The sequence below is a fragment of the Ammospiza nelsoni genome, chromosome 3, assembly GCF_027579445.1.
Source record: "Ammospiza nelsoni isolate bAmmNel1 chromosome 3, bAmmNel1.pri, whole genome shotgun sequence".
NCBI lineage: Eukaryota > Metazoa > Chordata > Aves > Passeriformes > Passerellidae > Ammospiza > Ammospiza nelsoni.
In genome coordinates this window covers 55,982,114-56,126,292 of record NC_080635.1, presented here as the reverse complement: position 1 = coordinate 56,126,292, position 144,179 = coordinate 55,982,114, and the positions used below count along the sequence as shown (strand labels likewise).

At 39.0% G+C, this 144,179-nt stretch overlaps 3 protein-coding genes across 5 annotated transcripts; all 3 read right to left on the bottom strand.

Moving 5' to 3' along the window:
- Positions 1 to 20,470: 20,470 nt before the first annotated feature.
- Positions 20,471 to 26,587, bottom strand: FBXO5 (F-box protein 5). Its single transcript, XM_059468538.1, has 5 exons — positions 26,554 to 26,587; positions 23,993 to 24,723; positions 23,601 to 23,691; positions 22,401 to 22,562; positions 20,471 to 21,232 (listed from the first exon to the last, which is right to left on the bottom strand). Exons 2-5 carry the CDS (start codon positions 24,706 to 24,708, stop codon positions 20,981 to 20,983), a joined length of 1,221 nt encoding a protein of 406 aa, XP_059324521.1. The 5' UTR covers positions 24,709 to 24,723; positions 26,554 to 26,587; the 3' UTR covers positions 20,471 to 20,980.
- A 1,737-nt stretch (positions 26,588 to 28,324) lies between these two features.
- On the bottom strand, positions 28,325 to 39,590 carry MTRF1L (mitochondrial translation release factor 1 like). Its single transcript, XM_059469535.1, has 7 exons — positions 39,198 to 39,590; positions 37,758 to 37,837; positions 36,397 to 36,580; positions 32,762 to 32,925; positions 31,726 to 31,843; positions 29,807 to 29,943; positions 28,325 to 29,214 (listed from the first exon to the last, which is right to left on the bottom strand). The coding sequence occupies exons 1-7, from the start codon at positions 39,478 to 39,480 to the stop codon at positions 28,999 to 29,001; spliced, it is 1,182 nt and encodes a 393-aa protein (XP_059325518.1). The 5' UTR covers positions 39,481 to 39,590; the 3' UTR covers positions 28,325 to 28,998.
- A 3,169-nt stretch (positions 39,591 to 42,759) lies between these two features.
- RGS17 (regulator of G protein signaling 17) lies at positions 42,760 to 112,481 on the bottom strand. 3 transcript variants are annotated; one of them, XM_059469277.1, is made up of 5 exons: positions 112,321 to 112,481; positions 72,808 to 72,951; positions 51,332 to 51,421; positions 49,233 to 49,467; positions 42,760 to 46,192 (listed from the first exon to the last, which is right to left on the bottom strand). In XM_059469277.1, exons 2-5 carry the CDS (start codon positions 72,924 to 72,926, stop codon positions 46,004 to 46,006), a joined length of 633 nt encoding a protein of 210 aa, XP_059325260.1. In that variant the 5' UTR covers positions 72,927 to 72,951; positions 112,321 to 112,481; the 3' UTR covers positions 42,760 to 46,003. The 3 variants fall into 3 exon arrangements, with proteins under 3 accessions (XP_059325260.1, XP_059325262.1, XP_059325261.1); XM_059469279.1 differs by having other exon boundaries at positions 51,332 to 51,409; XM_059469278.1 differs by lacking the exon at positions 112,321 to 112,481 and adding an exon at positions 111,613 to 111,650.
- Positions 112,482 to 144,179: the final 31,698 nt, after the last annotated feature.

Genomic DNA, 144,179 nt, shown 5'->3' with positions numbered 1-144,179 from the left:
ATGTACTCTGCAGAAGAAACGTGAAGGCAACAAGCACAGGAAGTAATAACTGGAGATCAAAGCTTTTGTTGTCTTGGACAAGTTAGAATGCATTTTGTGGGTTCCAGTAATATAATTATAATTGCACTGCACAAAGGTGTGAGATCTGAAGTGTCATTATATAGTACTCATGGCTTGAGATGATGGGCAACAGGCAGATAGCTTTTTTTAGCATCCTGTTTGAAGATTAAAGCTCGGATGATAGGAAATAACTTGTTTTCTCCCTATCAAACACTGGCGAGACACAATAAAGCTTTAGTAATCAAACAAATGTTCAAATCATGGTGATGAGCATGGTACAAAGAGATTAAGAAACTAGACAATTCAGTAAATTTCAACTTCCAAATCTCAGCAGAGCTGTAGACACAAAGGGACAAAGAGGAATTTTCTGGGAGAAGTTCATGTTATCACAACATATCTGCTAGTCTGAGAATAATTTCAAGGTGCTATTAAGTAAACCATGCATCCATCCCAGAACTGAATTTACACATCAATAGAGCATTGTAGGCCTGCCTAGCAATTTGGAATCATAGAGTAGTAGAAACATGGAATCATAGAATGGCTTGGTCTGAAGGGATCTAAAAGACCATCAAGTTCCAACAGCCCTGCCATGGTCTAGGACATCCTCCATTAGACCAGGGCTCTCCAAACCCCATCCAGCTTGGCCTTGACACATCCAGAGCTGGGGCATCCACAACTCATCTGAGCAACCTGTTCCAGTGTGTTCCAGTGCCTTACTACCTTCAGAGTAAAGAATTCCTTCATAACATCTAATCTAAGCCTACTGCTTTTCAGTTTAAGCCATTCCCCATTGTCCTATCGCTACGGTTCCTGATGAAGTGTCCTTCTCCAGCTTCCTTGAAGGCCCCCTTCAGATAATGGGTGGCTGCTGTGGGGTCTTCAGGTAACATTCTCTTCTCCTACAGAGTCAATGATGACTCCTACAACAGAAGGAAAGATGCTCCTGTGGGTTTGTCCTGGGTTTTTTTGCAAGATCTGATTTCTTGGATGTGATTGCAGACAATCCTCAGATTTGGAGTGTGCACAATCCAGCATAGTAGTCTGTTACCCAGGAAGTATTAGCGTAACATTTTTAAATAAATCACAGAACAAAAAACTTATCTCACTTGAGAACTGTACTGTGCAAGTCCCTTCCAACTCAGCATATTATATGATTCTATGTTTCTAAGATTAATTTTTGTCTTTGAATATATTGACTGGCCCATAGATATTGTTCTGACAAAGATAACTGAAAGAGAAAGATTTGCTCTACTAATTGGGAGATACATGCCCAGCTCACTGAAGGTGCTCTTCTTTTTCTCTAAACACTGTGATAGGCTTTTGCTCCTTATAGAATATTTCTACCCAGACTCTGCATTTACAGTGAGGATATCTTTCTAAGTCGTGCAGGTGTGTTTTATAAACACCCTGGACTTAAGCACAAGCTAAAGATAGAGACAACAGGACAAGTGCAAGGTCCTTCACCTGGGAAGGAAGAACTCCTTGCAGTTATGCCAGTTGGGCTTGACTGAGGAGAGCAGCACTGCTGGCGAGATGTAAAGTGTGTTGGCAGACACAGAGTGAGCAGGAGCCAGCAGTGTGCCTTGGCAGCAGAGAGGAACAACAATATTCTCCGCTGTGTGGCTAGAAGAGATGGAGCAAAGTAATCATCTCCCTTTACACAGCATTCCTTGTACTGTTTCTACAGTATTGCATTCAATTTTGTGCTCCCCAGCACAGGAAAGACATAAATAAACTAGGGTGGATTTAGTGAAGGGCCACCAAGATGGTCAGGGATTAGAGCACTCACCCTGTGAGGATGAACTGAGAAAGAAAGGCTGGTTCAGCCTGCAGCAGAGGTGGTTCCTTTCCTTTTTGGGGTTCTTTCCTGCAGCTCCCCTGCACCTCTGGGAAAATAAGTGAGAAGATGGAGTAAGACTCTTTGCATCAGGAGGGTGAGACATAATGGGCAGAGATAAGACTGAGCAACCTGGTGAGCACAAACAGCTGACCCTGTCTTGAGCAGGACATTGGGCTGAACACACATTTCTCAATGTCCCTTCCTGATGACCTTATCTTGTGATTCTATCCATTCTCAGAAAAGAAGCTGAAGAGTAGAAAAGATAACAGCTAACATGAGTTACCAATATTTTGCTGTTACCAAAGCAGAGAAATCATCCTGGCATCGATAAAGTGGAGCAGACTTGTGAGAGCCTTGCAAAAAGGTAGGGAATAGTCTGCTCTTTGCTTCAATCATGAGAAGGAAGAACATTAAATTGTAGCAACAGACTCCATTGCCATGTGTTCTTCCTTTCAAATGATATTTCTTAACCATTCACTCTTCTGAAATATATATGAAGCCTCATTTATAGATTTCTGTCTCTATTTGCATTATTTTTCTAGTATTTTCTGTCCTGCGTGCTCCTCTATGTACTTGAGATAAATAATAATCATAATAATCAGAACAATAATAAAGCACCTGCTTCTTATTTTACTCTAAAACATTGGGGATGTGATAAAGGGTAGTAAAGAAAAAAAGGGAGTCTGAAAGACAGAATTCAAGCTTTGGTTTTAATTGGTAAGAAAAATTGTACCTTGGTACTGAGAGAATATGCTTTAAATAATTCAAAATTGCCTATAAAATTAGTTACATCAAGATAGACATTTTGGTTATATTTAACATAATAACAAAAAAATGAGGAGGAAGAAAATTAGCTGTGGATCATCAGAAGAACTGTTCTTTCTTGCAAAATCAAGCATTGCATCTCCTAGGTTCAGGATCACTCACTGAATAAAGTCACGCACTTCAAGAGGTTTAATCTCAAAAATGTAGATTTTAACACTTATGTCTGATATGAAGTCAATCTACACTGGATTCTGCCAGACCAGAGACATTTAATAGGTGCAATTACTATTCTAGTCAACTTTTAAGATCATTCTCAGGACATATTTGGATTTCTAGAAAACAGAAGAACTAGACTATAATGCTGGTAGGGAAAAAACTACTCTGGCTAAATGAGCATTTTATGGAAATCATGAAGATTTGTACTTATTAACTAATCTTATTATCCTTTACTTCACATAAAAATTTGATGAAAACCACTTTTAGACATACTTTTGCTTGACAAAGCTCTTAAAGGATTTATCAACTTCTTTGCAGCATTTGGTTACAATTGGAAGGTGCATAAATCTCAAAATTGTAATTGATCAATATCTTTATTCAGTCATCTAAAAGAAAAAAAGTGAAGAGTTAAGTGTTCTTCCAGTAAAATAATTTTCTTGAAGACATACCAGGAAGTATCTCCATGGAGATCTCCACAAACCAAGGAGCAATATTTCTTATAACCTCCCTCAACATCAATGGGGTGCAACATAGATCATCTGATGAATTTCTTATTTTTTAAGCTTAGACTCCAGAAAGGTTCAGGTCTACATTCAGCAAAAATAGACATTGAACCTCAAGGCATCTAACACAGTGTGTAGAACTAATGCAATCTGAAGTATATACAGCTTTGCAGAAATAAAGAAAACAAAAACCAAAACCAAAAGCAAACTAACAAAAAACCAAACCCAACACCCCCCCTCCCCCCCAAAGAAACAAACAAACAAAAAAATCAAATTAAAACCAACAAAAAACCCCTCTGGGAATATTTATACAGTTGCATATGAAACCATTCTTTGGAGATTTTTCTTTCTCCATTCCTACCACACTGCCTGCACCAGGAAGGAGATATGGCTGCTCAGGATTGAAGAAAACTGGTCCCAGTCCCTTCCTGACTCCTTCAAATTTCCCGAGGTTCACCAGTCAATACCACATCCCACTACAACCATTTTCCTGAAAGCCATCTGCTCTCCTAATGAAAATGTGAAGGCACATCTGGTGGGCAGAAGAAAAGTGTCTCTGAGGTCCCAGGTAGATGTACCACAGGTAAGTCAGAACTAGAAAAAGAAACGATTGTTCCACCTTGTTTCTCCTTTTCTGGAGAAAAGGAGCTTTCTCCTGCAGAGAGGCAGATGCCATGTTGCAGTGGAAGTTCTCCCTCTTCATTGTTCTGTATTTTCTAGCACATATTCAAGCAACAGGCAATCATCATCTGGCAAATGCTCACACAGGCAGTCTAAACAGTTAATTTCTCTGCATTTCTGACTTTTAGAACTTGCTTTGCAATCACCTCTGCATGAAAAATTACATTGTTTGTGTATTTGCTGCTGGCAGCACAAAGAAAGCAAAGATCATTGCCAGCTTTATGCATAGTACCACAGATTAGTCTGAAACTATAATAAAGGCTGGTTTTTGCTCTTTGACACTGGCCTTTTGTTGAGTTTGTGTCTAATATTCCACCAGATAAACAAATCATGCATGATTTAAAAGGGCTAAAGAAGAATGTCACCTTATATACCACAAATTTTTATTTAAAAGAAAAAGTTATGATGAAAACAAAAAAAAAAACACCATGACCATGTTTTATCATACAAGTCCTGAATTCCCATTCACTCCTTCATAAGGAATGAGAGAAAAACAGGATTTCTGATTTTTTTCCTAATTGCCTTAAGTTGTGGTATATAAAAATTGCACAACAGCATCTGAATGTCTTCTTTAATTGTAATTTGTAATGAAACCCTTTATGCTTCCTACATTGTCCTCTGTCTCAACAACATTAAATTCCAATTTGTTGACATCTGGTCCAGTCCAAATCAAATCAAAGACATTTGACATTGCAGAGCTGTATTCAGCAAGCTTTCAGACAAACAGCAGAGGTTGCAGAGAATTTGTTACACACTACAACAGATCTCCTTCATCCTCAGTATACAGTGAAAAACAGTGTGAGAATCAAGTGCTAGAAAAGATAAAATGAAGAATTAAAAAGGGATGTCTTTTTCTTTCCAATTTTAGGTAACCATAAACTAGAATAATTCCACTGAAGTCTGCAGAATACTACTGTGAAAAAAAAATAGAGAAATTACATTTTCTCACCTTGAACAAAAGCTGTTTGATTTTAAATAACTGGATGACTTTTCTGTCTTCACAAATGCAGCATTCTAGTTCTCTTGTAATAAAGATATAAACAAGCTTTCTCTAACCTTCATCTCCCTCCACAAAAACTGTTTACTTGAACTTTTGGTGTATGTAATGAATAAAACTTTTCTTAGGAAACCTGAAGCAGAGGTCAGTAAAGCAAGTGAAAGAAATGTAAGAAAGATAATCGTAATGCAAGGCCTAGGAAGTGAAGTATCTGGGTAGCATTAATGATTTCATTCCTTCCAGTGCAGAGCTCATCAGGTAAAATATCTGTTGTGATTTCAGTAATGTAATGTGTCCTCTTGACCCTACCGCTTTTAGGCTATCCATGTCCACATCAACCAGAGCACCATTTGGAGCCATGCTGATCCATTCTGGTCCCTTGCTGCACCCCTTGGATTAGGCCTAGAAAAGGAATCAAGCGCCCTAAGCTTTCCCAAGACAATTAGAGAAGTTTAATAGGTAGCATCCAAGGGTAAAAGTGAGAGGTGTTTCCTCTGAAAATCACTATACAATTCACATGTATTTTGAGTGTATAATTTGTCATGATGCCCTAGCTAGTGACTGCAACACTTGCCTCTGAAAGATCGTTTTTGGTCTATGAGGTTACATTAGACCACAAAACAGAAAAAGTTTGCTTTGGGATTGTTTTGGACTTTATTCATTGAAGATCCTTAAATTAAATTATTAGCTTAGTAAATGTAAAAACTTCCCTGAGATGATGATAATGAAAACTTCAGCCTAGAGCTAAGTATTGTCAACAGAAAACTTCCTTCCTAAGTGTGTCCTTCCAAAGGCCAAAAACTACTTATCAAAATGTTGTAACAAAATATGAGCACAACACCCTCAATCAGCGTGGCTTGGTGATTGACCTCAGCCATCTCTCCTTTCAACAATGCATCAGTTTTACCATCAAAAATGACTTACAGCAGGGTGTTAATGTTCTCCCCAGCTCCTGCAGCAGCAACTGCAGCAAAGCATGGGATCAGGTTGGGGTGGGATGATGAAGACAGAAGTGAGCTGGTATGCACCTCCAACAGCCACTTAGCTAAGTTATGTTTAATGTTGTGTTGGTTTGTAATTATTTCTACAAAAATTAAATATGAAAGATAGAAAATTTCCAAATCAAATGACCCAAACAGAAAAAGCCCTGCTCTAGAGACTCTGCAATACTGAGGTGCCATGTGCCAAAGTTGTGAAACAGCCCTGCATACCTCAGGCCTATTAAAGTGCAGTTTCTCTTCTCTCGCCTCAATTCCTAAACCTGAAATAAGCAAAAAAACATAAGACAGACATACCTAGCAAGAAGTGCTTCATGAGAGGCTCCTAATGGCAGTAAGTCATGGTTTCATGGGCTCTGAACATCCATAGGCACCTGCTGGCTGAAGGCCTGTGTCAGTAGCAGAGCCTCTCCTCAGTCTATTTTTCAATACAAAAGAGCATGGATATGATTCAGTGTCATGCACCTCCCCACTCCCTCTCTCTAGTTGAAGAAAGAAGCTCATCCTGTACTCCTCCACCTTCCTCTCCACCTCCAGCTGTTTTGAAAGAGCTGCCTGTCATGTTTAAAGCAGACCCCACCTTACAGTGAATAACAGCATCTAATAAAATTCTGGGGCACCAAATCTTTCTGCTTTCCCTGAACCCCTGAGGCTACTTAGAGCTCCTCAGCATGCCTGTGGTAGAAGGTTGAGTGACCCAGCCAAATCACCAGCTCTTGAGTCACAAGTAAAGGAAAGGATAGCAACTTCTTGCAGGTGCTCCAGGTGAGACCCATATGCCAGTGTAGACTTCCTGTAGAAATGTCTCAGCTGTGTTTGTTCCTCCAGTCACTGGAGGGAGTTACTGCCATGAGAGTAAAAGGGGAATACAAAAAGAAGGCAGCCATGACAATCTACCAGGTTTTTCTCCCCAGCCTCCAGGCTTCTATCTTGGGCAGAATGGGCAAAGCCACTGCTTCTCCACCAGCACAGTTCCCCATAGCAGCAGGGAAGAGGGTGGCTGGAAGCAGGGCAGCTGCTGCAGCCTTCTGGAGTCAGCTCTGAGTCACCACACAATCACAGTGCATCATTATCGCCACTTAGCATGCATGATGACCAACACTTTCCACAAATGGCTAATAAATGTCTATCACTTCTATTTTAGCCTTCTCCTCTTATTTTATTGGGTCCAATTTCTCATGCCAGCACTTCACAAGCATCTTGGAAAGCAGCATTCAAAGTGTCTTCTTCCAGACTTTCAGTTATACATATCAGAGATAATTACATTTCAGGCAGTAGCCTGGAATCTGTCAGCACTGGGGCTGTATTCCAGATGAGGGATGTGTCTCTGGGCTGGCTTGCTCCAGAAGCAAATCTAAATGTAGGGCACATGCAGGTGCAGGACAATACCTGCTCCCCTTTCCACCTGCTCTCCCACAGTGACAGAGTCTTGCCCTCTTGCCTTGCTGTGCTTGGAGATTTTTGGATGTGTCTCTAGGACTACCTGCATTACTTGAAGAGCCATCCCTTTGAGGAGAGGTTGAAGAGCCAGGCAGAAGTATCCTGGAGTCTAAATCAATTTTAGATTAATTTAGCTGTAAATATTCAGCTGGACTGTGCCACTCTAGAAATTTTTTCTCCTTGTACAGAGAGAAAGAGTAGCTGTTAGCAGTACAATGGCTCCAAAAGATACTCCACAGGGGACCAACTCTTACACTGTTATTAAGGAAACATCTCACAAAAATCTTTCACAGATCTGACAACTCCTTGCTGAATTGTTCAAAACTATAACCTCTCAGCACATTTTCAAGAGTATTACATAGTTTTCTTGCTTTGCTTTTCTGCTTGGAAAAAGCTTGTTTGTCTCAATATTCTTGGTATTTTAGCAGCATCAATTGAATTGAATAATCAGTGTCTTTTTCTCTGGAAGAGTACTAAAAAGAAAGAATTGACTAAATTTATTGTGATTTAGCCACAAATTTATAGTGTATTTAACATGATGATGTGCTCAATTTAACACATTTATCAGTGGAGTTAAATATACGCCTGCTGGGGTTTAAACTTTACAATGACAACACAACATGATCTGTCATTTATATATTTGCAACACACATTTTGGAGCTAATTCACTTCTCATTCAATGAAGAAAAACTTTTACTTTCAGTGCAGTTATTCCAAAATTATGCTCACAGTATTTGCAAGAAAAACCAGCCCTATAATCCTTACAGTATAACAGAAATTATCTATACACAATTTGGACTAGAGCCTCATATGCTGTGAATCATGTAGGTGTTTTGATTTAGAACAGCTGAAAGATTTGTCTCACCAAACATAAATTACAGGCTTCATCTGAGAGGTAAATCCCTGGGAATCTTTGGGTGACATGGAATCTATGTGCTGTTTTCACATGCAGAGTCTGGGTATTACCAGCTAAAATCTTAACCTGCAGCTGAATACTGCAAGTGATACTCAGGCATAGCTAGGCCAAGAAGATCGGGAAGTTAAGTCATACTTTCAGCTCTTAGCCACCTCTTCTTCCTAACTTGCAGCAGGAATTTCAGAAAAAATGTACTTTCTTTCCATTTTCTTGACATTGCTCAGATTGGAAGTCTTTTCTCCCTGCCCTTCTATCATCATACACAACCCTCTTTATCTCTCTGTTTAGACCTTCCAGGACAGGACAAAACACATCCTTTCTATGTGCCCAGGGTGAAACAGAACAGAATCCCTTCAATTCAGCTCAGTTGTCTGAGGATGTGTATCATTCTTGCCCTTTTCTTCCATGGCACTGTCAGACATCTGTATCTTTTCTAAGAGGGGATCAGATCTATACAAGCATGGTAATTTATTCACTATAATTAGTTTTTAAGTTCCTACAGTCCATCTATATCTATCTATCTATCTATCTATCTATCTATCTATCTATCTATCTATCTATTTATCTATCTATCTATCTATCTATCTATCTATCTATCTATCTATTTATCTATCTATCTATCTGGTGTGCTATCCTTTGGGAAACAACAGAAACTGCACATATTTCTTACAGCATCAGCGCATTTTTACTTGTCTCTTAAAACAGGATTCAGTCACTGGAAACAGGAATAAGATGAGGCAGCGTGACACAGACTGCCAGGAGATGTCTGAACACTCCAACCTGGTATTTTCTCCATTGACCAGCTTAGGTTCCAGAGATTTCCCTAAACTTCCCCCCTTTGGTTTGAAATGTGAATGTGAACTGATTGTTACCCAACAAATTATCTCACTGCCAGAAATATAATTAAGAATCTGGGGCAAATTCTAATCACTTTTAAAATGACATAGTTTCAGCAAAGATCATTCTGCATTCTAAAACCTCAGCTGATTATGTTACAGCAGCTTAGCTGGTCCACCGGGGCTGTCTTGATGCAAGAAAATTACAAGTTACCTGAGGAGCTACCTGGGCATAGGAATACTGTCTTCTCATGCTAGAGTTGTGCTATTAGCATGCACCAACTAACTTTTTCCCAAATAATTCCTGGGTACTTTTCAAAAGTTAACACTGAAGGGACATTGCCACAAAGAGGTCACATGCACATAGTCAACCTCTTTTGGAGGCACTGGGGATTCACTAGCACAGGCATGGGCTGTTCTGTACTAGTTAGCCTCAGTTACTCTAAACATTTCTGAACACTTTTATTTTGTCAGCTTGTAGCTGTAGGTATGCTCTAAACTCACTCATATTGCAAAGCAGAAAAAATTATCCTGAGCACCACTAGATAGCCTTTAAACTAAAATGCATCTTGAAAACCAGGACTGAGTCCTGGAACTGTTATATACACTCAGCACTGGTTCTTAAACTTCTGTAACATACTCATCATCCATTTGATGCCTGGAAATCAGCTATGTTATGAATGCCTTGGGCTGTAGTATATATTGCTCTTATGGTGACTGGCATTCCACAGCAAATTAAGAACATACTCTAGTTAGAAAGCCTAAGCTGGGATAATTAGATGCCGAGCATGGCTCTGTTACATAAAGATTGCAAAGTATCTCTTCTTGAAGTGAGGGATAAGTATGGCCATGCAGTCTGTGACTGCAATTAATAATATAGCAGTGCTGTCATGGACAACAGGATCAATAGATTAAACCACCCCCAACCTCATTATAATTCAACAGTGTAGGAGGAGAAGGTCATGGCCATACTCAGGGGTTAAAATTAGGTGGAAGATTCATTAACTTTGAATCCACCTCATCATGCCTGCAAATCTGTATACAGAGAGATGGCTTTACATTCTTAATAAGATAGGAAGCACTAGGAACTGAAAGAATTAGAAATAACTTCAGTGAGGTAGAATTTAAAACCAAACAGGATTGGCTATAAAACAAGGTAGTAATTTGAGAAATATGTGTGCTCTAAACAACACTCATAAATGCATCAATAAACAGATAAATTCAATTATATTATCTTATGTTGAACTCTGATGTTTTTCTGACATTACTTTTGGAAATTAATGATAATCAAAAATGTAGGAATGCTGTGCTTTAATTCATGGCAAAATAGGACTCAAAAATATTATGCATGACAAATATCTAATGAAAGAAAAAAATCTTCGGTACACATTTTATTTTGCCTTTTGCACTTTTCTTTGCCTTCCTCCTTTTTTGCAGAGGACTTACTTTGGAGGAATGTGTGGGTACTGGTATGGTTGTTGGCATCAGAGAAAGATTAACATGATAGCAAACTTGAAATCATGGCCAAGTTTAGTACCAAGGATGTAGAGTGGCACTGATGGCATGAGCTCCTACACTTTTTATAGCCAGCCTTGCAACAGGAAAGAAAAGTATCACTGCATTAATTAATGATTTCCGTAAGTTTGTATCTTTGCCCTGGCAAAGATCAAAAATCACACGTGCGTGTTCTTTCACCTGCTGGTTTTACATCCACACCGAAAGCAGGTAAGAAGATGTTTCTGTTTTCTCTGTTCTGATGTTAAAGCACAGACTGTTTTGGGTTTTTTGGACCAAGTATTTTCAAATTAAAAAGTGTAGTCTCCAGCTGCTTCAGAAGATGGGGTGGACACCATGACACCAATGGTGTGAAGGTGGGTGGTTGCACTTCCTATGCTGCTAAGGAGAAAGTGGTCCAAGCAGTGAAACACTGCTGTGGGAATGTTTATACAGTGCTGGAAAACAGCACCACTCCCTGCCAGCCTGCTCCCACCTGCCTCTGGCTGACCAGAAATGGGGGAGTACAGAAGTACTTAAAATTTTCTTTAAAAACTCAGCCTTTGCTTGCTCAGAACATGATTCTGTCCAAGAGAAGAACCAAGACCTCTACAACCCTGTCTTTGGTTAAAATAACATTAAATGATTTTCAGTGTTCCTGCTGTGAGCCTTGCATGGTGGAGTGCTGGAAGCTGAGAGCAGGAGTTGGGTGTGCAACACCTGCCTGTGGGAATGATGGACACCAGAGAAATGGAGGGCATGTGATACCCATGTCCATGTCACACCAGTGTAAAGAGCAAAGCTGAGGGGCAATCCTGGACTCCCTAGGCTGCGTTCAGGATGGTGCTAACTCAGCTGCATGTCTAGTTTTGAATAGAAGTTGTCATGCTACCTTGCTTGCTAAGAGCATAGGCAGAGAATTCACAAGTCTGGAAAAATAAAAAGAGAAAGGCTTTGCAGGCACACCCTCATTACATACTCATACTGAAGGCATAACAGATATCTGAGGACAAGTTTTATATGCAAAAAGAATGTCTTGGATGATCACTTACTAAGGGCAGACCCAGCTTCAACTCAGGCTCCCTTCAAGTCATATCATGTTCTATGCTCACAATGTGGACATTACACTGGTGGACTCCAACTAACAAATATCAAACTTCAAGATGGCAACTTCTGCTCCATTTCTGAATTCTCTGGGATTCAGAAAGTTTTACTGATTTTTTTTTCATGCTATTGGAAATAAGTGTTTTTCTTTTGGAGTTTTTCCCCAGTGGTCATTGTGTAAGATGACCTTGTGAAAGTTTGAGTCTGTTGACTCAGAAAGTCTTAGCTTGAAAGATAGCAAAATATTCTGAAAAGAATTGAAATTTGTCATCAGCATTGCAAGAATAAGGTGATGAAAATCAAGAAATATTAAGCAGACAACTATTTTAAAATTGCACAACCTTTTAAATCAACAAATTTTAAATTACACGACACATATAAAGAAGACAATAAAGTTTTTTTATAGAGATATGCTGTACTCTCTGGACTAAATTCTATGATCTCTCAGGTCTCCTTAATTATATATTCTTGATGCTTTTCATGGTATTTAAATTTTAACATAAATAAAGAAAACCTACATGCTACTAATTACTCTGAATTTAAGTCATGCTAACTGAGGTTTAATACAAAAATTATCATGATGTTTTTTCAACCTCCTCAGAGTTAACATTTATTACCTACAAAACACTCCAAGGCTAGAATGGCATTGAAAATACATACAATAGGGGTTTTTGTCGCAATTTTGTAGCAGCTTCTAGTATAATATAGCAGCGTCTCTAAACTGAGCTCTTACGGAGAATATATCGTGCTTTTGAGTGTTCTGAGTTCACCAGCAGAAGAAATCCATTTTTCAGTAACACAAATACTGGCTTAATTTACAAAGATTTATGGATCAATTTCTTGCCCATAGGCTGTGTATCACAATCCTGTATTGAGCTGCTTTCATGCCCTTAAGGGCAAGCTTAAGGAAAAACCTTTTGGATCACGTTTCCCTCCATGTTAATTTTTAAAATGATGTGCTTTCTTGCTGGCTTTAAACAAGCCTTGGAGATGGTAGCCAAAATATTTGCTGACTTCTTTTAATTTCTAATCCTTCAAACTTTTCCTACCAGGTGTACGGCCCACTACCAGCAAACTGTGATACTTGTGGTGGGCTGAAAGGGAACATTCTCACCTATACACCAGTTTAATATCTGAATTCTTTAAGCCAATACCTCTTATCACGCTGCATTAAATATTTCCCCAACAATTCTAAGCTGTGTAGTAAATAAAAACCATGTATTTCCCCTGTAACCCTAGGAAGCTGGATTACAAACTGAAAGCCAAATCACATTATTTCTAGTTTGTTATTCAGTAGAAACAAAGACATGGCATACATATTTTATTTTTCATACTTTCATGATTTCCTGTTCACAAGTTTATACAACTGATGTCTTTTCAGCACAGTTACCACGGAAATTTCTGCTAAATACTAATAAAAGTGAAAGACAGGTTGAACAGAGCTGGCATGATGTTTTTCTTTCCCTTTCTCTGAAAGAATCTGAGGTAATGAAGAAGCAAAAAAAGGGGCTAAAACCCCATTCAAAAATTCAGCTTATCAGATGAAAATATATACCTGCAGTTATACTTCATGTTCTTTTTATATTTTAATAAGCTTATAAATTAAAAAAAAACTTTAATAAAACACACTTTACATCATGAAAATGAGTCAAAAATATAAGTTTAAATTTCTGCAAATTAAAACTAAACTCAGCACTTAAAAAATACATAGTATAATGTCCCTACTTGCAACTAAGCCCTAGCACAATAGTTTACAGACTTTCTAATTTCTATGTGTAACGTATTTTGTTTTGAAATTGAGTAGATTTTCTGTGAACTGGCATTAAGTATACAGATAACTCTGGAATAGGAGAACCATATTCCCTGAATAAAAATTTAGTTGGTTCATAAGAAATCATTTCTGTTCATATGCAATGAAAACATTCAGAAATATTTTTGAACTTTACAATTATATTTAATGATTTCTCTGAATGAGAACCTACTAATTTAAGATCAAAGGAACAGAAATAAATAGTAATTTAGCTCATGGCTTTTCTTTTTTAGCTTATAGTCCTTGTAAGCCTATATTAAATCATATACTTAATTTATTCAGGAAAGATAGCAAAGGAAAAGCAATATTTACCCTCTACCATCCTCTCCATAATTAACATCTGTTAAACTTTGGAAGCCTAATCCACTGGTCAAGTTACATGTGTTTTCACTTGGAATGGCAACTATTTCAGCAGTGATAAATATTTATCCTGGTTCTATACAGGAGAATAAATTTCTGGTTTTATCAGCTGCATAAGTAATAGATTTAAGTGCTGTAAATTTAGGAGGGCTGTGCAAGTGAACATCACTTTTCTGCATTAAGAAGTTGCTTCAAAAGGTGAATTTCATAAGAGAAAGAAAAATAAAGATATTTCCTACCTCTGGTCTTCACTTGGCCTTAAATGAGCTGAGCCTGATTTTTTATCATTTCATTCACTCTCTTTTGCATATCTATAGCTGTATCTATATATATATTATTTCATCAATAAAGTAACCAAATTTCAAAACTTAATTAATTAAGCCAGTAATCTTTCTTTTATAGACAACCCCTCACATTCCCCGAAGTTTCATTACTTGTTTGAGCACCAGGTAACACAAAAATAAATTTTACTAAGACATGCACAACCAGTACCTTTGGTTTTGGTGACCAGAATTTAAGAAATTGATATGCAGTAAAGTAAGTAAAAAGAAGGAATTTAATTTACTTCAGTGTCAGTGTGTATAGACAGGAAATCTGAGAGAATTTTAATCATATTTGAGACTGGCATGTAAACTTAATGCAATATACTGAATTACCATCTACATGAGAAACTTTGTGAAAACATTGGTACAGTGAGGATAAAGGGTTCTGTATGAACAGAGAAAATCTTTCTCTTGATTGTAACTACAGGTAAACAATATGTCTTCTGTTCTGATATGTTAAGCAGTAAAAGAGTTGTCTTAATCTTTTTAAGAAAGTCAGCCTTCAGGATATAAGCTATTTACAAGAGTGTTGAGAAGAGTGAAGATTATCAGTACAGATAAGAGAATAACTCCATGAGTTGAGTTGAGGTTACAAATAGAAATACTAAAAAGCGTACTTGTTATCTACTGCATGGTTAATTCATGGCAGAGTGGTGGGGCTGTGGTAGTAGTGTAAGGCATTGAGATGTCTTATTCTATATATTTTCCTTTTGCATATCAAGCACAAATACTAAGACTATAACTGCTATTTAACAGAGATGAGGAGATCAGAAGAAATGTGAACTGCTTATTTTGCCAAAAAACATTGCTAAAATGTATACAGATTGGAAATCCTGTGGTATTCCTACTGATTTACTTAAACATATGACAGCTAACATGATTTTCAACCTGCTTCAGAGGGTTCTTACTACTACAGTCTAGCATCACAATTTTTTACACAACGATGATGTGCCACAAAGAGAGAAAGGGACATGAAACAATTCAAACTTTCTGGATTTCCTACTGGCACACAGATTTTTTATTGTTGTTACATAAGTAAACTTGTTGCAGAGAGTAAATGTTATGCTCCCTGTTGCAAGTATTTTTAAGGCAACACAGAGCTTTTTAATTTAAAAACATCATATGCATTTTTACAAGCAGCTGGTGTTTAAAGTATGTTTGTAAGCAAATTGCAGTTGATGTTTTCTCTGTTAATTTGGTACCGAGGGACAATCTTGAAAATTAGATCTACATATGACTAACAAAAATCTGTGGTACAATGTGATTAACTGAGCCAAGGTAGACCCTCAGAAAATGACACTAAACACAAGAGGTAAGTCTCAGAGCTCTTGTGTCATCATGTTTGCACGATGATTCATGCATCAGCCGGCTCCCGTGGAGCCTCTGGAAGCGCTTCCATCCCTGCTGAGCGGGGGCACTGCGCTCTCTGCTGGGCACACAGCAGGCGCGGGCAGGAGGCAGAGGGCAGTTTTGGGAGCTGGTGGCCACCGCAGCTGTGCCCACCCCAAGTCCCTCGTGTGGAGCTGTAGCTGCCATGCGTTAGCCTTGGAAGAGCTGGACCTCCTCCTGAATCACACGGGAGTGTCTCCCGAGCCCAGTCCCTCTGCACAGCAGCCGAGGGCTGCCCGACCTTTGGGTGCCCACAGCAAGTACTTCAGGTTACAGACACCCTGAGCCTTTCAGTGTGAGTCTGACTTGAGGGCCTGATGAGGGCAGAGAGGCTTTTAAACCCCAAACCAGCACAAATCATTACTGCCTTGGTCTGGCTACCAGGAAACATCAAATGCCCAGAGGCCTTGGCTTTCCAGCCCTGGCCTGGCACATTTACACCAGCCAAAGGCAACAGCCCTACTGGCACATCCCAAAAGCTAGCCCAGCACTTGTGAGGTGGGAAATAGGGCAGTGGAGGGGCAGGGTTCCCTCCCTCTTCCCAGACATGCATTACATGGCCAGTGACATGCTCAGGGCTGTTCTCAGGCCATGGCCCTGACGCTGCAGCTGCCTGAGGGCTTCAGAGGGCTGGTTTGAGTGCTGGACTGAGGTACTGTGAGGGCAGCTCTGAATGCAAACAGCAGAACAATATGAAACCTTAAGAGACAAAACCTCAGCTGCTGCTGAACCATCTCAATGGCCACTACAACAGTGTCTGTTCCATCATTTAAGTCCTGCAACTATTTCTGCCTGTGCCAGCAGGCTCACAGAGCCTAGCTGCGTTTATTTTATGTTGGGAACATCAGCACTATGTTTTGACCTTTATCCTTAAGTTCCCATGGACTACTTCAGAGGAGAAAACCATTTTGACAAGGTTATACTAAAAGTGAGCGGCCCTGACAATTTGTACATCCTTTGGTGAAGACTCAAAATCCAGGAGTTGTCCGTCTCTCTAACTCCTCATCTCCGACTCCATATTTCAAATTTATTAGAATGGGGGTCTTTTTATCATGGCAAGTGTCTTCAAAAATCAAGTACCTATCACAGTAATGGCCTGGTCCATCCCTGCGTTCAGGTAATGGCATGTCAGCTCCAGATGCCAGCCCCTCCTAAGCACAGTGGAGGCACCCTACAAGAAGTGACATAAGCATGCTGTGACTGTCAGATAATTTGCAAGTCGGCAGCATTAGCTCCTGCCAGAAGACAAGTCAAGGTGACAGCACAGCTGTTGGGCTGTTGAGGTGTTCACCAAACCTCCATAGGCAGGAACACTACGTCCAATCCCAGGCAAAGCTCGGTTTGCTGTTTCCTCCACACCTGCCCTGATGGCTTCATAGGACAGCTTGCACCCGCTGCTTGGGAGTGGTGACTTTGCTTTCCAGATGTCACTATGAGGGCACAAGGGGGGCAAAGGAAACGTCATGTTTAGGGCAGTTAATCAGTCCTTGAAGAAGGCATCTGCATTTTTGCAGCACAACAAAGCTTTCATGAAAGGCTCCTGTGTATTTTTAAGTTTAGCAAATGTGTTCATGTCCTATACAAATACGTTTGAAACAAATGTTAGAATCAGTAATGGAATTCAAGGTTTGGGTTTTGTTCTTCTGGTTGCAGATTTAATTTGATTCCCCATGACTGTAGTAACTAGATCTACAGCAACAGTTATTAGAGGAGAGGGGAATACACTCTCTGTGAACACAGCAAAAGGAATTCAGTGAATCCAGCTTCAGGCAGTGAGCGAGTCAAGAGCACCATCTCGTGGTTTTCCCTTTCCAGAACAGATTTCATTTTGAAAAATTTCTATACTACGGCATAATTTCCTCAAAAGGAAAGTCCTTGGCTTAGGGAGGTGGGAAAAGAATTCTTATTTAGAATCTTAATCTAGATTCCTTCTTTTTAAAGTTTCTAAGACGGGGGAGACTTTATATTTTAGGGCTAAATATACAGCATTTTTTGCTTACTTGCAGTGAAAGCTTTTGCTAGGGAGAACATATCTGGCACATGTTGCAGTTTTGCCACACATTAGAAATCAGGCTCCAAGGTGACCACCTGGGCTAAGGTGCCAATAGTTGCAGAGTTGAGAGTTGTTTTTTCTCTTGTTTTGATTCTTACATGTCCCACAGTCCTCAGAGAACAAAAGCTTCTGCTGGAGGATACGTTAAACTGATAAGTGCATCCAAACTTGTCCCTGTTTATCCAAGTAACTCTATCATCACTATCAGGCACTTCTCTTCAGCTTTTCTCCTTGCTGTGATGTGAGCTGAAATTGCCTTTAATGACAAGCAGCTCCTTGGGTTTTCCAGGACAGCATCATAAGTGCAAGACAGAAGAGCTTAAAAATGCAGATATTAAATACTGATTTCAGAAAGTCCTAAATGTCTACCTTTGTATGTCTCACAGCTAGCATTAGTATGAAGGAATAATCTGTCTTCACAGCTGTTCAAGCTGGGGGAAACAGCTGCTAGACACAGCAATTTACACAGCAGAGGAACGTCCCACCCTTCCTCACCATGCAGAGCCATTGCCAGAGATAAGTGAGGAACTGGAAGAAATCTGTACTTGCACCAGGAGGCTCTGGCAGCCTGCAGGTATTTATCACCCTCTGTAGATCTGAAAGGCGCATGCAGTGTGGGTAAGCAGCTTATCGCATTCCTGCAAAGTCACCGGGGCTGCCAACCGCTGAGTCTGAAAGCGCTTTTTGACAGCAGCTGCAGTACCTGAGGAGCGCTGATCTCCATGTGGCAATGGCCGCGCTCCTGCCCGGGGATGACTCACAGCGATTGCATATCAAAGGCAGGTCCGAGATAGCTCAGCAGGCATCCACAACAACCTGCATCTACGACTTTCACACCTTCGGCACACAAATCACTCTCCTCAGTACTGCTTGGGGCACCTACTAGTAGTGACACCCATCATCCTCACCCTCTGAGGATCTGCTTTCTCCCTCATGCAGATGCCAGCATGCCTGGGTGGGGACTGATTGTCCACCTTCTTTTTCTGCAGCTCGCCATTCACTGAAACTATTTACGAGGAGACCAAACATCCTGCGACTTCCAGGAAGATGCATGGTTTTATTCAGGCTCCATGCTCAGTGTTACTGGGCAAGGTTTGAAATGCTGGGCAGGATTATTAGCTGTGCCACCCTAACAGATCCTATGCTTAAGAAAATTTACTGTAAGTGTTGATTACAGATCAAGGTTCTGAAGATGTCACTCCCCTGTTGAAGGCTGCAATCTTGAATGTCTATTCTGATCAAAACTAAAGCTGGTAAGTAAGGATCTGAAGATCACATAAATCAAAAAGTGCTGGGCAAGTGAAAACAGCCACAATGGTTTGCAGCAGATGCATTACATTTCGGCCAAAGCTTCATTAAGTAAAATAATTTGACCTTTCCATCCAACAAGGTTTCAGGTATAAGGTAGTTGCTCCTTATCACTTAGAAGTTAGTGAAAAAACATTCATTTCTTATCTGGAGATAACAAGGAATTTTTCTCAAAATTCTTCATGAACAGATAAATTTCTACAGCTAAAAATGAAAAAATAAAAGGAAGAAAAAGAGCAGCTCTTCTTTACTCAGTATACAAATTGTTAGGCCTACTAGAAAGTGCATTTTTCCTTTAGAAAGCTCAAAAATATGAAAAGGTAAACTTGATTTACCACATTCAGTTTGAAAACACACAATTTTAATTCAAGATGTATCCTACAGTGCAACACCAGTCTAAGAGTGAATGCCTGTGCCATATTTCTTGAAACTACCATAGGAAAAAATTTCTGTTCACATCAAATTATCTGCATTCTTTAGGACACAGGAATTTCATTGGACACAGATGTAAATTTCAACAAATTTTGCTTGTAAGATTTCTTATCTGTGTGTGTTCAGCCTAAGACTTGCTGTGGTATCAAGATTGTATCATATGTATGTATCAAGATGGTAAGGTCTAAATACCAGAATAAAGGATAATAGGATTACAGATTCATAGAATGGTGGGGGTTGGAAGGGACCTTAAAGATCATCCAGCTTCAACTCCCCTGCTGCAGACAGGGACACCTTTCATTAGACCAGGTTGTTCAGAGCTCCATAAACACTTCCAAAGTTGGGCATCCAGTTTCTCTAGGAAACCTGTTTCAGTGTCTCACCACTCTCACAGTAAAGAATTTTTCCTTAATATCTAATCTAATCTAATCTAATCTAATCTAAACCTACTTTCTCCTAACTTTGAAGCCATTCCCACCTGTCCTGTCACTACACATAATAAAGTTCAAGAAGGAACTACAGTGCAGTGCTCCCAGTCTGTTATTTACTTACTTAAGAGGAAAAAAACATCCCAGATAATTCTACAAAATTATTAGTCTTATTTCTTGAAAGCTTGCCTTTCTTTACTCTAGGATCAGGAATATTTTGCTGACAGTGAGTTAGTTTGGCAACAGCAGCATAAATTCAGCCAAAAGAAAAATTTCCATTGAAATGAAAAGGAAGAGCTGGCACTATTGACACTATAAACAATTGCTCATAAGAGCCTTTAGGGAAGATGCAGGAATACAGCATGACAATGGATTCAGTACACTGCTTTACACAAATCCAGGAGGACTTGCTCCTTGTGAAATCAACAATTTAAAGAAGCACATACTAGAAAACCCACAAAAAGAGCATGAGAACCACTTAGGATGATAAATAGGAAGGCCAGATTTACCAACCAAGTTGTTGAGAATAATCATTTATTTTTACATTTAGAAGAAAAATATGAATAATATTTACAAATATATACAAGTATTAAAATTAGCTTGTGAATTCAAAAAAAAGTCAAAGTATTTTTTAGCGGTATAGCCAACATACAGTACTTTTTTTTTGAACTTAGACAAGGTTCAAGAAATGAAAGAAGAAATAAAGAGAAATTTCAGATTCACAGAAGAGTAGGCATCAGAGAATATAGTATTATGAATGTCCACATTTTAAAATCAAAGGCAAAGCTTTGAAAAACCATAAAATACAGTCTCCCTCATATTTTCACATTAAAAGGGGCTTCACTCACCTCACTCAACAGCACGAGAAATGCTTTTAAAACCTTTCTGAGCAGGATGATTTAATAATACAGAGGAATAACAGAATTAAGCATTTTTATCCATATGGAATAGCAGAAAGCATTCCCTTATGGATGACTAAAAAAAAACTTCTATGGGACGTTTGCCAATTTGTTCTGGGGGGGATGGATCACAATCTCTTTAGATTCTGTTTGCTTTTCCTAGTCCCAGGAAGCGGCCCTGGTGTGGAGCTGTGTTTCACTGGTTTGCTGCTGACACAGTCAATGGAGCTGTGGTAGCTGCACATGCACTTGGTGCAGAAGTCAAAGCCACAGCTCTCACGATTGCACGTTGCTCGTTGGAGGTAGGAGTCATACTTGGCAGGTGAGCCACAGCGATGGCAGGCTTTAAGGCTTTCTGTGTTCTTCAAGTTCCTGGCAGCCTGTTGGAAAAAGCACACACAGAAAATCATGAGTAGTGAATAAATACACTCGCCAAACACTTCATGATATTGTCTTAGTGCCACAAAACATATTATAACGCGTCCTAATGTAAGGAGACAAACTAAAAACTTAGCCTAATTCTTGTTGCATCAAATTCTGATGGAGTTCAGAACTGGAATAATCAGGATGCAATTGCAGGTATTTTGAACTGGAATAGAGGTAGCCAGTTTAAAATTCTTAAAATTTAAAAGTTAAAGGACAGGCTAAACCAAGAGCAGTAAGGATAGTGGCCTTCCTGAATCTTCCAAACCTCATTCAAGGATGGTGATGTAGTTGTGTATAGATGCGTATATTAGGAATTGAATTTTAAGACTGCTATTGAACAGTTGTTCTTTTACATTCCTAATGCTACAAAGTCTTGTATAGTAGTATTATAGCATCTTGATTAAACTTTCTAGTGACCTTTCATCTTTTGTTATTGCATAAATTTGCAGAATAAGACTGGAGCATAAAACCTTTTTCTAGTTAGAAAAATATTTCGTTTAGAAAGAAGCAATAACTTTCAATAAGCATTTTTAAAAGTCTTATTAAGATACAGGTGCAGGTCTACATTGCAAGTACGTGGGAAAAAAAAAAGCCAGCATAAGAAAGGTGAAGGGGGAACAGGCTATTGGCAGTTATTGACAAATATGTGACACATAAGTAATTAATTAAAGTAATTTTAATGACAGGTTCACAAAATACCCCACAGAATGATTAAAAGAAATATGCAGTGCTAATTTTTCTAAAAATTAAAACTAAGAACTATTGAGTCTTTTGGTGTTTTTCTTTTTTTTTTTTTCCTAATAGTCCATCAGTTTTGAAGCAAAGTTGACAGTATTTGTGATATTGCTTATCTGGAAAATGTGATTCATTATAAAACCATGGAAAATGACAGGAAATTACTAAATTTCTTCATAACTGAGAAGACAAACTTTAAGCAAAAAAAATCACTAAGTGAAATTCTTAAGGAAAAAAAAAAGGATGTAGGACATCCCAGGCAGCCATATTAATAAGAATTACAAAGACTTGAAACTGGAGAAGCTACTTTCAAAAATACGCTTTACGAAGTGATTGTTTGCCAGACAGCATGAGAGAAATTAAAGATCAGTGGAAATCACCACTTACCTCAGAAAACTCTGTGAGTCTGCTGTGATTCCTAGATGCTTTGGATTTGGTGCTTTTTTTGTTCAAGTGTTTTGGTGGGGTTGCTTTCTGAATGGAAGCTAAGCACACTCTGTAGAGAACGTACTCTCTCGTTGCATCACGCTCTGGTGCCTTAGTGACATTCTAATGAAAAGAACAACAAAGACTTAAATTTGGGAAGAGAACTTACACAATACAGAGTTTTTTGTTTAATAGAAGTCATTAAGTAATTTTAGATTCTTCCTCCTGGTTTCCAATAATAAAGCATCACACCAAGGAATGCTACTGATTTTACCATAACTTTCAGTTACTTCTGTTATAAATGCGTAGAACAGCTCCCTAGTTCCTAGTCAATACCCAGCCATCTTCTCTTATGTAATCCTACTTTCAAAGTAACACAATTAGGCAGAGGATGTGACCTATTCATCATATTTTTTAAAGCAAAAATCAGTACTTGCAATTCTTTATGGTGAACAGGAATGCTTGAGGCTTTCTTTGTGAGAAATAAACTCTGCCCACCAGTTTTCCAAGTTTCCAGTTAAACAAAAAAGCATACAATAGCATGGAAGAAATCAAACTTTATGGGATGAATATTCAGTACAAATGTTTCACCCCGACAGCACTGTAAAATACTACATAAAATTTAAATTGTTCAACAGCCTTATCCTGTGGCAGATCCTAAACCTTTGTTTGTTCTGTCTCTCCATCTCTCAAGAAGGAAAAAAAAAATGTTAGTTTTAAGAGTCCTGACTTGATAAAGCACTAGCCTAGTGTGGATGGATCAAGTATTTTTATTTCACAGGACAGAGGCATTAGGAATAATGCTGAAGCAAGCAAGTCCCTGCCGGGAGACTCTAGGGCTTGCCCAGTGGGCTGTGCTGGCAATGACTCTCTCCTTCCTGCCTTTCTCTGTAACACAGGACTTGTGGAAGCTCTTAAAAACATCTGCATCTCTCCTTGGGTCACCTTCTCAGTCAACCTTCCTTGGGGTCCCCAAAGCCCCTCAGGTAACTAGCAATGCTTGAGGCAAGGCATCCTAACAGGACAAAAAAACCACCAAAAAACAACAAAAAACCACTCCAGGGACAGTTTTCAATCTAAGAAACTTATCTGTGATCTCTTATGCTTAGGAGGAGACCTCAAATAGCAGAAAAACACTGATGGTTCAGTGCAGGAACTTACAGAAAGGTTTTTCACAGCTCTGCTATGGATTTGGAAAATCCATTTTTCTTCTTGTAGAATCTTCTGCCATGTTGTGCTGACTTTGGCAAAACTGCAACAACAATACAAACACATCAGTTGCCTCCTAGGAAAGGGATTTATTAAATAGCAAGAACAACTTTTTTCTTTTACGTAAGCATAGAATATGTTCACAGTTATAGTCTTTAATTTGCCTTTTAGGGAAAAGACATTCTCCATATGTATCACAGCTTACATTGTCACTTCATATTTTAATATATTAACACACAATACTAAACATTGAGTAAATGTCACATGCCCCATATCTAAAACTTCAAGGCATGCGATTAGGTTGTTTCCTTTCTAGTGAAATGCAATGACATGAACATACTTACTTTACTAAATCCATCTTGCTGAGATGCCTTAAAATGTTTGCTAATATATGCCTCAGGTTCTTTTGGAAGAGTTCAGCAAGAATGTCTATTCTATCCAGCCCCATTTTCTTTCCAATTAAGTTACAAAGTTCAAATTTTCCCATAGAAACAATTCTATCTACAGCAGCCCAAGACTTGAGATTTCTTTTACCACTTTTTTTCAAAGTTGAGCAAACCACTTCTTCATAATGGACTACTGGCAACAGTGTCTTCTTTGAAAACTGTTCTTGTTTTTGGTTCTTCATGAGACAATGCTTTGGTGTACCACAGAGGTTCCCAGCCAAAGGTAAACTATCCTCATGTTCTATTGCATCAGCATAGTGAGTGCTTAACATAGAGGAATAACCACTGTCCTCATTAAGTTTACTGCTTTCCATTGCCTCCATTTCACAGATACCTTCATCAAGTCTCTGGGTTACTTGGTTGTTTTCTTTGTTATGTATGGGTCTTTCTCCATCTTCAATATCTAGATTTCTGGTGGCTGCATGGTATGAGTCACTAAGGAGTATTTTCTGATGTTCTTCTGCACAGCTTTTACAAAAGCCTTCCTCATAATTCAAGGGGCAGGATTTTTCCAGTTTTGTTTTCTCCACAGCACATTTCAATGGTGCAAACCCAGCACGAAGAGAATCAAAATCATGTTTCATTTTGCAAGAGCGGTTAAGGTTCGATTTCATTTTGCTGTTTGTATTCTGCAAGATACAACAAGGGCAGAATGAAAACACAGCATAAACTAGATCACAAATTCTTTCTCTTATGAAGACTACCATGCTTCCATTCTGACTCACCCTTTTTATGACTCACCCTTTAGTATCTAAAATACAACTAATGGAACTAAGGATTTGAACAGCCACTGATTGTACCTATGTAAGATCTTCCCAAAAATCAGTTTTATGCTGAATGTAACTAAAGAAAGAAAACCAACTGAGTGATTTACTTGGCCACCATTTCACCAACATAGATGAGACACACATCAGTGCTTCCACTTCCTACCATAAGGGCAGCAACACAGTCAAGACACTTGAGGTCCCTGCAAGGGACACGAGTGGCAGAGGGTCCCTGAGTGACTGCAGGCCTGTGCAGGCAAGAGAAGCCTGAAGTTTGCATTTAAGACCAGAAGCAATGTTGCTGCTGCAGCCAGATATCTGGCATTTTTGAGAAGGGAGGAGGCTGGGGGGCACAGGAAAGGCTTGAGTGCTCACATGTGTGAGTAAAATACAAAGGAAGCAGCCATACCTAAACAATGGTCAGTGAAATAAAGGTTTGAGCATGACTTAAGGAGGACGGGAGGTCGATAGATATCATAGGAGAATTGATACGCCCTTTTCTTGCCCTGTTCCATTCCCCTCCCCCACGAAATGTGGTGCTATCTATATTAACAATTGCGGGGGGATGGGCGGGAGCTGAAGGGGAGAAGGAGGTCATCTCTCCCCAGTTAAATTTAAAGGGAAAATAAATTTTAACATGCTTTGCAATCCGTAGGAAATAGAAGATCCTCTATTTGAGTAAGCATTTTAAAGGATTTAAGCACTTCCAGCAGTTTTGTAAAGAAAACGAGAAAAATGAGTTTCGTGAACGACTTAGAGAGTAAGTTCCCTCTTTGTACCTAGGTTTGGTGTGAGAAAGGTGCAAACAGGCTTATGGCTTTGTATCGTGTGAGATGGGGAAGAAATGCAAGCCCTTCCTAAGCCTCCCCCTCCTCCCCTTCCCTTCCCGCCGTCCATGCGAGAGGCCAGAGAGGCTTTTGGGCTGAAATCCTGATGATTTGGAAGATGTTCCAAAATCACATTTCGGTGCACAGGGCCTGCCCCGACCCCCGTAGGAGCGGGCTCAGCCGCGGGGCCCCGCGGCACTGTCAGGCTTCTGCCGCCAGCACTCAAGATGGCCCGGCCGGGTCGGTGCAGGTAGACCGGGTCCCGGCTCCGCCGTGCCCCACGGCCCCAGGAACTTCACCCCGCTCCTTCGGGGGCCTCCTGCAATGGAGGATTCCCCCCTAACACGGTGGTGGCGGGGCGGGCAGGACCGCGCCGGGGGGATGCTCTTCCGACGGCGTGGCCGGCGGGCGGGAGCCAGAGCGGCGCTTCCCCGCCCGCCGCTGCCCGCCGGCGGGAGCCGGGCTGCGATCCGCATCCCGGCGTTCCCGGCCCCGCCAGCGCGGGACCACCCCACACGCGGCCCCTTGGCGGGATCGGGGCGCTCCCTGGCCGCCAAGGCGCCACCGTCCCGTCCCATCCCGTCCCGCCGGCGCGATAGCTGCGGGGCTCGGCTAGGAGAGCAGTGAGACCGGGCGGCGGCCAGGAATCCCCATCCCCAGTCCAATCCCCGCCGCAGCGCCGCTAGCATCCGCACGGTCCCGCCAGCACGTACGCCAGCAGCTCCCGCCACCCCATCCCAAGAGCCCTGACCGCGGAGCCCCGCCGCCCCCGAGCCGCCCCGAGAGCGGCGCCCCGGCCGTGGAGCCCCGAAGCGGCTGCTGGCGGAGCTCGGATCGCGGCGGAGCTCGGCTCGCCCCCCGCGCTCACCTGCAGGGCTGCGCCGGCGCCGCCGCGGGCAGGGAGTGAGTCCCGCTCGCGCCGGCCGCTTTTTAAAAACTTTAAATTTGGTGTCCAAAACCGCGGCAGCCAATGGCGAGGCGCCGAGGCGCCGGCCGCGGCCAATGGGCGGCGGGCAGAGGGCGGGGGCCAATGGGCGGCGCGGCGGGCGGGGCCGGGCCCGCCCCTCCTTTCCCTCCGCGGCCGCCTGGGAGGGACGCGAGTGGCGCGGCCGCGGCTCCCGCGCTGGCCGCTCCCGCCCGCCCCTTCCTCCCGCGCTCGGCCCCGCACCGCTCCCGGTGCCGGAGCAGCCCGCGGCTGCCGCGTCCCGCCTCCGACACGGGCCCGAGCGCAGCCTGGCGCCCAGCTACGTCTGCGTCTGCTTGTTTAAATGGACGCGCCCGGGATCTCCACGTCGCCCCGGCGCGCTCCGAACGCGCAAAGCTCCTCTGCCGGCAAAGGATTCTCTCCCGCACTGGAGCTTTTCAAGAACTGGCCGGATGCAATCCTGTGCCATGTGCTCTAGGATGACCAGGCTCAAGGAGGGATGTTGGACTGCATGACCCACTGTGGTCCCTTCCAACGTGACTCATTCTGTGATTCAAGTCTGGCAGAGGATCTGGGCTACCCCCCAGAAAAGAATTGATTTTATACGACCAACGCTACCGGTGGTTGCAGAGTGAGCAGGAGCACTGCTAGGAGCTAGGCTGAGTGGACACCAGTGCAGGATTCCCCACCACTGCTGGAAAAGCAATCTGCTCACAGCTCAAGGAGATTGCATTTGCAGACACGACATCTCTTGCATTAAAATTAATACAGAGCAAGCGAGGGACTTCAAGTCTTTACATAGTACAGCTTGACATGACAGGCCAAGGACAGTGAAATCCCCCTATGAACAGCACTATGTACACCAGGTTTGGAATGCCTCTGTCAGCCTCCTGCCAGAGCTATGTGATGTCTGTTTCTTCTCACACCGATCAGCAGAGCCTTGGCACTTGCAAGGCAGCAATATATTCAGTGTTTGTTCAAGAGCTAGATGAGAATACAGAGGCCAGATCTGGCCAGACAGGTTACAGGCTGGAAGATCAGGGAAGGTCTAGGGTGACAAAGATCTAAACAATTACCTAAGTCTCATGCAGAAGTCCAGTGTGCAGACGTGGTCAATGGCCTTTATTTGTTGGGAAGAATACAAAACTGAACAGCAAACTCCATCTATCACTTGGCATAAGAAGGCCTGGCTTTAAGTCACATCCATAGGACTGCCACAAGTACTCTCCAGTGATCCATTTACACTACTGATCTGGTTAGAATGAAGACTTCAGTCCCAGTTTCTGCTCCAATAGGCAACTAATTATTTTACACAAAAACTGAGTCAGTGTTTCTTTTTACTTTTTTTATGTGCCAGTTTGGAGTTATAAAACTGCTAGTAAATACAGACTTAGTACTCATGCTTATCAGAAGAAAATATGTATGCCTCATCTTATGCACACAGACATTCCTTCATCTGAAGTTAATGAATGCATCTTAATTTAAAAGACTTGGGACTTAATCATAGTTACCATGCAGTGTTTGCTAGAAAAAAAAGAAGAAAATCAAATCAAATCAAAGGCATCAAATGTTGTAAAATGCTGTTAAATACAGACAAAACCAGTAAGTGCTGGTCATAGCACATAACTTTCCGAAGATCAATAACTTGGACATTCCATTAAAACCATAAAGGAGACACTGAAGTCAACTGGATACTAAAATATCAGTCAAACAATATTGTAACAATTACTTTTATTTTTGACTTGAGAACAGAAACATTTGTTCCAAAACCAATTCATACGATTCCTCACTTGGCTTCCATGGCTTTTTTTTCCTCCAACAAGGGATATTCCTAAACTTGCTTTGTATTTATAAATAAGGGCCAGAAGGACTTGAAAACATGACAGAGATACACTTTGACTCCCTTTCCCATGATATATGTAAATGATTAATAAATATGTGGATAGATAGAGTGGGATAATTTATTTATCGCTTTTTTCCAATCACTCAAACAAAATAGGAATTTTTTGTGTTCTCCCAAGTAAGCTATTTCACACTGCTGTGTGATGGTTAAGCCATAGTTTAAATGAAAACAGGAACTAGAAATAATTCCTTTTTTAATGCATGCATACTTTTTGAATCAGTTCTCAGTAGAAGTTAAAAACTGCTGTTATTTTTGGTGCAGTCAAATAAACTTTTCACAAGGACTACTGCACCAATATTGTCTCATATGAAGATAATAAAGTCTTCTATCCAGCAAGTAAGAAAAATGTTTAATATTCATGAGGACACAAGTTGTGATGTTTTTCATGATCTGAAAACAAGTTCCATTTTCTGGGTGGTGCTCTGAGAAGCTCCTTTGCAGACCAAGGTCTACATCTGTTGTAATGGCCTGAGAAAGAACCACGTTCAGGAAGAATTATTTTTATCATTTTCTGAAATAATTTCCATTAGAGATTCATAATCAGCATATTCTCTCAGAGTTTGTAACATTTCATCTAGCATTTCTTCCCCTAGCATGAAAGACTCAACATGATGCACTGATCTGCTTATTCTGTGGTCTGTAATCCGGTCCTGTGGAAAGTTGTATGTTCTGATCTTCTCTGACCTTCCTTTAGTCCCAATCTGTTAAACAAGAAGAATCAGTTTATCATCATCTTAAAAAAAATGGTGAAATACTGACTAGGCATACAAAGCAAAAGGTTTCTCTTCCTCACATGACTATACAAAATTTGTTATAGTTACATAGTACTCAGATCACTTCTATAGCTGCAGTAATTGTTCTCAAACACGTAAAAGAACAATTTTACTGCATCATTTTCTAATACTATTCTGGTTCCTCATGCTGCAATCCAGTTCATTTCACTGGATCTCTAGGATTTACCTACTACTGAAATTTTAAGTCTGGCTAATATATGGCCTTTACTACTGCAGTAAAAGGCAATGCTATTGTTCAGAGAGCTTGGGGACTCCACAAATTTTGTTCTCCAGAGAGGCCAAGTGGAAGGCATCTCTTCCCATGGTAGGAAGGCTGGAGCTAGACTGCTTTTAAGGTCCCTGCCAATCCAAACCATTCTGTGATTCTTTGACTTTTTTTGTCTCATGTAAGTCTTTCCTGGGATCCTGCTGCTCTGTATTTCCATTTACTACTTGCTGTTCAACAAAGCCCAAAGACACATGCTTGTACAGAATTAGATCACAACTAAATGAAACTTACTTGAATCTTTCGAGCATAGTTTCTCTTTTTGGTTTCTTCTTCTAGTTTGGCATTGTATAGTTTGGCACATAGCATTTGCATAGCCTTCTCTTTGTTTCTAATTTGGGATCTTTCTTGCTGACATTCAGCCACAATCCCTGTCAAAAATATCATGACATTTAGCATTTAAGATTAACACATACTAAAAGAGCTCTGCAATTTCTGGAAGATTTTTTGTATGTTATATAGGGCTGTTACATTTGGACTGGGAATGCAGAAGTCCAGGTTTATTAATGAGTAATGATACATTTTGGGAGACACATGTAGGCTGAGTTGTACAGGTGCTTTTAGCCATAAGACAAGAAATTTAATTCAGTGGAAATTTATTTCACTTGGACAATAGATGGATAATGAAATAAAAGATATGTGATGTGATCTGACTTATAAAAGACACCTTCATTACTTGTAAATTTTGGCCACAGTTCCAGGAAATGTAGATTTTAAGGAACATTAAAATACATAAGATAGTGAGTGCTTAGCATATGATTAGAAGATAAAAAAGTGGGCACTATTTTATTTAAAAAATTAGAAGGGTGTGCTTTCTTATCTCAAGACACACAATCAAAGGTAAGAAATGAAAAGCCCAAAAAAAGAGCAGGAAGAAGAAATACAGTACAAGCTAAGTTGTTATTTGGACTTATTAAGTAGCTCTGGTAATATTAGAGGATGATTTTATAAGATCACATAGTATTACTTTCTGAAAGACTTATTTATAAACAACATTTTGGATCACAGTGAAGGTTTATAAAAAGATTTAGGAAGAGACAACTAGAAGAAGCAACAGGACAATTTTAAGGGAAGAGAGATCAGAGAAATGAAAAAGGGAAAGATGGAAGAGGAAAAACTCTGGAGCTAGTGTGAGGTATAAACCCCCCCGTTAACTGTGTGTAAGTGCAAAAAAATTGCAATACGCTTTAAGATTTCTATAACATACCCTAATAACTGCCATCAGCAAAAACAAAGATCTGGTTTTTAGTTTGCTGTGTTTTTATCCAAACAGGCACTGCAAAACATTTTTAATCTGGGGAATCTTTTTGTTACCATATAGAATTTTAACCTCCCACTGCTTGCCTTCTGCTTTACTAGAGTGATGCAGTAAGTGCAGAATGGATCGATGTTTTCAACAGATACAACAAAATGGGTGGCAAAATCTGGACACATGAAGATAAAGAGGGCTTGGGATTACCCTGAAACAGTGTAAAGCCTGATGAATGTTTGTGGTAGAGAAGAGGAAAAGTTAAAATGCAATGAAAGTCAAGAAGGCTGTTGTGAATTGCTCAAACGGAAGTAAAAGGCTTAGGAATGGCAATAAAAAGCCCCCATGCAACAGCTAAAATCAGGTAGTATTTGAGGGTGTATTTTATCCCTGCTATGTTTCCTAACCTGAGCCAGAGGGATGGGCCTCTTAATTATGTGTGTCATCTACGGGAAGGGAGCCAGCAGACAAATGGGAGCTGGCATTCTGAGTAGACTCTGCAATTAAAAGTAATGTTTTAATATGAAAATAGCACAACTCTCTTTTGGAGACTAGTCAAGAAAATTCAGATCATTAGATTTCAACCTACTCCATTTTTTGGTGTAATTTTCAATATTTGAAAGCTTAAATATAATTTTTTCATAGAAACTGATCTGACTCCTTTTAGAGTGTCACGTTTAATAGCAAAATTACAGCTTACCTACCGAAGCCAGTAGTCTTCACTGCTAAAAACTGAAGTGGGCACAAGATGATGCATTTAGACTAGTATGAACAGACATGAAAACTATGTTAAACCTCTGCTCTACTGTTGCCCAGGTTTGGAAATAAAACCATTGTTTCAGAAGAAATTCTGGCAGCAGTTTTGGAATGTAAACCTTGTACTAAGGAAAGGATGAAGCAGCACCTGTTGGAATGTGAACTATCCGCACAGCACTATCGGTGGTATTGACATGCTGGCCCCCAGCTCCACTAGCTCGCTTTGTTTCTATCCGTAGATCTTTTGGACTAATTTGAAGCCTCATCTGTCATGGGAGACAGAAGAAGAGAAAAAAAGTGTTTTAAGTTGTTTCTATCTAGACAGATATCAAATATGCACAGTCAGTCTATTTTAGAAGGCACATTCATGCAAGATCAAACTTCTGAACGCTTACGGGTACTAATTCAAATCCACTTATAAACATATTAAGAAATCTTGGTAATCAGACCGGAATGCATCATGATGGAGACCCAGAAATCAGCCAAATAGTAACTTAATACATAATCATTGCTTAACACTAATTTTCCTTTCTTCTGAGAGGTCTGCATTCTCTTCCAGCAGAGTTAACCAATATTTGAGCTTGACTGGATGGTTTTTAAATTAAATGGAAGACATTCCCTTTTTTTGGCTTTGGAGTAGAGCAATAGTCTCTGTGAGGAAGGAGCAAGACAATTTGAAGCAAGTTCAGCAAGGAGTAACATCTTTGTCAATCTGCTATGTCAACGTGAAGCTAAGATCAAAACAAAGCTTTCTTAGCCCATTGCTTTTAAGCAAGCAAATATAGCAAAACTGAATTATCATACATTTTAGAACAGGCAAGTGAGGACACTACAAAAATGGAAAGAGGAAGTGCTAAAAGACGTAATCTATGAGCTTGGTAAAATGATTCAGTCTTTTGTTACTTTTCAGAAAATGTGGTTTTCCACAAAGCATGCAAGACCATCACAGGAAATTTTCAAGTCATAGTTAAGTAAACTCTCAGTGACTTTACTGAAATTAGGATTATGAGAAAAGACAGAAATTCTTTACTCCATCCCTGTGATAAAAATAAAATAACAAATATGACCTAATTTAAAATTAAGATTAAAAAAATCATTATGTCAGAATATCAAGAGAGGCAGAAAACACTTGGTATCAAACACTGCTCCTGGTAAATTCTGTTATACTGAAAGATAAATATTACCTCAGTGGGTTGGGGTAATATTGCAACAGTCATTGTGCTGGTGTGAATGCGTCCTTGTTTTTCTGTCTTTGGTACCCGCTGAACACGATGCACTCCTCCTTCAAACTTCATGTATTTGTAAGCCTCAACACCTGCAATACTGGCTACTGCATGTCTTAGGCCACCTTAAATAGAGAAGAAAAACACTTGTAAACCTTTAAGAACTGCTGATACTATGCTGTTATACTTCAAACAGTGTATTTACACACTGCTGGCATTTGTCTCTTAAAATGATGATTTTACCATTTAAACACTTGGGCAAAATTACAGGAACAAAAATGCAGGAACAACCTTAAAGCCCTACATTTTTACTCACACACTACCTCAAAAAGGAAAGGACTGTCAATGTCTCTTTTGTAACTGCAATTTAATTTTTTAGATACACTTATATAATTTTTTTCTGGAGCAAACAGAACACAGGTTCTTGCACCTCTCACCAATACCTCCAGGCAAACACTTGACAGCAGCATCCTACCAGGATTGAACAGCTTGGAACTTGGAAGTCAAGCCCCTGGCAATCATAGCTTTGGGACAGTTTGTGTCTCTACTACTTTATGATATTCTTGATCTTTCTTGTTTGTTGGTGTGCAGTACAAGTGAAGGATCAGAGATGTGATGGCACTATAAATGAACATAACTTTTCACCCATTTTTGTCTTTAATGCAACAAAATTCCCAAATCCCATTCTCAGCACAGTGGATAGTGTGCCACCTGAAGACACAGGAGGCCTTGAAAGAGCATTGCTCTTCAAGCCTTGCAATATGAAAGCATAGCTGAGGAGAAGAAGAGGCACATGCTTCTCAGAAATACTGGTTTAAGCTATCTCTCAGACTAAGGAACTCAATCATAGGAACAAGACAACAGCTTTTTAAAAAAGTAAAATGAAGACAACATGGAATCTGAAATGGCCCTGTGGAGCAGGAAAAAGTCACCTGCCAGTCACAGGCCAGGCTGTTCACCTCCATAGACATGTTCATTCACTCATAACTTTATTAAAATATATATTGTTTTACAGTCCTGTTGGTGAAAGATTGGAAGAGGCAATTTGGCTCTTAATTTCACATCGTTTTTATCCTTCTGCTTTTAGTATTTGTAGTGGCATGTGTGCCTACATGCTTAGAATAAGATGACCAAGAAACTGGTTCACATGACAGGTATTTAGGTCATACTACTTCAAACTGACTACTACCAACATAGATTTATTAAGAACTGCAGAGAAATCTAATGAAATTTTGACAGACCTTTTATGCTGGCAGACAAGTTGTAGACCTGTTAAATGTAGTTAACTCTTGATAACTATGTGTTTGCCCCTTTTATACAAAATGTCCCAATCTATCCTGATGTCTGATTTACTCAGAACAAGGGTATGAATTTGCACTCGTTTTTTATGTGGCATCTTAGATGTGGGAAAAGTCCCACATCTGTGTCTCTGCCTGCCACTACAGGGTGAGAAGCAGTGGATAAATAATGACATGTGATTTGTGCTTCAACACGTGCGCTGAATCGTCAACATGCCATTTTTGCATTGTGGCATCCCACGGGGTAGGTCAATAGTCATTTAAGAGTGGACTGTAACCTATATTTTATGGCAGCTTTATTTAACATGCACCTGGTTCACACATGCTCACCTGCAGATTTCAAATTCAGGAGTTCTCTGAAATAAGGGAGACTGACATTTTAACACAGGACCTTGCTTTTACTCATGTGATCAATAGAAATGGAATGTGAGTAGGATGTAACAGCCTAGTATCACCAGCATCCTTAGCTCCATGCTTACTCGGCACAGCACAGACACTTTGAACCTGAGGGTTCAAATGTCCTTTTCATTGGCCATGCCATGTATAGTGCCCCTACCTCCCAGTTTATCTCCAGCATCTGTTTAGATAATATGTGGTTACACAAAATCAAAAAATAACCTGCAAGAGGCTGAGAAAAGCTAGGACTGCCTTTAGTTTTCCCAAGATTTACATCCTAAATGTTAATTAAGGTGCATAAACAAATCCTTAGGGAAACAGAATTTAAAATAACATATAATAATTTAAAAACTAGCCCTTTATAAGAGAAAATATGGATAGATTTATACTAGGTTCACATATTAGTTCCATTTCCCATTTAAGGCATTAACGAGAATATCTCTGAGGGTGTGGGCTCCTTGTCCAAGGATTGAGCTTTCACCAAAAGGGTAGCCAAGCCCAACTCCCTTTTTCTTCTAATCATAGGACTGTAAGCTGTGTCAGATCTGACTTACAACTACTCCATAAAAGGGAATTTTCAGCCAAATCAGTGGACTGATCCAATTAGCACAGTGGCCTCAAAACTGCTAGAGATGAGAAAGAAAAAACATACAGCTGGCTGGAAGATGAGACAGACTTTGCTTAAGCTGACTGAAACTTGCTCTGAAGGTGAAGTGTGTGAGACTGCTGGGGTTTACCCAACCCAAGTCTTGCCTCAATGGAAGGGCAACTCTCCTCTCCCCCTAGTATGTGGAAAAAAAAGACCCAGACCTTTCCTCTTTTCTGTTTACACCCATCTAATGTGTACAATGTTTATTCCATTTACTTAAAAAAAAAAAGAAATAAACAGATTTCTGTTGGCTTTGAGGGCTGAACTGGTTCAGCTCCTAGCAAAACATCTGCCTGGTCATGAGTGGGGATGAACAGCATTTTGTTCCTTCAGTAAGAAGATGCACTCTAATATGAAGCTTCTCATCCCTATCACCAAGTGAACTGCATAAGTTTACTTGGCACATGAGCTCTTGACAATACAAGAAGTTTATTAATATTAACAAATCTAGATAATAGAAAATAAGGAATTCAAGTGTCATAATTTTTTTTAAAGTATATTAATTGAATTATTAGCAGTCACTCTAGAGAGGAGTGAGCCATTCTAGAAGGGAGCCTGAGTTCATGTTCATGAACTTGAAATAAGATAATTGCTAAGAACTCTAAAGAAAGATATTAAAACAGTTGACAAATATAACACTTTTGAAAATCAAATTCTAATAAAGATTTTAACAGCTGTTACAGATGAGCTATATCCAAATATCCCATTCCCTTATATTATAGATGAGATGCTATTACAAATAAATTTAAAATGTTTTAGATTAAACTACAAGAATTTTTTTAATAAAACTGATTCCTCTATGCCAATAGATCCATAATAAAAACCATTTTTTTCAATCTTCCACCAACCTAATCTATAAACAATAAAACATTAGATATCTAAACATAACACTGCAGCCAAATAAAGTTTACATAATATTTATTAAAAAAAAAAATCTAAACCGATATATCTGTAGCACTTTCTAAATTTCTCCTTTTGCCAAGCACTTGTCTTTCAATAGTTTTAAAATGTAGAAATGAAATTACTGAAAAACAAATTTTCTTTGTAGCACTTTAGTATTTTAATAGTTTTTCTGAAATGGAGTTTCATGCCCAAATACAGAAGCTAAGAGAACTGTAATCAGACATTTGAACAATACTACACTTCTAAAATTAAGATAGTGCAAATTAGTTTCCTTTACTTTGGAAATTAAAATATCATATGAATGAGTGTTTCAACTTGAATTAGGAAGTTACAGTTTTTTCATTACTGACCTAGTTCACTGGGAAAGTATTCTAATATTTCAAATTTCCACTTTTTATAAGCAGCATATCGTTGATACATATCAAATATCTCCGAGGTGAACAGCATGGCTTCCTGCCCTCCAACTCCAGCAGTTACTTCCATGACAAGATCACTCTCATCTGTTTCTTCTGAAGGAATCAAAAGCAACACTATCTGTGAATACAAAAGCACCCAGCTAAGACTCCTGTCTGACACTGCTGTCCACACCTGAGTGTGTGTAAAACGCCAGACCCGTCTGTAACTGATCCAGGCTGTGCTCTCCCACCCTGAGGACAGGATTCAGCCAGGCAAAGGTGTGCAAGGGTGATGCTGCATTGCAGGGAGGCTCCCTGCTTCTGTTCAGGGTCACAGGAGCTACACAGGCCTCTCTTGAGCGCCACAAAGCTTCACAGAAGTTTTTAATCCATCAGGAGCACTGTGAGGATAAACCACAGGATACATGCCCGTTCTTGCAACACAACTGAATCAGAGCCCCCCTTAATTCTATCTCAGCTGCAGAGCTAAGAAAGAAGTTCACAAGCACAGTCCTTCAACAACAACACAAATGTATTATTTTATTTTTTAAAAAAGAGCTTTATTTGCAGAAGAAAGATATACCAAAACCAAAATATGATCAAAATTTTGCATGCTGAATCAAAATTCTGGATGATTTGCAAATGCTTTTAAATCCTCATCCTTTACTAGCATTGGGTGATGTTTCTTTCCACAGATGATGACTTCTTTTGGCAGAATCATAAATATTTACAAAAAATATTTATAAAGTGACTGTTGTATTGTTGTTGGAGGAATAAAGAATACAACCATGGCAGCTTCTACAGTTAAGCTGAAACAATCTGTTTACCTAAGGATTTTTTGTTAAATAACATAGATACTCTGTAAAATTTATATAAAGTAGCAGCCTAACATAGTTACACAGTACTACATTTTTTCCAACCCCTCCAGTGAGTGACACTATGTAAGTTTAACGTTTCCAAGGGCTAAAGAGTTGAATATCCATAAAGATAAACCCAGACAAGACAAACTATAGCACCTATTTAAAAAGATACTTTGATTGAAACATTTCCAGGTACAAACAGACACTTGCTTACAGGATGTCTTTATAGAACCTGATTTTTAAATTTTCCTTGGCTACAAGACACTGCCTGGGGACTATAACTAGCACAGTGGGGACGAAGAAGAATTTATCACATATATCTTGATGACAAGCATAGAATGGTTTGGGTTGGAAGAGGCCTTAAATATCACCTAGTTCCAACACCCCCAAGAAGACAATTTGGATTTGTTAATTTAAGAATGGCAAGGAAACAAGGGCTTTATAAGGGGATCTAACCTGTTGTTTCAGTTCAGCTATCTCTTCTTCACAGGAAGCAATTTCTGTTTCTGCAAGCTTCCGGAAATCTTCATTCTCATCTGAAATTTTTGAGTATGGTTAATCCTCAGACATATATCAGTGCCATTCTAAGAAAACCTTTTAAATAAATAACCACATGAATAACTTACTTTACAAAAAAAAAAAATCACCCAAACCAAAACCATATTACCACACTACCCCTCCCTCCCTCCCTCCCTCCCTCCCCCAAAACACTAAACCTGTTAGAAAATCAAATTACTAATATGGTCTGTAAAGAAGATTTTAAGTACCTATTAAGTGTTTTCTAATCCTGTGCAGGTATAAGACATGAGAAAAATCTGAAATAAGGAATTTCTGCTAAAACATCCAAAACTAAAATCCAAACCAACGATAAAAAACAACAATTACTGCGCCGGTGGTCAAACAATAGCACACACAGGTTGCACAGATTGGTTGTGAATTTTCATCCTTGTGAAACTTGGAGATACTCAAAACCTAACAGGTGAAATCCTGAGCAACTTGTGGGTGACCTTGCCTGAGCAGGAGGGTGGACTGGTGACATCCAGGTCCTTCCCACACCAGCCATTCTGTGGCTCTAAAAAAGTATTTTCTGTATTTCAGTGTGGCAAGAACATAAAGGATTTAAAGGGTACAGAGGCTCCAAAATTGGCACTCCTTGTTAAAAGGACTAATACCCCTATCACTGTATGCAAAATCTGAATACTACAGTTCTAGGGAATACTTAATCATCTAACGAATGTTTATTGATGCTAAAATAATCCATTTCTACATTTTAGTTTTCTAACTGCTATCAAAACGAAGTTTGATTCTCAGTAAAAAAAAGCAGCCCATTATTTGGCAGAACTAAACGTGCGCAGCTTCTGACACACAACAAAGTCAAATCACGGTGTGGGGACGGCAGATCCAGGCGCTGACTTCTATGACTGCCAAAACGGAGACAGGCAGGTGAACTGGGCTGTCTTGGCAGCAAGAGAAAGATAAAAAAAAACTGCACCAAAACTTAGGAAGTTTTCTATCCCCGATTAGTTATCTTTGTTTCATATGAAATAGGTTCCAGCATCAGCGCTTCCCACGCCGGCGGAGGTACTTCCCCCGCTCACTGGCACAGCCGATCTCTGCCCGGGCTGTTTCCCGTGCCCTCGGGGGGCGCCCCGTGCTCCCGGGAGTGACACGTGCGGTGTCACCGGCCCGCCCCGCCCGGGGACAGGCGCGCCGCGCTCCCGCCACCCCGGCCACGCACCGGACTCCGCCCCCCCGCCCCACCCAAGGCCCGCTCGCCCAATGGCGTCAGCGCATGCAAATGAACCCCCGCCCTCTGCCCGCCGCTCGGGGCCGCCCCCCGGTAACGTGGTGATGTCACGCTCGCGGGACAAGCCGGCCGCGCGCCCCGTGCCGCACCTCGCGCCAGCTCCCGCGTGTCGCGCAGCTCCCGCTCCTTGTCGCGCAGCCGCTGCACGCGCGCCGCCAGCTGCGGCGCCGCCCCGCCCTCGCCCCGCGCGCGCGCCTCCAGCAGGCGGCGCAGGGAGGGCGCGGCGAGCAGTTCCTCCAGGCCGGGCCGTGCGCTCAGCCCGCGCCGCGCCGGCAGCCGCCATCCCACCGGCGCCGCCCGGAGGCTCCGAAGGGGCAGCGCGGCTGCTCGGTAGCCCTGCGCCGCGCGGAGAGCCCGCGAGAGCAGCCGCATGTCTGGCTGGGGCCGGAGCGTGGCCGCCCTCCCGTCGCCCGGGCGTCACTGCCGTTCCGGACGCGCCCGAACGCGCTTGGCGGCCTCCCTTCCGGATTTCCGGAAGTTTCCGAAGAGACTCGGCGCTGGCTTTGGGCGCAGTCGGAAATCATCGGATCTCCGGTGGCGGAAATGGCCGAAGAGGTTCGGCTTCCCTCGGCTCGCGCTGTCCCGCCGTGGGGCGGGCTCTGATTGGCCAGCGCTGACGGGGCGGGGCTCTCCCTCATGGTCCGGCTGGGCGCCCCGAGCGCCCTCTGCAGGCCCCGAGGTGCCGTGTTAGTCATTCTGAACCAAAAAAAAAAAAAAAAAAAAAAAGAAATCAAAACACTTCAATCCCCATCAAATCCTCCGTACCCCGGCTTATAGCCGGAGTTCTGAACAAGAGCCCCGGGGGTACTGAGGTTTCTACTGCAGCGGTTTAAAGTCTGCATAGGTAAAAGTGGGGTTGGTGAGGAGTGTGAGCTGCGGCTTTAGATATCTGGGTTACTCTTACAGACCTTCTCCCTCCAGAAGAAATCTTCAGAATTAAAGTATGCTGGGGAGGACCGTGCAAAAATTGTGGAAGGATGTCCCCGTACTGAAAGCAGATGCAAAATTAAGCATTTGGAGAAAAAGAAATGAATTGTCAGAGGAAGCAGAAAGGGCAATTCTAAGTGCCTTCACATCAGAAATTAGGGGTAAGACTCAACGACAGCCCATTTACACAATACAGATCTGAGTACAGCGTTTTGCATGTAAGTTTCCAGTGGGAAAGCAGCGAGGATGCAGCCATTTAGGAACTATGTGTTCTGGGGTGATCTGGGCAAATCCCTCCTGAAATGCAGACCGAGTGCATATTACCTTGTTTTAGATAACGTCATTAGTGAGATTCTTGGCTAAACTCAAAACAGTTTCAAGATTATATTTTATTATAAAAATGTGCAACTATCCATAAAATTTCATTACGCAGTATTTTGTATTACAATCATTGGAGGAGTCAGAGTTCTGTCCTTGCCTTCTTTCTGTCCTTGTTCATGTCTTACCAGAACCAGGCTATCATATCTTACAACTAAATTACAGTGTTGGAATAACAGTTACTTCCTTATGAAACATTAGTAAATTGTTATTTTCACAAATGCAGTATCAAAAGCAAGAGTGATTCTTGAAAACCTAAGTAGTTCTGGTAATCAGAAAAGAAAACATGGAACTTTTTGTTCTACGATGGAAATCCAAAGGCCAGTGTGCGAATTTGTTATTCAAAATATTAGACATTAAAATGAATGCTTAGATAAAAATGTTTTCCTATGATTTTAAGCACACAGCTTTGGACAGGTGTATTGGCAAAATCATTAAAATCATTTAAAGCAATCATTTAAAGTCACACTGAAAGATCTTTGTGGAGAATGTACAGTCTGTGAGTTGTCTGGCACTGTTAAAAACCCCAGGCCATCACTTACAAAATCTCACCCACCAAAAGCTTCCTTTGCACCCTTTCCTACTGCCTGCCCATGAAGCTCCTTGAAGTCTTCTTCCAGAAGCATAAAGGAAAAATGATCCAATTTATGCTTTAGCAGACAAAATGTTTTGATGTTCTATAACAATGAATAAGCCTCTAACTGCTGTGTGAGCCCAGCTTGTGAAGAGGCCTATGGAAAACTTAGAAAACTTAGAGTAAGGGGTAATTTAAGATAAAGCTTTTGAGGAAAAAGAGAAAAAAGTAATCTGAGTCAATGACTGATGGTCAGCCTTTGAATCACCTGAATCATATCCCTGTTTTAAATGAGAAGGATGGATTTCCACTGGGTGAGTTCTTGGATAAAGGAAGGGGCAAAATCAGACTTTTGGTGTAAAGTTAAAATAATATGCAGCCGCTGTTTCTGTCAAGTCTTTGTCCAACTGATTTTGGCACTATTATTCCTTTATTCTTTCGTCCCACCAACATCACTTGTACTTTTGGCAGAAATATGCAGGACATGTTCAAACAGGGCTGATGCTTTGTCACTGCAAATGTACTCAGAATATTGGTGAACAGGATGGGACTTTTGTTGCTGTGTCCAAGTCCCAGGATGTGCTACAGTGCTACTCTTGGGTCCCTTAAAAAGTAACAGCATTATAGGCTGAGAAAATCCCTATTTGGAAGTTGACAGACATGACTCAGATCAACTTGGAGGAGACATTGCAGCTATCTGCCTATGTGCAACCTTAATTTATTGCTTTCTTGGATTTAAGGGCTCAGGCTCTATTGACTGGGTCAACAATGCCAGGAGCGGGCTTCGACATTGTGGAAATACAGACTTTGCTCCTTGTGGTGTAGAGAGTTGCTAAAATTAGATACTTTCTTATATCAGCTTTGACTGCTTTTGAATTGGTGTTATGGAACTTCTGCTAAATGGCTTTTGCAACCATTTCCTGCATATGGAAGTTGTGGGCTCACAGCACGGTCAGTCCAGCAAGCTGCTCTTACTGAAAAATCCCCACCTGATTTTAGATATTGCTCCTTGCCATTGAGTTTGCTGCCCAGGGAATCAAGTTTAGTGTGAGATGACATCTTAAACCCTGGCTGTTGAAGCTAGACTGTAGTTCTCCTTCATTTGCTTGGTTTAGACCATAGCCTAGCAGCACTTCAGCATGCTTTAATTTAAAAAGTAGCTGTTGCTAGCTGAAGTGTGGTTTGTATCCCCTTTCTGTTGTCCTGCAAATGAACTAGTGGGCTCCACAGGTACTCAACTGAGTTATGGGCTGGCTGTGGACCTGGAGGTGCTATGACCACATTCCCATAGTACCGTGCCATAGCTGTTTAACCTGCAGCCCAGCCACCTGTGTCACCAACCTGTCACCAACCTGTCTTTTCTCCATCAAACCTTGAGTCTCCTCCACACCGCATGTGCCTTCAGGCTAATCTGAATGCTCATGATACTGTCTGTGAGTTTTGCTTCATTCTGGGTGTCCCAAACTACTTTAAGCTCATTTATGTGAAAGCTGGCTAAATTGAACACATGTGTAACACAGTATAGATTGAGTTTCTTTTCAACCTAAAGGACAGGAGGGTTCAGAAGTACTCTGCTTATTTTTAGCTCTTTGGCATTAGGTTCTATCTGACAGGAATTTAAAACACCAGGCAAAAGTGACAAAAAACATAGCTCACTTTCTGTAGTGTGCTTGCTATATACATTCTCATGAAAAACTGAAATACAAGTTAAATACATACTTATTTTATTCCAAGCTATAGAATAAGTGTATTTAGGCAGTTTTTCAAAGTGTATTGTACACTGCATGCACAATAAATCAGTTTAATAGCTTGACTTTTTTACAGTTTGTGTTCAAAGAACTGTATGATAGGCAATGAGATCATGTTACTTATTGTCCATTTGGACCACATCCATTTTTGTCAAAAAAAAAATTTGGGAAATCCAAACCAATAAACGAAATGTATATTAAATGTTTTAATGCGAGCACTTGCTCCAAGAAAGAAACTTTACATGCTATGTTCAATTTTTAAATCCTTCTCAACAGAGGATTTTAGACAATAAACTTTTAAACGTGATTTCATTGCAGTATTACACTGAAGATTGGTGTAATATTTTTCAAAATTATGTCACAGTTTCCAAATACAGATTTCGGAACCTTATGCTAGAAATCAAGGTAGTATTTTAGGGCCTGCACATCTAGCTTTAAACCTGTCTTGAAAGGATGACTTGTCTGTGTTGACAAGAAGTTCTACCTGTGTGAAATATCTTATAAAGATAGCTTATGACTAGCAGGTCACCATCAAATAGTAACATTAAGAATATTCAAGTCTACATTTGTCAAGACTTATGCATGCAGTTTTGTCTCTTACACATTGCTTAGATGTGTGCACTAAATGTGTTGTGCCTCAAACACCAACAACTTGAAATTACACTATGTAAATATATACATATATGATGCTGTATATGTTTAGTACCAAGTAAATATAACTAGTCAAATGATACTAGACATATGTAGGACCATAGTTAAATTCCAATTAAGAAAAAAGCAAGAAAAAATATTTTTTTCCTAACAGCATTTCACAGTAGAAGGAGGCAGTCCTTTCTCACTGAATTTCCCCCCCTCAGGATTTGTAAACATCATAGCTCGTATTCGATCAGTATCATAATTGAATATTTTATTCATAATGGTAAGTAGCTAACCAACATGAATAAAGTTGTCATAACACGGTAGCACTTTCAGACAAAACAGGTATTTATTAAAAGAAACATTTATAAATATTTTGTCTTGCATTTTAAACTACATTTTCATAAATAACAATATTTAAAAGTGCTGAATATGGTAGGATAGTCAGCAATGCCACTGTAAACAGATTTGTTTTTCCACTTTGCGGATTTTTGTTTTAGATCCCATTTTGTCAAACACTACAACAGTTAAAATATTTGCATAGGGAATAGAGAATAGCCCTTTTAATCATCTCCTGAATTCTATATAAATTACAAAACCAAATCAGTTTAAGAAACAGTTTGTTAAATTGTTCATATATATATATCCAAAAAAAGCACAGAGGTTTCAAGTAAAAAGAATGACTAAAAAATTCCCCAAACCTGCTATCTGAAGCATGTTCAATAAATTAAGAAAATGAGAGGTAGTAAAACAAAGGGAAAAAAATAAGCCCCAGAAGATAAACTAAGACCTGCATGCTCCCAGTTACGGTGCCACAGCAGACGTGCCTCGGCGGCAGCAGCTCCCGCCAAAGCCGGCACCGGAGGCTGCCCGCGGGGAGTAACTGAGGACTGGGAGCCAGCTGCGCTCAGGCCAGATTCCACTCGAGGACACGACTGCAGACCCTGCAGGCCAATCGGAAGCGATGGGCTCGTGCCGTGTTCAGTCCTACGCAAGTGAGAAGAACCTTGCCTCTGAAGTCTTAGCATGGTTGTCAGTATTAAATATATATATATATGCACACAAACATTATATATATATATATATATATTTATTTAACAAGTATTCAGAGCAATTTCTTGCTGTATCTTTAGCAGTTTATGAGGGATGCTAACACTCATTTTGCTTGTGTATGGTGGGTATGAAGATGGGTTTTTTTTAAGTTCCAAGTCACTGTCTCTTTAAACATCAAAATGTGTCCTGAAACTGGACATTCTTTGATAAAAAGGCCAAGCAAACACCTATTAAAAACACCGTGGCAGCCTAGTGATGGGAGTACTGTGCTGCCTTAGCTATGATTAAGGGCTCAGTACAGGAATCTTTACCCAGGAAAGATACCCATTCTGTTTCTCTAGGCATTTTGCTTGGGTAAGATCTGTGGGTTTAGAAGCCCTTGAAGTTTGGTTTATATTACTCTCCAAACCCCTTGTTTTCAAGGAGTTGTTCAAAATCAATGAGGCTAGACACTAAGATAAGTCTTCTTTAATCCGCCACCTCGTAAAACATTACTTCATTTAAAAACATTTTTTTACCGGATTTAGCTTTCAAAAAAAATATCTTACAGAACAGATGCAGTTCATCAAAATGTTCTAAAATGCTCTAAAATGCTACATGTAGGCAATCTTTTATTAAATTTCTTTATTCAAAAAACTAAATTATCAAGCTTTTTGTGTTGTTTCTTGTTTCTTTTTTTTTTTCTGAAGTACATAACATTATACAACAGTGTTAGAACTGGATAGCCAGTCTTTAATAAATCAATTACAGTATCTGACATCTGAAATGTACATTGAAAATCTTTGTTCTTTTAACAATTAAACAATATCAGCGCATAGATTATGTCACCCAGAAATGGATCCCTTTAAGTGATTTGTGCTTTTTTATTCTCCTTTTATTTTTCTTTTTCTTTGACATTGCAAACTCTTTAATGAAAATGCCACAGTTTTGGCAGTGAACAACCAGAGGAATCCTCCGCTTGATTTATTTTAAATAAACAGTGATAAATAGCTCTTTTTCTCTGTACAGAAATATTGGCTTCAAAAAGTCAGTGTATTGTACTCAGTAGAGCATGTAGAGTAATGCTACACCTTAAAAATTGGCTTTTTAGTTAGTGATGTTAAAAAATGCAAGCCTCTTTCTGGTTTGCTGTAATTGTTTCTATGTACCATAGGACTGTATTGCACAAAAAAAAAAGTTTTTAAATACAGCTATAATTTATATTATTGGATTAAATATTGCAACAACTAAGTGGTAAGTGAAGCAGTTTTACCTTGCACATGCAGTGTGAGGATACACAAGGAGATTGTTCATAAAACTACAAATACATCATTGCAATCTTGACTGCAGTAGGGTGAAAGGAGTGTGAAACAAATGTGTTTTGGCAAATCCATTGATCCCCTCCCACACCATCTTGAGCAAGGAGGACCTTGGTAAAAATGTAGACAGAGACCATAATATGTATTTTTTTTCTTCACAGTAGCCTGAGTAGTGCTAAACTGTAGTTCTCCAGGAACCCAGCTCCAGATGTTATTAAACTAATTTTCTTCCATCCCACCCACCCAAAAAAAAATCAAGTTATTTTGTTTGAAAATTAAAACTAAGTTTCAGAAGTAGAGCCTGTAATACTTTCAACAAGAGACTTATAAATCTGAGAGTTCAAAAACCTTGGAAAAGAGTCTCTGTGCATCAAGGTGTATATCTGGAGCTGGGCATCTTCATACATGTGAGGGCTGGGATCCAACAAGTTTCTGTTGATCACTTCTCTCACACGGGAATCAAGACTAACCTGAAGAAGATGAGCACAGAATAATGAAACAATAACATTGGAAAAGCTGCAATATGTCTCTTTATTTCTCAGGGCTCCATTGAACATGCTGAGTTTACCAGTTACTCGATAATGCTCTGTGCTTCTTTCAGAACCATCACACAATTACTGGGTAATGCACTGAGACCATCACCTCTATTTCAGTTTTGACTTGGTCTTTGCATCCCTCTTAAGATCTGTGCTATGAAATGCAGCTGTACAGCAGATTAAATGCAGTGCAACTGCAGTTTTCCAAAACATATTGTTTTACCTTAAAAAATAATTTGTATGCATTTAAAAATGTTTCTCTGAAATGAATGTTGAATTACCCTCATTCAGAGAGCTGCAGTTTTTTTTTCTGAGCATTTATGGTTAAACTTTTTGAATATTTCTACTCATCATTCTTATCTGGCTGCCCTAGAGATTTTTTTTTTCTGTTTCTTTTTCAGGCACTACATTTGTTCCTTACAAATTACCCAGGGATTTTTATAATTTTTATTGTGTTAGTCTCCCCATTATTATTAACTATTTCCATCAGATTTTTTTCTTCTTGTCAGAACTTTTAACATCTGGTAATTCGTACTTCCAGGAGATCATATATCCATATTGAAGTTCTTAGCAAGTTTCAGTTTTAGCTTCTCATTTACTTACCATTTGTGATGAACTCCTGTGCTTAGGCAGGCAGAAAAGGCCATATTATGCTTGGGATGAATGCCCAGATGATTTTAGAACATCCTTTAGAAATTTGAGTGAATGTACAGTTTATCCACAAAATGCTATAAAACCTAGTAAATTAATGCGTTCTGGATTAAATGAAATGGCAGTAGCAGCAAGGCCCACTGGGACAGCAAAGGTTTACTCAGCTAAGAAGAAAAGGGCTAAAATCCTGAGTAGATAAATGTCAAGAAGAGATCAGTTAAGAAACTGTGATTTACACCAAGGTGCAATCTGACCCTACTGCTCTGCAACTGTACAAAGATATTCATACTGTCTGTATCAACCTTGATACACAAAGGATGGTAACCAAGATGAAAACTCAGAATATGTTTGGATGTGTGAGCCTGTGCTTTCATACATGGTGAAACAAAGTCTTTGAAAAATGCTGATGTGTTGTAATATAGTATGGTACAGCACTGAGAAGTAAATATACATTTTCATTCTGTCTTCAGATTCTACCAGCTGTAGAATCTGGCCCTGTTGTTTTGTTAGCGTACTGGAGTATGCTACTGACAGAGCAGACAAGCTTTCTCCTCTAATATTTGCTCTCACTTGGTTGTCAGTCACAAGGCACAACTATGAGAGACCAGTGGTGCTGCTCAGCCAGTGAGTGTAGGCAGGAGTACAGTACTAAGGCAGTTTTGAGTGGCAGTGTTGCAACCATGTGCCTTCAGAATGTGTTTGAACAGATTTCAAGCCCAAACCATTGCATCTCTACAGCACAGAAAGGACACTAAGATTTAAGCAATTCGCCCCCTGACACCCAGGAACACACATTTATATCAACAAAAACAGTTTGTGCAGCTAATTGGTTCTTCAATATCAAACATAATAGCTGGGATAAAAAACCCCTCAAATTTGGCAGGATAGTGGGGTTTTGAGCCACTGAGCATAATAAAAGTTAATTGCACTCAGAGAATGCAAAAACCAAAATTAATTATAGAACTGTTAATTTGCATTGTATTTTTTCAGTGACTCACTAAAGCCAGATGGCAAAACTAGTTGTAATTACTAAAGGTATTTTTTTGCTAAGCAGATGAATACCAAGTATCTGTTAGAACACTAAGACCTTCTGCCTCAACAACTTCTTTACTGTACCAGTCATGCTAAAAATTATCAGCTCTTCTGCCAAAAGGTAACATCTGGAAAGGGATGCTTGGATGAACAAGAATTTTTCAGTTCCCATGCTGTTCTAATGCATTGCAAACAGCTCTTTTTTGCCTCCTAAGATTTCTAGTATGGGCAGGAGCAACCGGATTGATGAGATTTGTATGCATCCAGTGCACCAAGTTTGTGAGTAGCTCTGTTAAACAATGCTTGGTTAGTGTTTGAATTTTAAATGCTGATTGGCCTTAGCTTAAAAAGACAAATGAGCATTCATCACATACCTATCTGGTAAAAATATAGAAGAATATTAGAGTAAAAACTTATTATTAGCTTGCTGTATTGGCAATTGTATTTCACTCCAAAGTAAAAGTAGATACTATGGCACAAGAGAAAATAATGGAGCTATAATTCACTTTTGGCTTCATTCATATGAATGAAGTTGCAAATTATTACTGAATGTAGTGAAAAAGTAAAATGTAGAAAGGAAGTTCCACAGTGAGCATAAATTAGCATAATGCCATTGAGTAGAAATTCAAATGCAATGCACAAAGACAAGGCAAAGAAAAGTACATGATGTGGCCTAAGAAAAACTCTGCAGTGCTTATATATTTATGTATTTCTTTGTACTATAAAACATGGTTTGATAGGGATGCTTTTTCTTTACTACAGGTGAAGATAATTTTAAAATTTTTCTATTTCAGTTAAAGGGTTGAATAAAATTTTATAAAATTCCCTAGATACTATACATTTCATTAGATAAAATATGTCATCTTCATTCTTGGACTCTCACATAGGAATAACCAGTGGAAATTCAGATTTTCTCCCAGACAATTGTAGCAGCAGATAAATCTATAAAAATTCTGATTTAAATTCTTTCAGTTTGGTGCTTTTTCTCCAGAAATCAATTTGCATTTGCATTACTTATTTCCTCACTCTGTCCAACATGTAGCATTACTAAAGAGGCAAACCTATTTCTCAGCTTTCTCTTACTGGAGTTTCTTGAGCCTTATAGAGAACTTGGGTAATGCTAAATGGCCCAGTGCCTGCATCTCTATGTCTCTGTCCCTTCCTTTCCTGATTTAATGCTCATACTAAGACTTTCATCTGACAGACTTTCAGACCCCACCAGTTATACACTCAGTGTATAACATTCCTGCTGGGATAACAGAAAATGCAAATGCAGCATTTACAGCTTTACCTCTTTTGGTGATAGTATAGAAATGTAATCTTCATATATAAGTCTTGCTTTTTCTTCAATAACTTTCTTGTTCTGTTCCTTCTTTAGATCTTCACATGCAAGCCAGAAAAGCAGGTTCTCTTCACTATACTCCGTTCTAAGAAACTCTCTGAAAAGGTTCCTCCCAGCTGGTGTTTTCATCATCTTGTCAAAATTCTGAGCCCAAGACAAAATTTCATCTGCAGTAGGGTTTTGGCTGCAAAAGAAAATATCATTACAAATATGCTTCTATTTTTGTAACGGTGTTTTCATATTTCATCCAAAAATTCTCTTTTTGACTGCACTTTAGTCCAAGGTTTTCACCTTGGACTGAAAAAACTGGATAGCAAAAAAAACCTGGAAGCAAAAAAACTTCAGCAATAACAGGGGAAATTTATTTGCTCTTCACTTGTGCATTCATTATCCCAATAGCCCACTAAATGTATTTAATGTTATGAGACATGTACTTGACTTTTTATGAGTTTTCTGCTGGTGTTCTTAGCCAAGTAGCTCAAAGACAAAATCCTACAACAGCACTGAATTCCTGCCTCTGGAGGTAAAGGAGATTCCAGGAAACTGGAAACAGACTCTCTTTCGTGAAGGCTTTAGATGACACCTGATGTCCCTGCCTGCCTCTGATGGTGACTGTACACAATTTGGTTTAGGAGGAACAAGAAAAACAAAAAGCTCTTGGCAGCCAAAAGCATACTAATGAGGCCAAACAAAGTAGTAATTCAGAGAGATTTTAAATTAGCATATTTCTGTGCTTGTACGTAAGGGTTGCTAAGCTTCCCTCTGTTTCATGCTATTGACCTGAATGATGATCTTTTGGCATGAGATGTGATGGATTTTGCTGGAAAAACAGGAAAGAGAAGAAATGGGGAAAAGTCCTTATTTCCATTTCCTGAAGGGAACTATTTCCTTGCTTTTACCAGTGGATGCACTGGGTAAGTGATCAGAAGACTTACTGGCATCAATTAATGTACCAATGAACAGCTTAAGAACTTAATTCTCCAGATTACTTAGCAACAATTTTAATATAGTTTCAAATTTTATTTTGAGCACTTGCCCTCTCCTTCCCGATCCAACACAAGAGCTTTACTAGCTGTTGTCATTACTGTTTGTGTTATCATGATGCACAGTAAGTGACATTTGTCTATATAATTCCTGTTCAAGTCAATTTATCAACTCTATGCACTATATGCAAGGTAGACTGGATGATGGGAAGCTATTAGTGATAAATCACAAATTGTTTAACTGTAAAGTAATTGTAAACTGAATGAAAAAGTTTAAACACAGATTTTAAGGTGAACAGTCCTCTCAGGACTTGGCGCTCTCTGCTGAGGAGAGTTCAAAGAACCTGCTGAGCTGAATGGGGCTGACAAACAACCTGGGCTCCCTTATTGTCTGTTGGGAAGCTCTTCACTATCGTATTTTGTAGAAATTTACAATATTGTCTTCTCATAAAAGAAGATGATTAGCAATAAAGGCAATGAGTTGTTTGTTTTTTGTTTTTTTCATCACATATGTCCTTTAAAGTTTGAATTTTCTTCTTATGTGATTAGAGATTACCATTTTTCCCCACATAATAAACATGGGCCCAAGCTTTAGACAGAAGTAGAAGCTCACACTTTGTATGTTTAACCTAGTTTGCAAGGTATGTGGCTTTTTTTTAAATTCCAGTGAAACCATAGTTCAAGATGCTTTATGAAAGGTAGCCACATTAAAAATCTGGTCATGAAGTACACTTGTGACTATTATTTTTTCTTCTTGTCTGGAGAGACAGGAAAAAGTGCTCTCACAGGCAGCAGAGGATTCTTACAGAGACCTACATATGGAACTGTCTATGCATCTTCCATTTCTCCCCATGGTTCTTCCCCACAAATAAGAAACTGTAAAGAAATCTGACTTGTGAATGTCTCTGCTGTCATTTCATTGTCAGGACAGATTTTGCTTCCTTTTGTATAGAATTTTTGGAGGAAAAGCAATAAAAAGGACATTCCCAAAGAATTAAACCCAAGACAATTCTTGATATTAGTTAAGGACAAAACACTTATTAGATAACAGTTTGACCAACTTACCATTCTTCTATGACCTGGATACTCTCCAATTTGGTCGTATGTGTTGGCCTTCCTGCATTGTCTCCTCTATCTTCATTCCTAACAGTGAGGCTGCAATGTAGTACAACACTTTATTTTGTCTAGAGAAAGTTAATTTAAAACAATGACTACAGTAATGCAAACTTTTAAAAGATATAGACCTATATAGAGTATCATTTTTAACTCTTGTGTCTAAAATTTTGAAGAAAAGTTTTTATAATGACTTTTCCCCTGAACTATGATGAATATTAATTTACAGTTGCTATTAGCACATGCAGTGTTTTAGAAGCTCGCAGTTTATCCACTGAAAGATGGGCAAATACTTAGAGGTCACTTTTGGAGTGATTTCACTTAGTTAACTGAGAATACTAGGAACAGTATGAGTAGGGGGGATATGAATATCTGAACTGGATTTTGATGGGGCTTTGATGCCCCACCAGTTCTGGATAGTTTTTCAGGCTTTATGAATGTTCCCTTTTCTCTCTCCAAGATACAGTGGCAATAGATGGCTCAGATTCAGAACTTAGCATGTGGCAGCTCCTTATGATTTCCTCTTCTGACCTAAATTTGTTTTCCATTCCAACAAGTAAAACATACTGGCCTCTGAGCAGAAAGGCATCCATTACCCTCATATTACCACAAGCAAGGAAAAGAAAGGCTTCCTTTATGCAAGGCTGTTTTTAATGGTTTTTTGCTTCTTTAACAAGAATCACTTTTTTTTTTTTTGCAAATATCTTTTAAATCAGATTTGATGTAGTGGTAAAGACTTCCTCTGTGTGTGTTCTCTGTGAATCTTCTGGAATAGGGTATTGCCTGCAAACCCACAATTCCTGATAACTACTGAAATAAAGTATGTTTTGAGTGACATAGATATTCATGTGGAAAACCTGGTTCTGATAATTAAGCTTAAGAAGTGAAATGTAGTAAGGAGATGGAAATTTCCTTTCATCAGGTGTTCCCTATGTGTCCGGTTGAGAGAAAACAAGCAACCAAGCCAAAAATCCCCCTTCTAATCTCAAGAGCTCATATTTTGAATATTAAGTATTCACCATACACTGATGGTCTCAGTCGCTGTAAGTGTTGCTACAAAAATATGTTTGTAGCATAAAGCTTCTCCCTCCCCCACTAATCTAAATAACTCCTGCTCAGCTCTAAGAAGAAATCCCAGCTCTGAGACATCTTTAGCGCAAATAATCTTCCTTTATAGGTTCTCTGCATTTATGAGTGTCTTCAACAATTTTTTCAAGCATTTGGCAGAGCTAATAGGTATTCTCAAATACTCTTCTGAAAACTGGAAGTTTAAGCTCCCAGGTAAAGCAGAGCACATATTAAGACTTAAACATTACAGAGACGTACACTTGCAAACGAAGCTCTTTGATACTGGTTGCTCCTTCACTTACCTGCCAAGACCTTAGTTCAGGCCCTTGGTCCTGCTTCCCCTGTTACAGCGTAGGAATGCAGCTCCAGTGCTGCTAAGGTTGTTAGGGTGTCATCAACTGCTGCAGGAGAAACAACACATCCTGAACTCTGGGGTTGGCAGGTAAAAAGCCTTTCTGTCTCCTCTGACCTGTTGATAGTCAGTCTACAGAGGGAGCACCCAGGAAAGACAGAAAGGAGTTCCATATACAGGAGGAGGAAAAAAAGGGGACCATCCACTTTCTTTCTGTCTTGTAATCTTTAAGTCCACACATGTAACTGCTTAGAGTCACCTTGCATCTGGCCAGAGCACAAAGTTGGAGTGAGGGAGAAGCACGGAAGGCACAAAGCTCTCTCTCCCTCCCTCCCTCCCTCCTTTGCAGTCCATAGGTAGAGCAGTATTTGTCTTCTCTGTGGGTGCAGAAAGCAGAGTGTCCTTTGGTTCCATGGAAGAATAACAACATGGAGGGAGGAAACAGCTTGTGTAGGTTGTGAATGCATTAAGGTGTTGAGTCTGCCTAAAAGCGAATGAAGCTGCCTGTTTTCCTTCCTCCATTACATCAACAGCAACTAAGCTGTGCTCAGATAATTTACTTGTCCGGCACTAAACATTCAAGGTTTGGATGCAGAGTCTTACTGGAAGTAGAAAGTGACTCATGTGAGAGCAGTTAGTATACACTACTAATTTAATTTGTTGTCTGGGGTCAAATACTGTTTGCTTTGCTCATGCAAAATCTCTGCTAGACTTGGGAAAACCGTCATGGGTTGATGAAGGGGAAACAATGATAGTGAAGTAGTGAGTGGTGAAAAAGAGAAATAGGAATAGGAGCAAGAAGGCCATGTTGACTTCATTGCAATGTTTGTTTATCAAAGGAATAACTAATAGACAGTATGCACAGTATACGTTTTATTTTCTTAAAAAAAACCCCAAACAACAACAACAACAAACCAATAGAAAGTTCAGATTGTGGGCCTGGAACATAGTGTGCAGTTTTATGGTATGTATACCATAGCAACAATGCAAGGTACACACTTGGCCCTGATTCCATCATCTCACCATTCATAACGGGAGTTTAATGGCTGAAGTTAGTCAGGGCTGCAAAACAGAGAACACTCCAAAGACAGAAGCCTCACACTGGGTTGGAACATGTTTAAAACTGTGATACTTTTGCAATGCATCTTGGCCTATATTCTGCATTATGTTACCTGTGACAAAACTAGCACTAAATTTCAACTTTTATTTATCTACATCTGTCAAGACTAGAGTTCCATCAGATATGTTACTTTTAATATGTTTTTCCTGTAAAGGAAACCATCATTTTTATACTCAAGTACACTTAATTCAGGTATGCTTGTTTTCACTCAAGGAACTGGTTCGTGATCTCTTAGAAAAAGAATTAAATATTTAAGCATTTTTGACTGCAAAGCTAGCTTGAAAGCAGCCTTTAAGTAACTGATCACAATAAGAGATTGTTACCTTTTAACTTGAAATGAAAACACTGCACTGCTCTTTCCTATGTTGCTATATTCAGCTGGAAACACCCTATCTGTTCACATTTCTCTATGGAATTCAAGCAGTCTGCAGCAGCAAGGGTGTTCTGCACACCTGAGCTGATGTCCTTGATATATTAATCCATAATTGAAGCTAGCTGTTTGTGTCAGAAGGATTTTGCTGTACAGCATAATACTAAACAGCCTAAAAGTAACAGGCTAAAAATTAAGAAAATTATCTTAGTTAAGGATTTAAGAAAAGGAAATTGCTGATGTGCCTCACCAAAAAGTAGTTGAATGAAAGGGAGGGGCACTAGAAAGACATCTGATGCAAATGAACATCTTTGGTGTTATTAACATCTTCGATATTATTTATTAATTGGAATACACCCATCATATATCTTTAAAATTTAGAGATGCAGATTACCCATGATAAAAGTGCACCAAAACTACTAATGCCTTAAAAAGGGAGTTTGGGATGTCTAAAGGCAGAGTTTAAATGGAAAACACTAGTATGAGTTTGTTCTCTCTTTGTATGGAAGGTTTGTTCTGCCCACTTCTATGTTGACTTCATTGCTCTGGAGAGTACAGTAAAAAATACTTCAGTGGCCAGAACTTGATGTACCTTTCTAATATATCTTGGGTTCCTGACTGCTACAAACCAATAAGTTTCTTGAACTACTGCAACAGTATTATTATGAGTAATTTCTGCTTGGAGTGAAGGTATTTCTATTTTGCAACCTCACATGCTTTATAAATAAAAAAGTTAATGATCAGGGACTACTTGAAGAAGCATACATACTGAACAAATGACCACAAATAAGGGTAAGTCTGTCCAGGTTTCTAGCTAATGTGTTTTTGGGGGTACTGCTAGGATTTAGAAAACTGATATTTATTTATTTATTTATTTAGCTATTAATACTTGGCTGTTAATATTCAGGTTAAGCAATTAAGTAATTATTCTGTTGAGTAATTACATAGCTAAATCTGTATTGAAGCACCCAATTGCATGAGAAGATAAAAAAGCCAAGTTAATTGCACAGACTCATCAAGAGTAGAACTAATTTAAGAGCAAATATCTCACTGACTCTTCCTCCAGATGTTTCCAGCTGATGGTTTTAGCCTTTTTGCAAGTTGCATCCCTGTTGCTGCACTTACCTTCTACTGCCTTTAAGAAACTGAAGGTAATTTAGAGTTTGCACCTGATCTTTCATCCCTGCATTCCCAGTAAACAAATGGTATTAAATTGGTTCCCAAGAGTCACTTTCTCATGTATCAGTAGCCTAAATCTGGTAAATCAGTGAAATTACTGTTTTCATTATGGCAAGAAAACCATGCCATTGTGAGACGTGCCAAGATTAATATTCTGTCTCTGCATGGCTGACCAGGTACTATTTGCTCAGGTATCTTCTCTTACGTGCCTCATATGCAATATATCCTCACAGTATTTTGTGATTATATCTGGTACTGAAGATAATTAAAACTATTAAGACCTCTTGCCTTAAGGGTGTTTTTTTGTACTGCCATGCAGATAAGGAGTAGAAATCAAACAGGGACACTGTGAATGGCTATTGGGTTGGCTGTTTAGGAGATCTGTGCTCAGTTTCTATTTTTTGGCTGAAATTTGGGCAGTGACTGTGCTTTAGGCTGGACGTGCTTATGTCACACAGTAGGGCCATGAGCCCTCAAGCCACAAATGTAACAGAAAAATCTTCTTTACTCTAGGCCAAAAGTCACATTAAGCCAATTGTCCATACATAATCTGAAGGCCCAACTTTGTTTTTACATGAAAATCAATATACAGATAAGATTCTGGGGATAACAGATGTGCTGACAGGTTTCTGTCACCGATCGACCCTTTGAAAGACGATATCTCACTGGCATTGCACTTCATCCTATGCTACTCCTAGAATTTTTTATTATCATCAGATCAAGAGACATAATATTTTTAGCTTTCTAAAAAAACCCCAACAACTCTCTCCCCACAAAAGACTTCAATATATCAAGATTTAATTATGATTTTAAAATTACAGTGGTAGATGATGTAAAATGACCATTCCCCAAAAGTTTTGAAAAACACAATTTACCAAATTTACCAAATAGATTCAGATAGGAAATATGTTTTCTGATTGGAAAAGGAAAGGCCTTTAAACAAAAAATTACTGCACATGAAAACAAAAACATATGTTTAGTGCATTTTCCTGAAATGAGGGGAAGGTGATTTTGAAAACTCTTAGTGTTGGTGCCCATCTTTGTCTCAATCTTTTGCCAGCTGGGTAAATACCTTCACTCTTCAATTCAAAATGGGTGTACTCCTGCTGATCTCCCTGCTCTCTGATTCCTTTCCTTTTATTACAAGTGTTTAGCTTAAATCATGCCATATGAACAAATATATTTTTTTCTGGTTTTATTTCTGATGCAAAAAAACTGCATGCTAGTATCTTTTTAATTTCTGATTGCAGTTCAACCTGATCAAACTGTCTTTAATACTGCGGTTCAACAATCAGTCACCGAAAAATCAATTGTTCACACAATTGTATTCAGAAGTTCACTCCTAAATGCTGAGGTATGCTCTGTTACATGTCAGAGATAGATGTAGTCCCAATATACCATATACTGTGTGATAATGCAAAAGACAACTATACTGAGATTCTTCAATTTCTTTTATGAAACTTGATTTAACTTATGACTCAAAATCATTTTGTCACCTCATTTTTTTCTGACACCTGGAATATTTAACTTGATGTCACTGAATACTAGTCAAGACTGTGTTTATGTACAGAGGAGAATGATGATTTTGCTACACTTTGCAAAGCAACAATAATGAAAAATAATTGCAATATTATTGTGACCCATTCATAAAGAACAATACAGCTATGTTAATCTCAAATCACTATCTTCTATCTCCCTTTTAATGTCACAAAATTAGGATGAGAATGAAATGTTACATGAACAATATTATCCAATGATAGCTCATTTTTTAAAGCTGAGGTAAAGGGAAAAAAACTTGTTTCTATTAAAGTTAATGAAAGAATTCACTTTTTTGTTACAGTAAGTGAATAATATCCAGAGTCATTATTCTGAGAAAAACTAGATCTAGAATCATTATTTTTATGATAATGTACTAGATATTTTTATAGGCTCAGATAAACTTGCATTATATCCTTCAAGTCCCTGGCTTTATTAGAGAGAAAGGGGACCCATCTCTTATCTGACCTTGAGTTTATAAGAATGTTTATAAGTTTGTAAGAATAGCAAGAAAGACTAAAGATCTACAACTCTTCCAATAACACCAGTATGTTCAAAATGTCAGCTAAATTTGTGGCAATGAATGAATTTGAGAGTGGAGGCTTACATGGATGCCTGGAGGTCTGCAAGGCAAATATAAGTGATGTGTAGTAATTTTGTTATTCCCATATGTCTGCCTTGGTAGTTTGTGAGAGACTTTGAAGGGAAATGGTAGTCAAAATCCTATGGAATCATTTGCTTAGACTGATCAGAATATGGTCTTAACTCAGTCAGCAGAACATAATAATTTTTTTTACAAATAAGAAACAGATCAAAAAAAAAGTGAAGGGTTTTTTTGTCATTAGTGTCGATCTCAGTTCTTTAACAAGACAATGATTTACAGGTCTTCACTGAATTCAATAAAGAAATGTAGGATGTAAAATTTTATATTGAAAACAAGTTAGAAATTTAATGAAAAATAGCTACATTTTTCCTGATTAAAAAATTACTTGTCCTGTGCTTAAAACTAAATAATGAGATTGTGTTTAGCAGACTGACATAGGAAAGCAGTGTGTTGGGGAAAAGCCAACAATTACCATAAGGCTATAATCAGTCCACTTGGCATTGTCCACTGAAACTATAAACTCCTTTCAAAAAGTCCAGGTACCTGTGGTGCTGAGTCTTTTCAGTGCCAGAGTTACATTTGCCTTAGGTGATAAGATGGTGCAAGAGGCAAGTATGATCCAAATTGTTTTTAAAAGAAAAAAGCAATCCAGCATAGACTCCAGCTTGAATTTATAAACTTGACATCTGTGAGTCATACCTCATGTAACTAAAACCCCAAACATTTTTTTTTTTGTTTCTTAATAATACAAGTATTTGCAAGTTAACCATCCTAGAGATTTTGTATTACAGCTAAAATGCCTCCAGTATTTCAAAGCATCAGGTGAGGAATGTGGAGTAACAAACCTCCCAGTTCTTTGTTCAGCTTACAGTGTAGTCTCATTGGTTTAGCCTTTAACTACAAGGCCTGCACTAATAACTGGCCTGGCTTTTTTTCTCGTAGGTCACAAAAGTAAGATAAAATGAACTAAGTTGTTTGTCTCTTCCAATGCTTTGTCTTTTCCAATGGCTAGAAAGCCTACAACTTTTCCAATTTTTCTTTGTTGTATTTTCCCCCTTGATTCCGTTTATGATGTAGTGTGTGTAGTATTGTAGGTCATATTTTTCCCCTTTTTTCATCTCTGTTTGAAGAGCACACAGATGAGAAATAGTCTGTAACAGAGGGTTGGGCACTTCTATGTGCCATGAATATGCTTTCCTTGAAAAAGGTTAGGATCCCCTGCTCAGGATCCAGTAATATTAAATGCAGGCAGACTTCTGGCTCCCACATGCACATTTCTGCATACCATAAATCTTGTGGGCCAAGCAGGAACACAAGGTGTAAACTTTCTGGTCTGATTTTTCCTATCTAGGATGGATACAGAAGCTGTTTCACAGGCCCTTTCACCAGGGTTTTATGGAGAATGCAGCTGAATGGAACTGAGTTTGTGTTTTGCACAGATTTGACAGTTAAAATTAATTTACTTCTGAATTGAGTTTCCAACAAAATAGTGTTTGTGGAAATGTTTAATGACATTTCATAACTCCTTTTGATATTTCTAAAAATAATTATCATTACATTTTAAAATTAAATAATCAGTTGTCTTGGTTTTATTCATTGTTAGCATTATTCTTACTACTCCTTTGTGAGTAATTCTAGTTAATGTAGTAAAATAATAGATTTAAATGAAATATTGTGCTTAAATTTAAGAGGCTCTTCAGAAAAATTACATTCTGTCACAGCAGATTTCTTTTCCAGTAGGCTTTCTGATTACAAGACAAGTGATTTTCTATTAAGAAAACAGCTCATCAGGAAATCCAGCAGCTATAACTCTTAACTTCATGATAACTTCATACTTCATGAGGTTTTTTAAAGCCTCATCTCCCAGAGTGCTGCAAACAGTATCTCCATTTTTCACTCAGAATCATGTTTATACTAAGAGCTATGGAGAGAAGTGTGAAGAACAATGCCTTACAGCATTAAAATACCAAAGCACAGCAAAAAATTGCATTTGTCTGTTGTGTTTGAAGTATTCTCGTTTCCCTAAAATAGTCTTGAGATTTCTAGAAGAGTAGCATTGACAGTAGGGCTGTGGAGGGTGTGGACACAGGAACAGAGATGTAGTGAAAACCCCTTGTGCCTACAGATGGGTATCTTGGCCCATTAACTGTCATATTTCTGACACCAATGCTGTAGCAGCAATCCAGGGTGACTGAAAGAATCATTGCCCATTCTCCTGTGTTTGTTTTTTAGTGCTGCTATTGCTGTGCTATTTCAACTTTTCTGTGTGAAGGAATAGCTTGTATCCCTGTGAGATGTTGAAGAGTGCAGAAGGAAATACACTTAAATAGTACAGATAGATAGAGTCCTACCTTTCTTCCTTGTGCAAACCTGGACTAAGTTCTGTGAGTTCTTTTGTTCAAAGGTATATGATAAGGCCAGATCATCCTTGTTGAGAGCTGTAACTTTTCCATGAAAAATAAGAAACTTCACAGTTCATTTGAGATTGTATCTCTCTGTCATACTTGGAATTTGGGGGAGAATGATTTTTGATTTCTTACTGGTTTTCTATTTCTGTGCTTTCTTAATACTGTGCAGCATTCAGCCTAATTGGTCAAAAGTCAATATAGATTTAACTATAAACCACAAAAGAAAATGGAGATTGGTGGAAATCACAGTTTAAGATATCCGGAGCACCTCAGGCTATCAAGGTCTAGTCTGTTAGGACGTTTAGATCTGTCCTGATAGTATTATGTTGTGCTATTTCTCAGCTTGAGTAGAAGCAGAATTGAACCCAAATGATCTACTGCTTAAGAGGATAATCATCCCTTTGTAAATGGGAAATCTTGGCCAAGATGGAGTTTATGTAAGATCATTATATAAGGTTATTAAATTGCATCCCACATGGCACAGTGAAGGTAGATCATCCTTACTGAAATATGAGTGCTAAAGTAAAGTAAGTCATAGAGGGATGTGCTCTGTAAAGCAAGTACTTAAAAGGTTTTAGCAAAGTTGCAGTATTTCACTCTCTTCCCTTTCCTGTATATTTAATATTTTTAAATGGAATAGACATAAAATCTGGTAACCTTTTCTCTTCTTAAGGGACAGTCAAATTAACAGTCTCTTTATAGAGACAGAAGTTATATTTTCCTTCTGTATTTTCCATCAAAGTTGAAATTAGTGTATGTTTGGCAGAAAATTGTCAGATTTGTCCAAACTACCTTCTCCTTTTGGACCCCATGATAAATTTGAAAGAAAAGCCTTGTAGAATTAAAAATCCACATGTCAATACTTCTTCCATCATAGATTCATATTTGCAATGTGATATTTGATGTAGTTTTCATATTGATTCTTTTGTCTTTTAGAAAATGTTCTGAAATGTATTGGTAATGGAAAAACTAACCTGCTGGAAAACCCTTGATAAAAGGGATATTTTCCTAAAATACTCAGAAAGACCCTCAGAAATGTTTTGCAAAAATTTAAGATCTGAGTTTTAGTCTTAAAACTGAGTTCAGTGCACTGAGTTCAGTGTTTTCTGATGTTGAGATAGAACCTCCTCTGTTACAGCTTGTTTTCCTTGCCTCTGGTATCTTGTCAGTGGGCACCACTGAAAACACCCTGGCTCCTCCTTTTTTGTTCACTCACTTAAAGCCTTTATACATACTGAGCTTTCTCTTCTCTGGGTGGAACCATGTCAGGTCTCTCAGCCTTTCCTCACAGGAGAGGAGCTCCAGTCCTTTAATCATTTTAGAGGCCCTTTGCTGGAATCTCCAGTATACCCAGGGCTCTTGCACTGAAGAGCCCAGAACTGGATATAGTGCTCTAGGCATGGCCAGTAGTGCCACAAAAAACATATTTTAAAAGATATTCTAATTGAGGAATATTCTGGGGGGCTACTTTAAAAAAAAGCAATTATATTTACATTTCAGGATGACTTCAGAATGAAGGAGAGAACTGTTCTCAATGTCGAAGCAGGTTAAATGTTATGTGAAAGAAGACTGGTCTTTTTAATGGACAGCCTTGCTGAACGTGTTGTTTTCTTCCTCTGCTCTTGTCGACTTATTTAATCTTCCTACCTGCAGATATTGCAGCTCAGCAGGAGCTCAAAGGCAGATGGAAACTACCAATGTGCACTGCACTTGAACTCCTGAAATAAAGGACAATATCTCCCTCAAACTTAGACTAACACAGAGCAAAATATGTAACTGCGCAAGAGAGGAAAGGACTAGTGATTTAAAGCAATCTGATTTCCTAAACTCTTTTTTACTTACAATGTTTTGTTCTCCTGAAAATCTGTAAGAAAATATACTTTCTGCTGGATTTTACCTTAAAGAGATTATATTACTTTTACATAATGATAGCCACTACAGAAGTAATTACAACTTTTGTTAAACTGCTAGTCCTTTCTAGGATATTTTTTGAGATTTTTATTCTCATACGTGGAATGTAATTTTTGTACAGGTAAGAAACCCAAGGCTTGCCAAAGTTTTCTTAGCAAAATTGATGGAGTTACTCTGGCTTTCTTCCATTAGTTTAGAGATGGTTTCTGCTTTAGGCAATATCCAACTCAAAGATGTATTTCTCTTGTCAGGTCACCCAAGAGATTGCTAGTCTGGCTTCATTCCTTCCTTCAGAATATTACCATTCATATTCCATCTTGTATGATGGATACATTTAATTACTAGACAATCTGCAGCATCCTTACTCCTGGCTACAGCTATTTTGCAAGCAATTCCTTCATATATGTGAGACAATTAAAAGTGACAGTTCTGTACTGTTCAAATAAATGGAGATTGTATCCCTTCAAAGGGTAGCTAGATGAATAAAAGCCCTCCAAATCACTAGCAAGCAAACCTAATGGTCTCAACTAATTCTGATAAATGAGCCTAGTCTCACTTTCTGCAATGACTTTTTCTTTATTATTCTGGGTTTTCAGGTATTAAAGTAGGAGCAACACCATATTTTGTGAAATTAGCCTTGACTAAACCAGTTGATGCTTATCCAGATCACAGTCAAGTAAAATGGGGGATTTGCTTTACATTCTTCCAGATAACAAACAGGATTGAGACCCTCTGTGCCAGTCTGTGCATCTTACAGACATCTGTTTTGTTGGTGCTGGTTTCCAAATTTTTTAAGACAAGGCCCTCAGCTGAGAAGCACTTTCAGCATGGATGTCAACAAGAACTGAAATTACCCATTCCTTCATAATGGGTGCTCAGCATCTGCCAGTAACCTGGCCTTCAACCAGGTATTTCAGAAGAACCAGAGCTGCCATCTAGACAAATGCATGTGCTATGGAATTATTAAAGGTGACTAGACAAGACTCAGATCTCTTTTGCCTTTCTGACTCACATAATGAATGTCTGACCCACTTTTCCAGTGAGAGGATCTCCATCTAATAAGTGCTTCCTAACAGAGGTCCAGACTCATTTCCATTAAATATTCTCATTTTTAATCTTTAAAGTGATAGACATTTATTCCTGTTTTAACTGGCATCTTAAACCAATTTGGAATTATGCACAGTTAAAAAATAAATGTATGCAAGATAGAAATTCTGCTGCTGACAGATTTTAGCAGCCTAATTTTTTTTCCCTTTTGGTTTGGAACTACAGGATGCATTTATTCTTGCAGATAAAATGTTCTGGGAGGGTCCTGAGGTTGACTGGCACCACATAGCCCCAGTCCACTAAAGCCCATGCCCAAAACAGGGTTTCTGCCACAGGCCATTGGTTGGGAATGCACTTTGGCACTGGTCAAATCTCTGCCAGGGATTTAACACTTGCTAATAATTTACTGTACAGGCTGACTGTAGCCCATTAGACCCTGGCCCTGCTTAGTTTACTTAGTGGTATAGGCACTGTCAGTGTGTCTAACTTGGATAAGGCTGTTTTGTTATTGTTTTTGCATGTTGAATATTCAAGTTTTTATTACTCTACAATGAATAAAGTTCAGATGGTCTGCAAGGGGACTTTGGCACCTTTAAAATGTCACCATCTATCAACCTGCCTTACTTCAGGTAATATTTTGATCTCAGACCCATTGTGACCTTTCATGTACTTCTCTGCTTATGTGGTTTTCCATGGACTTCTGAGTTAATGCATCTTTGAGTAAATATCTAACTGCAAATTTGTCATAAGAAAATGAAAAGCAGCCCAAACCCTGTCAGGGGAGATTTCAATGGCTCAAAACTCTTAATATCTGTAATTCACAGCATAAGCTGGACTCAGGCATTCTCAGCACTCTTTATGCTTTTTTTATTTTCTTCACAGCAACAGTCAAGCTGTGCTCTGGTGACAGAAAATCTGTCATGACATTACGAATCTTCCTCCAGCCAGTGTTCCACAGACACCAAGCTGAACAGCATTTTGGCACAGGCAGGTGGGAAATGGGTATGAGGGGTGAGGCAGAGCCAAGACACTGATGCTCTGAAGCAATCCATCTCTTAAACAGCCTCAGAGGAGGCATCAAGCTGCTTTTCACCAGTGGAAGTGATTCTGCCACTGCTTTCTCTCCCTCCAGTCTCCTCAAGAGCAGCTGTCCCTGAATACACTCTTGAGTGCTGTGCCAGGACAGAATCAAGATCATGTTCTAAAGTTAACTAGATTTAGTATGCTCTCTCCTTCTGAGGAGCTACTGTTGGTATCTTTTGCACCACTGAATTAGAATGAGCCTTGTGTAATCCCAAATCTCTTCTCAGCATGTATTTATTATTCAATTTAGAAGAACTGCAGTTCTGGGTTTTTTTTTCACTGATTTTCTTTACAGAAATGTTTGCTTGAAATAGGACTATTTTCTGCAGTTAGACTGATCAGGGGTTTGTATCCTAGTAGTACTATACACAAAGGAATCTGCATTTTATTTGTGAATCTTCAGAAACATTTATTTAAAATTTCCTAGTCTATTATATTTACAGTCTACTCATTTTCTAACCTGCTTGTGTTATCACAGATGGGGAAAAATATCAGCAAACACATGAGTCTCCATCTGTTCCTCAAAATGAAATGAACTTTCAAAGTTTAAATTATTAAGACTAAAATCCTGATACTAGGAAAGCTTGGCACAGAAAGCCCAGGGCTGATTTTGATGTTAGTGAGGATTCTACCACTGGCTTGTGATGAAAAATAACAGACCAGCTGCAGAAGAAGCTGTTGCTCCACTCTTTGCATTAGCCCTCTATTTTTATTATGGGGAGAAACATGTTTTCCTCATACCTTTGAAAACAGAAACATTTATCAGTTTGCATGGACTTAGTTTACAGTGTTAAAATATTTTTCAAACCACGGTTCTTGGTTGGAAACTAATTCAGAATTATTTATATATGCTGAACATCTGTGTATTGTCCTGTGTATCTTTGTGCTTCCACCATGATTTCATGGTAGACTGGCAGCATCTTAGTGAATACCCTTTTGCACCACTTGCCAAAATAAATACAGTGTGTAGCTTACAGCTTTCTCCCAGAGAAGGATATGATTTTAATTTACTTTACATGTCCCAGAAAGCAATGGCCTGCATCAAATCTACTTCTTGGCAAATTTCCCGTGGAAATGTCTTTCTGCTGTGGGAGCTGGTGGCTCACTGTCCTCACCCCTACTCCAAGGCTGTGCAAGAGCTTGTGCTCCAACAGGAATTTGGAGGTATGTGGCAAGAAGCTGAGAAGAAGAAAGGAAGAAGACAAAAGGTGGTGCATTAGCTTGGATTAAGGGATTTCTTAGATGCTTTTTTATGAGAGGAGATGAGATATACTTGATTGATTCAGAAGAGGGATCCATAGTGACCAAGGCAGCTTCTCATGATGTTGAATAGGTTAACTTTAAGCTTCCTTTAGTCGTTTTTACATTAAGTTTTTGTTTTCTGAAAATCTTATTTCTAAAGTCCTTTTGATTTACCAGTAAATCTTGTTTTCCTGCATTCACGTCTTACTCTAGAAGCAGGAAAAAGTGATAGGCTACTAGTTAGAAGCAGTTAGCATATCTGTGAGCCTACCTACCTTTACACCTTGTGGCAAAGAAATGTGCCCCCCTCTTTTGAAAAGGCAGCAATTCACATCTGCTTCACAGGGAGGTGCAAGAAGTGGTCAAACCTGCCTTTACTTGCCAGCTCTAGAGCTTTGAGATAAGCTGTGTATTGAATCCCATATGAGGTAAATTTGTGGTCTGGCTCAAGGAGAGAGCAGGCTTCCAGGAATTAGGCTAGCACTGACAATCTGGACCGGTGTCACACAAGGGTGCAAGCCCAGAGGTTGGCAAGTCAGGCTGTGTTGCCCTAGGACAGTTGTGTAAGCAAGCATGTACACAGCCACCTGTCTCCAGCCTGCCCTGAGGACCTAAACATCCATAAATTTCCAGCAAAATCACTTCCCCTGTCTTAATTCTAAGGGAAAAAGAGCTTATTAAATTTCATACTTATTAGGAAGACATGCTTCCCTGCTCTGATTTTTTTTTTTCTTCAGTTAAGAGATCATCCTTTTCTTTTGCTTTAAAGGGAAGAGAAATGCTTTTCTTGGGCAGTATTTAATAAGCACTGTTAACTTACAGAAGTATGAAAAAAACCAACATGACAAGCTATTTATTTTCAGTGTGTATCCTGATTATTTTTACAAATGCTGAGAATTTAATTCTTTTATTTTAAGTATCTCAGGGAACTTTGAGAGGCCCATTTCTGAAGACCAGATATTTAAATCCGCAGTCCACACTCACTCCATGGTGCATTCCATCACCAACAGGAATGTCTGCCAGCTTTCTCTCATGGGTTCAGCACTGAGGATATGTGGACTTAAAGACAATGTGATTTTAGACTGATTTTCATAAATATAATGTTCAGTATCTTCTGTGACAAGACAGATAATGGATTTTATCCAGCTTTAAATACTACCCATCAAAGAACTGGTGCTACTTTCCTAAGAAAGCACGAGTACTGCCCATTGCACTCTGATGATCAGATGATACTGTCTCATAGTTGCACAAAGCACAAATCCCTAAACCTTCTCACCCTCAGAATAAAGTATTCTCTGGGAAAGAGATGGAATGTTTTCATCTTTGACCTCTGTAATAGCAAGTGGTAAAAATGTAACGGTGTTCTGTGATATTTTAAAGTATAAAAGGGCTCAGATTGGAACATCTTTTCCCATTAAATATTTTTAAAAATATCACCTTCTATTTCAGTAAAATACAGTACAGTAGCCTGCACTTCTGTCTTCTGCACTAGAGTAAAAAAATTCCTGATGCACTTTTCCATATTCGCTCTTTTACAGATGTGATGTTTTGAAAAGGTAAAGCACAGAGAATTGAGTTTCAGTGTGTTGTCCTATGTGTTCAGGGAGGAAAAGAAGAATTAAAAACAAAATTAAAAGTGAAAATATATTTTTTTAAATGAGTGCTTTTGTTTCAAAGATAAAGATTTTCTTTTCTTGCCAGAAGCTTTAACAAAATCCTGGAACCTGCGTGACTTTTTTGTACCAGTCCAACTCTAGTCTGCTCCTGGTCTAAAAGTTCTGCTGCAGACAGGCATGGGAAAAAGGATATGGGTTTTGTTTTCCACATACTTATGAACATGTGGCTATAATGTATTGCATTATTTTTTTTTTTGTTTCCATCCTTTCTTTGCTTCTTTGTCCTTCAAACTTGCTGCCACAGTTAAATGAAATAAAGCAGCCATGACTGTAGCCCCCAGAAATAATCTTGTATAGACCCATGCAAAGCCTTGACACAATTTTTTGATAACAAACTAAGATTGAACATGCCAGGAAAATGTTATTCTTCTCAAACTACTAGAGAGGTGGGAAATACAAAAAGAAAAAAAAATAAAGGAAAAAAAAGTAGTTTTTTTTTTTGATTGTTTTTTATTACATTTAGAGCACACTGTTTATTAAGAGTATAACACTGAACCCCATAGAGAACGGGTATTAATGCAATTTCAAATTGTTCTTAGAACTGTGTCTGCCATTTCATATTCATTGCACAAGTGGCAGAAATATTTTCTTGCAGGCCCAAGTAAACTGTGAAACTCTTGCAAGGAAAATGTTCCCTTTAATAAAGAAAAATATTTGTGCAGCAACATCATCAGGAAGAAATTTCAGAGTAGCTCACAGCAGTCATAGACAAGTTATAAGAACTGAGGAGAAAGGCTTCTTGCCAAGAGCAACTCTTGTTTACTGCCAAGATGGCAAATACCCTATCTTCCCTGGGATCTCTTGTGTGTGGGAAACTCTCTTCCACAAGTCTTCAGCAGTTTTAATGGTTACATTTTTGGGTAAAGGCCCTTCAGCTCACTCACTTCAATCGAGCAACAGGTGAAGCTAAGTGATCATCTTCACTTATCCCCTGGAAGCCTTTCCATGTCCCCCAGACTGCCATACTGCTAAAGTCTCTGCATGGCAGATGTCAGATCACTTCTGAGCCTTCTGTGTGCAGTAAAAGGAGACAGATTATTGGGCATCAGTGTCCCACAGTTTTCAAATTCACAGAGCACCTTATGAAAGGGGGAACAAAAAGATATGACTCCTGCTCTGGGTAGGAGATAAAGGAGAAAGCAAAATAAAACTGGCAGAAAAGTCAACCTCCCTGTGCTAGTGCCTGAAGAGTTTTTTTTTGAAGAATGTAATTTACAAGTGTTTGCAAGAAAACAACTAGTTTCATGTCTGCTCAGAAAGCTGGAGTAATGGATTCTAAATAAGGTTGAGGAGGTGAAATAGCAGGCATACTCCTCTAACCTTGTCAAACTGAGCTCAAAATGATAAAGTCACAGCTCTAAGTACTAAATGGGCAAGTCTCTGAAGAAAGTGTAATTGAGGAAATTATGGAATGTCATGTCAGAAGACTTTTTGCAAATTTTGCAAGTCTCAGGCTGCCCAAGTCATTGAAATGATGCTTCATAAAGAAGCACATTCTTCTGTCCTCTATTGAAATGGAGCTTTGCAGAAGCTTAAGACAGGGGGTGATTCAGTCCAGGGCCATAGGTACATGACTGGTACTTGTCTGTTAGCTACTTAAATTAGGAAGTCTTCCTGAAATGAGTGCCTAAGGTCTATGTCTGGTCAGTGAAGAGAAAAAGGTCTATAGAAGATCTTCACAGGGATGTATCTTCTTTTTCTGCTGAAACGGGACAAGCATTTCCTGTTGGGAGCTTCAGAAGGGCTTTATTTTTTTCCACTGAGGAGAAACACTGAGTGTTACCTTCACTACTTGTACTCAGAAACAAGTTCAGAGCTTAAACTAGTTGGACAACCTCATGAGCATACCTATTAAAATAAAATAGCCATCTTAATAGTCCCGTTAATCTCCACTATTTTTCAATCTGAGCAAAACTTGGTAATAAGTCTTGCTTTGTCCCTGTAAACTGAGCAATTTACTGTCCTGATAATTATCAGTGCCAAGAGCTGTACTGAGTCCGGCTGGGATGGAGTTAATTTTCTTCATAGCTATCCTTGTGGTGCTATGTTTTGGATTTTTGACCGAAACAGTGTTGATAACACATTAATGTTATAGCTGCTGCTGAGCAGTCACTGAACAGTATCAAGGATTTCTCTGTTTCTCACACTGTCTGGTCAGTGGGCTGGCTGGGGGTGCATAAGAAGTTGTGAGGAGACACATCTGGGACCACAACTCACCAAAGGGATATTCCCTACATTATGACATTGGGATCAGCAATAAAAGCTGCAGAAGAAAAAGGAAGGATGGAGGTTGAGATTTGTAGCATCTGTTTCCTCAAGTCACTGTAAGATGTGATGGACCATGGCTTTCCAGGACATGGCTGAACTGATGGGAAGCTGTGAATGAATTTTTTGTTTTGTTTTACTTGTGCACACAACTTTGCTTTATCAATTAAACTCCTTATCTCAATGGAAGAGTTTTGTCACTTTCACTTTTCTGATTCTCTTCTCCATCCTGCTGCTGAGTAAGCATCTGCCTGGGGCTAAGCTACCTACAAGGATTATCCCATAACAGTAGAGAAGTCCTTCAAATAGTTGTTATCTTTAAGAAAGATATATTAGAGAAAAATAACTTTTAAAAGGGTTTTAATAAGATGTACCAAATAATTTCTCAAATTTTTTGCTCTTAACAAGTGTCTGTTAAGCAAAATTATATTTCCCCAAACAAAGGTATGAATATTTGCCTATGCTGTTGTGTAAACAGAAGACTTAATGGCTATTCTGATTTTAACATGGGGTAGAACAGAAAAAAACAAGTCTCACAGGATTCACAAAAGACATTTTCAGAATTCTAATGATTTATTTGAATATAGGAACTACTGAACTAGCTCTTTGAACAGAAGGAAGGGAACATTTTTTAATAAAATCTGCACATACTTCTACCACTTCTGTGAATGGTGAACAAGTTGAGGCAATAAATGGTCAGAGATGTAAGAGCTATCAGCAGTCACATACAGATGGAAAAACTGAAGAAAATTCTAACATTGCCTTCCCAATTAATGAATCTAGCAACATTTCCAGACAGGTATCTCTTGAGAAATTAATATTATTCAAATACAAAGACCTGTGGAACTAGGGAAAGAATGTAATTACATTAGGTCCAGAGAACCTGTTACAATTGTTGATTAGGCTTTTCCATTACAGAGAACTACCCTAGAGAATTAATTAGTTAGAATCCCCTATATATGAGAGAATAATGAAGTTAGTTACTTTTTAAAAGTTATTATTAAATTTGGCATCACAATCAATGACTTAATTTTAACTGAGGTTCTCAAACATTTCATACTGCATTTTTCAAAGTTTTGTCCCATCTTTCCTCTAATGGAGTTTCTACCACAGAAACTTAGAAATTAAAGCTGTAAAATACTTATTGCATCACATTTTCTCTCTTTTTGATTTTAGCAACATGAGTGATGTAACTGTTCCTTTGATCACTTATTTTACTTAATCTTGAAAACTAGCTAACAGGATTTCTCCATGGTCTATCTAATTTACTTTGCAAAGAAAAATCCCAACCTCAAGCCCTGAAAAACCCTGAAAGACAGTAAAAACAATTAATAGAGCAGTTGAAGGTACATCCTAAGTTTTTAATCAATAATTACTCTAATGTAAGTTTAATGTGCATAAGCTGTTTACATATATAATGGTACTGCCTTCTAAGGACTGGAGGCACTCCAAGGGTCACAAGGCTTCAAACTAGAGTATTATTGTCAAATTTAAGATTTCTTCAGTTGCAGCATGCTTTAAAAATGAAATCAGTTGTCATTAAGTTTTAGAAAGGGATATTTTATTGAATACTATTAACATTATTTTATTGAATACTATTAACATTATATGAATATTATTAATATTCTAGCATGCAAGGCAAAAGCCAACCCTAGCTGTACATGCACAATGATGGGCTTTATTTTCATTCAGGAAAGAGATGTTGTATTCAGGGTGGATAATTCCATGAAAACATCATCTCTGGGGCTGTTAAAAAATAAGCAGAGTGCTAGGAATTAGTAACAAAACTCAAGAGCAAACACATAATATGGTGCATCCATGTCTCAACAACACAGATCTAGTCACACATCTCAGACAGGAAATAGTATAGAATAAGCAGGTATATAGTGAGCATAAGGTACATGAGCAAATAGGACAGATGAGGATAAATCACGGTCTGGGTCAGTTTCTGTATCACAGAGATTAAAATAGAGAAGACTGAGGAAGACAAAACAGGTGAAGGAAGGTATGAGAGAGCTCCGTAAAATCTTGACCATCCTGGGAATGATTAGTCACTGTTCTTCACATAAGAAAAAGGAAGCATCAAATAAAATTAATTTCTAGTAGGTTAACACAAATAAAAGGGAGTACACAGGCCCTCTTAGGAATTTATTGCTAGAGGAAACCCTGGGTGCCAAAATTTTAGATGAGTTTAGAAAGTCGCTTCAGAAAATGTTTTGCCAAATTAAGGAAAGAAAATTCCACCAAGGTCTATAAACCACACAAAAAGGAACTCTGGGCCAGGAAATTCCTAAATTGCAGATTCACAGTAGCTGTGAGGTGTTTTACTGTGGGTAGCTTGAGGAGGTGCATATCTACTTGTTTTATCCTTATCTTGTGGTATCTGATAAAGATCACTTCCTGAAATAGCACACAGGTAAATGAATCTCTGGACTGTAAGAGCATAGCTGACATTGTGCCCTTGTCCCAGAGCAGAAAGAAAAGTGACAAAACACCCTCTCTTTGCTTCCTGTTTAATACACTTCCACCTATTTCTCAATATGGATTGAACATATTGCAAAGTTTCTTGGTAAAACATGAGCTCTGGCTCATCCTTGCTCTCAATACACTCTGCCTTCAGGTGAAACTGGAAATAACAGCCAAGGCAGGTCCCCCCTGCCACTGCCTCCAGGATGTGGCAGTATCTTGGAAAAAAACCTATCCCTAGTGCATATATACTGGTAAGTATTTTTAAACATACTGAAGCAAATAGCCTCAGGTTTTAGACTGGGGCCAGATGGGTGATTGAAGTGAAAATAACACAGATACACAGAGGAATGGTGACTTCAAAACACTGAATTGTCTGGTTAATAGGATGCACAGGCTCTGAACAGTACTGAATGTCATTTACCTTATATTTCAATACTGTGTTCATAAAAATAAGAAATAAAGATCTGATGCATCTCAAGACACTGAGAATTTAAAGCTATTTTTGGAACTGACTTTAAATCTTTGACTTTACAAGTGAACACTTTGTTGAGGAAAGGACAAGCAGCCACTAAAATTAGGCCACTAGGAATTTAAGCCTCATGTTTTCAGATTTACAGAATTTATATTATTATTTATATTATTATAAATTATTTATAATTTATAATGATATAAATTATAAATTTATATTATTTATATTATTAATATAACAGGATACCACATATTCACATTTATGACCATCTCCCTTTTATTCTCCTGAATGCAGAGAACTGCACTATCAGAAGTACAAGCAGAACAAACTGTTTTGAATGCAAGCTATAAAATATTCATTATTGAGTCTCTCACTCACAAATACATGTTTTACAACCGAAATTTTCTCATTTAGTTATGGCTTAAGTAGGATAAATATAGCTTGAATTTACTATCCTTTCCTCTTCCCCATCACAAGATGTCCAACCAAATCAGGGAATATTTAAATCAAATTTTTAAGTGAAAAATTAAACTGTGTCTCCTCTCCCAGAAGTTAACAGGTTCTCAGTGCTTTCCATTCTCATTGTTTACCTGTGGCAGATATGGAAGCAAATATACTACAGGACATACCATGAACAGCTGCAGCAACAGCACCAACAAAAGCAACATGTGTTGTTGGGCCTTTGGTTTCCAGGTGCTTGAGACACAGCTGACGTTCCTTCATTTTGTGACTGCTGCCTCTTTCTCATGTCAGCTACTTCAGTGCCCAAGTGGCTATAAGAACACAGACATAAGAGATGTACAGAATTACTACAGACCGTCATAAATTACATTCACATTTCTACAGCAATGCCTGATGCAACTGCTTCTCACAGCACATGGCAACAAAAGCATGTGACCATCACCTGAGCCAGCCAAGGAATAGCTCCAGTGTGTTGAAAGCAGTTTCCAGAAGAGCACATCTCAGTGGCACTCTTAGGCTCCTGGGCTGCTGAATAGAGCCCATCCTTACTGCTTAGGCTGCACTCAAAGAGCTCTTTATTATCAGTGTTTCTAACAGCAAGCCATACAGCTTTTGTAGCACTTGGGAGAGACTGCCTTGTTCCTCACCATAGGACTATCACAGCTGTTTCCATTGTGCTAAATATACAGCTAAAAATACAGCAGGATGGTTATTCATCTTCAACATGAGTTGGAAACTGATTTTTTTTTTACTTTTGACTTTAGTCTATGATGGACCATTGAAATTGATGTACGTGATCTTATATTGAGGGCAGCTGTCTGGTAAGGGCCAAGATTTTCATATGACATAACAGAGAGGTTTGTTACTTAAGAGTTATTCTTGGTAAATAAAATGAATAGTAAATATGTATTTATAAAATACTTTTCCAACTTTGAGACTATTTTGTCAAAGATCTTTTCTCAAAAGATCTTTTCTCAAAGTCACAGATCTTTGCTCATTGCCAGTTTTTCCTAGATTTTACTAGGCCAAGATTTTTTTCCTTCCAGTGACTTAAAATATGCAGCTGGAAGTAGTATACCATGCATTATCTAGTCTTACAAAGAAGTTAAACATTTACTGATAAATTACATTAATTAGGAAGGTTTAGATGTCAGGATCCTTCTAATTACTCACATCTTTCTACAACAACTTTAAGTTTCCCAGAGTAATAGCAAATACAAACATACAAATTAGAGTAAAATTTGGTACCTTTGCCTTTGCAAAAGTGCTAACAGATTACTGTGGGGAGGAGCTTGGTTTAAAACAGAAGCAGGTAGAGATGGCCTGGTGTGAGCAGCATGCACTGTGCTCCATACTCCCAGGGCATCCTGCTACAACCAGGGGTGCTGGGGAAAGGTAAAATCTGATTGATTTGTCACCTGGGTACACCATGCACAGACAAATAAGAGACATGCCACTTCTACATGCACTCAAGCAGCAGCTGTGAGAGTTATCATTTACATGGTTGCTAAAACTCCCGAGGCTTTTATTCTGCAATATAGTGTCCTTCTAGACAGCTTACAGACAACCACACACAGCAAGGATACTAAGCTTCAGAACTCAAACCCATGCTCTAAAACTCAAGAAACTCAAGGTTGGTGGTTATTTTGGCTTCTTACATAGCTACCTTTTCCATGTATACTGTCACTGAGGAGAATCAAGTAATTTCTGTAGTGTTTGGTCAAATCAAACAATGAAAAGCCATGCAACTATCACTGGTAGTTGCACCTGCTTATGCCATTGATATGACTTATGGTTTATAGCTGCTCTTGAAAATTAAAATGACATGCAAACAAAAACCACACCTTTTTTTTTTTTCATGTCAAATGCAAACCACTGGGGTTAAAAAGGGATGCTCTGGTGTAACTCAATAACTGCCCATGTTTTTTCAATAGATAGGAAGGAAGGGAAATTGTTGAAGCATAATATGTAGCTCAGAGAGTAAGTGACGGTATGAAGTCCTTTTCTCCAAATTACAATGCAGAACTTCTGCTGACTGTGCATGATGCATTTAAATTATTTCATAGATAGCTGTGTCATGCTGTGAAATGGTATTTTTTTCAGCAAGTGCAATGACTGTGGTTAAAGGAATTAAAGCCAGATATTTGCAAATGGAATGTTTGTTTCTTTTAAGTAAGATAGTGATTCTAGAAATATTTGTACAACAACAACAACAAAAAAAAAACCAAACAAAATGTATTAGTTTCAGAAGCCAGTAAGTCATCCATATTTAAGGATTGTTTGCCTATAATCCCATTCATTCCACCTGTGTACCTGAAGTCAAGCATTTTTTTCACCATTTTAGCTACATATATATATAACATGTACTATGGATAGAATATGTGGCACTATAAATACAGGGGACAGGATGAAGGTTATCCATTCAGACATGATGATGACCACTGGTGACTTTGATGTAGTTTCACAAAAACTTTACCACACCACAAGATGCTGCTGCCACTAAAATAAATAACCCTCTCCCTTTTCTCCTGCACAGCTCACAGTCACTCATTCCCTTCTCTGCGTTGGAAGCAGCATTTGTACAGGGACCAGGTGAATTTGATAAAAGAATAGCCATCACTGAAATTTAATCTAGAGGGAGAAGAAAAAAAAATAGATTTAACTTGCTTCAAGTGACTTTCTCATTTACCTCGAGAACTTGGACAGGGCAGGGGAGAAAACTGAACATCAGGCAGCAAAAAGAATGTGGGGACCACTTTCTTCCATTCCTGCTCACACTGTCAGCAAGTGATGATGAAATGGGTGGGAATTATGCAGCTGCAGAAAGGTAAAATCTGCAACTGCAGTTCCCAACACACAGAATATGGCAGAGAGGGACAGTCAGAAGTGGGGTTTTACAGGAGTGTTTTACACCTTTGATCCTGACCAGCAACCTCAACTACTGAAAAGTCTCCAGCATTCATCTTTTGGTATTAACTACCATGGCAAACTGTTTCAGAGGTTTGCAAGTTTGGTAGGACACAGAATTGTGAGGAAATATGGCTCTCCATTGTAGAGCATTTCAGGAGAAATTACTTCCTCCAAGGTTGCTCAGAGCCTGTCTAGCCAGTCTTTAGAATAGAACGGCTTGTTTGCTATGTCATAACAACTCTGGAGTATGGGGAGGCACATAATCCATATCCTTTCTGGCCATGCACTATTTGGTGAAGGAAGAGGGCAGTCCTTCATTGCAGGTAAAGTTACATTTATCTATTTAGGCTGTATTTGAAAAATAAAAAGAAACAGATAAAAGAAAGAAAGAAAAGAACCACAGAGTCAGAATCATAGAATGGGTTGGAAGGGACCTGAAAGATCATCTGGTTCCAATCTCCCTGCCATGGGCAGGGACACCTTCCACTAGGCCAGGTTTCTCAATGCCCCATCCAACCTGACCTTGAATGCTGCCAGGGATGGATGGGGCAGCCACAATTTCTCTTGGCAACTTTTTCCAGTGCCTCACTGCCCTCACAGTAAAGAATTCTTTTCCTGAGGAAGGAAGGAAAAAAGGAAGAAAGAGCAAGCAACATCCCCCAGTCCTGTATGTATATCCAAGGAGATTCCGGCTCCAGCAGAATAAAGCATTAATTGCAATGCCAGTGAAGTGCTATGATGGGATACATTCTGAAATGGGTTGTAAACATGGATATTATATAGTGGGACTATCCTTAGCTGCCAAATATAATGGGGAAAGATCTTATTGCCACAGTGGGAAAAAGTTGTATTTAATCCAATTCAGATTCTCTCCTTTCCACAGCTGACATTGGTGTTCACTCTGAACCTTGCTGTGTCTCATGGTCCAAAAAAAATGATTTTGCTTGGCATGACTGGTGTTCTGCCCAATAAAAGCAGGAGGCTGAAACTCCAAGCAATGGGACAGTGTTCTCAGTAAACAACCGAAGTGTTCACTGGCTCAACCAGTGGCTGAAGTCAAAGTCTTCAGCCCTATTCTTCTGCTTGTGTTACTTTCTCTCAGAGAGATTTAAGCTGAAATTTATAATATGAAAAACCCACTCTGTGAATCAAACCTATTACATTTACTGAGGATGTAGTTGGATGGCTGTAAACTTCAGTTTCATGCTTATTTTGGTTGGATTTCATGTTTCATGTTTTATTTGCAAATACCAGATGTCATCTACGCAAAACAGTAATTGATTCCATTAGATTATTTAGGAAGCAGAAGCAGGAATATCTTAATTCTTGGCTATATTTAGAGACTGAGCAGACAGAGGGTTTATTTTTGGTGCCTTGGTCCAAGGCATAAAAAGAAATTTAGAATCTTTGATTCAGCAAGTGACTCCGATGAAATGAACAATTTTTCTGGAGTGTGAAAGTTAGTACATAATTATGAAGGACTAGAATGTTGTGCAGTGATTCTGAGTAGACCTTATAGAATAACAGTACAAATAATACACACTGTCTCCAAGATCTCAGTTTACCTTTTAGCTTTTTCACCACTTTCACTCTTCCTGAGACCCTCTAGCTTGGCAAAAGTACTGAGTAGTTGGTTAAGGTGAGCCTTTTGTCCAATGAACAGTTTTTCTCCTTGGTATACTACATATGATCTCTCAGACTATCACAGGTATCAATTTCTTCTGCTGGTTTTGCATCTGGCTCTTTGCCTCCATTTGGTGGCATGGTTTACTAACTGTGTTATGATTTCTGTTTGTACTGATAGGAAATAGAAATAGTATTTGAGCTGGTTGGACTGACTCATTCTCTTGGGAGTAGGTTGGTATTATGGACCTCTGAACAATCCCACAATCATGGAGGACTTCATTTTGCATAACATCTGCTGGCCCTGCTCTGTAGCTGAGGAAAGGAGCCCAAGGGTAGAGCAACTGTTTTTTATACCAGTTATGAGACAGATAGCTATTATAAGCTGCAGAGTAAGGAAGTCTGTGAAAGCCTTCAAACTTCCAGTGTTGGAAGATTATGAATATTATAAAACCCTTAGAAATTTGGAGTAAGCTTTCCTATTAGTTCTGAAACCAATAGCACAAGGATCTATTCCTGTGTTTAGATAGTGTAAATACCACTTATTTCACTGGGTTCCCAGGAGTAATTATTACAGAAAACCCCTTGTGTGCAGAGAACTGTCTTGGGAAGGCTGCTCAAAAGAAATAACTGATGGAAGAATTATTTGGTTTATTACATTACTACCTGGGAAGCCATATTGAATACAGACTACAGTCCCTTCAAATTCCACAGAGTAACTCTAGAAAATGAAAAAAAAGGCAATTTCGCAATTGTTACACTTCCCCAACTCTCTACCTCCTGTAGGATTTGTGCTAACTTTTAGATAGGTTTTAAAGTGTTTTTCCCAGCAATTCTCAAGGTATTGGACATGGCAATAAACAGAAGTTGCACCATTTCAATCATTTAATTTGATGTCTCTCTTCTGATGAAAAGTTTTTTTTTCTTTTTTTCCCCCCTTTCCTCAAAAGGCTGTCATTACAGTACTGAATTTTCTGAAGTTTTGGCACTGTCCCATCTGGCCCTCTTTGCTTGTTTTGGAGCCTTCCCTTGCACATGACCCCCCTGCAATATTTTCTGTCCCCCTCTTAGCATTGTGAAGGCATTCCCCGGAGAAGCTCCTGAGCTATGAAATCAGAGAAAAATCTTGTAACTCCACAGGGGGTTGAGAAGAGTTTCTATCCTTTCCTGTGTTCTGGAACCATTGTCTAAAAGCTGTTTTGGAAGAGAGAGATCATATAAGGATGAGGATAAACACGTACCATTTTATACAGCAAAGAAGTGGCATTTTGTCTTTTTTTGCAGGTAGGACACATAATGGCTGAAATTTCGGGGCAGAATTGGTGCAGAATCAGCTAGAGCAATCTGTCTTTTTTCAAACTTTGCAATAGGCAAGCAAGATCACCTTGCAAAAGAAAGGTGCACTAGATGACTTAAGGATACAGAGGGTGATTTACTCTGCAGGCAAGAAACTTAGCCCTTAAAATATCTCTTTTTTTGTGATCTGTCACATCAGTACTCCCACATTGCTTTTCTTCTTCTGACTTTGAAAATAAAGGGCCAAAACCTCAACTGTGTAGCTTAAATTCATACTTTATACTAGTTTATTTCAAACCCAGATATGATTCTATCGATCTCTTAACCATACTTGTTTTCACTGTCTTTACTGGCATTCACTCGATTCCTAACAAGGATTGTTTTTAAGTTTAGGGGTTTTGAAAGCCTTTAAAACCTAAGATTAAGGTAGACAATATCCGTTTAAGACCCCATCCAGGCTTCACCGTAAGAACTAAAATGTACACTGAGGAAGACTTTGTATCCTGTGGATTCAAGACTTCAAACTACCACTTTAGAATATATTCCATATATTTGGAAAATCTCAATGTTTATTAGAATAGAGTTACATTAACACCTTATTAAATATTTTTAATGAGTTGTTTGGGGATAATTGGATGACCTTTATAAGATTTTGATTGGTTTGTTTGGTTGCTTGGGTTTTAGTAAAAGAGTCAGCAAGAGAGTGACAAAGATAACCCTGAAATACTGTTGCTTTTATTTTTTTTCTCAAATAGTCAGGGTTTTTTTCAGTAGTCAGTCAATTTTCAATGTATAGACCACTTTTTAACTTGAAACACTAAACAAAAACCTTCAGAGAATGCTACAATGTGGCACATCTAATGATCTGTGATGTCCTATTTGTTTTAAAGGCAGTATGATATACTGTTTGGAATCCATAGTGCTTTTTAAGAACAGATTTCCTAGAGTAACAGAACTATGCAACACAGTCTGAATACAGCTGCCAGTTAAATAATATCACTGATTGCAATGCAAAGACAGCCCTAACACAACATCGATTTTTTATTTGTGCTGTCTTCATTCATCTGGAGGAATGTTTTAAAGGTACCTCAAGCTAAATGAAGACAGACCACAAGATTTTAACAGATGTCTCTGAGCTACAAAAAGATTTCCATACTCCCCTCGCAATGCTGAGTGAGCACAAAATCAAGACAGCAGTACTATAGGCATCCTTTTGGGTGCTGCTGACCACTTAACAGCCATCATACAGCAATGGCATTCATGCTATTCACTCTGCACAAGAGAAACCTCAACATGGTTTCTTTAATAAATCCTGAAAGTCATTCACTACTTCACAAATAAATTCATACAAAGTAATGGATGGAAAAGAAGAAATCTACCAGAAGAAGTGCAACTGTGAGTTATCTTGAACTTTTGACATCCTAGGTTTTGAATACCTGTTGGCTCAGAGAACAAGTTATTGCACCTACTGACTTTTGCTTTTGGAGAACTGAGGACTCGAATGTCTACTGCAAAATACCTTGCTCTTCTATTAGTTACTGAAGCTCAACAAAAAAATTTCAAGGCACATGATTTATTACTGCCATACAGACATCTTTCTCCTGTCAGGTCTTCTGACTTGGAGATGTAGGACTCTAGTTTCTAAAGTCTTCTGCAGCAAGCCCTGAGAAGGTCATAAAGTGGAAATTCTATCCATTATAGGATAGGATAAAAAGAAAATAAAATCTAGTGGAAAACTGGCAAAAAGTGTTCAGACATTAAATGTTTTATTTAGGGTAGAACACTCCTATACAAATATTCATTCAAATTGAAACTGTGCAATTTGGCTGAACACTACGAAATCCTTGTCTTTTTTACAGTAATATTCTTTTTAGACTTTCCCATACTTCTGTACTCAAAAAGGATGTCTGAGATTTCTTTTTATTATGTTATGGGAACTTGGTATCCTGAAGAAGCCTTGCTTAAATCTTCGCGTCATCAAGTAAATATGCATTTGTGCTTCTGAATCAGACATTACTGTTCAGCAACAAAACATTAAACCTGACAGTAATGCATTATTGAAAAGTTTGAGATGACTGCATGTGGTTTTTAAGAAGCTGCATTAAAATTATGATTTAAAGCACTTTACAGTCTTCGGGAACATTTTATAAAAAGCAAAATATAAAACTCATCAGGAAGCCTTTTATTTATTTTTAAGTGCATTGTTTTTATTCATATTTGTGTTTGAAAAACATCTAAGAATCCTGTTTACATGACATCTATATTCCTATTCATTATAGCTAGCATGGCTTCCACTGACTTACACACATAACACTTTAGAAAGCTGAGAAGATAATTTCCTTACAGTGGGGAAATACAAACCTTGACATATTGCTGAAAATAAGTGCTTTGTTAAAGTCTCTGACATTTCTCAGAAAGAGGACACTAAGAAGACACTTGAGAACCCAGAGAGCTTTATTTTATGCATTAGCATTGTAATTTCTAAATAAGTTTTCTTGTGCTCAAAGCCTTTTGTCTGTATAAAAAGCCAGCTGTCATCTGGGGGTTTTGTGAACTGCAAAGACTCTGCACAAATTTCTGCAGAAATTTAAGAAAAAATTCATAGACACAGCACAAGAATTTGTAGCCAACATAGGCTAAAAAGATTTGCAGGTGTGATCCAAGTGTCAAACAAGCTTTATTTTTGGTGAACTACTTTTTCTGCAGATAAGACCATTCTGGAGAATTTTCATCTGCAGAAATGGCAACTTTTAATCAGATAAGTGCACATAAATTTTGTTTATGGTGCATATGCTACGAAGGGTTGAAAGACAAAGGAAAGGATTAGGAAAATTGTTTTAATGTGAGAAGAGCTTTTCTGAAAGCACACTGGACATGGTTCTAGTCTCTGAAATGACAGAATCCATATTTTCACTGTAAGATGAAGACTTGCATCCTCTACTTCAAAGGCCCTTTATTTTTTCAATTTCCTTTTCAAAATGAAAGACTCAAATTTAAACAGAAGGAGCTTCAAAAAGGCTTCCTGACTATAGGCTTTTTGAAATAACTCAATAATTGGTAGTCATTCTGATTTTAGTTACACTGACTGACTTTTGAGATATCTTCTGACATTATCTCTGTGTGTTCCAGTCCTCCTTTCCTCAGCCACCCTCAAAAGGAAAAAAATATAAAATACAATAATAAGTATAAACAAAATTAAGAGAATAGTATGGTGTAGAGAAGGTATTTGGTTAATATGGTATGACAGAGGGAGAGGAGAAGGTGGAAGGAAGCAGCAACAGCCTAAAGTTTTTCTGATGGCTTGGAACAGTGGGAGAAGGTGAATGCAAGCACTACACTCAGATAGGCTGGTCAAGGTGCCATGTTCTGCTCACGTTACAGTTTTTATGAACTTCATGGCCATAGAACTAAAGAAATACTTGTCCTTGGCAGAGAGTGGCCAGGCTGGTGCACACCCCCCTGTAATGAATCTCCACTTCTCTCCCACAAGTTGTGCTACTTCTGTTAAACTCATAGCAAGCTCCTGGTACTTTTGTAGACAGTGCTGATGCTTGCTGGTCTGAGGAAGTGAGAGAAGACCAGTTCTACTCTGTGCAAGGGATGTGCTCTTTTCCACCATGCTGGCACATGGTATTAGAACCAGATACTGTCACCATGCTTGGAGAAGGGTTTTTTGCCTGAAGTCCTGTATTTCTATGGTCTGAATCTTTCACTGTACTGGCTTGTCCTGTGTTTAATGCTACTTTGTTCACCTGCATGTTGCACATAGCAACTCATTTCTCCATCTGCTGATACTAAGCATCACATCCTTCACGGTCAGTCACATGTGAGGGTTTCCCACTTATAAAAATAATGTGGCTCTTTTCTTAAGTAGCAGAATGGTTCATGGATGTATGGATGTGCTGCAGTGGGCACTGTGGACACAGAGGTCCTCAAGGCTTTGTTACAGCCTCTAATTGGTGCTCTCCCTTCCCCAGGCTCTGTGTCCCTTACAGCTGGTTTTGAGACATGGCTGGGGCTTCACCAGTGCAGAGGGAACTGGGAGACTGATCCAGCCACCAGCACAGGACAGTCAGGAGGAGTTATCAGGGGCTCTTTTATAACTTTCTTCCATTCTGCAAGTTAACAAGAAAAACTGGCATGAAATAAAACCAACAGCTGACTAGAGTAGGAAAATGGGAAGACAATGAAAAAATAAGGATGGAAGACAAAACCCATGAATTTACCTGACTAAATATTGGGTTAGAACCATTTTGGAGCTAGAAATTAGAGTGGATGTCTGAGACATCACACAAACTATATGGCTTGAAAAACCACTCTTATAATGGGAGGCTTTTTTAATATATAGAAGAACAGGCACAGCTTTCAGCTACTTTGTGTTCTGAACTATGTTTATATGTTAACAGAGTGAACATTTCAGCAACAACATTTATGTGGTCAAATACATAAAACCTCTGCCTAGATCTCATGGAAAAGACAAGCCATGCCCCATGCCCAACACATCTCTGTGTGGTGGAAGCCACCAGTCAAGGCCCTGAAGCTGTTTGCAATCTAAAGTTCTCTGACAGCAGAAAAAAAAACCACCACAGGTTTTTTCAAAATTACCGCACTGTGCTCTTCAAGCTTTGATTTGTACTCACCTGCAACAACCCAGGGCAGTGGTACAGGCTGCACTCAGCCAGTAGTGCAATATGCAATATGGTACTATAATATACAATATGCTCTATATGGCACAATATGCACTCAAGCCTGTTCTTTTCCATGGCCTCCATCCCTCTTCTGAGGTCACGTTCTTTACCTGGTTAAGGTGTCTGCCAGCTCTGCTGTGAAACTGATAACCTGCAGAGCAATATAGCAGGCCTGTCTAATGCTGCTGCAGCAAGACTCACTACAACTCACTAGGCAGCACAGAAAGTAAAAACAGATTTGTGGAGAAAAAACCAAATTCAGACTTCCAGATAAAATCCCCTTGCCATTATAAGAGCATTTGAGAACTTACTGTCTTTTCAGTGAGAGAAAGCAAGTTTCCTTTCTCTTGTCCTCATTTTATCCCTTCTCTGGCTGGAAGGATTCCCTTGCAGAAAGCTGCAGCCTCCTTTGTGCACCTCACCACCTGAGCATCTGCCTCAGCTGCCTGAATCCTCACTAGTGTCTTGTTTGTTAGCTTGCCTGGAAGAATGGGTTTCTCCAGAGCCACTCACTGGTGAACACTAGGAGCACAGCCTCCCTCCCCTAAACACAGAGGTATGGTGCAAGTGTGAAGTAAAAAGACATGAAGTCTAAATTATACACAAAGTACCTAGCAGGTTATGTGGTATCTCAGTTCGTAGAAATTTCCAAAGTAATACACGGAGGCAGAGAGCTTAAGATGTTCTGAAACTACTGCTGTGGAAAACTATTTAGCATGTTGTGTGTTGGAGGGGATGTATGGAGGTTCACAGAAAGAAAACAAAACTAATTACTTCTTCTCCTCTCTTTTCTCTTTCCATGGTCATTATTTAATGTGTCAGTTTGAAAATACAAAATGCCAACCATCCTAGTAAACAAATTTTTTTTATAGCAAGCTGTGCATGTATTTTCATATGCACCAACAGTAATGAAAAATTATGTCTTCCTGCAGAATCTCACAGTTATTGCTGCATGGAAAACTTAATATTAAAAAACAATGTAGGAGGCTTTATTTCCTTTTTTTTTTCTTTCTCATATTTTTTACCCTACCAAGTATGTGAGTTATTTTTTTATAATTCCTACAAATGCTAAATAAAAATTTTGATAGAAAGAATACATTATTTTTTCTTTTCAGAAAGGATATTTTAATTTGGAGGAAAAATAACAACAGTAAGTGATATTCCAGAATTTAATTTTTCCCCTCCATTTCTTTCTATGATGTTTACTTGAAGCAATACCTGCCTAGGGAAGGTTGTGGTGCTACTGCATTTTTTCAAAGCTTAAGAAGAGAAAAAGAAGTGCAAATCATTTGATGACCAGAAAAGAGAAAAATACATCCAAACACAGAAAACCTTCTGAATATCACTTATAAGTGAATTACAAAAGAGTCTTACATGAAAGATCTTTAACACTTTAACACTTTGTTTTTGTAAAGTTTAAAGGCTGTAACTTAAAACTATTCTTCCATAATATGAAGTTCATGATTTTTCATTATCTTTATATTATACCAATGTTAAAAAAAGAAAAATATGCTAAACCACAAGGGACTGAGTACATGCTGTGAAAACCTAAAAGCTTCAAAATCTCTGGGAACATGTAAATTTTGTATGAAAGTTTCACTTTTATAGTCACATTCATACATTTACAGTCTCTCTGCTCTTATGCTGAGCATTAGCACAGACTGCAATCACTACCTGTGTTACTGCACAGCAAGGCGTTAAAGGAGCTCTTCCACCAGAGTATGCAATGAGATAAAGTGAATTGACTTAACTTAAAAAAATAGATTTTTGAAGATCAGCAGATGAGTCCTCTTGAGACACTGCTGTGATGTGACTGAGTGGAGCTTGATGTGAATGCCTGGTCTAGCACCCCTCCTCCCATAAAGGCTCTGCTCACTGGCAGTACAGCCTGATGTCCTTGTTTCAGATTCCATGAGGGAAGTTCAGAGGCATCCTTTTATCCAATATTTCATAATGTAAAGAACACAAAAAAATTACAGAGCTTTGTAGAAAGAGAAATATATCCTCTAGGCAGTGAAATATATTTAGGTAAGGGGGTTTTGCTGAATTTTAGAAAACTTATGACTATAATGATAAGAGGACAAGGTAATGTTTTAATTTAAAAGAACAGTGCAAAAGGAGCTTGGGGAAGCCTGCTGACTGTATGTTTAAGCACAGCATTAAGTAGATTAAAAAGTACAATGGGCATGGCAGATCTGGCCCATCCAGGTATCTGCAACTCCTCCTTCCTCACAATTTGCCCTCTCCCAGATACTCAGCTGTGATTGTCTCCACAAAACCCTTAGTGGACCTCTCTCCTTTACTTGGTTGTTTGATTTTTTCCAGGTTTCACTTGGCTTAATCTTTTGCCTTTGAGATTGTCTTTGAAAGTGTGACCTGTTATTTGGTTGAAACTGAATGACATACAAGAAATCAGTGGAGAGAGAAAGGCAGACAGAGCAAGGATCATCTGTTGGGAAACCAACACGAAAAGTCAGAAATAAGATGAATGGTGAAGACTTTTGAGCTCTGGCTAGCCCCCCACTGAATAATCAAATTCTGGTTTTTCCAGCCTCAACCCTGGCCCAGGAGCTACCTCCAATCAATGAAGCAAAGAAGGAATGTTGTTGCTGGAAAAGGGTGTGGAAGGAGAATAGTGCTCGCTTTCTAGCCCAGCTAGGAAGTTTAGCAGAGCTAGACCCCTCTGTGGTTTTATTTCCCTATGTCAGGAGTATTTAGGTTGGATTCAATCCTGCCAATTGTGCAGTTTCATCATTTTGTGCTTTGGGGAGGAGAAACAAGCTATGAAATAAAACTAGAAAAGATGGCTGAAGTTACCAAGCCTTGCAGCAGGCTAAGGAGGAAGCTTAATATTAGAAACTACCTAAGTCTCTTTTTTAAAAAGGCAAAAATCAGAAAAAAATGTTTCTTTAGGCTTATTTTCTTAAGTCACATAAGATATAAAAATTTTTCCATCTGAAAGGGCCTGATCTAGCCCTCACTTCAGGTCAAAATTCTTATGTTCAGTTTTAATTTGCCTCAGCTTATTCTTTTGAGTCAAAAGGTAGAGTATGTTCTATATTTATATGCAATATGGAATCAGTTGCCTTAAAATCTACTATAGCAATTTCTAGTATATTTTCCTCTAAACCCCTTTACAATAAAAGAATAATGAAGCTTTTGTTGAGTGAGCAAGCTGGAAATTAGGGCACTGTAGCAAGCAGATCTTGTTATGGACCAAGACATATCTCTCCTCTTATGAAAAATACAATATGTTCTGTATTATATGACTTTCAAAACCATCCATATTATTCTAGCACTTTCTGAACTGAATCAGTTCTTAAAAATTCCCTAATTTGAAGCAAAGTGAAGACAAGGCTGTCACTATGAAGAAGGTGACATTTCTGAAGATACTCTAAAAACTTTAGGTATAAAAGTTTTTAGAAAAATAACCTAAAAAACCCCATAAATCACAGAAAACTGCAAGAAATTATTTTATTTACTGCAAAGCTATCTGTGTTTTAAGTATTAGACATAAATTTGTTTCATAGTAGTGCTTTCTAAGGTTTCATGATTTGGAGCAGAGATTCCTCTGACATTGTAGTTTTTCATGAAGCGAAAAAACATTACATTGGCTACAGCTAAATAAATCCTTGTCCTTTGAGACAAAAGATGAATATTTAACACAACTGTGCAGCCTCAGAGTTCTACTTTATGTCTTTCCTTGGTGATATCTGAATGGTGTGCAACTGCAATGACAAGTATGAGCAGAGGCTTCAGAGAGGGACATTAAACACAATATTTCTCAGTAAAGAGACCACTGCATTGTTTCAAGAGCTCTCAAACAAAATTGTTCTTCCCTGTTATGTTTCATATTTGGCTCATGCCTCTTGCAAAGTTTTAGTACATTCAGTGAATGCACAACTGAAACAGCAAAACTCAGCATTTCTTCCCAGCACACTTGACACAGGTCAGAATGCCTAATGCCCCTCTGCCAGTCCTTGCTAGTTCTAATACACATCTCTTGGAGTGGCTTCATTCCACATTACAGACAAGGAGAACAAAAATCCCAGTGGAACTACTTGGTTATGCTTGGAGACAACTGATGGAGACAACTGCCCTGTTCTTTGGAGAGGAGCTCACAGATGTGGAAGAAATGAGGCTGATATGAGAGGCACACGTGACACCCACAGAACATGTGGGGCAGAGGTCTCTGGACCACCATTCCACTGGAGGCCACCTGAAGCCTCTTTTGAAGGGGAACAGCTCACAGACCAAAAGAAAAGATGTAACAGATATAAAAGCTATAAACCCTAACAGGAATACTTGCCCCAGCAGGACTGCAGGTTTTAGTTACCTCTTCTGTTTGTTGTCTAGCTGTCCTCTTGTGGGGGAAAAGTCACCTGGACAACTCTGATTCTGCTTACTTGTTCCAATCTACTGATTTTCTCTCTGAAATACTGTCAGCACTAACTGTGCAGCAGCATTCAACATTGGATAACTGAGTGCTCCATATAGCTGCAGTTAATAATCCATTCATCTTTTATTTCAGGGCTCTCTTGGACTGTAACAAAGCAGTCTTCTGCTCATCAAATTTCCAAAAATTTGCAGAGTCATCCTAAGGGGAAAATCCAACACAGTTCCTTCGGTGTTTCCACACTGGCCAAGTGTACTTATGTTATTTGTGGGGTGCTGCCCATGGTGGACTTTGACATTGTGGAAAATGAGGACATCAATTTAGAAATAGAACTGAAGTAGCATAGCATTCAGAATTCAAAGTCCTGTTTATTATTCAAAACTTCAGGCAGATTCCCCTCCTTTGCCTATCAAATTTATTGATAAGAGGCAATTTATGGATCTTTCAGTAAGCCAAGGGATTAGTCTCAAATTGCAGTCCTCGTGGGGTTTTGTATCTAAATTCACCTTCCCCAAATTACCTTTGAAATCTAGACCAGTCCTTAACTCCATTTTTAGTTGCATGCAAATCTTGTTATAAAATTTGATGTTTCTGGGGCTCCTTTTTGTGCATTGCTCCTGGTCTGAGCATACCATAGGTCATTAGCCACCTTTACTTGAGTTCTTAAAAATAACAAAAGCAACAGATTCTTTGGTACAATCTACTTTTGGAAACATAATGCTCCTGCCCACCTTCCTTTTCAAATAGCACTGTCTCCTGTCAAAATAAAAGAATTTCTAAAACGACTCTATTAGCCTTTCCTATCCCCAGACTTCCAGCTCTCAGTGTTGGATGACCTGCTCCTTTCTTCCCCTAAGGCTGGGGGGACAGTTTCCATTACTGTTTTGTCATCTCTGGACCGGTGCCTGGCTGAGGTCACCATCCCTTGCAGGTCCCTCTGTGTCCTCCCTCCTCCAAACCCAACCTGTGGCTCCATCCCTGCTTCCAGCCCACAGAAGGATGCTGTTCCACAGAGGGAACTGCAGGAATAAGGTCCCCTAGGACAGGCTGAGACAACTCCATGAGCAATTCTTACTGCAGGAGGCAGGAACCTGAAAACATGAGGGAGATTTTTTTCCCTATTTTTATGTAGATTTATCTGCCACCCTCCCCTTCTGTGTCAAGAACACTGCTGGTTAAAGGCAGGTTTCTGGCATTTCTTTTCAAGTTGACTAATCACTACAGATAATCTGAATCTAGTTAATGAAAATGATGAGAACCTGGAAGTTGTGTACTCCATTAATAACATGCACTCTGACAGGAAAGCAAAATCAGGTGAACCAAAAAATGGCTTATGAAAAATTATTCAGATGCTGTTGCTGGACACTCTTGCTCAGGTTCTTGTGAACTCACGAGGTGTCTTACTTGTGATTTATTTATCCATAAACAAAACTACAAATTAGCCTTCTCTATCCTGAAACACTTGTGAATTACTCAATAATGATATTCACAACTATGATGGCACTTCTTTCCCGGAAAAAAATACTCAAATTAAGTGTTGCTGCTCATACCAGATATTAGGCAAAATTTTTGAGAGATGCTTGAGTTATATAGTTCAAAAACCACAAAAGATTCTGCAGAAGCCAAGAGTTGTGTCTTGCTGCAAACTACTGAACAACATCTAATATTGTTCTTCCAAGGACAAATAAAAGTTTCCCTATGGCTGCTGGAAAGCAGAATTTTTGCAACGCTAAAGGTTTACAGCAGTGTGGTAGTGTTGGAAAGATTTTGCTAGTAATGTTCTAAGTTTCTGGATGGGGGAATTCTCCCCCACCGTTCAGTTCAACATTAGACTGCTTCTGCCACTGATGCCATGATTCATCAATTTCCCAAATGCTGGAAGCATTTGCCAGACTTATCTTCTCTGATGTACTGCTTTTCCCTCACTGACTAAACCCACAATGTATCACTGAAGTCCCATTACTGGAAGTGCCTCGTAGGAAACAGCAGGTAGAGAAGATCTTGGTGCAATGGAAAGGTGCTACTCTGCAAGTAATGCCTAAAATACTTTGACTGGAGTTGTTATAATTAAAGGTCAGAAACTTTGCAGAGTTATTTCAGTCATTTGAAATGAACACAAATATTTAAGTAAGGCAGATTACCATTGGATTGAAATTCTAATTTTTGTGCAAGTTACTTTATGTTATAAAGCCAGAAAACATGCTCAAAAAGTCCATTGTCACTTCTATCAGCTTTGTAGTCTTTTCAAATTCAAATGAATCCAGAAGAATAATTTTTATTGAGTGATGAGAATTTGCCTGTTCTTATTACTCATTATTTTAATAGCCTGTATTGAAACTATTATTTGTATTGATGAATTGACATTTTAGTGACAAAAGGCCACATTGTGATGTTCTTGTTTTGTGGTAAATGCAACTACTCTGTTGAGTTTATTGTAGGTGTTTTTCCTTTGCAGAGGTGTGGTGAGCCTGGGTGTTCTTGCACTAATCAGGAATGCCAGCCACTTTGGCACTTCTAATGATTCCATGTCTGTTTCCACCTACTTCTCATTCAGCAGTTCAAGACTACAGACTTTGCTTCATTTCCTATTGAGGCTGAGAAAGTGATCTGTTACACTCTTGGTACATCCAGGGCTGTAAAGTCAGCAAGGCCTATGCAAATGAGACTACTTTTGCTGTTATGGTTGAAAGAACAACCTTAGCCATTACACTAAAACCCTGAATATCTTCTATCTTTTTGATTTATTGTTGCCTAAAATTTGCACTGAGGAGTAGCTGCTGTAGTGAACCAGGTATCCAGGTATATCTGGTCAATTTTTTTCAGTTCTCCTCTGGAATTACACATGATGCACACCTTCTCAAGGAGAGTTTGTTTTCTTTTAGATGAAGAATTATTCACCAGAGATCCCCAGCATAATTTATTCAAATTCTCTTGAAACATATCGATTAGGATGTTCAAAGTGAGTGATTCATGGCAGAGAATAAATTCCCCCTGAGGAACAAAGGTGTCTGCTAAAGATGAGACTTGGAGAATATCCCAAGGCATTCTCAAGTGCACAAGAAAAAGATTAATTATATCTGCCCCCCAAATGTCTGTGGCTAGAAAGACGGAATTGCACGGGGAGACTGTAATCACTATTCTCCTCCTGTACTCTAGAAGAACAAAGAAGAAAAAAAAAAAAAAAGAAAAAAGAGGATTTGATGTGGAGGAATAAATAGGTTTGAAATCTCTCCAGCATCTCGTTTCCTCTTCCTAGGAATGCAGGAATTCCAACTCATCCTACATGTACTCAACTCTTTTGATACTGTTCTTATGACTGCACTTTTCCCACCTCCACCGGTGCAACTGCTGCTGCCAGTGCCACTGCTGTCTGTGGCAGGGCCCCTCACCACCACCTCTGCTCAGGCAGCAGTGATAAACCTGGTGGGAGGTGCAACAGCACACAAGAACAACCCCGTTTTTTCCCTTGAAAATTCAGCCTAAAAATGGGGGGATGCTTTATAAGCAGGGCTATTTTGTAATTGCCAAGGTGATTATTATATTAAGGTACATCAAGAGGAGCAGGAAGCTCTGCAACTCTGTTCATGTACAGAGTTTTCTGTAGCCCTGCAATTAGCAGAGCATAAACTGTGTGTTGGGCATCACTGTCACAAAGGCTATGCTATGGAGTAAAGGAAATTCTAGATTTTAATCTTTTTTTCATCAAAAATCTATACTGATTATGCCAGTCTTCTGTGAGATTTCAACTTGTAACTCCTGGCACTGTGCATGTTGATATACTATGTCCTGCAGAGATGTGCAGATGCTTTCCAGGGCAGGGAAATAGCCAGGGCATTAAGCAATCGCAGTCTGACCATGCTACTTCCCCTTGCAGTCACAGCAAATTAAATCTGTAATGCTTTCTGTTCACTATGAGATTTTTCTGGGAAAGAATTTGCCTGAGATAACATCACGTTAATTTTTTGCCCTCACTCCCCAGCTTCCTTTTCTTCCTTGAGTTACACAACTATCATGTTTCTCTTGCACAGTGCCAATTTCTAGTCAACTCCCATATCAATCTAGCAGAGGTATGGTCAGGAATTTTTCAAATAATATTTATTAGAAAAAACCCACAATTGTCAAAATCAAAACTGACTGCTGAAGGAATTGTTTTTTACAATTAAAATTAAGATGTTGTCTTAAAAAAAATCTTTTATAGCAAGTTTGGAAGTTCCCAAAATGTCTCACTGTAATGGTTTAGTTAGTTTTGTTTTGTATTCAATAAAAAACCAGTTTTTAATTTAAAGAAATTTTTGGTTCAAAATTAATCCATTTACATTGTGAATTGAAGTAAAGAAATAACAAAACCTTGTTTTAGTAAGTCCAATCAAATACACACATTTTCCCATGTACGAAGAGTTATGTTTAAGACTTTTTTTCACTATTTGGGGCAGAAACAATTTTGAAAATATTAATATGCTCATGGGACACACCAAATCTTTCTGGCTCTACACTGAAATTGTTCAGGACTCTGTGTCAACACATTCCTAGGGAAGCCGGCAAGTGAAAAGTAGAATACAAAATGTTTATGATAATATCCATTTCCTACTTGTCTATAAACCACTAATTTTCTAGATTCAAAAGTTTCATTCTCTCCTGGAATCCAATTTCTTGTGTTTTCAAGCAGTTGTGCTGAAAACACCCTGAGTGCTTCCACGTGAATAGTGAAAATGATTGCAGTGTAGCTAAAAATGGGTGAACAATGCAGAGGAGAAAGCAGAGCTCAAGCTATAGAACTCATAAATTCTTGGTTAAGAAAAAAAGCCAAACCAATACTTAGTGAACACATTGAGAATTCTTATTGTACCCAAACCATATTTGCTCGCTTTCTATGATGTAAATACATGCCTTTAATTTTGTCTCTAATCAACTGATTGCTACTGATTCAGTTGGGTATACCTGGTTATTTTAGAGGAGAAAAGTGTTTCCCCATAGCAAGCTTAGTATTTAGCTTAGAATGAATACTAATTAAAGGTTTTTAGATTACCAAAGCTTTTCCACTTAATAAAACAATTATACTTGAATGGCAGTAGTATGTACAAAGGCAAATAATGGCAGCTAGAAGCCAATTGGTTATTCTGAGTATCTCACAATAAGAACAAAAAAGGACAGTATTTATAACTTTTTGACAATGTAATCTCTTCTGTTACAGACATCTAGGTTCACCTCTGCTAATTAGCTCAATTCCTTTTGAGAGCACCAGTAGACAAGTAGATGATTGAGCTGAAGGCATGGGACACTTGGGGCATAATGGAGTGGAAAAGAGCTTCACACAGTCAGGTAGCATCAAATAGCTAAGAAGTATGTGGAGAAATATAATATTATAATAATATAATACCTGATATAATAACTATAATATCTGATGTTTATGGTAAACCTGTGCAGAAAGAAATCTTACATGTGATAACAAAAATCACTCCTCTTCATGAATAAAGCAATAGAATGACCACAATCACATTTACTGCATGTTATGACAAGATATTTTGTCCTAACTGCACCTCAGCACTTGAACTGGGTGAAAGGTTTTTTCTCTGGGCAACTGAATGGATCATGGATGCAAAACTGAGTGATACAAAGTGACTGGTGTCTAAAAAGTTCTGTTTCAAAGATTATGAAATTACCCTGGTATTTCTTTCACAAGGCAGGTATCTGTTGTTTGCACAGCTGTTTTCTAGTGTTGCTGAATCATAAATACATCTAGAAATTATTAGGCACAATTTACCATCCCTTTACTTATAAGCTGGAAAAGCTACATAAACTGGTATTTTAAAATAAGAAAGTGAACAGTGAGCAAAAGCTTTACATGAGTGGTTGGAGAAGAAGCATAATTTAAAGAGCAGCTGTAGGGTAGATCAAAGAATAATCATTTCAGCCAGTGACCGAATAAAGCTGCCCAGATGTATTTCTGGTTTAACTCCATCTTAGCCATTGCAAAGACACACTTTGGTAAGAAAGCAGCTTTATGCATTTGCATAGAATTTCCATCAGATTCCAAACACATGGGATATACACCAGGTTCCCAAATAACCCTAGAAGGAAGGGGTGTTTTAGTTTCCTGTAACTGTTCATCTAAACATAAAAGCAAGTGCATAAGGCTCTGGCAGGATATTTTACAGAGTTATACAGTAAATCACCAACTACAAATTACAGAACACAAGGTTTTCTTGAATGACCCAATGTTTCCCAGATAGAATTGAATATATTTCATATTGGATACAATTAAAATTTTGGGGTTTTTTCTCCTCTTTTCTTCTCTTTTTATGGCCAGGACAATGAGGGAGAAAGTTCTTAAACCAGAATGGATTTTTTACTTGCATTTTTACTCCTACAGAGAATAAGGGAATGGTACAGGACTCAGACTTCTAACTTACTGCAGTGAAGTGCAGAGGACAGTTTACTCCCTGCTCTTGCTCAAGGGAATGACATGTGCCATGATGCAGGGGTTTGCAGTGCTCCTCTTGTTTTCCTTTACAAAAGCAGTTCTGCCAGCTGTGTCAGCTTTTCCAGGTCCCTTTCTCTGTTCTCTACCCTCCCTTGTTATCCAGTGAGTGCTTATGCTTCAGTCACAGAGATCTACAGTGAGGCTCTGGTGAGCAGCTCACAGCCATTTGGCAAAAAGAAAGATGGTTTATGCTTCACCATGCCAGGAAACTGATCTGAGTCAGTGAGGTTCAGCAGCCATGTGGTTACAACAGACTGACCTCAGATTCCAGGAACAATCTCAGTCTGGAGTCCTGCTGAAGCTATGCCTGTCTGGTAGTTTGGCTATCAAAGTCCACTAGTTCAAGTGGGTTTATGAAGGATGAGCTGCAGAGGGCAATACTCAATTCAAGAGATCAATACTTTGTTTTTCAGCATCACGTCATATTTGGTCCCCAAAATGATATGAATGAAATTCAGAGTTTTCCATCCCATGCCAAATGGTCTACACCATTGCACACTTGAACATTTTCTTCAGTGACAGCTGATATTGGTTACCCTGTGGGCACAATTGCAGTTTACACGGGTTACTTCAGTATGCTTCCTTTGGGAAAGGCTGAAGGATGATGTTTAAAATAAACCCTACACCAAAACCCCAACCCCATGTCCAGCAACATACTTCACATACCACAGTTTCTTGAAAAGATGGATTTCTTTAAATTTGGAGTTGCTAATCCATAATCTCCCAAGTATCTTACACTAACCTTGATGCAAGATGAACACTGGTTTCCTTCAGATACAAAGGGTATTTTTTATCAAATGGGGGCTACAAATTACTTTTTAGATGTGATGTTCAAGACATAAATGAAAGGAAACCAGAAACTGTAATAGATGGAGAAATTGAACTGATATATAAACAGTTAATCATTCTTTAGACATGCTTAGCAAATTTTCCTGGCAAGAATGCTATCACTTTGGAAGATAATTTAATAGACAGAGGAGACAAGACAACCAGTTTGCTTCTAATGGCATTGCTATGGTGTAATGGGGCTGAGATGGCTATATTCAAGACAGATGCTATTATTTCTTCTAGTTTTACCATAAGTGACACTATGACAATTCCAAAATCAAGCCTGAAAGCCCATTAAAAACATTTTGCTGGCTTGACTCATAACAAAATGTAAGAACTGCTTTTTTGAGTCCTGATGAATGGAGAAGCTTTCAGAATACTCAGACTGATGATCCCCAGCTTTTACAACAAAGTGCAAGGCAAACTTAGTGGTCTAGTGATATGCTTTTATAACGCTTTCTCTTTTAATGGTGTGGCCTTTTCCATCTAAGTTATTGTAGCAATGGAGAGAAATACTGCTTCCCCATTTATTTATTCCCATTTCTGTCCATTTGTGTCACTTCCATGAGAACCTTCAAAAAATTGGTCATTCCGCTTCTTAGAATCACACAAAGATGCTTGCATGCTTTTTAACTGAAGAAGTAAGTTCTGAGGTCTTGGTGCAATCCTTATAATTAAAGTTTAATTTAGCATAAAAAACCCTCTCACTTATTGCACTTTGGTTTTATCAGTGTTCTCTGCTGTTGCATTCCGCTAACAGACCACACAGCTCTTTATTTGATTTGTCTTACAGTGTTCATCTTCACTGCTCTCTCATATCCTAAAATTTGTCAGTGTATAAGCAGGACATTACTTCAAGGAAGAAAAGTATCCAACAGCATTGAGTTAATGTTTATATTAACTAACTAGAAAATCTGTTTATGGAGATGTGAACGCTTTCTCAGGTTTTGCAACCCTTCACATGTGACAGTGTCTCAGTAGATAAGCCAGAGGCACTCTAAGAGCAAGTGTTCAGATTCCCCTAAAGAACAGAAGTGTCAAACTTTCTAGAACAGCTGGCCATTCACAACTTTAATAGATAGCTAACAAAGGAAGTAACACTTGTGCCCACATCACATTAAGCAGAGATAGTCAACAAACTGGAGAGGAAAGATGATCCAGTAGCTGAGGACTATTTTAGAATTTAAAAAACCTGACTAAATTGTTGATTATTGTCTTTTGGTAAGCTACTTCTTTCAATTGGATTTGGACACTAGAGTTTGTTAGATCATGTATTTCAGGTATTCTCACAAAATTTAATTTTTTCCTTTTAATGAAACATACATGATTTAAAAATCTTTCCAGGTTTGAAGTGAGTGTCTCCAGACATATCCCTTGTGTGTAGGTTGCATCAAATGGGATGTAGCTGTTAGCAGATTCAAAAGATAACAGGGGATGCAAGAGATGCAGGTGTAAGTACCTTTTCTGCTCACCATGAACCTTGCTTTCTAAAACCAGGTGGAAGAATCAGTGACTGAGAGTGAGGAGAAAGGAGATTTTCTTTTTGATTAGATAGTCAAAAAGTTGAGCTTGGACTTGAGCAGAAGATCTTTCAGATTCTGAAGCACTTGGACAAGATAATAATGACAGATACAAAAGAAATGTAAATGGTAAGATAACAACTTTAACTTGTATAAATTTACTGTTAGCATTTTTCTAAGCTGCTGTGTGGGAGGTACTTGCCTGTATTAAGGGAGCCCAGTCTGGAATTACCAAAACTGATGTACATTATTTGTTTCAGTCCTACAATAATTTTTAAACAACAGCTTTTATCTCCCACATATGACACCCGTCATACTGATAATTTCATGGACTAGGGGAACATTCTCTTTTCTCTTCCATGGGTCTCTGGAACCAGGGACTGACAGATAATTCAGTAATGCTAAATGGAGTTTTCTCAATCCATCCACACTCTACTTGCATCAGCATGGGTCTCGACCCCAGGAAGTGATTTCCTTACAGTTTTGTTTGATGTTCTCATGGCACTTGAAAGATTAAAAAGGTACTTTTTTTACAGAAAGAAACTATTTCAAAATTGTCTGACACAACTCCCAGAAGAGTTCTTCTTTGCCCTGACCAAAAGCTGTGTTAGATGAAATGCTTACAAAAAGTCTGCCTTCAGTTCCCCCAGCATCCAGGTTTGGTGAGTATTTTCACCCAGGTGAAGTTTAAGGAGACTTGATTATAGCATAACTAGTAAATAGAAAAGAGAAAGAAGCTATGGGATAACAGGTGTAGGATAATCACACAGCTACCAAACTTCTATGCAAGGATAAAAACCTTTTAGGATGTCTAATTCTTTGAAGAAAACTTGGCAGGCAATCTGTTCTAAGCAAATTTACTGTAGGTTTAGTCTTTGTCCCATATAGGCACCTGTGCTGGTTTTAATGTGTGCCCCAATTACATTTTTCTATTTATTTGGTAAGTTGAACACCTTTCTTAGCTTTTGATTCAGATGTTTATTATAAGTTAGTCCTATTGCATATGATCATATTTTTTGTAAGATATGACCCTGAGTCATTCCTCAAAAAAACCAAAACACATTATGGACTAGAACATGCTTTGTAAAATGACACAGTGGATGTGCTTTCCTGCTTTTATTCAATATTGCAGAGATTAAATAATGTGGCATCCACACTCTTTAGCACTCAGAAAAAGGCAGAAATCGAGGTGATCCTGCTCCCCAGTGAACATTGGTGGATGCACTGCTTTCTCCCTGGCTAATTTCTCTTCAATTTTTTGATGGGGTTTTGGGTAGGTTTCTTTGCAAAACAGCACAGTGTCAATGGTAACAATGGAGACTGTTTCTGCCTTTGAATATCTTCAAAACTGGTGATTAGAGCAGAATTTTTGTGGTGGGAAGGGGAAGGTCTGAATTCCCTCAGCTCCACACTGGATGAACCCAGGTGTATCACACCCTGGCTGAACCTGTCCCTCCTCCTTTATTTTATGAAAGAAAAATTGAGAGAATGGCAAGAGTTTTGGTGAAGGCAGGAGGGGTGAAGTAACCCCAGACCTGATCACCCTCCTTTTCTGGCTGTTTTGGACTGACAGTTCATTTGTGACCAGTGTTTTGTGATGAGTTCAGCTCTTTCAGAAAATGAGAGGCACACTCTCAGTGTGCCTTCTGGACCAAGCTCCTCTCAGATCTCTGGCAGACAACACGTCCTGCTGAGAGCTGGTTGTGACCTAGTTAGCAGGATGTAGTTTCAAGCATGAGTAATAGGCACTCAATGCACTTAACTGGGGAAATTTGGGTACCTAAGGGTGGGAGGGGAATGGGACTTTGCATGTTCTTAAAAACTCAGAGTCCTCTTAGAGGACCAAAAGCCAACTAAGTCCCAGTTTGGATGCTTAGTATAAATAGCAGTATGGGGTGGAGGTGCACACCGCAGCTACTGTCAGCCCAGTAAAGAAGATAAATTCCTCCTTGTCCATCTCTGTGCTAGGCCAGTTCCACCTGTGCACAAATCCCTCACCCTGGAAGGCTGCATGGAAGAAGGAGCTACAGAAAAATGTTTAAAGTAAGAAAAAAAATGTTAATGGCACTTTTAAACTGTCATCTAAGCCCAGTGCTTTCCTCAAGAAGATGGCTATTACAAACGCCTGTATCTTCTGAATTATGGAGTTCTGAGATTAAGCCCTGAATGTATATTTATGGCATTTCTAAAATGGCCTCTTTCTGTTTACCAGAGTGGTTTTTGTGGGTTTTTGGGGGTTTTTTTTGGCACCAGTGGTGCCAATAAGTATGCTACTCTAATATTTATGCCTCTTCCATAAACAGAATTGCTGAAAATAATTTTAGGGAAACTTGGGATAGTAGAAAATTGCCTCTTTTTTAAAAAAGACAAAAACAATTAAACAAAAATAGTTTTTAAATGCTAAGGGTACAGGACAGAATTAAATTTTTAGTTATTTGTAACAGCAATAAAATCTTTTGGAGACTTGCAGTTGACTCACTACCTTCTTCATTAGGACCATAGTCTTGTACTAGAAAGTGTGCTGCAGGTAAGAAAAGCCTCCAGTAGATTTGCCACATGCAGCAAATAGTGTGACCTTTCATTGCCATCAAAAGTTGTCTGCCTTCTTTCCTCCTCTCGTGCAGATCTCCAGATCCAATGAACACACAGTGTTGGGAAAGCTGATCTCCTTTCTTTTCAAGATCATCTGCTCTTGCTTAGCCAGAGGCATTTTACTTATTCTGATCCTATGGTATAGGATCAGAAAGGAGGAGCAGGAATTGAAGCATCATCTAATTGTTGGCTCCTATCTCCTGCTGTCTCTAGATCAAGGAAACTTAGTTGAACAGCACAGTTTTGAGTGTTTCAGGAACAAATTCTAGTTGCAGATAGGAAAAGAAAACAATCTAGGTTTAGTGTGGGTTTTTTGTTTTTGTTGTTGCCCATATGCCATTATTTATTGCATATAAAGGAATGGTTTTAATTTTTAAAACTTTTATCAAGGCAGGTTTTAATTTTCAACACTTTTTTTAAGGCAGATTCTTAATCTGGCTGAACAAAATTCTTATAAGACTGAAATCCTAAAATGCTGCAAACATCTTCTAATTATCAAAAGCTATTAGAAATCAGCTTATATTTTAAGAGGTGGCTCTAATACACTTATTTTTCACTGTCCATCTCTGCTATTCCATACTTCCAGACTTTATCACTGTAGCCTTTTAATTCACCTGTTCGTTACGAATTTCCTTCTTTCTTCATTAACTAGCATCCAGATTCATGTTACATTCAGTACCATTCACTGCTATCTACTGAGATTTCAGTCTCACTGTCTATTATGCCTGCTTCTTGCCCCTTCAGATTTTAAAGGTCCTTTTCAACTTCTCTGTGTTCTCTCAGTCTGTGCTGGTTATTACTTCCACTCCTGAGATTTGTCCCTTCACCTGGAACATCTGGATAGTCAATTCTGAAATTTTCTGTCCCTCTCAATAATTCAGTCTTCCTGCTCCCCAAGTTCAGCAGTTCTTGCCTCAGGATGTAAGCAAGGAAACAGCTGGAGAGCCAGGGGCAAAAATCTCACAATGAATATAAATGTGGCATAAAAAGTTCTTTAGATCTTATGGAAAGGCTGTATGGAAAGCAATGAAACAACACTTAGCATCTCAATAGAAGATTCATTCCAGTTAGTGAATAGGATAAACTTCTGTTCTCTGTGGAGCTGACTCAAGCACTTCTTCCTTCAGGGAATTTTTTTTAGCTTTGTGGAAAGAATTAGTAAGAATTAAATTGAACCACCTGCATGTCTGATCACAAAGTAAGATTTTGCAGATTTTTCTGCTAGAGTGAATGCCTGTGTTCACGTTTATTGTTTCATTGGGGGGAAATGTAGGAAGGAATTTTGCCCTACAATTACTGATTTGGACTAACATGCTTTTTCACTGGGGCAGACCTGTAGGCAAGTGACACTTTAATTTTTAAATGTTTCTCAAGGACAATCTAAATGTCTCAAAACTCCTGGAAGTTTCTTCCACTGGCTTCAATTTAAGTTACAGCCTTATTGCCTTAATTGTGGTACGACCCATGACTTCTGGATGATGGTATGACACACCTGCTGTGACAGGTTAGATATCCTTGCCAACAGTATTCTGTTTAAATACTGAAATTTTTAAACACCTGAAATTTTCTTTTTGGGGAGTTGCAGATTAGAGTCCTAGCAAGAATAAGCATGTGCTGAGGAACCCTTTGCTCTCTGGGGAAGAAGATGACAAGATTACCTGTGCCTGTGAGGGACATCACAACAGCAGCAGGACCAGGGAGGCCCAGGCATGTGGGGGGGATGTGCAGTGCCTGATGGAGGACCATCCACTGGATGCTGAAAAGAAAAGGGCTAATTTTGGGCAGCCAGGCCATCTCAGTGTCCCAACATGCTCGTTGGGAGCCTCTGAGCTCCATACTGCCTTTAATAAACAGTATGTGGATACCTACAATCTCGCAGGTGCTGCTCCTTCTGATCAGGGAACACACATAGATAATACATGTGACATTCACTGCCTGCTGGTATTTCTATCCATGCCACATCTCAGGAAGGAGATGTGGATGAAGATGTTTTCCATGTGCTAACAGCACTGACCTTTCCATTTCCATTACACATCACTCAGAAGCAGTGACCAGACATTCAAAATCTGAGTTTGAAAGCCAAATTTAGACATTATCTGAATGGTTTTATTTTTGTTCGAACAATAAAATTATTTTTAAACAGAAAAACTGAACTGAATGTTATAATTGCAGGAGACTGTGGGAGGCAGAGCTGCCTGCTGATCACATTAAATGTTTGATCCTTATTCAGCCACCAAAGGCTTGGGTGCAGCCAATTTTTTTTTTTCTAGTTAAGTGCCTGTCCTGAGATAGTGTTATTTTTCTCAGTGCATAGTAACAGGTAGGATGTCAACAAGTGGAATAAAGGACGTGGTGTGGTCATTGTCATTTCAAATCTCTAAAAACAACTTTTTAGGTATGACTCTGAAACCCTTATAAAGAAGAATGATCAGTTTCCATTCAAGTCTGCAAATGGGTCAACATAACAGAACTGAAGTCTGAGAACAATCATCAACAATCACCAATTCATCTTAATGGCCCGGATTCTTCATTTCCTTGACAAATGTTTAATTTTCTCTTGTGATCTAACTTTTCTTTAGAAGATGAGTCATGCACAACAAATCAAAATGATGACATTTTTTTTTGTCCTGTGCAATCTCATGTAGGTGAACCAGTGCATTTGCAACACAGTTGCTATTGCTGGAACCCTTCTCTTCTAGACACGTCTGTACTAAAATGTTACATCTATATCCAGTTCCACAGGATACCAGGATTGAGAAGCACTTTTAAGTAACACAAAAGAGTTTCCTGAAGAAGTTATTTTGTCTGAAAAGAGAAATTATACTAATATTGAAGCTATTTTGTATCCAAATCAACATGGAAATGTATTTTGACAATGGACGGGGAAACAAAAAAGACCCTTTAGGTTGCCCCAAAGTTCAGGTATGTAGGTGAATCTTCTCTTATACACATGACCTTATGTCTTTTGCTGCCACTATTCACAGTGAGGATCCTACAGGGTCACACAGCACTGAAATTCAAGCAGCACACTTCTAAAATTGCTTCAGGTGTGAGCTGCACCTTGAATATTCCTTATCAAGGGATCCCCCTTACATAATCAGGAGAGAATGCTCATGGAGCAGTCACACAGGCTTTATTGTTTTCCTGTTCCAAGGAGCTCCACAGATGAGTTATGAAGGGAAAAGGCTGGAGGAGGGGTTTTGTGACTGGGAGGAGAGCTGTGGCCAGGACATTTGTGCCCCCTTGTTTCACAAGATACGGAATCTGCATTCTGAGTGTTCTCTTCATTTTTTCATGTCTGCTAGACCTAAAGAGAGTTTCTGGGACAAATGTTTAAAGGGGGGGGGATATGAATGTGTCAGGTGAACAAATGGAAGGGAGAAAGAAAAATTTAACATGGATCATTGCACAAGAGCAAATGAAGAATAAGCAGTCTTTGAGTGAATGTGGCTGGAAATGAGAAAAAGGTTTTCAACGGGAGATCTGGAACAGCCTCTGGGTAAGAATAAATGTAAAAAACCCCCAACCAACCAAACAAAAAACACCCACCAAACCAAATGAAATAAGAAAACCCAAACAACCTTCTCCCCTCTCCCTCCCAAAAACCCCCACAAACCCAAACCAACAACAAAACAAAACAAAAAACATTTCCTGCTCCTAATATCAACTTGATCAAGAGAAGGAAAGAAAAAGTAAGAAGTGATTGACGGACACAGACAGAGTTTGGGATTAAATTAGCTAGGGTTTTTCCCTCAGCATACTTTCCTATTTTCCAGTGTTCCTAAAGTTGCTACTGTGGCACCTGCTGGAATCAGCCATGCTACTGAAGAGAGCCTAACCCGGAGTGCTGCTGAGCACGCACTGCCTGCCCGCTTCAATAGCAGCTCATTTCCTTGGCACCCTGCTGGACACACTCTCTGCCTCAGAGGACAGGACTGCAGCACAATTTTAAACAGTACCTCACCTAAACAGCTCAGGGTCTAATGTAGAAACAAACCAACATAAAAAGCCAGTCTGCTGTATGAATAGTACCCAACTTACTTTTAAAACATAAAATACTCTCTTTAGGTTATTCTACATAGTACCTCACCAAATATTAAGCAGTCAAAATCAAGGTATCTCTGGCATTCTCTGGGATGATCTCACTGCCCACCAGAACAATTTCTACTTAACAGAGCCTTACAATCCTATGTTTAAAATGTGAATGATGATTGGCATTACTTGTAAGAATAGTTTCTGCCATAGAAGTCCACTCAATTTAATGGAAAAATGTCTTGAACATTAATAGCAATTCAATTATTTGGAGTCTTAAAACCTCTAAGAACTGTATCCCATCTGCAGCTGGACCTGCAATAAATTGTGCTTTCTGATAAATTTAATCTTCATACATTAAAGCTCTTTCAGATCATATTTTCTTGAAATTCAAGGAGACCTCTCCCCCATCTTTCAAGGGACATACAGTAACTTACTTCTTTTCTTTAAAAAATAAACTAAATTGCATTTACTTGGGCCATCAGCCTGCTTCACAGGAAATTTACTGGAGAAGCTGATCAGTGGTAGCTCGTGCCACAGCTCATGGGTTTGTCCTCTCACAGTGATAACCAGAAGGCAATTAATTAAAAGTTTCTGAGGCTAAATTACAAATGAATATATATAAGCATATATAAAGTATATGCTGATATGGACTGAGTAAATCATCTCCCCTAGTTCTGATTGCATCCAAGATTGAAGTGTTGCTAAAATTCAGAGTAATTTGGGCTTAGAAATCATATGCTGCCTTCATTATTAGAATTAGGTATCCATTGACTAATTAGTCTACTCCCTTTTGTTACCTGTAAAAATATTTTATTGTGCTATAGCTGTGATATTACAGGAACTTATGTCATGAAAACAATCAAGCTAAAAGAAATGAGCATAGAGTTTTTTTTTAATGCATAATTTGGAAAAGCTATGACAGGTGTTATTCTATTATGAACAGGACTGAGTTGACTCTACTGGAGTTAAGTCCTTTTATGAGGATGACAGATCTAGAGGTAGCAGTTTAATGGATCCCCAAAATCCCATATCTTTTTAAAGAACTGATGAGCTGAAAGTTATGGGATATGTATATGCAGAAGGTATCTTGTGCTACTTGCCATATGCTTCCATTCTCTCTTTTTAATTTTTAAATGCAAAAAATTTTAAATTTTTTTTGCTCAACCATCCAAAGCCTTCCTGGTTTTGTAGTGTTTTGCTTACGGAGCAATTTTTTTTCTAACATGGCCCTAATTAATATTTTTCATGTTGATATTCAGATTACATATTCAAAGGAGCAAACTGGAGAGGTTTTACCCTGATCATCTTCAAATGAGTAAGAATACTTGATCAGAAAGACTAACTTCTCATTCAGCTGCCAATGCCCAATTTTGTCCTGGAAATTGTCTGCATATGAAGATTTTCTGGATCTTAAGCTCTCTCTGATTTCTATATATGAGCATTACTTTGGTAATAAGGAAGCTGGAGTAGGAGACAAGATTCTTAATGTTAGATTTTAACCCTTTAAATCAACAAGAATTTTGCCCTGTATTTTTAATTTCTGCATCTGCCACCATTTTACTGTGTGATCCTCTAATTGCTTAATTGATATGTAGCTGCATTTCTGTTCTGTGAAAAGCAGTGCTGCTGTCTTAGCATGCAAAGGTAATTTAGTGGTTGTTTGAAAGGTGAGCTTGTAGAAAAGACAGCATGATGGAATGATTAAAAAGCACTTATTAGGTCTAAATTGCCAAAATCTGGAAGGACAGAAATAGTCTTTTCATAATGTGTTCTTTATTTATTCTTAGTGCTTGCTAAATTGCTGGATTCTCAGAATAATAATATGATGATGAGTAGTCACCTCCTCTTTTACTATTTTCATCTTTCTGGATTCTCTATTTTCTTAAAAGTTCCTGAAATATCACATTGTATGAAACCAGGACACTGTATCTGCCACAGCATTATATGCCTGACCAAGAAAAATGCTCAGCAGAAGTAATAAAAACCGAGAGTCTTGGCAACTAAAAGAAGTGCTCAGTGCAATCCTGCACCCACAGGAGTTGTGCTACCTTGGCTACTACATAAAGCCAGAATCTTAGACAGCCTCATGAACACCACGTTACTGCTGTATTTTAGCACTGACTGCTATTGAAAAAACAGCTGTGATTTCCTTGGATGGTTACTGATCAATTGAAGCAGGTTAAGAAGAGCTAAGACAATGGTTGAATGATTATGGAATGTATTTGGTGGTAAATGTGTTCAGGAGCTATTTAGGTTAAAAATAGAAAAAATTTAGGAGTGCATTTCACAGCTTCTGAGTAGTTTGTACTGCAGGATGCAAGATGATAGATAATAGAGGTAAATTAAGGTAACTTTCTTGTTAGTTCTCCTTTTATTAGATTTTTCAAGTGTCTGAACTTTGTCAGCTATCTCTATCCTAGTCTGCAATTAGCAGTGTAGGCATAGGCTTTAAGACAGATGCTGGATATAGGATGGTCCTTCTGCAGAGAGAGCTGAGGACAAATCCGATAAACAGTCAGATTTCTGTGTTCTGAATCACTGACCAATGCTCAGTCTCAGCTCAAAGCTGCTGCCTTCATAACTTGATAGGTTATGAAGTAGCTGCACTCACTGGTTATAGGTATTCCCTCTATCCTTACAAGATTCTTACCACACAAGTACTTATTTCTTTTGTGGTTACTCTGTGACTTAATTTTACATATCAAATAATCAAAAATTTGAAAGCAGCCTTGTCTATTCTGGTCAACACGATGTTTACTGTACAGCTGAGATTCTGTTTATTATCATCTGGGGGTTTTTAAATTGTGAGGGTCAGTAAGTGTTTATAAAAATACTTGAACAACTGTAATACATATAATAGTGAAAAAATTCTACACATGAGATTCTAGTTAGCAGGTTATCAGATATATCAAACTGTATCCATTAGATTATCAGACCATTATAAGACAACTGCATTACAACACAGTAGATATATATTTAAACCATTCTACATGAATGATAAAAAAAATAACTTTTACATCGCACTCTTCCCAAACCCATCTTGAAAGCTATGAAGCATCTGATTAATATTTTAGGACTTGTAATTTCTGAAGATAATAAGACTTGGAAATAAAAGTACCTTTTGGACACTGACTAATTAGGATGACACTTTCCACCTACATTCATTAAATCAAGGCTACTTGTGAAGCTCTTGTACAGGAAGTTATTATTCACTGTTCTCAATTTTCATATGATGCAAATCATTGAGAGCAGAATCTACACTACCCAAAGGTCTGGTGCAATGTGAATATCAGAGAGCATGTGCTGTCTGCATTGCTGTCAAAATAAAGCAGAATGGATAAGAAATTCCTTACTTCAGAAGGTTGTTCCCATTAAGCAAACCATAAACAATGATATTAAACATATACTATACATTTCTTCACTATGAGGCCAGTGAGGCACTGGAACAGGTTGCCCTGAAAAGCTGGAGATGCCCCATCCTTGGAAGTGTTCAAAGCCAGGTTGGGTGGGTCTTTGAGCAACTCAGTCTAGTGGAAATTGTCCTGGTCCATGGCAAGGGGAACTGAAACTGAAATCCATTTAGGGGCCCTTCCAGCCCAGACATTCTATGACTTCCCTCTAATTTGAGTTTCTATGAGAGCAGCATATATAGTGATACTAATCAGGTAGTGGTGCTGTGAGAAATGTCAGGGCTCCCTGCAGCTCCTTGCCACAGCTGCGACGTGCCTAGGACACGCTGCTGCTCTAAGGGTGCTCGCTGTTCTGAAGTCTCTCTTGAAAGCTGTCTGAACTACAGAATCAGAGAAACACAGAATCACTGAGTGGTTTGGGTTGGAACAGACCTTAAATATCACCGAGTTCCACCCCCCCTGCCAGGCTGCTCAAAGCCATGTCCAACTCGGCCTTGGAAGCAGGTATAAAAGTGCTGTGCTAAGGATACCATGAGACCCTCCATCCACGCTTCCTGGGCTTTAATTGCTTTCTCTCACAGGATTATTTTACTTTAACTTACATGAGCTGCTGATAAATGAAGACATTGTTACAGCATACCAAAGCACAGCAAAACAGAATACAGCAAAAACATAATACATAATAAGCAAGGTGGCATAATCAATTAATCAGGGATCTGAGACAGAGTGGCTGTGTCCTTTAAAGGCAGTGCTACAGTGACATTCTCTCTGCCAGTCTGTATGCACAGAGATGGGCTGGCTATATACAGTGGTTCAGCTTGTGATCTCTCATATTCCAGCAAGCACAGAGCTGGCATCACTGGAGAGAGCAGCCAAATGAAGCTGCTCTGGTAGCAGTGGCTACAGAGCTGTGTTAATGCCTCACTGTCTAATTTACCCCTTTCTCACTGAAGAACCTAGGCTAGATATATACTGGTTTTGTTTGGAGAAAGATTATGCAGAACAGATGTAGTGTTTAAGGTGTGTGCATGTTTTTAATGCTTGGCTGCTGGATTGAAGATTTTATTAAATTTTATTTCTGCTCTATCTCCCTACATGTAATTTCCCACATACATTCTATTTAGATATTTACTGATTTCTAAGAACTTGCTGCTATTTACTTACCAAGTAAATAATGTATGAATATTTCTATTGTATGGAAGTTAAGATGCATTTCATTTATATTTTATATATATAAGCAAAGAATTTAAAGACAAAGCTATGATTCAAAATGTTTATGATGCTATGACAGAATCAAACTTAAATTGATTAAAATACTCTTATTTAAGTCCAGATTCATTAATATACCAGAACAACAAAAGTTTTTCAAAGCACACGAGTAATTTAAATTGAGTTTACATCTATTTTGCATCACTGGAGCAGTGCAAATGAGAGAAAGCACACTAGGGAATCAAGCCCTTATGCTGGTTTGGTTGAGGCACAGGTTAGATGGTGGCTGGGCAGGAGGAGCAGAGCAGACCCCCAGTTCATCTGTTTGTGTGCTTCAAGCATTCCCCAAGGTCCCTGCCACCATCACACTGCTTGGCTGCTTCCCCTGTGCATGCTAGAGACAGCAGCCATGCCAAGGAAAACCTTTTGAGAGCAAATACCCGGCTTCAAGTAGAGACACAAAATCTCTGCAGAAAAGAGCTCCCTGAAATGGTTAACTTTCCAGAGAACCAGAGTGACACACACATGCAGCTCACTTCCTCAGACCCTCTGCAGCCAAGACCTGCAGAAGTGCCAAGCTGAAGTGCTGGGATTCTTTGGAAGAGTCAGCAGCAAAACTATTCACACAAGTCGACACAACTCTACTTACAGCCTGTATAGCCACAGCCATTAGCTATAACCACCAACAGATAAACTTAACTACAACTTAATCTATTCACTTGTTTTTATACCCTATGCACAAGCTTTTAATTAATTAATGGTATGGAAAGTTTGATTGCATTATTTCATTATAAAAACTACTTAGAGGAAAAAGGTATGTCAACACAAATGCTAGGTTTTGTGAAAGATTTATTTTTAATGAATTTTAGCTCAAGCCAATTAGTACATGAATTTTATGTTCTTAGAAAAGTCATCCTGTATTCATAGAACCCTGTATTCATAGAATAAGGACTACTAGTATGGTAGGGATATATTTTTCACTGTAAAAGCTGAAATCTTGGTACGAGTGCAAAATAAATTCCTGGCATTGTGAAGCCATGATCAGGAGGGAGCTAATGGAACAGTGATGAACACCTCTGTAAGAGCCAATACTGTTTCACTTAGTACACTTCTGGTGTATTCCTAAGAATCTCCATATGTTCATAATTAAAGGCATGCATGTGAAGCATACAAGTAAGAGAGTGCTATGTAAAAGTACTAGGATTGCAACATTTATTTAGGCTAATGTATTTTTAGTGAACAAAAGTGTATATACCATATATATACATCTACATACATATGTGTTTTGCTACATAAACACCACTTGTAAGTAGAAAATCATGTCTGAGACTGGCTGACATTCCTCCTATCCTTTCCCATAACAATACCACTCAGCCTCTCCTCCTCTTAGTCTTTTGGGAAATGGGGATTAACACATTTGAGGCTTCAGCATTCTATTTTTTGTGAAGAATTTCACAGCTCATGGGTTTCTACCCTTCTCTACTGTACCATGTTCTGCTGTGATTGTGTTGCTCCAAGTTGTGTCTGCTGCCAAATTAAAACTGAGAACTTCTGCGTCTTTGGGTCTGGGTTGTGCTTTTGTAGTTCTCTGGTCTCCTATTCCTTTATTATTCTTATGACAAAATCAAAGAGGGGCTACCACTGAGATCAGGGAAGTATTCTGCAAGATCAATACCTCCTCAAGCAGGACTGAACTCAGGAGCACTCTTCTGAAGAAGAATTTGTGTTATAGCTCCTTACAAATCAGCTACATTTTATGGCACATTTAAAATTTTGCTTTGAAACTGAGCATGTTGATGCACATCCTTATAATGAACATTACACAGAACAATTAGAAAATGATGCTACTTCAAATGTACAGAGTTCATATATATATATATATATACATATATAAATATATATATATGTGTGTGTGTGTGTGTGCCTTGACATATAGCTTGCATTTTGTATTTAATATAGAAGTTAAAAAAATAAGAATTGCAGTTAAGAATAAAATATTTCATCTTCTTTTCAGGTGGGTAGAAAACTGCATTGGGATAGGGAATTTTTCACCAAGCTGTCAGTCAGATTTCAATTCAAATCAATAGTGCAGGGAGTATTTTTCAACGGACAGCTTTTCAGTAGCCTTCTTGAAACCAAGTTCAAGGGTTCAGGGCAATTCTTTGTACATAAGTATCCATGTTGCATAACAAGAAGAAGAAGAACTATTCTTATGTGTAGATTTCAAGATAGAGACCAAGGGCTGAGTACAGCTTTACATTCCTGGGCAGGCCACTCAGCTTGGTGATAGGTAAGATGAAGGGACCTGACCTGCCAGTGCTGTACCTGCTCTGGTTTCAGAGGACACTCCTGGCACCTTACATAGATACAATATGTGCTCCCTGTCAGCTAGGGACCACTGAGTGAAATTACCAGGCAGCAGGTTCATAGCAAACAAAAGGAAGTAGTTTTTCACACAAATCATAATTAAATTTTGGTGCTCATTTCCACAGAACAGGGTTGAGACCAAAGCATAAACCGATTTTTTAAAAGGGAGTAGGGAAACTCAAAGTTTATTACATATGATGGTCTGAGAGCAACCTTCAGTTTAAGAAATCCATGTTCTGTGTGTTGCTGAAACTTGAAAGGATATGCCAGGAAAAGATCCCTGTATGCCAGTCCTGTTTCTTACGTTTTTCTCCTTCAGCATCCGCTAATGACTGTAGTCAGAGCCAGGATATTGGACTAGATGTTCAACTCACTATAGCAATTTATTTGATCATATTCTTTTAATTAAATTATGTTCTTATTTTGGCTACTTAAAAGGATCTAAGGCCTTGATGGAGAAAGGCATTTAAATGCTTTAATGCTCACCTTATTTCAGGGAGGCAAGTACTTGAGTGTATCATAGCATTTGCGTTTTAGGCCATAAACTTACTGGGGTGGGGCTCACTCATCTTTTAAAAGGACTTTGCTTTTTCTGGGTATGAGCTAGAATAAAAGCATGTATTTGATAACAGTGATAACAGAGTGCAACACTGTTTTTCTATAAAGGTTAAATAGTTTGTTTGCCTAAATGGCTTGTGCCGCAGGTAAATTTCCTAGCGATTTATGTAAGGAGGATGACACTAGCATCAACTGATGTGAAAAAGAATCAACTTTCTTTATAGAACTCCCAACATTTGTAATGCATGAACATTACATTTGTAGGAAGCTATTTTTCACCTGTTACCCATAATAGTATTGCCAGCCAATATGTAACTTACATTTACCTAGAAGGGTATTTCAGATTTCATCCATTTTGCAAAAGCATCTGGCTGCGAACCTATGACACGCGTTGGTGAAAATCCACATACAGAAACGAAGAAACCGAATACCGAAAACCATAAATTTCACCCCTGCTGTTTCTAAGCCTGACAGCCCCATAAGGTTTCCTTCTACATCAACAAGAAGAGATAGAGACGAACGTTAGGCTGGCAGCCGAGCAAGCGAGGCAACCTCGGCATTCTTAATTGCGGGCGGTTCCATCCCGAGGAGAGGCGCAGCCCCGCAGGAGCAGCACACGGCGGGGCGGGCAGCGGCACCGCATCCCCGCAGCACCGGCGGGTGTTCCCGGCAGCGCGGGGAGCCCCGCTCCGCACCGGGAGCATCCCCGCCCGCCGCCGCGCCCCGCCACCTGCTCCTGCCGCGGCCCCCGCCCGCCGCCCGCCGGCATTTCCCGGGGAGGGGCGGGAAGGAGGCCGGGGCAGAGGATGGCGGTGCCGCAGGGCACGGCGGGCGGGGGAGGCTGGTGCCGCCCGGGGCTCCGCGGCCGCTGCCCCCGCGGCTTCCCCGGCCCCGCTCCGGCCCGGCCAGGGGGGGCACCGGAGAAAGGGGGCAGAGGGAGGGAAGGATGGGAAAGCAATTCCCGATCTTAGAGCGATCACTCGCTCGTTCACCCTCACCTTCCGCCGGCTCCTCGGATTGAAATAACAACAACAATAATACTAATAAAAATTACACCACCTCTCCTCGCGCGGAGCAGACCCACGTTACAGGCAGGGGAAGGTCAAGAGGAAAGACGGGAGGAGCGCTGCCTCGCCTCCGATCTGGCGGCTGTCACACCGCCAGCCCGTGTCCCCGGCTTCCCCGGGGGCGGCCCAATCCCTTCCCCTGCCCGGGCTGGGCAGCAGCTCCCGGCGCGGCGAATGCCCCGCGGCATCCCCAACACAAACCGGGGGGCGGCGGAGATGGGGGGCGCGGGTAGAGCCCAGCGACACCTCTCCCCACCCCTTTGTGCATCGCGGGCTCGACACACACACACACACACACACACACACACACACACACACACATACACACACACGCTCCACCTTGCAACCTCGGCGCCGAAGCCGCCCGTTGTTACACACACACACAGAGGCACGCTTACACACACCCTGTCACCCCGAGAATACATTTTCTCTTGCACTCTACCGCCCGCCATCCATCCATCCATCCATCCATCCATCCATCCATCCATCCATCCATCCATCCATCCATCCATCCATCCATCCATCCATCCATCCATCCTCCCTATGGTCTCCCTCCTTCCTTTTCCTCTCCCCCCCCCTACATCCCTCCCTTTGGTCGGTTTTCCCCACACACACACACCCTTTGCATCACTATAAAGCAGACATTTTGGTGCCGTTTATCACGGTTCAGGCTGAAACAAGCGCGGAGCGCCTTACCCACCCCCGCCCGGCTGCGTGCAGTTGGCGCTGAGCGATCCCGGGAAGGGCTGCTGCGGCTCGTCCCCTAGCGCAGCTGCTCCGCTGCCATCCGCCCAACTTCAGCACCCAGCCGGCGGGGAGAGGGCGGGAGGCGGCGGCAGGCGGGCGGGCAGGGAGGGAGGGAGGGAGGAAGGGAGGGAGGGGGGCAGCGAGAGAGAGCGAGAGAGAGGGAGAGGTTGGGAGGGAGGGAGGGAGGGCGGGAGGGCGGCGGAGAGGAAGGGCGGGCGAGAGGGTGCGAGGAGCGGCGCGGAGTGGGAGCCCCCGCACATGCGCTCTGCCGCCGGCGCCGGGAGTTCCCCGCTCGGCGCGGCCCGGCCCGGTGAGGGAGGCACGGCCCGGCCCGGCCCAACCCGGCCCGGCCCGGCCCGGCCCGGCCCGCTTGGCCTCAGGGACACTTCCCGGCAGGCAGGGCTGGGGAACTCCGCCGGCGGAGCGGCAGCATCCCCGCTGGTGGGCTGGCAGCGTGCGGCGGCGGGAGCGGCACGCCGCCGTGCTCAGCACTGAAGCGCTAGAGGTGCCAGGCTGCGGTTTTGATTTTATTTTGGTCCCCACATCGATACGTCCGAATAGATTTTAAAAAATGAAAAGTCCATAAGCAGCTATCCGACACTTATTCTCCTCTGAAGCCAAGGGAGAGGCAGGGATTTAGTGGCCAAGTAACTTTTTGATGGTGAGCACCTGAAGCACAGTTTGGGAATAAAGAACCAGAGTGGATCTGCATGGATCTGTCGGTGCCAACCGCGAGAATCAAGATCAGGATGCTCTGAAAATCTGACTGTGAATCCGGAATCCTGACAGGTTTTGCCAGTTAGTTTGTCCCATCTTTCCAAACTCCAGTTTCTAAATTTTGGCTCAATAGAGAACGTTGTTTAGCTTTCCTTCTGCACCTTAGAAATCTGAGCCTGATACGCCTCCAGGTAACAGCACTGGAAAAATACATGTTTGGCATCTGGATCCTGTCAAATCATGCCATGAACCCAGAAATGTTAATAACTCAGGAGAGGACACATTACTACATTTACTGCTTCACTAAAACAGCCTGGCAAGGTGGTACTAAAGGCACAAGGCTGCATTAAGGTGGTTCTGTGGATTGCCATCAATGTGTACCAATTCTCTTTGCAGAAGTGGTCAATACACCTTTGTATTTCATCTAGAGCCCAAAGTGGAGTGCTGCAAAAACTGAAGCCAAAATCACATGCATGTTAGTAGGGCTGAAATTAAAAGGATTTAAAGCAGTCCAGAAGGGCTAGCTTCCATGAGAGCTGTAAGAACATAGGCACATCAAAACAAGCTCGGCTCTTGGGAATCTGTACTCAAAACACAACTAATTTAAAATGTGACAGTAGCAGCCATGGTTGTCTGGTTTACTTTTTGTCTTCTGGGATAGAAGCTTCAGATTCTGAATCTCACAAGGACTAAAGTCAGTGTTAATCTCCCTGAAAGTCTCTCCCCATAAAACCACGACTTCTCTTTTCTTCTGATCTTAATGCTTGTGAAGAAAAAATCCTTCAACTTGAGCCACAATTCAGTCTGATTCCCAAAAGTTATTGGCATGGCAATCTGGTTGTCTTTATGGAAATCTAAGTTATATTCCCTATCACTAGAAACAGTGCTCAAAAGAGTATTGTAAAGGATAAAATGTATCTTTCAAGCTTAACAGTGTTTTATTTTTAGTTAATTGCAATGCTTACAATCTTGACTATCTTTCCCCTGCTTTAAGGAGCACCAGTGCTATTCTAAGGCCTTGATTAAGAAAAACCTCCATATTTAGGAAATAATTTCAAGAGTTTTTTAAGTTTAAACTCGCATGTTGAAGCTTAATGACTTCACAGTAAAGAATGTGAGCCTTTATACCTGCCTAATATTATGAAGACAGCTCCACTCTGTAAAAAAATATGAAACCAATCAAAGCAAGCATCTTCTATAGATTTAGTATCTACACTGAAATGTTCAATTTAAAAGGGAGACAGTTTGGGAAGCTGAATAATGGGTAGGATTGAAGGAAAATAATTTTATCCAGATATCAGAAAATTACCAAATACTACAAGTTTGAAAATGCTATGCTTAAGATTTTAAATGAATAAAAGACTTGTGCTTTTTATTACTCTCTTAATGTTTCCCACAGCTCTGAACAAGCCCAGCCATTCCTATTTGCCATAGTTTCCTGCACTGAAGCCATTCCGTGTTGTTGCTTGAACTCCTGTTTATAAACCCACTTCCTTTCAATAGCTGTTCAGCTGCTCTGTTCTGGCCACTGCCTAATCCTTGTGCCTGTTTTAGAGCCCTGCCATTACTCTCAATGACTTTTTCTTCCAGGCCTTTCAATCCTCTCTCCCTGGTTTATGGGTTTTGTTCCATGCTTCTTTGCATTTCTTAATCCAAATGGTTTCCTTATTACCATTTATTCTTTTTTCCTTTTTGTTTTTATTAATTAAAACCTATTTGCATTGTTTTTCCAAAGAATTTTCACTGTCTTTTGAGAAAAAGAAAAAATGGAGAAATGGAGAAATGTATTATAAAAGAACACGTGAAAATCTATAACATGTACTTGAGAAGGTCTTCTGGAACAAAGAGTCCAAATAAATCAAATAAAATCATTTTGCTGCAACATTGTGAGGTTAAATGTCTGTAAAATTCCTATTGAATTTTATGGGCATGAAGCTAGGTTCCTCATTTTCCAGTATTAAGTCTACACTACTGTTAGTTGACTTTATAATTTCAGTCAGCTTCATATTTTATCTGTAGAAATCCAGGCCTTTAAAACTTGTCTGGTCATGAACTCTTCAAGATGACAGTCAGTTAATAGTATCTGTGTATCTTCAACATAAAAGAAATCAAAGGCTAACATTAAAACAACGCAATAGTTGAAGACCTAATATTGATCATAAAGCCATGATCTTCTTTTATGGCCCCAGCATGACTTCAATGTGATACAAAATGAAATATTTAAAATGTGTTTGAAACACAGATCGTATACATATTTTTTCTCTGTAAGCAGTAGTACTGTAGTAGCTTAAAAACACTTATATTTGTAGTATCAGCTGGGAAATGGGTCAGAAAAATGTCCTGCAGTTACAGAGATGTATTTATGTGAATTTATGGTCTACTTCATGAAAAAAAAATGAATCTCGAATCCTTCTTAGTTATGTCTGTGCAATACCATGGTTCTTTTTCAGCTGTGGATTTTTTTAGAACTATCTAAAGCTACTTGACACTATTAAGATGCATTTAAAGAACTAAATAGACCTTTCTGTTATGCTGCTACACATAAAACCATGAAAATGAAAAAAAACCCGAACAACCACCAACCCCAACACCTAACTCTTCTTTGTCCCAAAGCAAATTGTTGAAGAAATCATCATCTTCAGTTGGTTCTTTGGATGGAAAGCTCCCTTTTAATTGTGATTAAAGCAACAGCATCTCAGTAGTAGGGAGATATTTTTTTCAGTAGCAGCAAATTGAGCAAACACAGAGTCTGTCTCTGACAGTCCGCTTTCAGATTTCCCCAAGCGACATTTATAATTTGGCTTGTTTGTATGCAGAAACAAAAGCTTCAGAAGTCCCTTATTAAAGAACTGCTCTTTACAGATGGCAGTGCTCTTACAGCTTACTCAGAGCAGGACCCAGAGATAATGGCATCTTGTTTTGCAGCTGTTTCTGTTAACTTTGGCTGAGCAATCAGTGTTTCAAAGGCTGGTATTATGTGCCAAAAGCCACCAAAAACAAAAGTCTGTTGACTCAGAAGAAAAATGTCACTGCTACTAAACCAAACTGAGCTATAGCTCTACTGCTTGAGACGCCTTCATATGGGCTTGGGCTGCCCCGGTGGTCTCTTCATCACAGCTCAGTAGTGAAGTGGTATCATTTTATCATTTCACCAAATATATTCTTTCATTGCAAGCTAGGCAAAGATGGCTAGCGCCATTCATACAGCTAAATGTATTTCATTCCTCTTCTTCAACAGCTAGAGTGAATAGATTGTAAAATGTTTCATTGCACAGAAGCAGGAGATGGAGATTTGCTTCAGTAACCAGCTGATCTTTGCACTCTGCAGCAAAATATTTCTTTAAGCAGCACTGAACAGAAAGGACCAATAATAAGATTTGAAGACTAGGAGTCATAAACCCCACTTGTACCTCTCAAGAAATGACATTTAACATGAAGTATTTGGAACATGTCTGTTTCTAGTGATGGATAATCCCAAGGTTATAAATCGTGACAAATTCACACTAAATTATCAAGATTAAGGTTAAACAATGACATGCTAGTATTCACTTAGCTTGCTGATCCACAAACTCTTTAATGTTTCTTTTTAATGTTGACATCCACAGTATCATCCCGACCCTTATGAGTCGTTTATTGTAATGTGATATCCCTAAAACTTTGGTTTTTATCAGTAAATAATTAATTTTAAAAATTGATCCTGAGTCAAGAAAGCCTTTGAGCACATGCTTATTCTCAGTAAATGAGACTTACGTAGAGATTTAGTGGTAATTTCATACTTAAGAAGTTTTGTAAAAATAGCACATAGATTGCTTTCTCAAGTAGAAGTTTGTAATTTTCTTTGTGTTTTACCTAGTTTATAATGTCATATATTTTTCTGAAGGTAAAACGAAATTGCAAGGACTTGTGCTTTATAAATTTTTTTACTTAATTTGTCTACTTCATATTTATATGGAAATCTTAGTTAAGCTGAAGCTATAGATCAAAATCTAAATAATGGTAGTTAAAAAGTCCCAAATCCTCTGCACCTCATAGCACAAAAGTGCCTATAGAAGCTTATACTGATGAAATTCAGTATGGTATGGTTTGACTTAAAACCTCTGAGCATTTGAAACCACAGAGTACGGGTGAATATAAGCCCACCTTTTAAAAGAGGCAAATATTTCAGGTGGAGAATTTTAACTAAGTATAGAACAAGGTAGATGTGTTGCAATAAAATTGGTTATCTTATTTGTGAGTTTGGGTGGTGTCTCTTCTCTATTATAAGCACAGGCAATGTGCTCAGTATAATGTGAAGAAATGAATTTTATGTCTGTTAATTAAGTGAGCCCATTTCTTATTTTTTAATAAGAATTTTGAAATGTATTTAATTCCTTTTCCAAAGTTGGTAGCAGCAATACATAGGATTGGGAGCACATATAGGTGACCATCTGGAGTTTCTGAGAGAACCAATAACTTTTTTTCAAGGAGAAAAGCCATGATATGCCATAGCAATGATTTATGTTATGGAAATAAAGAGTCATGATATATATACCTTTAAAAGTTGTTTAATATGAAGCTTTTGAAGTTTATGTGGTTTTAATCCTGTATATTTCGGCCTATGCTATGCAGCTGGTGGTGAGGTGCTGAGGTCTGATCTGTGGCTGAGGCTTTCCTCAACACTCTGTAAGGCAGGTTTTACAGCTCTCAAGTTTTATTATACATTCAAAGGAGCCAGGTGAGCAGCTTCTTGTGTTATGGATGGCGTATCACTCTCTCAGTCATCCTTATTAGGTTTGACAGAAGTTTTTTAACTCAGCCCAGATCCAATGAGAGGCAATGAGAGGCATCAGAGATGCAACTTTCCCACCTGGCTCTGGTGCCAGTCACAGATGGGTGCAGGGGTTTGTGTGTTCCCACCATCTCCAGACACATGGAGTAGCCTTGGTTCCAGGCAGCTGGAACCAAGGTGATAAGCTGTGCTTATCATCTGCTGCTGCATCCCTCAGTGCTGCAACCAGGATTCAGCTTTGGTCCTGCTGCCAGCCTTGTTGCCTTCAGCAGTAAATGCCATACCCCATTGCAAAGGCATTTCTCTGTTCTTGATTCCCTCTTTGTCACTGCGTATCAAAGAATCTGCCAGGTCCATATGGGTTTTAATGGCTGGGAATCAGCATCTGATAGTAAATTGAAAAGATTCCTTACCACAAACTAAGTGCCTCCTTCCTCCTTCCTTGGATTGGCACCACAACCTCTGGTTGCAGTTATGGTGGGGTCCCCAGCAGTGGTGGAAGACCTTGGGAGATAAACTTACAGGAATTAACCTCTGCTTGTCCTTCCCTGTGTGTCACAGCACAGCTGTCCTCTCCCTTCAAGCATCTGTTCATCTGGCTTTGGGGTCAGTAAGGAATGATGAGAAGATGAAGAAGTCTCCTCTGGCTGCCCTTCCTCTCGATCACCAAGAGATGGAGGCAGAGCTCTCCCTCTCCGGGGCCTGGCCACTTGCCTCTACCTGAGCACTTAGAGCCCTTCATGTGGGGGCAAATAATTTAATTCTATGATTCAACACAGTAGATTACTTCTAACCCCGCTCTTTAGATGATGTCAGATCTTTCTAATGGCATTTCTTTTTGCACACAAACAACCATGAAGATGCTACTCTCTGGTTAGTGCTGGCTTTTTCCTCTTTGTGCTGTATAAGGTGAAACTTTTCTGAAGTAACATGCTACACATCCACAGAGAGTCCCCACAAGGTGACTTGGGTCAGTAATGTTAGCACATGTAGCCAAGAGAATAGGCAAATATCCTTAAATTGTCCTTGTGGAACATGCTTCATGTATTCTGTAACATATCCTTTTGAGGTATGCCCTCTTCAAGCCAATAATAGATGGAAATATATACTTAATCCTCTGTCTTGTAAGCACTTTATACAAATACTTTCAGATATGTAGTGCATGTTAAGAGCTTGTTATAAAGAGTGACAAAAGTGATTGGAACATTTTTATAAAACCAGAACATCCTCAAAGTGTACTGCAAGGGCTTATTTTATCTGACTGCCGCAAGAAAATTTGAAGCTCTTCTTGTGTCATTTTCTTAACTAATTGCATTTGGCTGTCTCTGATCCCTTGTCTGAATATTTGAAAAACACTGTCAAAATTTGTATATGATGCAAGAACAATGAGCTGGCTACAGTCCTAGCCAGAAAACTTTGAGTTTGCGTAACAAAAAACCTAATCCTTTCTATTTGAAAACAACCTTCTAATAAAAGTTATGAAAGCAAACTCCATCAGTCCTTAAAAATCAATGATTTCACTGACCTTAAGATACAGCCCACAGGTTTGGTAGCCAACATCAGACTTTGTAGATGGCCATGGATTGGACCTGGTGAGAGGTCACAGGTGGAACAGAAATTGGCTTTCCACCTACTTGAGCAAGAATACTTTCAGTAAGTTTAAACCCCCTCACAGAAGGGAAATACCATCTGAAAGCACTGTGACTTTCATTGCAGTTATCAGGCAAAAATTTTGACTGGTATTTTTCTAGTTTTTGTTCTTCCTCACCCATTTTTTTCTTCTTTTTACTTTGACTGAGAATAACTGGTAGTAAGGCCAGTACAAAGGAGCTTTTGTCAAATCTCCACTAAAATAATTTTTTTTTTTCTTACAATTTAAGTCTTCTGCAGGATAGTGTAAACTTAGTGGCAATTTCCTGACTTCTGAAATACTCTGCTGAGAATCAAGAGACAGTCTCCTTGATGCATTTTCTTCCATAATAAATTTACTGTTTAGCCTGCAAAGACATGGCTTAATCCAAAGGCTGAGAGATCAGGACATTTTTTGTTCTGTGAGAAGGACCTCAACGTCCTTCTCACAGAACAATGGAATAGTGTTGACCTGCAAGTGACATATGCAGCTGATCAGAGAATTGTGCTTCTCAAACTTTCCTATTAAAGGCCATTTAAAATTTTTTGAAACATCCCAATGCCTGTGCAGTTTTGCTGCACTCAGCCCAAAATTAGCATAAATTCTGAATGCTTTTATATAGCTTGCTTTTCCCAATTTAGTTTCTTCTCTTGATTGCAGGTGTTAGGGTATGTAGGATGTGTTCCATTTCTTCTTTTCCCAGAGTCACTTTGTGTGGCAATCCCAAGCTGATAAGTAGTGACTTTTACCAAGCTTTCCTTGCCCAGCATCATTGTTGCTAACTGCATCAGGTTTGCACTAACAGCATCCTAATGCTTTTGGAAATTTGCGGGTGAAAAATGGGGAATGGGTGGAAATCCAGTGATTTGTAAAGAATTAATTTCAAAATATGCTGGTTTGTGCAAAGTGGCATTTTTATGGCTCCATTTGGACTTGTTTAGATTTTTGTTTTCATTATTACTCTTGCAATCTTATGGACCTCTAGCTTTATGACTCTGGAAGAATGGAAACTGCACTCTCACTAACAAGAAAAGGAAGTGGACCTTTATTTCAGCTATGTATAATTTTTAATGATACAAAGCCCTGAAGACTTAATTCTTAATTTTTAAAGTAGTATTTTATGTCCTAAACTTATTGTTCATTTAGAGGGTAAAGGAGAAATGTATTTGCCTTACTTGCAGAACTGAAAGCATTTATATTTGAATATTACAATATAAATCCAAATTATAAGAAGACTTGTAAATTTGTCACCCAAATTTATCATTGTGTTTCAATGAGCTGAGCACCTAACTGGAAATCAGAAGGCTTCATGAGGTTAGTCTCGTATATATTTATTTCTCATATGTGGCTGTTATGTATCTGCCAAAACTCACTTCCCTAAGTAGACCCCTGGATTAGTCTTTGTTTATTTAAAGACTTTTAGACAGGTCTTTGTTTATTTAAAAACGATAAAGCAATTCTGAAGTTAAAACCAGACAGTCACATCACCTCATTATTTCATTTTTAGCCTCCCTCCCTCAAAAATTTCCTGTATTTATTTTCTTCTTCTGTCACCTTTGTTTTGAAGTCACATGTCATTTCTCTTAAGCAAGACTCCATCTTTATTTTCTAACACATATGCCTACAGCACTTTATAAAAGGGTAAGAGCTTGCTATTATATCAGTTGTTTAATATTGGGCAATTTGATGAACCTAATCTATAAACATGACACAATAACATTGTACAGAGGAATGTGAATTCACACTCTTTTTTTTTTTTTTCCAGGAAAAGTCACTGCAAGCTTCTAAAATTAAGTCAGCCAGAACCTTCTCTCCCTTTTGAAATTGTAGAATCTAATTTAGGATATACTACTGTAAATCTTTAGAAACTGTTTAATTTAACACAATCCAGAATGATAGTGTGGTAAATTAGGTTTCATTATTTCTTCTACAATAATAGATAATTGATAAACTCTGGGAAATTTGTGTGTGGTCAAAGAAGTTTCTTCTTCCCCACAATGAAAACCAACATCTTTACAACTCTAGTTTGTCTCAAAACTAAGAAGCTAGAACTATAAACATGCTGTGAATAGCATCACTGTTTGCAAGTATAAAAATCAAGCTTTTTAAGATCAATCGGTTTTTTGGTAAGTCTCTCTGGAGTCTAACAATTAAAAAAAAAATTACATGTGACTGATATTGCTCAATAAAATACTTTTGACACAAGAATTGAGAGAAAAGAAAGCCTTTTTGAGGTTTTTTGGTTTTTTTGGTTGGTGTTTTTTTTTTTTTTTTTTGAAGAGCAATTTTTGTCAAAGCCCAGAAGGCAACAGACCAGAACCTGAACAGCAAATTATGCTTGAAAAATGGATGTTTAAAACTGTTTTGACTGTTTAAAACAGTCAAAAAGGACTGTTCCCAAGATATAATCAGAGCTATAGTGGAGGGAAAGCATCTGGAAATACAGTTGAGCTAAGGAATACTACAAAGAATTCCTAACCACCACTTTATGAATCATATCAAAGGACATAAAATGAAATAACATCAAAGCACTTTAAACTCTAGGGCCTTTTTTATACTAACCAACTGCTATTTATGAGATCCAGGTATTTCTCATGGCTGATGTGTTGCCAAAAGCAGGTAGATAAAGTTGCCAACATTAAAAATAATCATATTCATTATTTTGTCTCAAAAACCCGAGACACCCCAAAGCCTCTCATTTTTAGAGAGAGGACAGGAAAGAAGCACAGTTTGCTCTTGAGTTTCTATAATACTGACCTTCTAGAAACATCTTAAATTGGTTCCTCTAATTCACTTACTGTTTTATAAAAGTCATGGTCATAGTCTGATCTTAATTAAAAAACAACACCACCACATTTAGTAGAATTCATTGAACAGTAGTGCTATTTTTATTTAGATCAAGATGAAGTTCACAGGACATTTTGGTCCCATAGCCAGTAATATGAAAATATTTCTTTTTCATATAAATCCCTAATGGATAAGAACATAAGGCAAGAAAGGGCCCTTTGGTATACAACCTTAAAAAACAAACCAAAACAGAAAAATAAAACCAACAATGAACTATAAATCCCCTTTTTTTAAGTAGAGGATTGATATTGCCAATAAGCAGCAACAAGAGTAAGAAAGGAGTATAAGCATATATAAAATGATTTCTGCCCTGTTTGTCACAGTCTTGCATGCAGTAGCAAGCTCTGAGAGAAATACATAATCACTGTCTGTGGGAGAATATAATACAAATGGTATTGCACATGCATGCACAGGCACAATGCCTTTGGTGCTGTGGGCTTTCTGTGAAAACATTTTGATGAAAAAAATTACTCAAGCAACTATTGAGGCCATTCTTTTAATAGCCCTTTATAAATTCAGATCTTGGGTAAAGTTGTCCTTTCATTTATAAAAGCTCAGTCTGGGAGTCGATTGCCAAATTCAATTCTGCCTCACAGCCCAGTAGATGAAGATGCAGTTCAGTTACATAGGACTGAAAAAACTGCTTTTATAAGTCTACTTTTGTGTCTGGGATTTGCTCACATGTGTTTCCCAAACCTCATCTAATTTACAAAAAGCCCCACCTCCCCAGCTCCAATCAGGCTTGGAAGTGATTTCTTCAACAGCATATTTTAGAGGTTTTTAGATCATATCCTATTATGAAACTTAATACATGGAAAGGTGTCTGATTTTTCTGGTGATGCCGACAGCTGGACTAAAATTTGTAAGAATCTGGACTATAATTTGTAAGAATCTCTGCATCCTCGTGTGTCTCTTTGTGCATACAGAAAATGGCAGTGAAGTAATTTAATTAACAAAATCTCAAGCCCTGGCCCCATCTGTCAATTTTCTGTGAGTCAAATCCTAGAATCATAAGCTGGAAGGGAACTTAAAGATCATCTAGTTCCAACTCCCTTGCCATGGGCAATGACACTTTTCACTAGATTGGGTTGTTAGAGCCCCATGGAACCCAGCCTTGAACAACTCCAGAGACAGAGCAAGTCTAAATGTAGGAGAATACAAAAAAAAATCCTGACTGTGAAACCAAAGGCTATTGTATGTGATTTCTTTATAAAATATATATGTCTAAAGTGAATCTGGTGTTTTATTCCTACCCACTCAAAGCTCCCCTGGGTTTTTCTGTAGAACTATTGTGTTAGAATTGAGAATGAAGTTTGCTTTTCAAAGTAAATAAAAAGGCAAGGGTTGAGAACATCCAATTTAAAAGAATAACAACCTGATCAACACACAAGAAATACAATTGTAAGAGTGGGATAATTTTACTGATGAGGTAGGAGAAAGGGAGAGGAAAACAGCCAAGGATCAAGCTTGGCTGATGGCAGAGAGCTAAACATTTCTCTATAAAGGACTGTCAAGGTTTAAGCCCAGCCAGGAGCCAAGCCCCAGGCAGCCCCTCACTCCGTCTCCCACCAGCAGTACCAGGGAGAGAATCAGTGGGGTAAAAGCTACCAAACTCATATGTTGAAATAGAGGCAGTTTAATAGGGAAAGCCAAAGCTACTCACACAAGCAGAGCAAAAAAAGGCATTAATTCCCTGCTTCCATGGGCAGGCAGGTGATCAGACATCTCTGGGAGAGAGGGACACATCATGCATAATGGTGACTTGGGAAGACAAACACCATCATTCCAAGGGTCCCATCCTTCCCCTTAATCCCTCTTTATATTCTGAGGGTGATTTAATACAGTCTGGAATATCCCTGTGGTCACTTGGGGTAACCTATCCCTACTGTGTCTCCTTCCAACCTCACTGGCACCCCCAACTTCCTCACCAGCATGGCAGTATGAAAAGCAGAAAATGTCTTGGCTCTCTGTAAGCCCTACCCAGCCATAACTAAAACATCTCCACATTATTAACAGTCTGTGTTCAGCAAAAGTCCAAATCATGCTATGAAGAAAATTATCCCATCTGAAACCAGCAAAGGAGCAACCAGCAGAGACCATCAGGACTGACAGCTGTGCACATCAGTGCTCCTCTTGTGGAGAAAGAGCTGTTATTGCTGAAATTAGGGCCTCCAGCACTGATCAGTTCAGTGGTAAGTGTGGCCACAGAAACCAGGCAGAGTGCAAAGTTTATACCTAGGGAAAGGGCTGTTTTAATTCTCTCTAGGAACTTTGTAACATCCCTGCTTTCTGCCTAGCTAAGACAATACTTTTTCAGTGTGATTAGATGTTAGCCTAGATTCTATTTAAGTGTTCCCGCATTTTCCATGTTTAGTGAAGCAGTAAGGTGATCTGATTGGTAATGTGGATTGGCCTGGAGTATGTCCTGGGCTCTGCACTGTCTTCTCCTCATTGTGGGATGCTGGCCCTTGAACCCACAAAATTTCTGCAAGCCTGCAAATCTCTATACACCCATGATAACAGTCAATGGATTCACGGGGATATTGAAATCATAGGATTAATTAACACAGGGTTAATTAACAACAGCAGAAGATTTGGAACTAAGGTTGTGTAGGTCCAAATATTGGGATGGATGGCTTGAAATATAACTGACAAGATTTTTATCTGCACTGATATTTGTGGCCCCCAAAATGAACTGATGCTGCAGAGTTTCCCTGTCCTATGGATCACTGATTATCTTTTGTAATTTACTAAACAAATACAAACATTATCACTATACATTTTAGTGAATAACTCAAATTATTAGAAGATGTCCTTTAAATTTATATTTTTCTCTTCAGTGTATAGTAATGATATTTACTGTTAGGTCCACATTCACAGACTTCCAGTCTTGACCCCAGTGTTCATTACTGAAAGTTTACAGTGAGGTCTGAAATTTGAAAATCTGTTTCAGAGAACAGTATGTCAACAAAGTAGAAGCCTTTCTAGTTCAATTATAAAGCTCATTTATGTAAGCTTTTTTTTCCCCCACAGGCAGTAAATAATCATGTCTGCTGTTTTTTCCCTTTATTTTTTATAATATACATTTACCTCTTTTGTTTATGTGATCATCACAACATCCCTCCTACACAGCATTCACAGAACTTTTCTCTGTGGGGGAGGAACAGAGAGGAAATTTCCCACCACAGACATTATTCTTCTTTGTTTAGTCTTAATTTGGGAAAGTGTTCAGATGCTGTGATGATTGGCACAGTATGAATAGGAAAGGACAACAGAGTAGTTCTACTCCTTGCGCCACCCTCTTACTCCCACAGAAATCCATAGGGTCCAACTGAGGGCAAAATTTGTCTGACAGTTTCTAAAATTAACTTGGATTCTCCTCCTCCTAGACTTTATTGGAGTAGGACTGTGACCTTGATCCCATGAAGGTGGTATGTGTTGAAAGGAAATGAGTGTTGTTTCCATTTTAAAAACATTAAGGTAAGTTTCTTAACCAAGAATGAGGAGATAACACTGCTCACATAATGAACAAGAGTGCTGAGTCCATCGAACAATATTTACATTTTATTTTAATCCCACTGTTAATTCACAGCAGATTTGTTTGTGAAATCCTGAAACTCTCGCATGTCGTGTTTGTAAAAAAAGGAAATAGGTTGGTTTAAAAGAATTGTATAAAGGAAAATAAATCACTCCAGGTATAGCAGGTATGCTTGTAGTACATATTTTGCTGGAATTTAGCCACACTAACTTTAGGGGAAAAATACTAGATTCAATACCTTCTGCTTTCAGTTTGGGTTTTATATCTTCATTTTCCTTCTGTATACAGAGAAAAAATGCCAGTTGTTCTCTAATTTCCGTGTGTTGAGCTATAAGACCTTTGCCAATGTTATGACAAAAAAAAATGTAAAAGCAAGCTTTGTAACTATGTAAAACACCTTGGACAGTCTAAATCAAAACGTTTTCTAACCTAGTTATATTTGGTGTTAATGTCAGATTTGCCATCTGCACCTTAATCTTCTTGGGCCATGAAAGTGAATACAAGAGTCCATTCAGTTTTTCTAATAGTGATGTTCTTACACTTTTTGCTGCAAGGCAATTGACTTCTAATAGTTTCATCCTGCAAGTACCAAGTGCCTCCTCCAGAACCTTAAACTCTTTAAATCCCTGCAGTAATTTGAGGGGGTAAGGAGAGAAACTGGGAAATAAACAGGGTTCAGTTTCTTGGCTATTTGAGCTGACTTCTCCTAAGCATTATGTAGTAGATGCTGTATTTGATGTGATACTTGCAGTTCTCTGCAGTCCTTGTAGAGGTTGTTTGAGCTATTAAATAGCTCAAGCTTTAACACTATGAATTAACAAAACAGTGAGGTGGGAGAAACATGCGCTCCCTATTAAAGTTTTGTCCCTGAAAGAGCCCCAGTACCTTCAGATATCAAGCCAAAAAGCAGACTGAGAAAAATGAGTGAAAGCAGCAGGGATTTAAAAAGCAAGTGCTACATCAAAGGGACAGGAAGGAACTGCTATAACACTGCTGTGATTGCAACTGGGCACAGTCCCAGGAGGCTGGGGAACAAGCACCTCCAATAAACAGAGCTGTTTCTGTACCAAGTACTTACAAAGCCTTGGTGAAATATGGAAATATGCCTGTAAAAGGTGATGAGCATGCTGGTATCTCACCTTCACAAGCATTTACTTAATCATCAGCAGATACAAAGTTCAATAAGGACACATTTTGTTACCAGCATATGAAGTCTCTCTGAACTTCAGTGGAAAGGATGCCCCCATGAAATCATTCTCTGACAGCTAACCAGACAAAGGCATTCAGATATGCCAAAAGGCTCCATGTAAGAGCTCGAGGCTTTGAAATGGATTAGAGTAAAAAAAAAAAAAAAAAAAAGCAAAAAACCCCCAAGCCTTTTCTGCCCATTATTTGCCAACTGAGTGAAATGAGAAATCCGAGGGTTGTTACATTGACAGTACAACACCAAGGCAAATTACTAATTAGCTATTCATTCTTTACTGAGTACTCCAAGAAAAGGAGGGTATTTAATTCTGAGAATCACCATCCAGTCCTGCCTTGCACCCTGATGATCACAGTGCAAATAACCACTGTGACTTGGCATAAGTTACTTGTCCCACTGTAAGTGTGCCCAAACCTCAATCTGAGAAACAGAAGCACAGGAAGAAGTGGCTGTGTTTCTCTTTTACTGAATGGGTCTGTGCCCTGGGATGTGGACCACTCCTAAAAAGCAAGGAAAGAGAAGTGTCTGATGGCTCCTTATTTGCCAGCCATTTGTATAGCTGCCCAGCCAGAGCCACAGGCAGCCCTCTCTGGGTTCATGATGTGCACACTGAAGCCATGATTCTGCAAACAGCTGTGATGTTTCCTTTTAGGCAAATAGGCTATTTCATTGGTTAATTTTACATACATCAGTGGGCAATCTGTGCAAGGAAATTTTAAAATATAAAAAAAGAGGAAGAAAGCACACGATTTCTGAGAAATAAAACAGCAAATCTTGGAGGGTCACAATCGGTGGCGCAAGGTCCAGTTGGAGGCATGTCACTAGAAGTGTTCCCCAAAATTCAATCAGTCATGTGCACATGACTGTTTAACTTATTCATCAGTGACTTGGGCAAAGGGACAGATGCATCCTTGGGGAGTTTGCTGATGACAGAAAGATGGGAGGAGTGGCTGATAGCCCAGAGGGCTGTGCAGCCCTTCACAAGCACCTCAACAGGACGGAGAGAGGGCAGAGAACTGTTTGAAGTCCAGCAAAGGCAAATGCAGAGCCCTGCCCCTTGGGAAGAATAACCTCAGGCACCAGGACAGAATGCAGGCTGACCTGGTGGGAAGCAGCTCTGCAGAGAAGGACCTGGAGGTCCTGGTGGATATCAGGCTGTCCATGAGCCAGCAGTGTGTCCTGATGGCCAAGAAGGCCAATGGCACCCTGGGTGCTTTAGGAAGAGCATTTCCAGCAGGTTGAGGGAGGTGATGCTGCCCCTCTGCTCAGCCCTGGTGAGGCCTCATCTGGAGAGCTGTGCCCACTTCTGGGCTCCTCAGCAAAAGAGAGACATGGAGCCCTTGTGGCTGGTCCAGCAGAGGGCAATGAAGATGATGAAGGGACTGGAGTACCTGTCTTCCAAGGAAAGTCTGAGGGAACCTGTTCAGCCTGGGGAAGAGACAGCTGAGAGAAGAATTCCCCAATGTGTATAAATATCTGAAAGAATGATGTCAACAGGATGTTTCCAGTCTCTTCTTGGTGGTGGCAAGCAAAAGGATGAGAGGAAACTTCTTGGTGCATAAGAAGTTCCACCTGAATAGGAAGAAGAACTTTCCTGTGTGGGTGACTGAGCACTGGAACAGATTGTCCAGAGAGTGTGTGGAGTCTTCCCTGCTGGAGATACTCAGGAGCCATCTGGACAGAGTGCTGTGCCAGGTGTTCTAGAATGACCCTCCCTAGGCTGAACAAGATGACCCACTGTGGTCTCTTTCAGTCTCACCCCTTCTGTGATTCTGTGTTTCCTAAGGAAAAACAAACAAAAATAATGGTTGTCACACCTGCCACAACAACAGTAATAATTAAAAATAAAACAAACTCAAAAAACCTTAGTGTTCGTATAAAATAAGACTTCAAATGCCTTGGAAGGAACAGAACTGAACAATAGGGCCATGCTATTAATTTTCAGAGAGATAAAAAAGGTCTAATTGCTAACTGACAACCATCTGATAGGAACAGACTTACTGATGTGTGTGTTCAGAGTGCAGAATGGGAGCTGATGTGTGCTGCTTGTAGGGCATATCTTGTAGAGAGCATTGGGCAAAAGAAGGTCAGTGTTGATCTTGAACTTGAGATACCCAAGTCTTCCATCTGTGAAGGGGATAGCAGAACTTTCATGTCTCACCAGAGAGAGCATGATAATGAAAGTCATATATAAGCACAATGAAAATAGGAGCCATATATAAGGACTTACTGGGCTGAAAAATGATGTTGTGTGACCCAAAGCACAGTAAATATTTTAAATATTGCTGGTGTGGATATATATTTTCATGCCTCTTCAGCTGTTTCGTAATCAAATTAGAAAACAGAGTCAATAATAAGTTTGGCATGATAACTCTTTGAATAGACAACAGAAAATGAGTTTTCCCCTAGAAGCTCATTGAGTCAGCCTGTTTTCAGAACCCTTGTTAACCAAAGACATAAGTAATACAGTAAAACACAACTGACAAGCCCAAACACAACATTCTCCTCTTTGATCTGTGCTCCAGGTCTTTTATGTGCCATTTGAATATCAATCTACAACACACCTTTGTCCTATTTGCTCTAGAATATGCAATGTACTGTGATTTGTGATGTTGATCAAAGGAGTGACTTGATTGGGATGATTAAAGTAGGAAAGGAGACCCATATGTTTCTCTTTTTCAAAAGTGCATGCCAGGGCCCAAAATGAATGAGAACTGTGGTATGAGGAAGCATCATACCACCTCCCCCTCCTTGGTCTGCAGGACTGTGAGCACAAAAAGGGCTCAGGAAACACCATGCACATCTTAAACCATTCAATTCCATTTTCAAATGCAGCAAAATCTTTGCCACATGGATCATAATGAAGGCAGGAGGACTGGACTAGTACCTCCAGGTAGAAATCTTGGTTTGGATTCCTTTGATGAGGAAATGTGACAAATCGCAGCATATTCCAGGAAGCTAGAACTACTGCAGAAAGCTTTAGCTTTGCACATCTCCTAATGTGTTTTTTTTCTATAGTTCTTGGAAGTAGATTAATTTTGTTTGTTTCTTTTTTTGTTTGTTTGTTTCTTCATTTAGTTGATTGGCTGGTTGGTTTGCTGGGTTTAGGGTTTTTTTTAATGTTTCTCCACATTGCTCCCTACCATTTGTTGTGTGGTATCTCTATGTGAGATTTAGTCTTCAGGACATGGGAAATGTTCAGAAAATTTTACTTGATCTCCTACATCTCATGGAGTTCCTTGACATTTCAATCTCTGTTATTTTTCACAGTAGCTATTGAGGTTTTTAGAAGATAAAAGTGACCTTCCCCATTTCTGAAAGACAAAATCTATTGAAAGAACTCTGTGTAGGCATCTCACATACTAGCTCCTCACAGTCATTTCTCCCGATCAATTTTAGCACTTTTTTTTTGTGTGCGTGTGCATTTTTGTTTTTTGTTTGTTTTGGTTTTTGTTTGTTTGCTTGTTTGGGTTTATTTTATTTTTTAAGGAAAATGTGCAGCTAATTCAATTCAGTGGTGGATAAAGCAGTCACAGTGAGAGCTATCAGTACTCAGCTTTGTGTATGTATTCAGGGAATACAGCTTAGGCATTCTGGGCTTTTTTATGGTACAATTCCCACAAGATGAAGCCAGTCTAACAGGCTCTTGCACAACTTTAAATTAGACAGTCCTTGAAATTCAGATGTCACATTAGGGGGCAGAAAGACTGAAAGAAATACTGCTGGTCAGAGCAACACTGAAAATGGAGCAAGCATATTGGGGAAAAAATATTCCTCTCCATGGATGGGGCTACAGGCTTGTGCTCAAATGTAATTTTCAGGATGTTCTGCAGTGGCTCCACTCCCATAGCATTTACTTACATTTTCTTTGCATGAAAAAGAGGGCATGTGGGTATTTTGATATAACATAGAAAACGAAGACATAAATGAATTTTTCTATCATCTAGATTTAAATTGCTCATTTTTTTCTAATAATATACTCTATATCTCATTTCCTCCTATTAAAGCATAGATTAACAATTTTCAGGCACTTTAGGAAAAAATTCTAAAATTGTATTTTAATTGAGATTTTTCTAGCTAAGTACTATGCTATTAGTAGATTATAGACTTGGCAAACCCAAATGTCTGGATCACACACTTTGCTAGTACATTAGATAAAAACTACCTGAGTATAAACAGGTCATAATTTGCAGGTTTTTATTAACAGCATGGCTTTGCATAACAGATAGAATTTTCAGAGTGCTGCATGCAAATTTAGCTGACACAGAAAACACAGTTAATTTGTTTATTTAATGGCATGTATTAACCAAAAGGAATTTCACCTGTTTTTAGATCTTGAGAACATGTTGGGGTTTTTCCTGAAACTTACAGATTTTTTTTTTCAATTAAATGCGAATCTTTTTAATAAATGTTGAGAAAGACATGGCATTTGGAGACTGCTGAACATCTTAAATCATAAGCAAAGCAAAGCAAAGCAACCCTCCTGACTCCACAAAAGATTCCGAAAGGTGAATTCTCATAGTAACATGACCATAGTGTACCTACCCATTATATGCTTGCTATCATAATGCAAATCTGGCTTTTGGAATGGGATGAAAAAAAAAAAATCACAAGAACAGCTAGATCCTTTTTATCCTTTTTTGCCACACACTTCTTTTTCTTCTTTTTCTTTTTTTTCTTCTTTCCTTTTTTTTTTCTTTTCTTTCTTTCTTTCTTTCTTTCTTTCTTTCTTTCTTTCTTTCTTTCTTTCTTTCTTTCTTTCTTTCTTTTCTTTTTTTTTTTTTTTTTTTTTTTTCTTTTGTGAGCGGCATTCATTTTCTCTCACCAGCTAGCAGAGTTTCATTTCAGGTTAATATATTCTGCATCCAGTTTTCTTCTCCAGCCCCATTATTTAATGGAACAGTCTTTTGGAAATTCAGCAGAGACAATATTCCACAGCATGAGGCACCCACTTTTAAAATCAGATGGCTTGGAAAGCTCACTCATCCAAGCACACTAATTGGTTGAACGCTCTTGAGTGCTTTATCACATTATTTTCAAGGACTGCCCTAAATACTAGGAAGCAAGCCATGGTTCCGGAGATTAGTGCCAGAAAGCTGAATGTTAATTATTGCTAGTCTACATTAGTATAGTGGCTGATTATCTGTAGCAAATTTCAGAAATAGACTATTGAAAGAACTAATTAAAATCCAATTATTTGTATTATGAATTTCCGATAAATTCAGTACAAAGGTTGATCACACATTCTTTTATATTTGTTCCGAATAGCATGGAAAATTATCAGTTTACTAGAAAGATTTTACCAGTGCAGTAGAAAAGGTTGTGGTAATGAAATATAGGATGGGAGAAAGAAACAATAGACATTAATTTGATTTCTGTGAGAGCAGAAATTTCAGAGCTGGTTTTCTTCTTGCTGAGAGATCCATCTTTCCTGCAGGTTGACTTCTGACAAAAGCAACTTAAATATATTTTCAAATGTCTTCCTTTTAAATTGAATGTGACCTCTTTACCAAATTATTACTGCAAATTACTATACATATATTGCTACATATTTTCAAGAATCTGAGACTGTGTTTGCTAATTTTGAATATGTGCATGACCTAAGTTTGATTACTCACTCGTATTATAATTACTATTATTATTTTATTTTATTTTATTTTATTTTATTTTTTATTTTTATTTCAGTTCTTAAACTGCTGTTCTCTCAACCCTTGTGTTTTACTTTTTCTTTGTTCGAATTGTCCTCCCCATCCCACCTGGGGAGTGTGTAAGCAACTGCATAGTTTTCAGTTGCCATCTAGGATTAAATCATGACAGCCACAAACCCAGTTCATTTGTGCTTGTCAGTCACTTCCAACCAAAGCAGGCTACTTTAAGGAAGCAGATGAGGAAAAAGAAACACATCAAAAATCTAATTGCTCTAATCAAGTATCTCCAATCAGAGTTGAGGCATCTCATTTCAGGGTTTTACCACTGAGAACTTTGGAAATTAATTGCAAGACAATTAATTGAATGCTACATTCCAAAAAGAGAGATGTATTTGATATTGTTTTACCTCATTAAAAACATAATCTTGCAGCCAAATCCTACATACATTTTTATGATTTAGCTAATTAGAGTCATGTCTTATCTAGGGCTCTGTGCTATCCAAGTACCTTAGACTATTGCCTAATTCATTAAGCAAACAGGCAAGACACCTTCCAAAAATGTTATTTTTTATCATTAAACATTGTTCTGCAGAAAAAAAAAAGTCTTTAAAGACGCTGGTTTTGGTAACATATTCAAGGGAAAACTCCTTTGCAGTTCAGCATATAGTCTCCAGTCTCTTCCCAGGGGAAAGAAGAAATCTTGTATGAAAAAGAGGAGCATTTTGATCATAAATGGAGTCAATGGAGTCATCACTACGATTTTATTTTTTTTTTTTTGTAAATATTCTGAAGGCTTTACTATCATGCTGATCTGATATGCACAAAACTTATGAAGCTTCAAAAACTTTATAGCAAGGGAGCTGTCACTCCCAGACCCCCATTACCATTAATCCCATCAGGCCGAAGCAGCACTGCAGGACCGAATGCCTCCCTACAGACTCTCACTCCAAAGGCCTGAATGGAAGTTCATGGAGCCAAGGGCAGGAGAGCTGCCAGGTTACCTGAGCAGGCTGACTTCCTCCTTTCAGTGGAGCTCTGCCCAATTTTACAGGAGCAACAATTTACTCTCTCCGTTGTGCTCTCTGGAAGATTGCTTTAGCAGAGAAAGGCTCCGGGTGACTCTCATGCCCTCGGTGCTAACAGCGTGTACCCATAGATGGAAAATCAGCAGTGAAACTTTCTTGAGGCAGTGTTATTCTGCCTGTGAAAGTATTTCTTATTATGATGGCAATCCAATTGACAGTACCAGAACTTCTTTTATTTGTTCCTTTATTTTTTCTTGAAGTTAATCAATCTATCTTTTAATGCTAGGCCTAATGAGTTTATCAACGACAATGACTCTTCTATGATCCTCAGGCACTTTCTCTGCAGTGCTATCAAGTATAGTTAAAATGCAAATCTAATGATAGGGACATCAGAGTATTGTCTTTGCTGTTTGTGAAGTGGGACTGAGAAGACCAGCAAGTTACTGAGAAGTGAGCATAATTCCTACATGGCAGCACTGAGAATATTACACTGCACATCTGTCCAGTAGGGGACTTGATAATTACAAACACTGGTTTGTTACAGATATGTAAAAAAGAACTAGATATGGTTCTTCATGACATCACACAGAAATTTGTTTGTTATGTTGACCTGAATCAAATCCTTAAGTTTTAGTGAACAAAACTCATGAACTTTATAGAGTTCTAAACATTTCTACAGTTTGAAGAATAGCTTAAAGACAAGCTAGTGTTACTGGGGAATCAGGCACTTCATAAGTAAACATTCACTATTATGTTGAAAACCAGAATTTAGTATCACGGTTTCTACATACTTTATGCTCTCTGAGTCATTCAGGTGGCCTGGTTGTATTTTCAACAGTGATGTATGATGTTTCATTTAGTAACTAGTGATATTTACTGCATGATATCTATGTCATATTAGACTCTTAGAGATTTGAGTTTCTTTGAGTTTAAAAATGTAAAGGACTTTTGAAAATAGAATTTAACCTTCTAAATTGGTGTCTCCTGCAATGATAAGAATAACACACAAATACATTTAGAATAAAGATACATTTATTTATACATTTATTTATACATTTATAGAAGCTATAAAGTGGTGAATTGTCCTATGACTTCTGCATACCGATGGCTATTGTGCAAGTGGGTGGTTTATCAATTAAATCAATCTGTTGGGCCAAATCAGTCATTCAATAGATTAGACAGTCACCTACTACCTTCAGGGGAGGGTTTAGTGGTCTAAATGGGGCAAAAGCATCAGTGCTTTAGTGTCAAGTACTGTGCAAGCACAAACTATTATCATACAGATGGAGAGTGTAAAACAGAAGTTAGGATAGAAGTGTGTTACATAAATGAGAAAGTGAAATACCTTTTATTTAGTTCCCTCCTTCCTTATGCAAATACAGAGTTTACTTTCTGAGTAGACCCTATCCAACCCCAGCTGAGATACTTTGGAACTCTTGTTGACTTAGTTGATAAAGCCACAGTATGGGGCTGCCTTTCATGAGATAAAATCAATGTATATACTGTAACTAACATATTTTCAACCAGAACAGATTTCTTTTATGAAATTTCTTTTATGAATTACTATGATGAATAATAGAATACAATTGCTCAGAGGTTTTTCGATGCTTCTTTATTGCATTTTTTGATGCCTTATTTTTTATGACTTTCTCTAGTTTCCTCTTCACCCAGTCACCAAGCTTTGTTGTATCTCATTCTGCTACTACAATTATTTATTCCCAGTTATTTTAAGACAGTATTATTAAATTCCTATAGGTAATTTTATTCTGGGATAATATTCTCCCTGTTAACTCCATCTTTTCCTAATCCTTGGTGAAAATGTTTGTTTCACAGTCACCCTCCATCTTTGTAGATCTTTAATAAGCTTCTCCCAATGTAGCAATATTATTTCCTTGCAGTGAAACTGTCAAAACCTGAGGAGAGCAAGTGTATTTCAACCACATCACTACTAAACACAGGGATAAGATTTCTAGTTCTGATCCCTTTTCTTGGAAATTAACTAGTATAATAAAAACTTGCAAATTATTTTTAAATGAACCACATTGATGTGCTGATCTTTTTTATTAACTGAGTCCAGATTGAACAGTTCCATTTTGTTTTCATGAACAAAATCAGACTGAAAGGCCCATCACTCAGCAGATAATTTCACTTCGCAGTTATTGTAACAATGTTGTTTTTCTTCCAAATCTTTGGAGTTGGCTTTTTTCTAAGACCTAATGAAAAATCAACTCCTATAATTATCAAAGTTCTGGGCTAGATCTGTAAGGAATTTTAAGCCTACTATTATACTATATTACAATTCCATGCTAAGTGAGAAAATGTCTCTCTCCAGGGTTTCAGGTCATTATTCTTAAGAATTGTAAACTGTATTTTTCCTGTGTGACTCATATTGACTTAAATGCTATCATCAGACAAGAAGATAAATTCTTGCAATAAATTTATTGCAAAATTCTAGAAAAATAATTGCTTAGTGGAAAGTCATCTCTTTCAAGCTGCTTTCTCAAATATACTGCCTAAAGTAGTGATGTTAATGCTGCAAGAATTATGAAAATGACTGCATATTTCAATACATGAAGCATTTAGTCACAGAAAGAAGTGAAAATTTATCTGTTAAAAAGCAATAAAAATCTCAAATATACATTTTAGGAAAGAAAAGAAAATCAAAACTGAGATATTAACTCATATATTTAATAAAACTCATGCCCAACTTAACACTAAACTGTTTAACACAACATATTCACAGTCATTAACAATTGCCACAGAAACATAAGCCTTCCTAGTTTATTGCCATCTAAAAAGAAAATATTTCAGGCTAAAGCTACAGTTTCTTAGCCAAAATTGAGGCAGATAGGATCATCTGTACATTGCATTTTTAGCAATGCTGAAAAGAGCTGTCTGGTTAGAAAATGTCTCAGAAGTTACAACACGATCACTTCTAACTGAGTATGTTGAAGTAAAGGAATATGTTTATTAAAAATATTTTATGGAGTGTTTATCACGCCATAAAACAACACCATGGAGTATGCATGGTATACAATACTCTGAAGATCTCAGCAAGTCCTCAGATATAAACACAATGAAGGTGCTCTTGACATCCAGCCCTGGTAACCTTACAGTGGTGCATCAAGAGTTCTAAGTGCTCTTGACATGGTCTCCCTCTGATGCTCTCAGATATTGGGAAAGTTTTTCTAATGGGTCACACAGAAGAACTCCCTAGATATTAAGACCATGAAAATTAGCTTACTTCACCAAGTATGACATGCTTGTTTGGCTCCTGAATCAGCAGTTGTCATGTCCAAAATTTAAAAGGTTTTCTTTTGGGTTACATGAGATCCTATGGTAGGGACTTAAAAATTGCCTGTGTATAACTCTCATTTATAGAAATAAGTACATGTGGAGTAGTAGAAGGAAATCTTCCAAGGAACATGACTATTGTACAAGTCTGTTTTCTTCTAAATCAACAATAATTTCTTAACAATTTTTGAACATTAAATCAGAAGGCAGAAAAGGAGGACCTGGACAAAATAGCAAATAATAATCAGTGATTCAAGCTGAGCACTTGATACTCATAGTCTGTCCCTTTAAAAAAGTTCCTTCAGCTTTGGAAAATTCAATTATGGTGCAAGTTCACACAAGTATCTGAGTATGAAAATATGTAGATATGCACCCACTGGGGTTTTCAAGAGGAGTTAAGTGTGTAGAGGTTCTTTCAAGTAACAACAGCAGCATTTTTCCAAGGAAGGCAAGCATATTTTTATGAAATTTATCTCTAATTGTTCAAGTGTCTTACAAAGCTGAGCAAAGCTACAACTAAAGCTGAGTGAAAATTAGCTCAAAAAGCATTAAAAGCCATTTTTTTGAGTGGATCAATAAGTAGGCTCAGCTGAAAACACTTTAGCTCTCATTCTGCTCATATGATAACCCCTTTCCTTATGGTGTAATGCACTGTTACATGCTGCTGTTCTCATGGTGCTTTGTTGCCTTTCATACAAAATGAGCAAAATCAAATTCCTAGAAGATTTCAAAGAACCATTTTTTTTAGTTTCTGGTCCTCAGTGGACTTTGGTTAATTAACTAAAAATGAACAAATTATTCCTGTGGGTGTTATCCTTGAAACAGAGTGAAAGATTTCCGTCAATGTGATATTTCTTATTCACCTGAGAGAAACAGAAGTATAGTTAAAATAGTTATTCTTCTTAATAAGGTTTTTGATTTTTAATTTTTAATTTTTTTATATAATTGACCCGTTTTAGTCCAGGGACAGATCTATATTCAAATTGTGACAGAGCTTAATTTCAAATTTTTCCCTCTCTCCTTTTTCTACATCCCTTTTCCTTTTGTGATTAAGCATTCCTGTTGGATGCTGTGTTCAGAAGTGAATGGAGTAGGGGTCATCTAACATCTGTAGAATATCAGGAACTTTTCAGAAACAATAGTTGAATGCATCTTGACAAGTGGGACTTGGCTCTTTCAAAAGGGCAGTAGGGCTGATTATTGTTGTCATGACCATTAGATAGGTGTGCTCACAGATGTAACAAAATATTGCATGATCACTTTTAGGAACTCAGAATCAGGCAGAAGCATGATCAACTTCTGAAAGTACCATGTCTATTGAATACCTCAGCTGCCACACACATTAGGACTTAGCACAACAGACAAGTCATCCCTTTGTTTGTCATTGTCATGACATAAATTGTAGATGTCCCAATATTCCTTTCCCATATTAATTTGGTATTAATTTGGATTGCCACACTGTTAGAGTAATGGTAAAAATCAAGAAACAACCATCTTCAACTAAGTATCCTTTCAAGGAAAGCAGTGAAGTCAAGGTTACCTTGGTTTCTGCATAGAACTTGAGTGGGTGTTGGTGCACAAATGCACAGCCACATGAAGTAGCTTCTTCAGCCTCAACACCTGAACCTCCCTGGTTTTTATACAGTAGATGAAAGGTCACTGGGCTAGAGTTATATTCTCTCTTAATGGAGCTGCTATATAGTGTATATATATATATATATAGAGAGAGAGAGAGAGAGAGAGAGAGAGAGAGAGAGAGAGAGAGAGAGAGAGTATAGCTGCATGTATGTTATGTAAAGTATAAATACACAGCCTTATATATTATCATAAATATATCAAATTGAATTCAGTGGCCAAGGAGGATGTGATCTTAAAGGAGTGATTAATCTTCATTTAACTGGAGATCTAATTTAATTGATTTATTTTAATTGATTAATGATTTAATTTTGTCCTGGAAGAATCCTATGGGAACAGGTTCTGCAAGGAAGAAGTGTCCAAGAGAGTACATTGATGTCCAAGAGTCACTTCCTTTAAGCTCAAGAATGTTGAATCCTGATGAGCAAGAAGTCAGGCAAAAGGGACAAGATAAATAAAGGACTCCTGTCATTACCCAGGCATAAGCAAAGGGCACACAGGAGATGGGAGCAGGGTCAGGGCACTTGGAAGGAATACAGAAAGGCTGTCAGACTGAGTAGAAATGAGACAACAAAGGCCAAGGCCCCTCAGGATTTAAATTGGGCCAAGGATGTCAAGGACAAGAAGAAGAGCTTTTTCAAATACATCAATAACAAGAGGAAAACAAAGGATTTCATGGACCCACGGCTAAAGGGACGGGGACCCTGGTGACAGAGGATGCAGGGAAGGCAGACTTATGGAGGGACTTTCTTTCCATTGTTCTTCATGGACAATATCAGCTTTCAGGAAACTGACACAGACAACCAGGGTAAAGGAATGTCAGAAGGGAGATTGCTTTGGTCCAGGAGGACTGGATTAGGGAACACCTAGCCAAACCTGATATCCACAAGTGTGTGGGCCCTGATGAGATGCATCCACAAGTGTTGAGAGAGTTGGTAGACTGAGGCAACCTGATCATCTTTGAAAGGTTGTGGCAGTCAGGAGAGGTGCCTGAGGAATGGAAGAATGCAATTGTCACCCTGGTGGTCAAAGAGAGCAAGGAGGAGGACCCAGAAAATTACTGTCAATCAGCCTCACCTCAATCCCTGGAAACATGATGGAGTGCTTCATTCTGGAGGCCGTCTCTAACCGCTTGAAGAACAAGGAGGTGATCAGGAGCAGTCAGTATGTATTCACTAAATGTAAATCATGCTTAATGAACATGATTTCCTTCTACACTGAAACAACTACCTTGGTGGATGACAGGAGAGCCGTGGATATTGTCTGCCTTGACTTCAGCAATGCTGTCTCTCAAATATCCTGACTCATGAGGTGTGGACTGACTGAGTGGTCAGTGGAGTGAATTAAGAATTAACTGGAAGCACAGCTGGTTCCAGAGGGTCACAATCAGTGGCACAGGGTCCAGTTGGAGGCCTGTCAATAGTGGTGTCCCACAATGCTCCTTACTGGGTACAGCATTGAAAACGTGATTTCAATGAATATCAATGACTTGATAAAAGGGACAGATGCATCCTTGGAGAGTTTGTTGATGACACAAAGCTGGGAGGAGTGGCTGATAGCCCAGAGGGCTGTGCAGCCCTTCACAAGCACCTCAACAGGACGGAGAGAGGGCAGAGAAGAACTGTTTGAAGTCCAGCAAAGGCAAATGCAGAGTCCTGCTCCTTGGGAAGAATAACCTCAGGCACCAGGACAGAATGCAGGCTGGTGGGAAGCAGCTCTGCAGAGAAGGACCTGGAGGTCCTGGTGGATATCAGGCTGTCCATGAGCCAGCAGTGTGTCCTGGTGGCCAAGAAGGCCAATGGCACCCTGGGTGCTTTAGGAAGAGCATTTCCAGCAGGTTGAGGGAGGTGATGCTGCCCCTCTGCTCAGCCCTGGTGAGGCCTCATCTGGAGAGCTGTGCCCAGTTCTGGGCTCCTCAGCAAAAGAGAGACACGGAGCCCTTGTGGCTGGTCCAGCAGAGGGCAATGAAGATGATGAAGGGACTGGAGTACCTGTCTTCCAAGGAAAGTCTGAGGGAACTGGACCTGTTCAGCCTGGGGAAGAGACAGCTGAGAGAAGAATTCCCCAATGTGTATAAATATCTGAAAGAATGATGTCAACAGGATGTTTCTAGGCTCCTCTAGGTGGTGGCAAGCAATGGGAAAATAGGCAACGTGAGGAAGAACTTTCCTGTGTGGGTGACTGAGCACTGGTACAGATTTTCCAGAGTGTGTAGAGTCTTCCCTGCTGGAGATACTCAGGAGCCATCTGGACACAGTCCTGTGCCATGCCACCTGCTTAGGGGTCATCCTGCTTAGTAGGGAAGTTGAACAAGATAACCCATTGTGGTCCCTTCCAACCTTGCCCATTTTTGTTTTTGTGATTCTAGAACTGCCTGAAAGTTAATTATCTGATCTACAACACCTATAGCTATCCCTACAGTCTTTGGAGAAATTAGGTTGTCTCCTGAAAGGCATTGCTTGTATTTTAGCCACCAGTTTTAGGACTAAATGAGCATCTCTTGCTATCTCCTTCCCTGGACTGGTGTGAATACCAGAACTAATTCAGACTAGGCTCCTACATATTTGTGTTTAAAAACAGGGGACCTAACTGCACTGAATGGCCTGAACAGTGAAGGGTCACACCCAAATAAATAAGCTATTCATACATGATGAGCAACACTTTCTGCAATACAGATCCCCAGATACTGGAGCAGGCTGCCCAGAGAAGCTGTTAATGTCCCATCCCTGGAAATACTCCTGGTGAGGCTGCAAGGGGCTTTGGGCATAGTCCAGCATAGGGTGTTGCTGCCCATGGGAAGGGGTTGTAACTTCTAGGTCTCTCCCAATGTGGAACATTCTATGATTCAACAATAAACAAAGAAAAAATTTGCAATGACCTTACTGCTACTCCTGTTCCAGGTTCCTCTAAGCGTGCTATTCTCTTCCCTTGATGGAGAAATGCTCCAGACAGGTGAAACACAAATATTTTGTACATAATTGTGTCACATGATGTATAATTTTCTTCAAAAACATAGCTGATAATTATTTCATACTTCACAGTGTGAATAAAACCACAGGTAACTATCCCAGTGTTGTCTATACCAGACTAAGCTTCAAAGCTGATCTTTTTAACAGAACTTTTTTTTCCCCTGCACTGTTTTCCAATGGAATAGCCTGCAGCACTAATTTTCTTGAGTGAATTGTATTCCATGGAGATATATTTCTGTAAATCACTTTTTCCTTCCTCTTTAAGAAAAATCAATTTTTCTTCAAGGCTAGATTAATAAGCTATACCTGTTATAATGAATCCCTTTTACTGTTTCCCTCAGGGGCTTGAACACCTTCTAGAATGGCGTAAATTAAAGTGAGCCCAGATACTTTCCTGTGCTTTCCATCTCCTGCTGTTTTCTTCATTTTCCCTTTGCTTTCTCCTATCCACTTGTTCAATTTCTCTTGCTATGAACTTCAGGTCTCCTCCTGTTTTGCCACTGTGCCTGCATTTGCAGCTCTCTGAATATCAACAAGCAGAAAAGAACAAAAATCAAAGAATGGGCTTTACCCCGGTGTAAATGCAAAATATACTTGTCCTCTATTGTTTTCAATTCTGCTTTAGGAGTGTAGACTCATTCAATTATTAAAATATAAGATATACAGTTTTATATCTCTTTTGATTACCATTCCACTATGCTAAGTTTTGGTGTTGGATGTTTGACTGTGATGCTTCCCGAAGATTCTTTAAGATTATTCTGCACAGAAAAACTTTTTTTTTTTCAGATTTGCAAGGTCCTTCACTTCAGTCGGGGCAATCCCACAGACAAGCATAAGTTGAAAGAAATAATAATAAGACATTATTTTCCCTGTCTCTTTTTGAAAATTTTTATCAAACAGGTAAAATTTTAACTTTGCAAAAAAAAAGGATTAAACAAGAAAACCTTTGATGAAAGCAATTTTAATACATTTCCTAGCTGTGTACTTTTCTGTTTTCCTTAGCAATCATTTCTTGATTGTCACACTTAATGTGATCCTATTGACCTAAGTGTGCACAAAGATCAAATGCCATTTCTGAAACAGGATGTTCCTTCACCTATATAGGGATGTCTCTCTAATGTTATATTCATTCTGTTATTAAGTGGTAGCATTCCTCTTCCAAAACCAAGAGTAGAGGTTATTTTGCGCTCTTGTACCCTAATTTCGAGAGCGTGTTTAAGAAATGTTTATGGTACGGTTGAGAAACCACTCAGTACTGGAATCAGTCATAGGAAACATGGCTGTAAGGGATCTCAAGAGTTTGCTTATTCCAGGCTGTTCTTAGGTGAATCCTTAACCCATTTCTTACAGATAACTGCCTAATCAGTTCTTAAAGACCTCCAGTGATAAACATCCCACATTCAGGTAGTCTACTCTGATGCTGAACTTCCTTGCACTTAGAAGATATTTTCTTATGCTTAAGAATGATTTGCTCTTTGCTCCTATTTGCACCCAATTCTTATTGCTCTAATTACAACACACAGGGAGAATGGTGCATGCCCTTCTTCTCCATAGCCTGCCTCTTTCTTTCATAGAAGGGAGAATATTACTTGTTCTTTGTAAGTAATTAGCAGCTCAAATGATGATGAGGTAGGAAATCTCTGGCTTTGCATAATAGAGTAGCTTTTGAGCATATACTTACAATGCCCTCTACTGGGTTGGAATGTGAGATTTAACAGAGTGCTCATACCTGGTTAATTGCTAGTCCTTTCTGTAAATACATATGTTTATATAAATAAGATGCACAAACTACTTCAGACTGTTCTATGAATGATCTTGGTCAATAGTAGACAACATGTTATTTCTATTCTGAATTTTTCCATAATCTTGTGTGAAGATGCATCTGAAATGATAAGTTCACAATTTATCTTTGCTACCCTCAAAGTAGTGTAAACATGTTGAGAATCAAAACTGCAAAGGAACTTCTTCCACTGAAATTTGTTAAAATGTGCTTGATTGAGGCCTGTTTTTGAAACCACTTCTTATAGTGGTAAAAAACAGAGCTGAAGAAAATGCTTAGAATATTAGTGGTGAAATGCATTGCTAGTAGCTGGGCCTTAATTTGGACCAAGAGGAGAATCATTCTGTTAAGAGGACTGGCATCTCCTCTTTCCATTTTACTGCAAAATAAAATGACTTGCTTAAAACTGACATCAGCTGATGTCTCGACCTGCGGAAAACTGGCTCCAGGCTGAAGCATATTTCTGCATTTGAACAAAGGCACTCCCACAGTAATGACATTTTTATTTCACACAGTGACCCAAATGGATTGGTACTTTTTGTTGTTGTTCCAAAGAGGCTTTAATTGATTAGCTTGCTGGAGGCCTGATGGAAAACTAGTGACAGAATACTCTCAATGAAATAAGTACAGCCTTTAAAAATGAGGGGTTTCATAAACATCTTCTGAAATACATCCTAAACTGGTAGGGAATTTAACAGTAATTAAATTTGGAAATGTGCATTAAGTCTTTTATGTCTACCTTCTGTGAAAAAATTAC

Excerpts from the sequence above, each read along its gene's own strand:
- MTRF1L (XM_059469535.1), bottom strand. The coding sequence starts at position 39,480 with ATGCGGCTGCTCTCGCGGGCTCTCCGCGCGGCGCAGGGCTACCGAGCA. Across the intron at positions 37,838-39,197 it reads CACGCGGGAGCTGGCGCGAG|ATGAGAATGAAGATTTCCGG; the intron begins GTGCGGCACGGG and ends CAAAAATTTCAG. Across the intron at positions 31,844-32,761 it reads TATTACCCCAACCCACTGAG|ATGAGGCTTCAAATTAGTCC; the intron begins GTAATATTTATC and ends CTCCCATGACAG.
- RGS17 (XM_059469277.1), bottom strand. The coding sequence starts at position 72,926 with ATGAGAAAGAGGCAGCAGTCACAAAATGAAGGAACGTCAGCTGTGTCT. Across the intron at positions 51,422-72,807 it reads TGTTGCTGCAGCTGTTCATG|CCTCACTGTTAGGAATGAAG; the intron begins GTATGTCCTGTA and ends ACTACATTGCAG. Across the intron at positions 49,468-51,331 it reads ATCCAGGTCATAGAAGAATG|CCAAAACCCTACTGCAGATG; the intron begins GTAAGTTGGTCA and ends TTTCTTTTGCAG.
- FBXO5 (XM_059468538.1), bottom strand. The coding sequence starts at position 24,708 with ATGAAATCGAACCTTAACCGCTCTTGCAAAATGAAACATGATTTTGAT. Across the intron at positions 23,692-23,992 it reads AGCAAGATGGATTTAGTAAA|TTTTGCCAAAGTCAGCACAA; the intron begins GTAAGTATGTTC and ends TTGTTGTTGCAG. Across the intron at positions 21,233-22,400 it reads GACTCACAGAGTTTTCTGAG|GCTGCCAGGAACTTGAAGAA; the intron begins GTAAGTGGTGAT and ends TTTTTCCAACAG.